Raw genomic sequence first — 144,179 nt, 5'->3', positions numbered from 1 at the left:
AATCAGCTGCTCTTGAAAAGCATACAGAAGTTGAGTATACTGCCAGTCTTGCGTGGTATGATTGTCGAATGTATCTAGTTGAATTCTACATCCTGGTCGGACCGTAGCCTGTGTTGACTATTGTTAATTTATCATAAAGTAATGAATGAGCTCATGGAAGTCGAGATAATGAAGAGTCTGTCGATAGCGATTCCATCGAATCCATCAAACGGAACCTGCGTCTGGCGCTGGATATTCACGCTACTAATGTTGGTGCGCCAAATACTACCCAATAAACGCGTACCATATCCTCACCACTTGCCAAAAGCATGCTCAGGACTAATTGCTCAAGTTGGCAGTGTTGTGCTTGGTAGCTTTAACAATTTGGGATCGAGAAAGTTATTTTAGCTTCGGCAAATCGCCTCTCCTTCGTCCGTCTCCAGACCTCTCAAAACCTCTGTCGAACCGTTTGTGTTTGGTTTTGTTGCTCATGTGGTACATCCAGCTTTGCTGATGCTTGAATGTTTGGCTGTAGATTTTACACGAGTGCATCTTTTCCTTCACGTCGGTATTAGAAGCCTTGCATTTGGACACATGTGTTATACTTTTTACCACAATCGCGACAATCGAACAGTTTCCCGGTGGCATGCCACTTCTCGTGCAGCCGGAAACTTTTCGCCGATCGGTAGACCTTGCTACATACTCGACATTTGTGCTCGGGCAGCACGTCGACTTCGCGTCCTATACCATTATCTGGTTGTGTTGGGTTCGCAGGTGCACCGTCAGATTGTAGAATTGAGTGAACCCTCGGTCGCAGTATTCGCACACGTACGGAGTTTTCCCGGGTGTGCAACCTGACGTGTATCTTCAGCGTTATCGATTGAGTGAATGTTTTCGAACAGTGGGGACACATTTGAAGGGCTTTTCACCTGTAACAGTAAACAGTATATAATTGGAATTTACAGAAAAGAAAATAAGTAAAACCTTAACCTACTCGTGTGCCATCGAATGTGCGTCGTCATCAGGTACTTGTCCGTAAACTCTTTATTACAATATGGACATCGGTTCCGAACGGGTAATGAACGATCCTTCTTTAGCGGCAAACCATCAGATCCCTTTTCTCCCTTCGAACTATTTTGTTTCATCTTGCGATCCGGATCCATAAATCGACGAAAACGCTCTGTAAATCACCCATTTCAACTTTTTCCTCTCCCAACCCCATAATAACGTAAATCTTCCCGTTCTCTCCCTTGATGCGCATTTCGGTTTTTGGTTCCAAAAGAAAATGTTTAATTCATCAGCATCTTCCACTGCGTTTTCGATATCTGATCGCTCATCGTCCGCGTCCTCGTGTACTAACTCTGGATCCACTTTGATGTCTGAACTTCTTCCGCGCAAGGCCGAATCTGAAAGCAGCTTTCGGAAATAATTAGCTACTGTATGAGGGCTCGGCAGCGTTTGTAACATGTAATGTAGTTAGATTATACTAGCGAGGCAATGAAGAAATTTGACATCGTCAGGATGCACCTGATTTGTTCCTTTCGTTCTTCTGTAACGGCAAGCACGCGCCGAAAGAGTGCTCTACATAGACAAGCGCAGAAACCACACCTGTCGGAGCTGTGGGAGGTATGCAGCCACTTAACTGTAAATGTGAGAAAGTACATAAACAAGTGAGCGAGAAATGCAACTAAAATCCATACCGTGTTCATCGCCGTTTTGTATGTCCAACAATACAAGAGGATTAAATATTTTTCAAATTCCCGTTCTAATCATTTTTTGTCCAATTGAAGTCTGCCTCAACTTTTTTGTGGTAGACCTTATCGCTGTAGAGTTATGCAATTCCTTTCACACGCACTAATTGGGGTTTTGTTTTCCTCCAGCTGACATATTTAAAACTCAGCCAATTGAAACGTTCGAAATAGCTCGCCTGAAGTATTTATAATGGTGTTGAAATGCTATGTGTCGCTGTAAAACTTATTCAGGAGACGTACCGTGTAGATATCTGACGTTTGAAATACGCACACCAAGATCTCGCAATTTTATACTACCGCCCTCTCCTTATGCCCAGGAGTGGTTTGTTTTCCTCCCAATCCAAACGTCAAAATGGCACAGTACCAACGCAGCTAGATAAGTCTATACCGGTTGATCAGGTTCCATCATAAAAAAAATCCGACCGAAAAGCTATTTTCGATTTGTTTTCCTCCACCTGTGACTGGTGGAAGAAAACAAATCGTTGAACACACAAATGCAGTTACAGATTGCCAAGTACTCTATATAATCATTTATGAACAGCATGCTTTGATCGAACAGCGCTTCCAAATTATTTTTCTTCTACAATTCGACCTGTCAACACGTAGGGTAGACAAATTTGATTGCGTAGTGAGTCATAAAATGATTACCCTTTTGTATGGGACCTTGGCGTATTTAATTTGTATTTGATCACTCTGCATAATCACGAACAAAGGAGTGTTGCTTCGACCATTCATAAAAATAAAACAAATTTTCTGGAAAATCATTTGGCATCCCTGTGCTAACACAAATATTTCATGTGTTTGCTCTCTTGAAAATTCATGAAGTTCAAACAGCACAAAATTTTTTTCGCATGGCGATTTGTTTGACGTATACGCCAGTTTGACTATATTTGACAAACAGTGTACTGATCCATCAAACTTGTTTTATTATGTTTGTCAAACAATATTAGGCGTAACGTCCGGTAACGCATCAATGCAAATATTTGATGAAATAAGTTTGTTAAACAGTTGATCTCGTGTACTGGCCTTGTCAAATTTGTTTGTCAAACACGTTTATTTGATCAAATTTTCCTTCATCAAATATTTCACGTTATGACAAACAGTGTACTGGTAGCTTTAGACCCGATAGACTGGGGAAAAATAAATTTGAATGCAGTAACGCTGAAGGCATGGCGAGACATGAATTTTTAACTGAATAGAACATCCGCTAAAACTACTGCTGGGGACAGCAAGTTCTAGTTTTAAAATTTTCAGTTTTATTTTATAGAACTTTCGAATCTAGAACAGAAACACTCCTGAACATGCCCACAGGGCATGTTTTAAAATCAGCAACAAATAGAACGGTTTTAAAATCAGCAACAAATAGAACGGCGTCGTATAAAAGCTTCAAATTTTAAAACGAAACTGTACGAAATTATAAACCAAAGCGCTCTGCTGGGGATGTGAATGTTTTAGTTCCAGTTCTACTTTGAAACGCTCCTGAACATGCCCATCAGAGTGTATGTAAGGAGAGTGAAGACAACTGTCATGATTATCCGTCAGTGATATTCCAAACGAACAAACGACCTGTCAAAATACATGAATTTGACTCGTTTGGAATGACACTGACAAATAATAATTGTTCCAATTTTGACAGTGTCGTCACTCTCCTTATATGCACTCAGATGCCCATGTGAAATCTCTATAGATTATTTCTTGAGCGTTTTTTCAAAACGTCATATCTGCAATGAGTTACTCTCTGTTTATACTTTCTCTTTCGATTTTTACGGCGTCACTATAACACTTTTCACTTATTTTACAGTACAGATCGAAAGACGGTGGTTTTAGCTAGCATATTATGCAAAGAGCTGAGGGATAAATGTTAAAGTGACCGAATTATTAACAGAAGAGAAAGTAAACAAAGAGAGTAACTCATTGCAGATATGATGTTTTGAAAAAACGCTCAAGATTTGCGCAGTGTATAATTTTAAAAGAGATACTACACGGTTAAAATAAAGTACCCATTAATGAGTACCAAAAACACCCAATTCCATGTTTCATTCCTAGCTGTCACAAATTGGATACTTTTTGAATAAGGATCTGAGTAAAATATTGCCCATCTCATTATTACTATTCAACCATAAAAATGAGTAAAACAATACTCATAAATGGTTGAATAAAACTTTGCGCTTGTAGAGCATCAAATAGCAATAATTAATTGTAAATGTGCAATATTCCTGTTTATAAAGACAAAAAAGTTCGTGTTGTTGAATTGGTAAATTTTGGTCGTGCCAATGAAAGAATTTTGATTTCTAAATAGAACGTTTCATTTCTTCCAGGTTTGAAGAATATTCCGTTCATTGGAACACGATAAACAATATTGAAACCGTTATTCTCCAACAGGCAGGATTTTAAACAACGGCTCTGGAAATTCCGGAATGGCCGATCATAAATACCCGCTGATGTTACGGATTTCCTACCCTTCTACTCCTGCCAGATCTGACACTGTTGAGGGTTGAAGAATATTTTGGCCAATTCAAATGCGAAGGCTCATGGAACGAGTTTCGTCTGTGGTCGTTTTGGTGACGTTTCCAACATTATCGGAACCTGATAAACGTAATGCAATTGATTGCAAACTTCAATTTAATATTGATGGAAAATGTATATAAAACCTTAAAAACAAGAACATAATAAATAAATTATGAAAAGTGCGCTGGTTTTTCCCATCATATACAATACAAACTAGATTTTCTTAAAATATAAAAATGTTTTCCTATTGAAAAAGTACTCAAAACTGAGTACTTTTTTTACTCATTTTCATTTCAAATCAATATATAAAATTAGGTTGAAAAATACCTATATTTTGACGTATACAGTTAGTACCCATTATTGAGAATGTGATGTTAACCCCATAAATGAGTTTTCCCAGTTTTGTATGAAATGGGCATTACAATATTCATTAATGGGTACTTTATTTTAACCGTGTATACAAAAGATTACCTGGCATCCCTGGTTATACTTACAAAATTGTTTGGTTGTCCTCGTTCTCCTCTTGCTCATTTCAATTATTTTATTCAGTGAAATAAATTATGGTTTGTCTTCTTTATTTCAAATCATGTTTCAGTTGTTACAATTGTGTTATTTACTTATTCTAAGGGCCGTTTTCGTCGGGATAGTACTCCCAACCGGCATTATGACCGCCGCACGGAAAGACGCCGGAGTCGTTCCACCGGTAAGGAAACTTCGTGTGACTTGCTTTCCGAGAGCTCTACTCGTAACTCGTATCGGCCGGTAGTCCGAACACGCGGGAATTGCTTGGGAGTATTTGGAATCAGCATGAACACCACGGAACGAGACTTGCATCGTATCTTCAGTCGCTACGGTGAAGTTGAGCGGGTTTCAATTGTACGGCATCCGAAGTCGGGGATCTCGAGATGTTTTGGATTTGTATATATGCTGGACCAGCGGGATGCAAACAGGGCCAAGGAGCAATGTGATGGCATGCGTTTCGATGAGCGACAGCTACGGGTGGACTTCTCAAAAACAGATAGGCCGCACTCACCAACTCCGGGTCGGTACAAGGGGAGCCCGCACAAACGGTAGTAAACGTTTAGTTTATTAATTGTCCTATTGAAACTATCGAATATTTTTGTTTCTAGGGAACGACCACTGGAAAGGTGAACTATTGCAATAAAAGATAATTACTAGAGGAAGCATATATATATATATGGCTGGCTACATATATTCACTGGTTTAAACATTTTTCGCTTTGGCATATTGTAACTCATTACTTTGGCATGCGTGTACCCGGGCAATGAATGTCAAACTAATGGGCCTATCACATGTAAAAGCGAGGTATCAAAGTATCAGTATTTACGGTGGCATGTGTCCTCTAGTTGTTATCTCTTTTACTGTATCCAATGTATTTATCATGTCCTTTTATAGATTTTCAAGACGTGAAAAGCGACATAAATCTCGGTCGCCAACTCCTCGTTCCAGGCATCACCGTTCTCGACACATGCGTTCCAGATCGTAAAAGTTCTATTGAAACATGCTAGAAATTAAAATTAGAAAGAACGCTAGGGACGTTTTGACATTCTAGCTCCAATAGTAATTAACCCTTAAATGCATGCAACTCATTTTTCGGTATGAATACGATATTTAACTCTTGTTGAGGCTTTATATTACAGAATTCGGTATGTTGCCAACAGTACGCATTTAAGGGTTAAAATGTTTTCGGTTTGTTGATTTATTTCACACTAAATGTAAAATATAATAGAACAAAAAATGTTTCTTTTATGTTCAGCTGTGCCATCGGGTTCGAAATGTAAAATATGACGTAATTTTTCAGGAATATGCTCATCCCTTGTCCACCGAAAAGGTTTCATTTCATTCAAAGGAAATTCAAAGATGTGGCAATCCTACCTCGTACGAATTTGTCTGATTGGTTGTTCATGACAGTTCGCCATGTGCGCCTAGGTATGTTCAAACAGTTCCCGATTAATCGATTAGAGCATATGGTCATGGCTTCTGTTTGTCACTTTATAACATTACGCATATTTCATAAGTCTGCAAACACGATAAAATCAGATTGTATTACAATGGCACATTATCAAGGTCACTAAACCGCACATTTTTTCTACAGAAAGTTTTTTCTACCATGAACGGCTGCTTTATTGTCATTTTGACACGTCTGTCACGTTACACAATTTTCGCAGTGAGTTTGGAGGTTGCCCGACTCAATTGAAAAAGTCTTCCGTTGGCCCCCCTAAATTTACGTGAACACAGTTTTCGGTTGAAACGCGGAAAACTAAGAAAAGTTTGAAATATAGTTTTCTTGAAGAACCGAAGCTGCATTGCTTGAAGAAATCTTTTACCAGAGAAGACAAAACTGTTACTAGAAACATCAACGAGTCTGCGTATGACGCCAAATGGTTATGCGGATCGGAAAAGCTTCAGAAACTGTTTTGCTGGCCCTGTTTACTTTTCCAAGGTGCTTTGGAAACAAATATTTGGAGCAGAGCGGGGTACAATGACTTGAATCACTTGTCATCCACTATAAAAGCTCACGCCGCTTCACGAGATCATATCGATAACTCACTGGCTTATCTAACTTTTGGGAAAACACGCATCGATGAAGCCTTGGACCATGGTCGAGAAGTACGACGAACAAATCATAATGCATTGGTTAGGAAAAACAGGAGTGGTATGAAGTCATTGATTGAGCTAGTTTGTTTTTTTTTGGGTGCGCATGGATTAAGTTTTCGCGGGCATGATGAATCAGAAGGATCGTCGAATCGTGGCAATTGTGTTCATTTGTCGCGTCACGAGATTCGGCATTTTTAGAATTTATTTCCGCCAACGCTCTTTTCTGGAACATCCGCTTCTAGAGAAGTTTAATGCTGCACCGAACAATCTGGTCGCACAAACTTACGATGGGGCTAGAGTCATGTCAGCAACAAGTGGAGGTACACAGGCGATTTTGAAAAAATAAGTACACTAACGCTGCCTTCATTCATTGTAAGGCCCATATTCTCAACCTTGTACTCTTACATTCCTGTACTGATCATTTCAACGTAAAAAAGTTTTTCAATACCCTCTCATCACTAAGTGACAAGTCTTGTTCCTTTTTTTACTCAAAGCCATGGTTAATGTCGTCGAGATCAATTATGCAGAAATTACGTCATGCCTTGGCGAAATGTATTTGGGAGACAATACATGGGATGGTGAAACGTGCTCATTAGCTAGAGGACTTCTTGGATTTATGCTTGACTTCAACACCATTTTTTATTTGAAAGTTTTCTCGTCCATATTTTCGTTCACAGATATTTTGTACCTAACGCATCAATTGAAAGAGTTAGATTATTTGGCTTGCAGCAATAACATCAAAAAACCTCAAATCTGCATCATGTCACTTCGAACAAACTAACTGTTCAATATTATATACGAATAGTGCATGGAAATAGCTGGAGAGAAAGAACGTGGTACCCAGAGAGCAAGATACGCAGATTTATATTTTTCGCTTATCGATCGTATCTTGATCCAGAGAAATTTAAACAGTTTTCTCAAACATGTCCCAAAGACCGACTTGATAATCTCTGTACTCGCTTTTCTGGGAATGACAAAAATAAACTGATCAATGAATTGTAAGTGCTGCACACAAAAAGCGAGTTTCAAGGAAAATGCGTGTCTGAGACGAGCGCGTGGATTGTCGACAGCGGTATGGAAGACGTTTTTTCCGAAGTGTCCCGAGTATTAAGGCTAGTACTGACTCTTCCATCGACGACTGCTTCCGTTGAGAGAACGTTTTAGCGCGATTCAGACGATACATCAGCTTCCGTCAACGTCAACGGAACGTCACCGTTCCGTCAGGATAAGTTAAATACTTTCTCTTGCGTCCGTTCACACATGCCGTACGTCAAAACGTTCCGTGCCGTTGATGTTGTGTGTGAATGCCTCCATTTAACTGCATGTAACTTATCCTGACGGAACGGTGACGTTCCGTTGACGTTGACGGAAGCTGATGTATCGTCTGAATCGTCCTTTTCCGTGCTTCGACGCATCAAAAACTATTTGCGATCAACTATGGGTGAGGAGCGCTGGAAATGTTTAATGTTAATGGCCGTTAAAAAGGACATTTTATTTAAGTTACAAACAAAAAAACTCACTGTACGACGATGTGAACGATCTTTTCGCAGCCCGAGCTGATAAACGTATTAACCCTTTCATGCCCAACTTTTTTCTAGTGCATGTAGAGTTTCAAAATTATTTTTCCTTGAAAACGGTCGTGTCAAGAAACACGAAAAGCCCTTTTCCATAAAGATAGGTGCTTCCCCCGCTGTGCTAGAAGCTGCTCAATTTTTACCTTCCAATGCTAAATGCATGCTCCATAGGATATTTATAATAGCCCAATTGCGTGGAAAACGTATAACCAAAGACAGCCTAAATTGATAAGTTTTATCAGTTTTCAATAATATTGCAACATAACGAAGATATATGAAAAATTTATTTTCCGTTGTCAACGTAAACTGTCTCTGGCAGCACTGCACCATCGGTATCCAATCAAAATAATTACAATAACTTCAGTTCTAGAACTGATCCTTTTAACTGTTAATACTCAAATGAAAGTCACAATTATTAGTCTTACTTGTTTTTGTGAGAAAATCTTGCCTCACTGCAAAGTTATAATTGTTTAAAAACGTTGTTGTCCACAAACAACATGGGCATGAATGGGTTAATTTGACGCATAAATAAAAAATATTTTGATTTTGAAAATTTATGCTATTTTATCGTAGACTGTAATCTGAATGTGTAATTCCAGTCAAAAAGGGCAAGTTGCTGGCTAACCGGGGGGCTATTTGCCAACTCGGATGCGCTAATTGCCATTTAATTTGCCAGCAAATTGCTGGCAATTAGGGGGCTATTTCATATGCAACATTTGGGTGATCTGCCGCCGTCATTTTTTGGCCTTAAATCGCCCACGGAACGCGCCATTTAATCGCCTTAAATTGCCTAATATGAAAATTAAAAATATTTATTTTCGGATTCATTTTCTACTCACATATACTTACCAGTATAGTATGTAATCACCACCAACTTATAGGAAGAATCAAAGGTGAAATTGGTATTGCACACCAAAACTTATCACAATCTGACGTTCATTAAGACTTTAAGTCAGAGATCTTGTTCTACTATACTTACACACGATTCCACAATTTTATACATTCGTTGGCTAAATGAAGTGCACTAAACAAACAAAATACAAGTGAGAACACACCAATTGTTCAAAAAACAATTTTAAGCTTAAGCCAAACATGAACCGCCATGTTTGAAGAACGCAACGAACAACCAAGTTCATTTCAACCGCCTGAAAATTTGTCTTGAAATTGCCTTTAAATCGCATTCGCAAATTGCATTTGTTCCTAGGGGCAATTAGTACAGGCGAGTTGAGTCAAACGTCAAACTTTTTAAATCGCCTGACGATGTCCGTCCTCATTTTTTTGACAGGGATGCTGGGTGCAAGAAAATGAACAGTGAACAGTGCACAGGTGAAGAAAATTTTCACGAGTAAATAAAAAAGAAGTCGTTTTTTCGCCCACTACAGCAGACGCTCTCTTAATATAACTTAAAACTGTCTTACGTGGAACGACAATAGGGATCTTTAGGGATGTTCGGGATACGGCATTTTCACATGATGCAGGTTATTACTGTGAGTTAATATCTCAATCGTTTTTTCTATTTCTAAGCCCGAAACTATTGAAAAAAATGTTTTATTTTATTTCCTTTTAGAACAATAACACATCCAAACCCTTGCGACTTGCACGCTTCCTTATCGATTGCCTTATCAGATCTACCATAGTTTGCAGATGAAACTTGGGATTGCAAGCTGCTAGCGGATTGCAAAAGTACCAGATCATGCTGTGTGGGGTGCTGCCCCGGTTAACAATAAGGCGAACGAGATATTTGCAGATACGTCATCTAGTAGGACAACTGTCAGTTTGTTGGCTGAATTTAATTTAGTTTTTTTTTAATTTAAAAGTCAGACAAGATTAACTAAGGTTTAAAAATAATATGAGTACTAGTAATTACACCTGTAGAGTCATAATCGAACCATATACCCTCACATGCCAACCGTATCAAGCTAACGACGAAGAGACATCACACGAGAGAGAGAAAACAAGCGAGACAACAGAATCCGAATGAGCGACATAGCGGCAAAGGTATTAGGAGTCAGTCATGTGGTATCAATTGTAAGGAGAGGACGCAATAAAGCCACGCGCGTAGCGTTTGCAAATAAAGAGTGGTGTTGGAAGTTTATTTTTAAAACGGTCCGAATAGAACCCCATACTTCAACCCCCAACGGATTCTACAATTGGCGCAGCCGGAAAGTAATAAACAGAATTTCAGCGATAATACATATTGGCATTGTGTTTCAAGTGCGACTCCGAATTTGTGTAAAACCTCCCGTATTTTGCTAGGTATACAAAAGCTTGCGCTTATTTATGTGTTCCCTTTTTTTTTTCAAAAAGCAATTAGTGTTGATAAAAGAATGGCTATAATTCAAACTACAGAAACTGTGTAAATCGCAAGCACGCTCTTAAAGAAAATGGCGGTCGTAGCACCTGGCATTGCATTCACAAAATACAGTCATGTGTTAGTGGAGCAAATTTTGTTTAGTATTGAAACACATTACCATCAAAGACTGCCCGACAATAAAAGAGCATTATTTATCAGTTATATGTGTCTACAGTAGAAGTGTACCAATACTAAAGGCGAGTCCGGTTGAAGACCGTAGCGCCGATCGAAAAGTGAAAGCGAGTTCGACTGAGGGTCGTACTACACTAATACTAATGGCGAAGCTATTTGAAAACCATAACACCAGAGTAAAGAAAGAGAAAGAGAGAATGTGAGTCCGACTGAAGGTCGTAGCACACCTATACTAAAGGCGAGACCGGTTGGAGACCGTAGCGCCGATTGAAAAACTAGAGCGAGTTCGACTGAGGGTCGTACCACACCAATACTTAAGGCGAGTCCGGTTGAAGACCGTAGCGCCGAGCAAAAAGTTAGAGCGGGTTCGACTGAGGGTCGTATCACACCAATACTTAAGGCGAGTCCGGTTGAAGACCGTAGCGCCGAGCAAAAAGTTAGAGCGGGTTCGACTGAGGGTCGTATCACACTAATACTAGAGGCGAGTCCGGTTGAAGAGCAGTACCATAGTAAAGAAAGAAAGAATGTGAGTCCGACTGAAGGTCGTACCACACCACTACTAAAGGCGAGCCCGGTTGAAGACCGTAGCGCCGATCGAAAAGTAGAGCGAGTTAGTGATGAGCATTATGGAAAATAAAATCGATTTTGCTACATCGATTCTTTTTATTCGAAAAATCGATGTTGTCAAACATCGAGCTGAAAATATCGATTTCACGAGGTAAAGAGATCGTTTGTCGAAAAATCGCGTCCTTTTCAATGGGAACTTTTGGAAAATTGATTTTATTGAATCAATTGCATCAAATATATCAACACCTGATATTTAAGCCTAAAAAAAAAGACATTTTTCACGATTGTAGTATAATCGATTATTGCATTTGTTCGATTTTTGCAGATGGATTTTGAAAAGCAGTGGCCATTGGAATCGTTCAATGATTCAGTTGATGCGTCTGATTTACGCCGCGAGTGGGAGGAATGGCTGAGAGCATTCGAGCTCATACTCGAACTGAAAAACGTCGAATCACAACACGACAAGTTGATTTTCATGCTCGCTCGAGGTGGCCGCGGGCTCCAACGGATTTACTATAACTTGAGATCAGTGCCACATGAAATCCACCCAGAACCAGTAAAAGTGCCCCTTGCCCCACTCGAGACACCGGAATACGACAATGCCGTAAAGCGCCTGAATAATTTCTTTGTCGGGAAACGCAACGAACGAGTTGAACTGGAGGTGTTTCGCTCCATGAAACAAACATCCGACGAGTCGTTCAACCAATTTATATTGAGGCTACGAACACAAGCGGCCCGCTGTGATTTCCACGAACGCGAAGAAAGAGAGATTTTGCAGCAGGTAACTATGGGCGCACGGGACGAACGTGTTCGGGACAAAGGTCTCGAAAGCATCATGAACCTTGATGAACTGGCCAATTATGCAGTCAACAGAGAAATATTAGCCAAACAGAAGGAGAAGCAACACCCGTTCGTGGCAGAACCAATCACGTCTTCCGTTGCTTACGTGAAGCAGGGAATCAGTTCAAATGGAAATTCACAAACGTACCGCAGTAAGGCATTGGTGACGAATAGACCCCCTGGTGTTGAGTGTGATCGTTGTGGATCGTGGAAGCATCGCAGAGATTCACGTGACTGCTTCGCTCGGAACGCACGGTGCAACAGGTGTGGAAATATGGGTCACTTTGAACGGAAATGTAAAACGTCGCGCCAAACCCGACGAAATGGACCATTCAAACATCGTCCGTGGAATCGCACAAATGAAACTAATGCTGTACGCGAGAATAATCATTCCAAGGAGGAACAGGTTCACTACGCCAAGTCAAATGATTCATGGAAGGTACAATAACTTTGATATGTCGTAATCATACTATTATTGAATTTGGCCTTGAGGGCTCGTAGAATCCAAGAAACAGAATTGAAATTTGAAATTAACAATAAACATAATGAATTTAAAAAAAATATCATTGATAATATTATTATTCGCAACAGGATGACGTCAACAACAATGGTCTCATTACTTGTAAAATCGATCGTACCCCTGTAGTCTTTTTAATAGATTCGGGGGCAGCTATCAATACGGTCACTGAGGATAGTTGGTTTACGCTTGTCGAGGACAAAGCTGTCATATACAAAAAGAGGTACCAATGCGATCGTCGCGTTATCGCCTACGCTAGCCAAGCGCCCTTAGAAGTGTCGTTGATCTTTGAGGCATGGATATCGGTGAATGAATACAAACCAACAACTTACGCTGAGTTTTTCGTTGTTAAGGGAGCCAGGAAGTCACTTTTAAGTAAACGAACAGCAGAAGAACTGAAAGTCTTGAAAGTTGGACTGGACGTGTATAATATCGACACGATAAGTAAAGCATTCCCTAAATTTCCTAACATTCAAGTTAAACTATCGATCGATAGTAGTGTCCCTCCCAAGAAATTGGCATACTTTCGAATTCCAGCAGCTATGGAAGATAAGGTAGATCTGAAAATAAAACAAATGTTGAATAGCGACATTATTGAACCAGTCGTTGGTCCTCCAGATTGGATTTCCCCTATGGTCGTAGTGCCTAAGGGCAAAGATGATATTCGCTTGTGTATTAACATGAGATACCCTAACCAAGCAATACAGCGTGAACATTACCCCCTTCCAATGATCGATACACTTCTGAACAAACTTAGAAGTTCGACATTCTTTTCCAAACTTGACATTACATCGGCTTTTCACCACATAGAACTGCATCCAGAATCGCGTGGAATCACGACCTTTATGACAAATAGAGGCCTGATGAGATACAAAAGACTGATGTTCGGCATCAATTGTGCACCGGAAATATTCCAGCGAGTGATGTGTGGAATGTTATCTGGCATAGAAGGTGTTATAGTCTACATTGACGATATCGTGGTTGCAGGGAAAACTAAGGAACAACATGACGGAAGGTTAAAAGAAGTGCTATCAGTACTTCGTGAAAATAACGCAACACTTAATAAACAGAAATGCTTGATTGGAGCCCAGCAATTAGAGATCTTGGGGTACAACGTCAGCGCAGCCGGAATTAGTCCATCGGAGGAGAAGATATCAGCTATTCGAAATTTCAGAGAACCAGAGACAGTACAGGAGGTTCGCAGTTTCTTGGGCCTGATAAATTTTGTAGGGCAGTTTATTCCCCATTTGTCCACAAAAACAGAACCTTTGCGTGGATTCATGAGAGGCGACGTTGACGTCTTCGGTGAGGTTCAACGAAGAGCATTCAACGACCTTCGAAACGAACTATCCAACACTGTTCGCAGACTAGGATTTTTCGACCCTAACGACAGCACTGAACTATATGTTGATGCATCTGCTGTAGGACTTGGAGCTGTCCTCACTCAGAGAGACAACTTGAACACACCTCGAATAGTAAGCTTTGCATTGAAAGGACTGACAAAAGCAGAGAGAGTTTATCCTCAAACTCAGCGTGAAGCTCTTGCAGTTGTTTGGGCCGTGGAAAAATTTTATCCTTATTTATTTGGAACGAAATTCACCATCTACTCTGACCATAAAACACTGGAATACATTTATGGAGGTAAGCACCGGGATGGCAAGCGTGCTTGCTCAAGAGCAGAAGGCTGGGCACTCCGTCTACAACCATATAATTTTGACATTAAGCACATACCGGGTTCGAACAATATCTCGGATATTTTGTCACGGTTATGTCCAGTCCAGTCTGAGGTACCGTTTGATGAGGAATCTGAGCATTATCTGTGTGCTATTGGAGATGAAATGACAGCAATCACATTGAGTGAAATTCAAACTGCAACAGCCAATGATGAAATGTTAAGCGCCGTCATAGAAGCCATTCACACCCAAAGTTGGCCTTCAAATCTGGTCCACTACCAGTCATTTTCGAAAGAACTTGGAATAATTGATGGCGTGGTAGTTCGAGATGATCGAATTGTTCTCCCTGGTAAGCTCAGGCTTAGAGCACTTAATATCGCACATCGGGGTCATCCAGGAGTTGTCAGTATGCGTCGGATCCTTCGTGAAAAAGTATGGTGGCCTTACATGGATAGAGATATTAGTGATCGAATCCAGGAATGTGCCGGGTGCGCAGCGGTAAGCAATCAAGGGCCTCCGGAACCAATGATGCGTAAGGAAATGCCAGATCGCCCATGGCAGGAAATTGCAATTGATTTTTTCTCTGCGAAGGAATGCGCAACATTCCTTGTAATCGTTGATTACTATAGTCGCTTCTTGAAGATTATCGAGATGAAAGGTACAATGGCAGCCAAAACTATTGACGCTCTTGAAACCGTATTTGTTGAACAATCATATCCAGAGTCAATTCGTACTGACAATGGGCCGCCTTTTGCTAGCGAAGAATTTTCAAACTACTGCATTCGGAAGAATATAAGATTGATTCGTACCATTCCTTACTGGCCGCAAATGAATGGTTTAGTCGAGAGACAGAATCAAGGAATTTTGCGTGCTCTGAGAATCGCTAAAGCAATTAACGCTGACTGGCGTGCTGCTGTCAAAGACCATGTTCACATGTACAATACAACTCCTCATACAATGACTGGCAAAGCACCTATGGAACTGTTAACCGGAAGACCGGTCAAGGATTTGTTACCTTCCTTGAGGACTGAACCATATTGGAATCGCGATGAAGGTGCCCGTGACAGTGACGCTATAAAAAAGATGAAAGGGAAGATCTATGCAGACAATCGTAGACATGCAAAAGCATCCGAAATCGTTGAAGGCGATACTGTCTTGCTGAAAAATTTTGAAACCGGGAAGCTGGAGCCAAACTTTAAGATGGAAACATTTAAGGTCATCAAGAAAAATGGGAACGACACAATCGTGGAAAATGAAGAAGGCGTGAGATATCGACGATCTGTATCACATCTGAAGAAGTGGATCAAACCGCAACCAGAAATGAAGCAAACATCACCACAAAATAATTCGTCAACTAACCCACAGCTAGCAGACACTGGCATGACGGATGGGAGAGATTTACCAGAAAAGAGAAATGGATCTGGGGATGATCAAGTTGGACATGAAGACGGATTTAATCCAAAGCGTCCAAGAAGGACTAAGAAGTTGCCAGCGCGATATCATTAGTGGGTAATATGTGTTGTTTGTATATTTATATATCCATTTAATTGAATACTTGTTCTCTTATCATTCTTTTTTTTTCAGAGCAGAAAAGAGATGTAGAGTCATAATCGAACCATATACCCTCACATGCCAACCGTATCAAGCTAACGACGAAGAGACATCACACGAGAGAGAGAAAACAAGCGAGACAACAGAATCCGAATGAGCGACATAGCGGCAAAGGTATTAGGAGTCAGTCATGTGGTATCAATTGTAAGGAGAGGACGCAATAAAGCCACGCGCGTAGCGTTTGCAAATAAAGAGTGGTGTTGGAAGTTTATTTTTAAAACGGTCCGAATAGAACCCCATACTTCAACCCCCAACGGATTCTACAACACCCACTATCAATACATATGAAAAACTGACACAATTTTTCCAAATTAAAGATCCCTATTGTGCCTCTAATACAGTGAAAGTTGGTTAAGACGGGGTTTGGCTGAGTAAATGTAATAGTGGTTTCTCTGTGGGTTACCAGATGAGTGCAATCGTTTTTACTCAAGCTCCGTTTGAAATCCTAATCGGTGTCCCTCACGGAAGTCACCTAGGTTCACTTACTTTTCCCTTATTCGTCAACGAAACACTCACCTGCATTAAGTCTGGAAAACTGCGCTGGTAATCTGAGCATCTTTCTTTCAACTGCCTCAGAACTCGGGTCAGCTGTGCAGGTCAAAAGTATCCAATTTATCTATAAGTTTAAGTTGCTATATTTGTAGTGTAGTGTAGTGCAAAAAACGAAAATCCCATAAGGAACTAGTCACGTTTGAACAGTATTTCTTTGTCCGTTCGATTAAGTTTTTGGAAAAATTGATCATGAGCATCCCTTCTGCATTCCAGTTGAATATTTCTTCAAATGGACACATTTTCAATACAAATGAAACACGGACATGATTCCCTAGAAGAAAACTGAACTTGTTAGTTATCTAGTTTTTATGATACCCTCCATAAAACCGAAACTGTGTCCGGTTTTTATTTTGATATTTTTGTGTCCGATCTCTTCGCTGCATTCTGCTTAATAATACTTTCCCTGCTTTTAATTGGAACAGCAAGAGCTTCATAACAAGAAACCAGTTTCATTTTCTTATGCGTCATTGGGTTTCGATCAGACCCGTTACTACAAACAAGTAAAATCATCCGCCATTCCCTCTTTGATGACTGAACACATCTGCGCTCTAGGGAGGTTTGGTTCTAGGTATGTTTCGTTACCATTCCTTGCTCAAATGCATTCGGTTGATTGATGTTTTCTCCATTTTCTATCTATTCGAGTAGCATCCTGGAAGGCATTATCACGATTTCTGCTGCTCACTGTCCTCATTCACTGCTTAAGGCTCTTTGAGGTATAGATAGTGGACGAGTGATTTCCGCAGAGGATGTCGCTTTTTTGTTCTGTTTATCCAATTTATTGGTGTTTCTTCGTTGCAACCTGGGGCCTGGAAACGGTCGCAACCTTCACAGATGGAGCCAAAGAATTGATACCGTGATTGTTCATCGGTCTTTTTTCTGCGTGGGAAAAAATCCGGGCTTTCGGGCGACTGTGTATTATTTTGGTTTTGAATTTCATCATGGATTTGTTCCCCCTCCTTCATACGACACTATCAAAAGGCGTTGCCAAGGCAACCATTTTTTTCTGTTTCTGGCCAGTGCTGGCCTTGTGCGGTGTTACAGTTGTGATGCGCTGGTTGGACACTTTTTAATTGGACCGCTTTTTAGTTGGACCTCCACTAGTTGGACCATTGCTCAACTAAAAAGCACCAGGATGCAAAAATCTCATGTCAAATTTACTTTGACAAAGGAGCTGACAATAATGCTAGTTTACAAAATAAAAATCTGATCGTCAGTATTTGATCTTCATTTTTTATGACAGAAAATAACTCCTATAATACAAAATTCGATGAAGACGAAACCCTCACACTCTAACTGTCATTATGAAGGTGTTTTAAAATCAGCAACAAATAGAACGGCGTCGTATAACAGTTTTAAATTTTGAAACAAAACTGTTCGAAATAATAAAACAAAGCGCTCTGCTGGGGATATGAATGTTTCAGTTCCAGTTCTACTTTGAAACTCCCTTATAAAATAAAACGCTCCTGAACATGCCCCAAGCATTTAGGGCATGTTCAGGAGCGTTTTAATTTGTATAGGAGTTTCAAAGTAGAACTGGAACTAAAACATTCACATCCCCAGCAGAGCGTTTCATTTTATAATTTCGAACAGTTTTGTTTTAAAATTTAAAACTGTTATACGACGCCGTTCTATTTGTTGCTGATTTTAAAACACGTTTAGAACTGTGTTTTAAATACATGCAAAGTTTTCAGCACAGATACTTAGACCCGATAGACTGGGGAAAAATAAAATTGAATGCAGTAACGCTGAAGGCATGGCGAGACATAAATTTTAAACTGAATAGAACATCCGCTAAAACTGCTGCTGGGGACAGCAAGTTCTAGTTTTAAAATTTTCAGTTTTTTATTATAGAACTGTCAAAATTATGAATCTAGAACTGAAATATTCCTGAACATGCTCTTATGCGTGTGCGCAGTTTTGAAACATTTCAAGGAACGTCTGTTTGACGGAAGGAGTAATCAAGACGTCAGAAATTGTAGCGTTCAACAAACTCTGTGCTTCACAGTTCGAAATATACGCATTCGAAAATGTTTCAGAACCGGATTGTAAAGCAAAATAGTACGGTAAAAAATGCGGACCGGAAAGCTGTATGATCAGGTGCTGATCAAATCAAACGGATGCATCCTTATGGACGATGAAACGTGTATCGAATTGGATTTCAAATCAAAACAGAAGTTTTATATTGCCAGGGGTCGCTGAGATGTTCCGAGAAATATACATTAGTTTTTGCCGACAATGTTGCCGGTAAATTGTTGATCTGGCAGGGAATCTGCAACTGTAGCCGAAAGACTTCGATTTTCATGGCAGCCAATTAGAGAAAGGGAAAATTCCAAACCCTGCAACTAACAATATAGGCTAGATTCTTAGAAATGTGGCACTTTGAAATGCATGCATTTGTTTAACCTTTCTTTCAATCGAATAATTTTCTAAGGATGAAGCAAAGGTAATAATTTATTTTGCAAAAACAGCTGAAACAAACCATTCGTCGTTATTTTGAAGAAATCCACGTACTTTTCAATTGATATAGCTCTTCATTCGGCGCTTATCTTCTTTAGTCACGGTCTTAGCCTGCTGATTCCACCAAATCTTCATCCAACCAATGTCGCTGGCGATTGTGCTTCAGTATCGCTTAATACTTCGCTGGCGGAACTGCGGACAATTTGATGGATTCTGTCCTTTTAGGATGAACTGGACTTCATTGTTGTATCATTGTAGCACACTCTTGCTGTAATGGCAACTGGCTAAGTCTGTCCAAACATAACGACCCGTAATGGGACTTAATGAAGGTTAACATCCGTTTGTTGAGGGGTTTCCTTTACTTCCGAACTCGTAGTATTCTCTGTCACGAAAGCGCTGGTTTTCTTGCCACAAGAACAGATCCCTTGCCAAATCATAATTTATTCGTGATCTAATCGGCAAAAAATTTGAGCAACGGAATTTGTTTGAAATCGGTTATCGCATCGAATCAATCAAAATATATCCATCGAGTTTCATCAGCACCTATCGAGCAGCCTGGATTCAGGCCATTATTTAATGCTCGAGACTTTGGATCCACCGGAAAGTACAGCGGACCCTTACCAATTATAGCTGACTATGTGTTTGAAGTGCACGGATTCCTGCTCCATCAAAACAGTAGTCAACTGAGATCACAAGGACATGCATTTATTAAAATGGATGCAATAATTACTAGTAACTTTTGGGGCCTCTGATCCAAGTTTTTTCATATTCTTTTGTCGTGATTACGACTTACCTTGTATGGTCAAGGCTTCTGTCTGTCACGTTACAGTTTTACGCATATTTTATAATATATGTCTGCAAAAACGCTAAAATAAGATTCTATCACAATTGCACATTATTAAGGTCCCTAAACCCCAATTTTTTTTCTAAAGAAAGATATTTTCTATCATGAACGGTTTTCGCTTTATTGTCATTTTAATACGTCTGTCACGTTACACAATTTTCACAGTGAGTTTGGAGGTGACCCGAGTAAATAAAAAAAAGTCTGTTCCATTGGCCCCCAAATTTACGTGAACACAGCTTTAAGTTGAAGCTTGGAAATCAAAGAAGAGTTTGAAATATAGTTTTCCCGAAGAAATTTTTTTTCCGATTTTATGGAGTATTCTCAATGATCTGTCACGTTACAACCAAAATCTTTCACGTTACAGTTGTGTATTTTTAGTGAAAAAAGGATATTGGGACAGTTGTACACAAATCATCCTTGATCAGGGACCTGAGTATTTACGAGAAATTTTTGAAAAACATATTGGTTTTGATTACCAAACGTGAATAACTTATGAAAAGGTCGTATTTTCACGAAGTTATAATTTGTTATAATCTTCTTTTAATTAATTTCTCCATCATGCAATTATGTTTTAAAATTTTTTATTTGCAATTATATTTTAAACGTGTTACTTTTTTGCGTTCGGTATTTGTGAACAACTTATTAAAAGGGCGTATTTTCACTACTTGATATTTTTGTTGAAAAAAAAAAATCAAAATATTTTGGATTTTTTTTCTTAAGAGCATTTTGCTTCGAAATGACTTTTAGTATAAATATTGTAGAAGAGAATTATATGTATGATTGGCAAATAGTAAGAAATTTAGAAGCATACTTGAAGTCTTTAAAAATCCTTTCTTACTGATAGCTTTCATAATGCAATTACAGCTTCTTCTATTTTTGGGTGTGTGTGCAAAAAAAAAATCATTATTTTTTGTAATTGCGATTTTCAACATTTTTTTATCTTTTTTGGAAAAATTTCACCAAAAAATATTCACATGGAATATTTTTTTAGATTTTTTTTTGCTGCAGAAATGGCGATTTTCGAACAATATATTTTTAAAGCAGTGAATTCAAGATCTCATGTGCCCTTTTTAAATATTACTCGTGAATAAAAATGGTTTGTTTAACTGTGCAAAATACTTAGTCTGCATTACAGATGAAACGTAAAAAGTTTCATCAGAATCGTAGATGGTCACCATTTTTTGAAGTAGTTGAATCAATCTTGATGGAATTGCTTTACAACAGAAAATATCTGTCTTATTACATAAGTTCAACTGTGTTTTCGCGTAAAAGAATGAAACTTGAAGATTTCGTATTGTGGAATATCGTTTCAAAAGTAGACTCAAAGTAGTAAGAAAAAATGTAGGTTAGACTTTGTATTCAAGCTGTTGGTGTGGTCCATTAAACTTTTTCGAATTTTCGATCTGCCGCGTTACAAGTTATTTGTTTTTCATTACATCACAAACAGAAATAAGCATTAATCCATTTTCATCGCAAACTCTCAAGCAATATCATCAAATGTATATTGAACTATGATGGAAAAATGTGGTTCTAGGCAATAAGTTGAAAATATGGATTTTATTTACCATTTTAACTCCTTACGGTCTTTTAGTCATTTTCAGGTCATGCAAAAAGCATCGACAACTTTTAATAAATGAGAAACATGGGAATTTTTATGGGCTCGCCATTCATACTGTTTAATATTAGAGGATATGTACATACGGAAAACAAACTGTTTGGCGCAAAAATTTATAAAAAAATTTGGGCAGTGGTTGCCATTTTCGGAGCCTTGAACATATATAGGCCCTTTTTAAAATTTAGTAAATTTTTTTAAAAAATTGGTGTGAAAGATTTAGAAAGTTACAAACTTTCATTCTACTGAACGGAATCATATTACATTTGCACCAATCAATAGGAAAAATAGTCACTAATTTTGTATTAAATTTCAAAGAATTAAAATTCTATGAGTATCAAAAAAACCACAAGTGACGCGAACAAACCGATATTTGATAATTCTAGCAGAGCCGTCAATATGGTATACCTAAGAGACCTAATCGAAAATTGGGAAGTTATATAACTCTCACGCATGCATTTTTAAGCTGGATGCATGATCAGACAGTGCGATACGAATAAAGTAATCAGAATTTTCGACGCCCATATATTATTGTGCATATCATTTTTGTTAATCAGCCTTATTCTGCATTATGACGAATCGAAATTTGGAACAAATATGGTTTGCATTCTCAATAACGACATATAAAAATCAAACGGTTGTCTGATTCGATCCAAATGTAACAGGTGGTTTAGTTTCGTCCAAGACTGTTGAGATTTTCGCGTTTCGTAATTATTGTGTTTATTTATGTGTAGTAAGCGTCAAGAAAATAAATGTAAGATCTGACGGTAAACAGCCCACCCAACAGCCACATAGCACGCGGCCATCCATCACATGCAGCAGTTTCCACCACCCACCACTGGTAGCGCATACCGAAGGAAGTAAGCGGCCATAGAGGCTGGCGATAATGACACAACTATAAGGACAGATTGGGGCGGAATATGTGGACGACTGAGGGGTCAACGGTTGAGGTTTGAGGTGAACGACAAGGACTAAAAACGCCATTAGCCTGGTAACATAAAAGTTGAAGTGGAAGGCAAAGTTTAAAGGGAATATTAAATAAAGCTTTGAGCAGTTATTGCCATTAAGTGACGAAAGAGGAAGCGAATAAGGAGAAGACAACCAGGTAATGGACCTTACAAGTAGAACTTCCCATACCAACCCAACCGTACCCACTGCAATATTTAAAGTCCTAACCCAAGTGTTCCAACAGGACCCTTCTGTTTTACTCTAGGAAACTTCCAGAGCATGCTAGACCGCCGGAGTTTCCCGACCCGCCAACCATCATAAAAGCGCGATATAGTTGCGACCGCCATCGCGGAGTCAACGCCGACGCCATTCTTATCGGCATCCTCAAAGCTGCCTGGATACGTTACCACATTCAGGCCAGCGCAGCAGGGTTACCAAGGTCCTTCTGCAGGCAACGAGACGTCGTTAACCCGGAGCCAAACCCCGTGGCCGCCGAGAGCCGCGAGGAGCTAAACCGTGGACACCAACGAGTCCGACAACGAAGAAGCAGTAGCAGAAGGGGCCCCGAATCAACAGCAGGTGTAGTGTTGCCATCGGCACCCGAGGTACGAATAGCCCAGCCCCATGAAAACAGTTTATTGCCTGAAGCGACCACCAAATGCCAGTAGCGCTAGCTACGTTTCAAATATTTAAGGTCTGTTCACATGAATTGTACAACTCTGTTTGAAAATGGGATTCAGTATAAATAAATATTAACAATATATGAGAATGCACGCTTTTTCTTGCATTGATTCTTCTCCATAATCCGTACGTTTTTATCACCTGAATACCGGTTAAGCAAAATGAAGTTTGTTTGCATTCGACAAGTTTCAGGTCGTGTTAACAACATTGGCTCGTAGCAATGTGAATGTTGTTTAAAGCGCGTTCGCTGTCATTTTTGACAACTATCCGAGCCAGGAAGCCAGCTTATGTTGGCTTCACTCATTTTTCAAAGAAACGTCAAAACATTCACCCTCTTGGAGTAGCCAAAGAAAGTGAGTGGAAAAAGTGCACAACCAGAAGAATAAAAAAGGGACATCGATATCCCGAATAAAGTGGGTTTTACTCTAAGGTTAAACAAGTGTTTTCTTGACAATAGTTCGCAATCGCAAGTCCTCCCTGAGAAATGTAGAGGGGGTCTCATAAGTGCTGGGAGTAACCCCGCCAGTTACACAAATTACCTTCGTTAATACAGCTATTATAACATTGTGTCGAAAATATTTTGGGTTGCAATATTTCAACATAACTCTGAAAGCTAGGAATATTTTGAAGCACCTACACACGATATGTTTAGCCTATTAATAAAAGACGGTGGACAATACATGAGAAGTTTCTTAGAATTTTTAAAATAAAAGCCATTGCAAGTTTTGAAGATCTATAGGAATATTTAATTGGTTTGAGAACCGCGAAAAATCTCGCGCAGATTTGCCGCGTTTTACTATGTCGTCTTCTGAAACAACCCTGTACGTAGGATTTTATTTTTTATTGTTTAATTTTTTTTAAATCAACCATTTTGTGTGTGATTTTTGTGACATTTTATACCTTTTACTTTTCTTACAAAAGAAATGTATAGAATTTTTTCACTTAAAAGAGCGTCATTTCGCGAAAACTCAAGATTTCGAAAAAAAACCTACGTGCATCTCCTGCTATTGTTATAAGGAATCAAAAAATTTAATTTAAAACTCTAGGCCAAAAATTACGGGAGATAGGTTTCCGGCCGTGTATCCATTCCAAAAAGACGCGTCTACGGAAAAAGGCGCCATCTTGTGATAGAACTAGTTGAAAAAATTATTTTTTGTACTTCACAACTAGTGTTATAAATCCCATATGACAAAATCCCGATTTACCTCTTTTTTACTCCAAGAAAAATTTCTGATATATGCCAATTTTGTCGTGTTCTACAGTGGTGTAACTCCTTAATACATCTCACGTCAGATCACCAATCTTTATTGTTATAATTACACTTTACTGCACCGTTCTGGGTTCAAGATTTCGCATGTCATATAATAAAGCTTTAATTATAAAATTGCACTTTACTGCAAATTTAACGCTCGGCCTCGAATTTTCTTGACTTTCCTTATTCCGGATTTTCTCGACTGCTCCGAATTTTCTTAACGGACTTTAAAGATACAACAATTTTACCTACAAACTAGCAGATTTTAGAACTAAATCACCCCTATACTGCCCATGATCGCAAGTCAGTCCCATAAAGATTTTCATCTTTCAGAAAATGGGACAAAGAAGTAAACAAGAACATTCAGGCTTTAAAGAAGATCACTGTCTAGTGGATTTCATTCTTTCGATACAACAAGGACATCATTTGCTGTATAAAATGTCAAAATATCCCAGGACTTGTGACAAGATGCCAAATCTGAATAGAGCAGCGAGAGTGCATTATGACTGTAGAGGATAAAATCGCTTTTGTAAACACTCTTACTGTTAGATATTCTTGTTAACCGTTGCTATTAGTACAAAGTTATTGCTGGTTCATCCACTGTTGCAGTTGGCCTGCCAAACCAAATAACTCATGACAAGCTTAAACTTCTCTATCGTTCAGAATAACTTAATTTTGTTGTACAGCAGTACAGAAAAACATACCGTGAAACTGGTTCAAGTCTTCCTTAATGATGTTTCGAATTATGCACACATGTCTTTGTTCTGAATTTTTATTTCACTTTCTAATCCATTTGGTGATTCTTAAGTCTGTTTGTCTTGCACTTCTTGTTTTTGTAGCTGTTGGCAATCAAAGGTTGGGTGATTTTGAAACACTGTGGGCAGTACTTGCTGTTTAGCCAAGCTTGTTTAGAAATATTCTAATTGAATACTCCTGATTTTCAATTCGCTCGCCTATATTTACTTTTCTAACACGTCCTTCCCTCAACGGCATTTTTGAGATATTTATTAACGAATAATGTATTTTTTAAAAAGATAGCCATATATCCATAACAATGAGAAATATTTCGTTCGTGAATCAAATTTTTCAAGAGGTGTAGTATGTGTTTTAGGTTGGCCTACAAGCCAACAATTTCAACTTGATGAAAGTTTTGCATATTTCGCGGTTTCTTAGATTACACAATGCGATTAAAATAGTTATTTGTTTTCATGTCTAAACCTATTCAAAAACCATTCATCATTACCGTAATCCAACTTTCTTGTATTTTTGCTCTTTCTATAAAACAAAGACACTTTATTTTAATCTATCCTAATTACACCACTCCCGATCATGCTGAGCTTTTCACACAGTCGGCCACAAACGATCGTGTTGTGACACTTTTCGGTTTGACAATTTAATTTCATTCATTTCTCCTTCTTTCCCTGCTACTTTCTAGGCGTCAACGCCCTGCTGAGTAATTTTCCCCGGCTTCGTCCCTACCGAAGGACGTTCATTGTCGTTTGGGCCACACTAGCTAGCACTCTTTATAACCTAAACTTTATGACCCTCTAGCTGTCGGCAAATTATCAAATGAGTCATGTATTGGGCATGTGTGTATTTTGTGTATCAGCTAACTGATATAGCGATTGTCCCCTTTATAAAGCGTCGAATTCATTACCGAATTCCGTGCCGCGGGGACGAGCGAAATTTGATATAAATATCTACGCATGGTCAGTTCGACAGTAGGCTGAAGCGTTCAACAGAAAACCCTTCAGGCTGTCGGATAGCATTGGACTAAACGAGATACACATAACCGGGTTTATGTTTATGTATAATATTATATGACACAAAGTGATAAAAATCCAAATCGCTTTACAATAGGGTCCTTTCAATTATTGTTGTCATTATCGTTATGATACTATATAGGCGCAATTGTGTTTAGTGAAGACCAGAATTTACGATTGTGGAATATTGACCTGCCGTCGAACCATGGCCTATTTGGGGATGAATGCTTTATGGAAAATATGTGCTTTTCGTAAAAATGATTTTAACAACACTTTATTACTATCATATCAGATTGTGGAGACTCATTTTTCTCGATTGGTTATGGATATATTTCGCTATAAAAACAAAATTAGCTAGTAGAAGAACACTTGCATGAAATTTCCTAATTTGGATGCTTTAATTGATTTCGATTTAATTGCTAACAAGCTACGTCTTTTTCATTACGATAAAAAGTTATTTTGTTAAATATTCACTTGAAGTGTAATATGTATCACTGTACGAAAACCAGGCCGATCATTTTCAAATATTTTCTTTGAAATTGTCTCTGCGATTCTATTCTGAAAATCAATTTCCATCCGTGTATTGTAGTAACACACCCCTCTGCATTTTTAGTCTTTCCAGATAGAACATTTAGAACACTTTCGGTCATATGATATTATACATAAATTGTGCTTTTAATTGCCGCGCATGGTATCCTTAATTCTTAATAGGCTCAAATCGATACGGTGTTCATGAGTTAATGTGGACATTGGTATTTCAGTTTACTTCTTACATCTGCCTGAGTCAGAGCTACAAAGCAAAAGATAACAAGCGGCCTCACGCTCCAGTGTGCATTATATCAATAACAAAGCGTCTTAACCCATTCAAGCCCAACTTTTTACATTTCTTACAAAAGAAATGTATAGGATTCGCTCAAACTTTGAAAACTTTTTCCGAGGCCCGGAGGGCCGAGTTTCATATACCAATCGACTCAGCTCGACAAATTGAGACAATGCCTGTATGTGTGTGTGTGTGTGTGTATGTGTGTATGTATGTATGTACAAAATGTCATGTAATTATCTCAGCAATGGCTGAACCGATCTTAATGAAACTAGTTTCAAAAGAAAGGCCTAACGTTGCCATTTGACACTATTATTTTTGTTTTTCGATATGTTGTTTACTTTCTGAGATATAGGTCATTTTGTCAAAACATTGCAGGTTTTTAGTAAATAGCTTTCAAACAAAGCAACGTTATCCAACAAACTGCACATAATTAGAAACCTTGTAAAAATACCTTTCTATCAAGCTGTCAAAATCCGCTCACGAGCGACGGAGATATTAAACATTTTGTATTCCTCGCTCACCAATTTTCACTAATTAAAAAGGAGACCGTTTCATATAGAGTATTGCTTTACTGGTGTTTTAGGGGCAAAACTAAACCGATTTTGAACATGAAAACACATCTGCGTGATTCAAGGAATTCGATTTTGAAAACATTTTGTGAATTACCTATATAATAATTGAACTATTTCTCAAAAATCAATATGTAAGTTCACTACAAAAACAAAATAATGCGTTCATAGTGATTTTTTTTTCTAGAGTTCATGTATTTATCCCTTGGATTAGGCGTTGCGTTCAATCGTGAAGTAAATATTGGATGGTATATAACTATACAGATCATCAAGTAATTCACCTAGTAGTGAGATAAGACTTCTCATACAATTATACCCGTGGCATCACCGAAAGAAACTGTATTTTTGAATCCCAAAACTCTAGCAAAAATTTAGCTCTTTGCAAAATTTAGATTATATTGGTTATGGCGCCAAAAATACTACTTACATTATTTATAATAAGGATGTAAGGAATCAATATATCGCATAATATACCTATAAAAATAAGGTCTGGCATGGCCTCACAAGCCCTCCCCATATCTATCTCACTCTCTCTTTCACTCGCTCTCTCTCTTTCTTCATGTTGGTAACAACTGTCACGACTCACATCTATCTTGCTATTTCTCTATCCATTTCTAAGTTGTGTGATAAGATTCTCTGCTAATCTTTATTAATATTCAAGCTAATTTCATGTGTGCGATGTAATTGTGAAGGTTTGAGAAAACAAAACTATTTTTTGTCTGTTACCCTATTATTTTCTTTGCATTTTAGTGTACAAGAGACTCGCGGAAACAAGTTTAATAATACATCCTACATGTCAAATAAAATATTTGTAGTCCGAGAAAATTTGCAAAATATTTGCCTTATGGGAAAACTATGACTATTTTCAAGGTGGAATTGGTATTTCGAAACGTTGCACTATGGGTAGACAGGTGACCATCGAAAACTACATCAACTCAAATTTATTTCTGTTTCATTCAAAGCTTGTATAAACACTATAATAAAGGAAATTCATGGCTATCTCAGAAAAATATGTGGCTTAACTGGGAGGTGGGACATTCCACGTGCGATATTTCAACTCTTCGGATCTTTATTGAATTTTGAATAAAACATATGCTCAAATATGTCATGTGAAAACTGAGAACACCTTTTTGTGATGATATTATTGAAAATGCACATACTTTATATTGGTATGAGCTTTCATGAAAAATAACGGATCAAAGCCCAAAAATATCCACGAATTAGATCCGGGAAAAGAAGTCTCCTAAAGTCCCCACTCTCAATGGGGGATGCAAGTACAAGGTGTCTTCTAACTTATCCTCGTCCATATCTGCTCTATACTGAGTACACTTCAATTGAAGTTTCAATGGAAGTCACAATTAGTAGTGAGGCATTGGATAATTCAGCACACGTTTCGTTCGAGTTTTCCATATTGTACAAGTAAATTAGCGAGGATTGCAATCAGAGTTTATGCATTGGACAGATAGTTGATCTGACTACATTTTTGCCATCCTGACAGTTTGAACCATTTCTTTTTCACAGTATTGGATTGTACAGGGCTTATTTATCCATATTTCCTGAACGAGAATTCCGAACGAAACAATATGCAAGCTATAAGGATGACTGGAAAGAGACTGCATTATAATCAACTGAATGCACGCCTTTTATGCTATCGACATAGCCTAGACACTTCACACTTTTTATTTTAATTCAAATGAAAACTTTGAAATATCTACTTGTCTCTTTTACAAATCGCATTCTCCATCTTTTGCTCTCTGTTCAAAGGGCTTTCGTGAGATTTTGTCTACTTTCCGAATCTGTAATAAGTTTTGATGTAGGCGTTAATTTGATAAAGTCGAATGATGATTCGTCAAATCGTTGTAAACGTCACGAAAGAATGTGTCATGTGACCTTGTCTCACTTTACTATATTCAACTGCGCGTTAAATTACTGGACCAGCAAATTCTATTCTGCACAATATTTTTCGGGAATATATGACCAAAAAGTAAACTTCGATTTCCAAAGCAAATTGAACGTTCCAGGTTCCTGATAACTAATTAAGGTCTATCAATAATGTTGAAACACTAAATAATCTTAAAACGACGCCGTCAAGTAAAGAAGCGTAAAAACGAAAAGACTAAAACAAAAAAAGGATAGAAGCCCTAGAAATCCCATTGTATATTAATTAGCCTTTCCTCGGAAGATACAATTTTCAAAATCATTTCATAACTTTCTGATGTAATGGTTCTCAAATTCGTACAATCTGGATTATCTATTTTCTTATTTTATTCAAAAATGTTTTTTAACTTTAACTTTAAATGATCATTGCATTTTAATTAATTGTTTCATTCAGCATCTTTTTATTAATTTTGTTAATCAGCGTTCACTTAATATACTTTATTCGTTTTATCATTTGGATTCACTCTGATCAGTTTATTCATTTCGTGCATTTTAGTCATATCATTCATTTCACTTATTTTATTCCCTGTTTTCATTCATTTCATTCATTTCATACATTTTGTTTAAAATGAAGAACATTTTATTAACCTGACTATTTTTTCAGTTTTATTCATTTCATCCAAATAATGCTTCTGACACAATTTATTTTTTCTATTAATTTATAACCTTACAACATCGATTAATTTATCATTTCAATCAATGCGTTTTCTTCTTTTTTATTCATTTTGTCAATTCACTTCATTTTATTTATTTGGTTCGTTTGTTTCATTTATTCATTTAATTTATTCTTTATTCATTTTAGGTTCTTAGTTCATTCCATTCATTTTATTCATTTGAACCCTTAAATTAAATTGATTCATTTAATTCTTTTGATTCATTTGCTTCACTTGATTAATTTGATTAATTTGATTCATTTAATTCATTTTGTTCATATCTTTAATTTTATTCATTTCAGGTTCAGTCATTCCATTCATTTATTTCATTCAATTTGTTAGTTTGAGTCAATTCATTCTATTAATCTTATACTTATTTCTAAATATAGTCTAAATTTTCATTAATTAAGCTAATATAATTTGATTCGTGTATTTGATAATTTTGATTTACTACTTCGCATGAGTTCTGCAAACTAATGAATGATCCAACAGTGATATGTGTAAGAAATGTCTCATCTCACTGCTAGGTGGATTAAATCGGTTTTTTTTTCTAGTACATACAGGTCCCAAAACTAAACTGTTGGGGTCAAGAAACACCGCTCAATTTTTACCTTCTGATGCTCCATACAATTCTTCTAGAATATTATGAATGAACTATTGCATTCAATATCGGAAAAAATAATCGGGGACAGTCCAAATTCATAAGTTTGATCGGTTTTTAAGAACATGTCACACTGATACAGCCCCTGGCGCAGCACTGCTCCATCGAAATCTAATCAGTGTCTCTGAGTGGCATGGGGAACAAGTCACTCCGTGATGAACAAGATTCTCAAAAAATGTGCAGAATCATTGGCTCCCTAATGTAGAGTTACCATCTATAACAATGATAAAATATCATCTTACAGAAATGATTCATGTCTTACTCCAATATTTTCAAAAAAAGACAAATTGTAATGACAGTGGAAAAAGTAACAGAAACTTAGAAGGGTAAGGGCTTTGCTTTTCTCATTTGCATTTGCATATTGTAATTCGTGGTTAGCGGTAAAGTAGTACACAAAATTAAATTGAGGTAATTTACCCATCATAGTTACATGACGTTGTTTGAGGATGAAGAATACCTTGGTCAAAAAGGATGTATGATGAAGTAAAGTGAATCTATCGTCCTCCGATAGAACAAACTGACTTTAACATGTTGAATCTGAATTTTTCAACATAATAAATAGTCAAAGTCAGTAGCTGCCAAACCTCTATAATCGATAGAAAAAATTGCTATTTTAGAAAAATATCGCAAAAGTATAATACATTTCAATCCTTTCAATACGATTTTTTTGTTTATTTTGACCGTTGATTAGGTTTAGGTCACTCAGTTTTTTTTTCACGCGGTGTTTTTTATGCAGATTTTTGAATTTACGCGGTTTTCATTTACACGGATTTTGGAATTTACGAGGTATCCATTAACGAGGTTTCCATCAACACGGATTCTTAAATTCACGCGGTTTTCATTTACGCGGATTTTGAAATTTGCGCGGTTTTCATTCACGCGGCCTGTATCCCCCAAGTAAAAAACCTGAGTGTATCACAATTTTTAGTTTTTCATCGCATAGCTCTAAAGCTAAAGAATATCCTATCTGCTAGAAATTTAGTGTTCGGACTGAGCTAACTAAAATCCGAATTGCATGTGCCGAGGATTCGATTGATTACTCTATTTGACCGTACATCATAATTGTTTTGCTAATGTAGTTCACCAAAAACACGTAAAAATAAGCCAATAAAATTCAACGTCAAATTATTTCACTAGTTTTTAAAACACAATAGTACGCCGTTACATTTTGTGTTAGATTTGCTATTAGTGAAAGTGTTAGAGAGGCGACCTCTCTAACGTTTGTGTTCGGTGCCCAGTGTGGACAGCGTCTGTAAATTTAATACAATTAATCAAATTAAGCTGTTTTTGGGGAATAAATTGCAAAGTATCTACTGAATAAAAAACTAGTAGATACTTTGAATTTTATTCCCCAAAAACAGCTCAATTTCGAGCCTTGAGAGTAGAGGACCTAATTAAAATCATTATTTGGGGTTATCCACAAACTGAGGTTTTGAATTTAGCAAAGGTAAGTTAATTAACGATAGCTGAAAGTACTGGATCGTTTGTTGGGGTGGCCCCTTTTAGTACAAAGACAACATTATTGTACCAGTCTAAAACGGTCCAGGCATAGTGGAGGATACTACACCGGTTGAAACAAAAAAAAACAGAAGTTTCTTATCCTTAGAGATTTATTCCTTGACGGTCCCAGATACGATGAAGAGCTGAATCATGTTGCCACCCACGCAAATCGCTTGCCAAACATAATTTGTTTTGCCAATTTTGAAAGCTTTTTCTTTTACTTTCGGCATATTTTCCTTGCGTGAACTTCGGCTCTCGTGTTCTGTTTGTAACTACGGTTCAGCCATACTGGCTTGAACCTTCGTTCGAACCGGTCACAAATATTGCTAGCTCCTGGTTTACCTATAGTTTTTCAGCAGTAACAGTCTTTCTCAAGACTACCTATTTTTCGCTCGATCAGTTTTTCTCAAGACTAAAACACCACTACCACGCATGTATCTCAGGCACACACTGCACAAATTTGAAAATATCGATATATGTACGCACAATTGCATTTGCACAAACGCACCGCAAATGATTTAATGTGAATGTAATGCTAGCCTGTGTGTATTGTGAAAATGTGACAATTCGTAGTAAAAGGCCCCTCACCTTATGCTTATTACCCACTCTGGAGAAAAGTTTAACGTCGGCCCTGCGTAATGCCAATGAGAAGAAAAAGCCTCTGCCGATTACAGTGATGATCTTCGACTTAAAAGCCTTTCGAACTGAGCTTTCGATGTTCCTTCCGGACGTGAAAGCCTCTTTTCAGATTAGCCGAAGCGAAGAATGTCGAGTTACAACGGAGGATTTGATTGGTCACAAACGACTACTCCAGTATCTTACAGAGACGTTACATGATTTTATTCATATGATTTCAAGATAGTCAAAGTTTGGACGAAATATCCAACGAATTAAAAAATTTACTTGGCTTTTCTCCTTCACAAGTTATTATTATGAAGAGAAAGGCTAGCGGCACTAACACACCAGTACGCTCTGGAATTATCCAGCAACTTTATTTAATTCATTTTAACCGTAATAAAGTTTAACCGTAATGAGGATAATAATTTATTACAAAAAGCACGTTTTATGTTCTACCTGCGAGTAAAGTGGGAACATTATAGAAGACATGGGGGCAGAATTCAAAATCTGACCCAGTGTCGTAGATGCCAAGGCTTTGGGCACGGCACAAAAAATTGTCATTTGGATTCCAAATGTATGATGTGTGGTGATAAATCGCACACAAAAGATACTTGTCCGATGAACAAAAACACAAAAAGTTTCAAATGCGCTAATTGGAGAAAGAGTCTTCCAAGCCGCCTTTCTCGGCAAGTATTATACAAATTGTAACGCTATAACGATCGAACCGATTCACGCTTCTAGCTCATCGTACGACTCTCGCCGTAACCTGCTACCATCCCATTCCTGCTCTCCGCAACGCGCCATCGGGTTTCGACGCATACTGGGACGCACCGCACTTGGCTGTATGGAAGCCCTTGTTCCCCCCGCAACAGTCGAGCACTTGCAGCCAGCGATCATCAGTCGTCCCGGTACTGTGTGTGGGATTGGTGAAAGGGTCTTCCGACCTACCGTAAATGCCAAGTATATCTATTCCGAACACTTCAAGCGCTGATGTATTCTTCGCTTCCAGTTTTTTGCCTTTTGCTCCGACATCTTGTTATCAGATACCAAACCCCGACGACGATAGTCGTATTTTGGGGCGCGACGCAGTTGATTCAGGATGCCTCGAATCTCTCATCATAGTCGAACAAGCGACCGTAAGCCGTTCCGATACTGCTCGTGGGATTGACGAAAGGATCTTCCTACACGGCAACATGGCTTCGCTCTCTGCTGTATCTGATCCGTCCTCCAACAACATCGAGGTTTACTACCAGAATGTTGGTGGATTAAATTCATCAACGGACAGCTATTTGCTCGTGACCACGGGTTGCTGTTACGACATTATCGCTCTGACCGAGACGTGGCTCGACAACCGTACTCTGTCTCGCCAGGTCTTTGGTTCAACATTCGATGTCTACCGCTGTGACCGCAATGCCCTCAACAGCCAAAAGACATCAGGCGGTGGTGTGCTTATCGCCGTTCGGTATGATATAAAAGCCCCAGAGATCAACGATGACGGGTGGGCGACCTCCAAGCAAGTGTGGATACAGATCGCAATCTGTTCCTGTGTGTTGTATATTTTCCACCTGACAGAATTCGTTATTCCAGCCTGATCGATGTACATCTTTTCTCCGTTTCTTTTATCGCCTCGATCGCCGCCCCGTCTGATGATATTGTTATACTGGGCGACTTCAACTTACCTGGCTTGACGTGGTGCCAAGCAAGTAATTTTCTACGATTGGATATCGAAAAATCTGCGCTTATTAACAATGCCAGTTGTATTTTGGACAACTACAGCAGTGCAACTCATCGGCAAATTAATAATGTCACCAACGAGAATGGACGCACAATGGACCTCTGCTTTGTAAGTGTCCGGGACTACGCTCCGTACTGCTGCACTGCACCGACTCCTTTAGTCAAGCAGGTGCCTCATCATCTCCCACTACATCTTGTATTCGCTGGTAACCTAGGAGTAAATTTTGAAGACGTCTCAATCTCTATCGTTTACGTTTTTAAAAACGCTGACTACGACAGCATCGTTAGCACACTGTTGGATATAAACTGGGACGAAAATCTTAACAATGACGACGCGAACGAAGCAGCGATGACGTTTTCTAGTATTCTTAACAACCTTATCGACCGCCATGTGCCAAAACGAACAATTAGTACCGATCAACACCCTCCCTGGCAATCAACTGTCCTTAGACGATTAAAATCCATCAAACGAGCTGCATTTAAAAAATTCTCGAAGCATAAGACACTTGCATTACGAAATAACTACTTTCAACTCAACCACGGATACAAACAGCAAAGCAGATGCGCCTTTTGTAGACACCAGCGAAACGTCGAGCGTCAACTAAACTTCGTAATATACATAGACGTTTATTAAAATAAACAAAACTAAACAAGTCGCTGTCGCTGCCAATTTAACTCCTTCTCTAGGACGAACCATCAACCGAATTAGTGTCGAGAATGCTGCCATTCTTGCAGCAAATGCTAAACTGAAAGCATCTTGTTCCCCGGGTCCAGATGGTGTTCCCTCGATTTTTGTCAAAAAGTGTCAACGTTCCGTTGACGTTGACGGAAGCTGATGTATCGTCCACTGATAATATAAATTCGTAAATATAATGAAATCTATCATACAATACACGAATTCATTCGTCGTTTTCTGCAACGAAGTATTTTCGTGCATTCTAAATAGTAAGTTTCGTTCATTTCATGAACAAGAATGGCCGCTTGGTGAACGAAATCTTTCGTGGATTTTACACGTTTAATGTATAATGCACGAATGTTATCGTTGATAACGACATTATTTTTTGTGAATGAAACGAAATGTTTTGTTTATTTTAATAAACGTGTGTGTATATAACGAACGATTTCGTTGGTCGCACGAATTAATTTCGTTTATCTTAGAAAAGTGTTCATATTTATTATCCTCTTATTGTTTTCAGTTGATCTTTTGGGATCGATGTTTGACAACATCGTTTTTTTTGACATTAAAAATGTCTTACTCCACTATCTGGGGCTAGGTGTCATTCTAAAATCTAAACTATCTCCCATGTAACGAAACTATGTAAGGTTTGCACGCTTATAACTCCGATATTACTAGATGGATTTTAATCATTCATACACCAACCGATTCAGAAACGCCTAACTTAAATATTGGTAATAATTTAATATCTCCCCAATAAAAGTAGACTTTTGGAAATTGGTAAAATTAAAAAGTTCACGAAAAACGGGAAAATTACCATTCGTGAGGCAGATTTCTCAGACACAGCCGTCAAGAGAGGGCAGCTTAGTTGCTCAATGAAACACGAAAAGTCATAAATAGAAGCAACGCATGTCCGTTTAAATCAGTTGTTGCTCTTATCCCATACGAGTAACATCGTCTTCGGGCGATGCAATAAGCGCTATCGATTTTCGGTAACGTTGGCATTTGCACACACTCGCACCTAAGTGACTAAACCATATACGGTTAGTTTATAAATAGAGGTGACGCGTACCCGTTTGAATCATCAGTTTGTGTTTAGCTCGCTCCGAGTCTGGACGCTTGTTTCTATTGCTGTTAGCTGTGTTTGATTTTTCGAGCTGTTTGCGAATTTCGTGCCGTCCCAAGAAATGGGAAAAAAGTGCCCTGGAGTAGGGCAGTCTGCTGCATCCAAAAGGCAGCTAGACCCAGATGCCGACGGAAGTGAGAATGCTGCTACAAAAAAGCTGCTGGCCAACAACAGATTCGCTGGACTGTCCAACCATGAAATTGAAAAGAAGGAGAAAATGCCCCCCTTCTACGTTCAGGGTTTTCCGCCCACGCTGCGGACGGATATAAACAACCTCGTCAACCATGGCGTCAAGGCAACCATCCGTCTGTGTGCCAATGGTTATAAAATTGTCGTCCCAACCCGGCCGCACTACAACGCTATTCAGAACTACTTAAATCAAGTTAAATTTGAGTATTTTACACACGACATACCGTCGAGCAAACCGATGAAGGTGGTACTCCGCGGGCTGCCAGATATGCTGACAGAAGAACTCAAGAAGGAGCTTGAGGAGTGCAAACTAAAACCGCAGGCGGTATATAAGATCAGACGTCAGAAAAAAGACATTAAATTTCGGGACCAGCTATATTTGATCCACTTGGAGAGAGGCTCCACAACGATGAACGAGTTGAAGAATATCAAAGCGCTCTTCCATATAATCATAGAATGGGAACGCTACAAACCAATCCACCGCGAAGTAACACAGTGTACTAACTGCCTAAGCTACGGACACGGGGCAAAAAATTGCCACGTCAAAAGCCGCTGCATGCTATGTGCCGGCTCTCACAAAACGGATCAGTGTAACCCAATGGAAGAAACTCCCAAAAAATGTGCGAACTGCGAAGAAGAACATAAAGCTACCAGCAAGGAATGCCCGAAACGAATCGAATTCATCAGAATCCGCAAGGCAGCGATGGTTAGAAAACAGCCGAACCGCAAGCCAAAACCACCGATGCTGGATGAACTCGCCTTCCCTCCACTTGGACTGGAAAAAATCCCACCGCCAGCCCCGAACGCAGGGCATAAACAGCCTCCCCCAGGTTTCAGAAGCTACTCAGATGTAGCACAACAACCTCCGACCGGCCAACTGTATACGATGGAACAACTGGCCACCCTTCTTCTCGAACTAGACAGGCAAACAAAAGCCTGCCGATCCAGCCAAGAACAAGTAGCTGTCATGATGACATTTTACTATCGTCATGGTCAAATTCTCGCCTCTCAAAGTCCTTAACTGGAACGCCCATTCAGTGGCACTCAAGAAACTCGAACTGGCGGACTTCATGAAAAATAAAGACATCGACATCGCCATTATCACAGAAACGCATCTCAAGCCGGGAACTAATTTCTCGCTTCCGGATCACATCGTTATTAGACTGGATCGAACCACTTCTGCTGGGGGAGGAGTTGCTATCGCCATCAAAAGAGGGCTGCAGTTCAAATCACTGCCAAGCTTTCAAACGACGCTTATTGAATCGATAGGAGTAGAAATCAGTACAAACCAAGGGGAAATAGTGTTCGTTGCGGCATACTGCCCGAAGCAATCTCGCACGTCAGATGGATCGGCTAGCAGATTTAAAAACGACATCCAAAAACTAACCAGATGAGGTGGTAGATTCATTATTGCAGGAGATTTCAACGCTCGGCATTCTGCCTGGGGAGATAGCAGAAACAACTCGAACGGAAATATATTAGCAAACGATTCTCTCAACGGACATTACGTGCTGGTTCACCCGGACTCGGCCACGTTTTTCTCCCGCAATGGAATCGGGTCTATGCTTGACATTTTCCTCAGTAATATCAGCGAACAACTGACAACACCGAAAACCATCACAGAATTATCGTCGGATCATCTTCCTGTCGTCACAGAACTCAGATCTGCACCAGTGCTTCGGACTGTACAACATCGGCGCAACTATCACCGCGTGAATTGGGTCCAGCTACAGCAACATGTTGACAACCAGCTCGCAGAAAACGTTAACCTGGAAACCACCGAAGATATCGACCAAGCGCTCCAGCTCATGGTGAGTGTGATTGAGGAAGCGGAGGAAAGATTCGTCCCATCAGTGCCTGTTAGGCGTAAGTATACCGAAATTGATCCCCAAACCAAATATTTGATTTCCGTACGTAACGCAATGCGACGGCAGTATCAACGCACGCTCATTCCCAGTTTAAAGCATCATGTGAAACAACTAACTATTACCATTAAAACAAGACTAGAAATAATTAGGAACGATCAGTTTGCTACCGAGATCCGCAATATTCCTAACTACTCCCGACCCTTCTGGCGACTGACAAAAATTCTAAAAACTAAACCAAAACCAATCCCACCGCTGGTCATCAATGACTGCGTAAAAATTACTCCAGCTGAAAAAGCCAATTCGATCTCCCAACACTTCCAATCATCTCACCAATTGGGCCAAAATATTGTCAGCTCGATGGAACCTACCGTCACCGAAACCATAATTAACCTAACCACCATACCGAACGATATTCCACTGGATAAGTTAGTAACCACCGATGAAGTTCGAACCAACATAAAGCATTCAAGAAACATGAAAGCCCCTGGTCAACTTGGTTCTGAAGAATCTGGGTCCCAATGCATATTCCTTGATAACGCAGATATTTAACCGTTGCTTAAAGCTATCATACTTCCCAAATCAGTGGAAACGTGCAAAAGTCATCCCGATACTAAAGCCTGGGAAAGACCCAACCTCTCCCAGTAGCTATCGTCCGATCAGCCTGCTTTCTGCACTCAGCAAGGCCTTCGAAAGATCCATCCACGACCGTATACTTGAACATGCAGCAACGAACAACACTTTGCTTGACGTGCAGTTCGGCTTTCGCCGAGGCCACTCAACCACCCATCAACTTCAGAGGGTGTCAAACTTCATCACCAAAAATAAGGCGGTTTCTAAATCAACTGTCATGGCCTGTCTCGACATTGAAAAAGCTTTTGACAATGTCTGGCATGACGGACTCATCCACAAGTTGATCCAGTTCAATTTCCCGACGTACCTTGTGAAAATCATACAAAATTACCTCCAAGATCGCAAATCGCAAGTCAGTCCTAGGTAAAACCTCGGACCCCTACGACGTGTGCGCAGGCGTTCCTCAGGGAAGCATTTTAGGACCAATTTTATATAATCTGTTCACCTCCGATATTCCTCTTCTTCCCGGTGGAGGAGAACTGTGCTTATTCGCGGACGACACGGCTATCTTGTACAACGGCAGAAAAATAAAGTGCATGACTAAAAAGCTACAGAGTGGACTCGACACATTTAATGAGTACCTAACCAGGTGGAAGATATGCATAAATGCGGCCAAAACACAAATCATAGTTTTTCCTCACCGAAACACACAACGACTTGAACCGTCGACCAAAATCCAACTAAATGGAGTAGATATCCCGTGGTCCCTGAAAGTCCGTTACTTAGGATTAATCTACCACAAGAAAATGATATTTCGCTCTCATGTGGATCAAACAGTGACCAAGAGCATTATCCTACTAAACCGGCTTTATCCGTTGATCAACCGTCGCTCTAAGCTGTCCACTGTTAATAAACTAGCCGTATACAAACAGGTAATACTGCCAACACTATTGTATGCATCTCCTGTGTGCAAATCCTGCGCCCGAAGCCACCACCTGAAGCTACAAAGGATTCAAAACCGGTTTCTTAAAATGATCCTAAATCTACCAACCAGGACCAGCACAACTGAAGTTCATCGGCTAGCGAACATCGACCTGCTTGAAACTAAAATTAACCAACATTCCGAGAAGTTTAAAAACAGTGCATTAGAATCAGATGCCAGGCTCATTAGAGGGCTTTTTCGCTAGGCTAGATAGGTAGGATATTTTAATTAACAAATTCCAAACAAAACTACACGTTTTAATGTAAAACTTATACATATAAGCAGAAAGAAACTCACGTCAGTGAAAATAACAAAACCATAGTTGAAAGACCAAGTTGAAACTCTAAAAATGTAAACAAATTCAATGTAATATCAAACAAATAAAGCAAAATTTAGTTAAAAAAAAAACCCGTTTGAATCAGTTTTTGTTCTTATGTCGAACGGGTAAGATCATCGCTGCAGCGTCTGGGCACTACAATAAGCGGTAGACGATATGCATTTTCGGCAGCGGTGGCCGTGTGCGGATTTTTCGGGTACCAGCACCTGTCACAGAATGATTTGCAAAGTGGGTGGGCGGGGTGGTTTGGATTTAATCGAAGACTCCATATCAAGAAGACTGGCAACTCTGTCCAGAATCCGGAGACAGTAACAGCAACGCCACTTGCGGGTAAAGGTGGTACTTTCCATAGTGATGCACACACACATATACATTTTTACATAAAGCTTCCTCCCTTCTTCCAATAGAGGCGCTGCACAGTGGCTGGAGGCTGGCCAAAACCTCAAAAATTTATTTTTTAAATATTGATATTTCATATTTTTCCTGAATTTCTCATGTATTGAATAATATATATTCAAAATTTTATGATAATTAGATAAGAACACGATTTTTAACATGAGTGTAAACGTAGCAAAGTCCGGAGTTTTTAATGATTTTCATTTCCGAAACCACCATTGCTCTGTTCACTTCAAATACATGTTGCTCTTTTGATTTTGGTCCGATTTTAGCACAACCTATTTCATTGTGTAGAGGAACGAAAAAACTTGGTTAGTGAATAAAATACATTTGGTAAATTTGCTTGGAACTATGACTTTTTAGTTCAAATATGTTTGAGGTGGTCAGATCAAAATTACTTTTTTCACTAATGTAGTCTGTACAAATTTCGGAATCATTTCGGAACGGTCACATAGTATACATGCTATGAGAAATAACCTCTACTTTTCGAATATCATGGTCTCGTTCTGCGCCTAGGTGCGCAAAAAGGTTTAAGGAGATTTTGAACCTTTGTTGCTGATATGGAGGCGCATGGTGTTTTGTGTAAAATAGTTAGACAATCTACAGTAAACCAACACGTTATAAAGTGGATTTAAAGTAGTGTTCTTCATTTTTTATGATATTGCTGACATTGGTGAACAGTAACGGAAAATCTATCATGAAAACGGGATCATAGTTATAAGAAAGGTTCAATGACACTGTATGGAAAAATACATTTAATATTTTACGACTTTTGACATCAAAAATGAGCTCAGTACCTCAAAATTAGCTTAAATTGTGATTTTCAGCCAAATTAGGTAACATTTGAGATTTTGTCCGACTTTTGTTTGAAGACCCGCCACTGTGCGCTGTAACCTCAGTCGCTTCTCGTTTGTATGGGGGAAGGAAAGAGATATCAGTCTTCTTGATATGGAGTCTTCGATTTAATTCAATACGGTGTGTGCTGCTTAAGAGTGTTGCGTTTGAAAAAAATGTATTTATTTTTATGCATGCGTGTGCGTTGTAACTTGTTAACCCATGTTTACGGCGCTTTGTAGCTGCATAGGGTAAAGAGCCTATTGGTTTTCTTGTTTCATATTTCGGTTATATGTTTTTTATCAGTAAGGCATCTGACAACGTGCTTCTGTAGTTATTGCACTGTTCAGCAGCGTAGTATTTTATATAGGAGAGTACACTCAGGTTTTTTTTGCGGATTTTGAAATTTACGCGGTTTTCATCCCCTGCGTGAAAAATCTGAGTGTAATTGCATCGGAAACAATCATATTCCCAGCGGTACTTTTTGTTTTCTAATTTCAAACACTTTTGTTTCGTACTGCACACAACGGAAAATTTTAAAACAGAACTTACCGTCCCAGCAGCAGTTTAAGCGGGTGTTCTTTTTGGATTCAAATTCATGCCATGTCTTAAGCGTTACTGGACTTAAATTTGTTTTCCCAGTTTATCCAGTCACAATATCTGTCCTACCCTATGTAACACAGTTCTAATTGCGTTTTAAAGTATACAACAAATAGAACGGTTGGGTATACTAATTTAAATTTTAAAATAAATCTGTTTTAAATTATGAAACAAACCGCTGTACTGAAGATATAATTATGTCAGTCCTATTACCACATAAAACACCTATCTATCTATCTATAATTTAATAATACAATGTTTACACTACAGAGTTATAACACGTTTTAATAATTAGCAACAAGAAAAATGTCACCAAGATAGCATATAAACCCGTTTTAACTGGTAGTGCGAACGTTGCATAACAATGTAATTTATCAAATAATTTCATTTTTTCTACCACTAATCGATCAAGAAATACTTAACCTTAAGATTGTTTACTTAAGTTCATTGGTACATTATTGAAAATTTAAATGGAAAATGAAATTTCATATTTCATGCAGAATCTGTATATTTCCGTTGGCGGGCGTGGGCTTCTTCATCACAGCTCTCAATATGGAACTTTTCTTTTGAATATATTTTCTGGACAGACCAGCCTATTTTTACTGGATGGATCAGCCAAATAATGCCAATCACCTAGTGAGATACTTGATTAATTAATAGATTACCGTTAAAAGACCTTCAATAAATTATGTTTTGATGGGGAGGGTATATAGCAAATTGTAACATATGAAAACAGGCGAGTGAACAAGAACGTGAGTCGATATGTGTGATAAATAAAATTCATTTGCACGCTCTTGAAAAAGCTACATTTTTAATGTCACCGTGGTCGTGTCCTGTACACAACCCTTTAATTTTTTATTTAAAAAAATCGATGTGGCCAAATCGATTTTATTGTGGTACGAAGAAATGGCCATTTGATGAACGAAAGTTTTCGTAAACTTTACTTATTTAGTTTACATTGCACGAATGTAATCGTTGATAACGACATTATTTTTCGTGAACGAAACGAAATGTTTCGTGTATTTTAATAAATGTTTATGTATATGATGAACGATTTCGTTGGTCGCACGATTTCGTTTTGTTCATCTTAGGAAAGTTTTCGTATTCATTAGCATATTATTTTTTCAATCTATATTTTAGGATCGATGTTTGACAACAACGATTTTTTCAATTAACTAAAAGGATCGATCTGACAAAATCGATTTTAATTCAACCTGCTCCCTTCTATTGAGGACTAAAAAGATTGTGGTATGAAGTAATGGCCGCTTGATGAACGAAAGTTTTCGTAAATTTTACATATTTAGTGTACATTACATGAATGTTATTGTTGAAAACGGCATTATTTTTCGTGAACGAAACGAAATGTTTCGTGTATTTTAATAAACGTTTATGTATATTACAAACCATTTCGTTTGTCGCATTCGATGTTTTAGGATCAATGTTTGACAGCACCGATTTTTTATTAATTAAAAAGATCGATCTGGCAAATTCGATTCTATTTCAACCTGCTCATCATTATTGAGTACTAGAAAGATTGTGGTGTGAAGAAATGGACGCTTGATGAACAAAAGTTTTAGTAACTTTTACTTATCAAGTGTACATGGCACGAATGTTATCGTTGATAACGACATTATTTTTCGTGAATGAAATGAAATCATTCGTTTATTTCAATAAATGTTTGTTCATATTACGAATTACTTCGTTGGTCGCACGAATTCATTTCGTTCATCTTAGAAAAGTTTTCATATTTATTATCTTCTTATTTTTTCATTCGATCTTTTGGGATCGATGTTTGACAACACCGATTTTTTTAGTTAAAAAAACAGATCTGGCAAGATCGATTTTGTGTGATATGAAGAAATGGTCGCTTGATGAACGAAAGTTTTCGTGCATTTTACTTATTTAGTGTACATTGCACGAATGCTGTCGTTGAAAACGACATTAATTTTCGTGAATGAAACGAAATGTTTTGTTTATTTTAATAAACGTCTATGTATATTACGAACAATTTCGTTGGTCGCACGAATTAATTTCGTTCATCTAAGAGAAGTTTTCATATTTAATAGCATATTCTTTTACATTGCTCCGGCAGAGAAAAACTCAAAATTATTCATGCAGAACCATCGAGCGATGGCTCAACTGCCCTGGGTTCTGGATCAACTAGAAGCGGAAGAGGTTTAGAAAATCTTCCTGAAACCGGCGGACACGGATACGGCTACTAAATAGCCAGATCGAGACCGTCGTGAACATCAACAATTATCTGACGTATAGCAACAATGACTCCATATTCTACCTCTATTGAAGCTCTGTTGACGTTGACGGTTCGACGAATGGTGGTCGTAAATATTATAAAGATATTCGTATATAGCAGCGAACAATTCGTTTGCCGAACGAAGCTGTTTCGTAATAAGCCAACGAAAGTCGTTTCGTGGTTTTCACGAAAAACTCGTAATAAAAAATAAATGTGTTTCAATAGAACTACGAACGATTCATTATATGTACGAATAATTCGAATATTTTATGAAAATTATCTGTACGAAACTAATGCATAGCGATTTACGAATATATTCTATCAGTGTCTGAATCGTCCTTTAGGCTACCTTCCCCCACACCTGATATCTCTTCAATTGAAAGAACAGAAAGGCAAAGAAAACAATCTTCCTTGTTCGCACGAATAAGTATAGCAACCGTTTATGAAAATTTAAACGGAAATTCACTAACACTAACGTCATTATACCAGAACATCCCCAAATAGAGGTGTGACGGACATTTTGAATAGTCCATCTGATCTACTTTCAGTTTAATCAAATTCTGTAGAGCTCCTGGCAACAAGTGCTGAACTACACTTGAAAACATTGTTAAATTTTATGTAACTCGTATCAATAGACGTCTGTTCTCTGTGAAAACAGGTACCGATAAAATGGGGCAACCAGTTTTTATGACCTCGTGCAACCAATTACCTGCAATAGTAATAAATAATTGGCACAAAGCTCCGCAATAGCCCCGAAGCAACAGAAAGAGGAAAATATAGTTAACCATCTTTTCCGATGGATGGCTCAACTGCTCGAGTAACATTACCTTCGCGGGGGCAAAAGTACTACATGTTTTACGCAAATGCAACAGAAAAAATACTCCACCGATACGATTTGAAGGAAAACGATACTTGTGGGTTGCATTGCAACAACTTGAGCCGCGGTCGTTCTTTTTACCGCTCAAGGTTTCACGTTAATGGTTTCGACCTGTCGAGTTGACCATATCGTTCAGTAATTTAGATTGGTTCATTTGCAACCACAGTTATCGTTCCAGTATAATCGTCTATTTTTTATGCATCTTATACATGATACATTATATTTGTAAAATTGTTTTGTGGAATCTTCTACCCGGGTACAATTACTACAGAATCTCTGAATACTACTTTAAACTAGTAGGCCCGGCGTGATGCGAGGGTAACTGGAACTTGTTGGACATGTCCATTAGGTTGTACCCAGCGACCCTCCCCCCCCCTGGAGTAGAAAAATTCAACAATCGCTAGCGAGAACTATCGATTTGTAGATCACATATACAAGTTATACCTTTAAACATCGAACATTTTCCTAATCCGAGACAGGGTTAAAAAAATGACAACGCGAACTTTCAGTTAACAGTCGCCGCGAACCGGATCTTTACTGTAGATTTTTTTGTCACTATTTTCCAATGACGGAGTTTTTTACATGACATGTTTCATTTTTACTAGCACGCTTTTATAATAATAAACTTTTTGAACCAATTCTGTAAAACTTACCATTCTTTTTGATTTCATATTTGGTTTTAATCTTATTCAATTTCTTTATACCCTAAATAGGACCCGCATGATTTGCATACAAATAAGCAGGATTCTAATACGAAATATGTATTATAACTGGTATAATGCATATAATTATTGGAGACTAATAAAACAACTACATAACAAACTATGCTCTACATGTCGCATCGCTTGCTTGGAGCGAGTCCTAGACCTTATACACTTCCAAACATCCAACTCCTCGACACATATGGAAGAGTTGTTATCTTCCAACTTTTCATCACCATCATTGTCTATCCTGTGCAGAAAAGCAATTCATTTTTTTGTTCCAGCAAAAAAAATACGGGCTGAATTGCGCACGAAGTTTGAGTTGTCCGCGGTGAGTCGCTGCGCGAGATTTTGCATTCATTAGCCATTTTTATTTATGTTAACAATCTATAAACTTTTTTTTGTTGAGTAAATAAATATTCAAAAATACGCAAAAGATTATTTGTTTCTCTTTTTATTTTCTTGTCCGAAAAAATTCTAAAAAAACACCGATTTATGATGCGATGCGTAGTGATGTGAAGCTCATGTTTTATGACAAATAATGGGTGTTTTAGGCAAGAGATTTTTCTTTCGTGGGGATCCACTGGAACTTTCTGACAATTGTGTAGGTTACTACAAACTAAGTAGGGGACGGTGGGGGGTTGTGAACAACGTCAATTTCCGCTAAGCTATAGTTGATAAAAATGTGGTAACTACTGTCAAATGTTTCTACTATCATGACATCACTTTCTCATTAGCAAATGTTACATTAACTCATGTTCTTCATGTTCAAGTAACTAGCGACTAAATATACCAAACAAAAGGTTTTTTTTACTTATTTGTATTTGTAGTATGTCGAATCCCTTTATGTAGCGGATTTCAAAGTAAATTAGTGCAAGACATTCCTTGGGCAGTTGGCTTTCATCAACAAAAAAACTTGGATGAACCTTTAGTGTGTTGATGGGAATACGTATTGTTCGAAGATATGTAAAGTGGGGAGTTGTGAACCACCATTAGTGGGGAGTTGTGTGCCATACATAAATCATATATATTATGATATAAAAATGTTTAATTTTATGCGAAGAACAGGATTCTGCGACAATTTTATTTTCCCCGTGCTACAACTGCGAATTCAGGTGGCTTGGCGCAAATCATGTTGTCACCGATTCATTGCGATTCAGATCATTTCTCCATCTTATCTTTAGTTTAGAAATATCTTAAAATTTATCTTCTATAACCCTAATAAAAATAAATCACAAAAATATAACATCTTTTCTACTTTTTGCGATGGTTCACAATTCCCCACCAAACTAAAAAATGCCAATTCCACGCATTTCACGTATTTTGTCATATCTCAAACAAGACAATGATTATTTTGAATTGCTTCAGCCTGTGGATGCATTAAGGTGTCCTTAACAAATATCATTGAAAATCGACCAATATTTATAATAGTTGTGCCCCGAAAACATAACTATGTTCACAACTCCCCACCGTCCTCTAATCATAAAAAAGTTAAACTGAATAATACTTAATACAGTAAACAACAACTTTTACGATATTACGATATTTTATCGAAATAAAACATTGTTAATGCCTGAAACTATGAAAATCGTAATGCTTTCAAATGACTTGTGCAAGTGGCTCCGAATGGAATTAATGTTAAATTTCTAGATCTTGTTGGATTCATTTTTGTATTTATAAAATTGTAGAAACTGTAGACTGTATTTAAAAAAGGGATTGATTTGTAGGCAATACTTGTTAGTTCACGACTAGCAATGAGCGACCGAAAATAAAAATCGCAAGGACAGAAAATGCGTTGTAAAACTCGCCTCAAATATATTAGAATATAAAAACCGGAGATAAACTTCAAGCATAAAAATAGAACTGGGATAAATAGTAATATTTTCAATTGGCGTGAAATTTCGGGATCGGACATGACCGGACAAGTTTTAATATTATATAGACAATATTGTAGTAAGTTAGTCTAACACATAGTAAATTAGCTTCAGTTAATTTGTCTGTTAGGTGAGGTTTGTAGTTGTAGAGGAAAAACGAAAAGTGTAGAATTGTGATACATTTATTAACGTAATATTTTGTACAGAAAGCTGCAGGATTTTTGACTGATAGGGATACTTAATAGTATTAATTTAATTCTTCATAGATCTTTAGACGCTTGCAAATTAACTGACAATTATTTTTCTTCACGATAGGGAATAAATAAGTCCATCTATGTACGATGTACACATTCCACTAATCATCGCTTTAGTATAAAATCATCGAGAAAACCAGAACTCCGTCTGACAATTCCGATACATATACTTGCCTCGCGTTGCTATGGAACGAGATGCGCTTGCCGGTTCTAAAAGTTTATACAGTGATAAACAGCCTGGCAACTTCTAGCGTATAACCTGAATATAGACAGACATGCTTTGACCATCCCTCCGCAGGGAGTTGTCAGATTTTATTGCTCTTTTGGGATGTGGCATCAGTTCTGAACTTGTAGAGACCGACCCGTATCACAGAGCCGAAAAGGAATAAATATTGCTTCAAAGCTAAACGGAGGGTGAACCAATACGGCAAATGGTATGAGGGGTGCAGCCTCAGATGTTGGACTGGATCCATGACGGTTCCTATTGTGGCATGATGCATTGCCGAAAAGAAGTAGCAAGAGATGAGACTAACATAAATTTACGTATCTTTAATGTAACAGTTAAATTTAAATGTTGCTAGACGTTCTTTGAAAATAACACTTTTTGATCACGAAAAAAGAAGTTTAAAAAATTATTAGTGGCGATATTTATTGTTGTTTTGTGAACATCGGCCACGGCCCCGCTATGTCATTACCAAATCGATTTTTTTTAGTTCACAACTTTATGAAAATTAGTCATGAAACCAATCCAATTTTTTGCATATATTTAGGAACATTATTCAAAATCATACTATATACGACGTAACTGATTCATGGTTTTTTACATCTTGAACATGATCTGATCAGCTATAAATTTAGAACGGAAAACTAGGACTAAACGGGCAGGAAATGTGAAGAATATTTTTCCTTCTGCTGGTAGAAGTTGGGCGTTCCACCCATGTCTACCGCATGGTCGTTGATAAGACATGGTCATGTTTTATCACCGACGCCGGCCGGTCGCCGGTGCCAATACTTAGTTTTCCGTTGCAAGTTTATCACTGATTCGTTCTATAACAGCTATCTGTCTTTCAATTCCATTGCTTTTGTTTCTCTTAGTCGCAAATTTGCCAAAAATATCCAACAAAATCGATAATGTTGAACCTTGCTGCAATTAAACGTAGTAACGTATAAATCAAAACTTATTGTCACGTGAACTGTTTCACGAAATTTGGAATATTTTTCATGAATCCTTTCAATTATCGTGAGCTAGTGCATGATTCCTAACATAGGGTAACAGGGGTATTTTGGACCGCTTTGGGAAGTCATGAGAAAAAAAAATCTAAAAATTACGGTTTGGCTACGTAATCTGGATCATTTAATAGGTTAATATGTACGCCCTAATCATTTTTTGGATATGTAGTGTTCTAAATAGTCAAATAAACGTAAATACTTCGGAAAAATGACAAAACATGAACGCGCATTTTTCTTGGTTTTGGACCGTAAACAAAGCATATCGATAATCCTTTGTGCTATTGCTGCAAACATATTTTGGACCGATCTCGATACAGATTTTGGACCATCTTAATGTTCACATATCTTACTTTGTATGATGAATTTGTACATGGTTGACTAAGAAGTGCTTTTTTAGGAACAAAAAGTGAACTTTTTTTTAATGCAGAGTAGATATATAGGGGAAACTGAGGAGACTTGATCCCCGTGGAGACTTGATCCCTTCATTGTAACTCAAAGGCGGATCAGAATGCATTAATCGAACATAAATTTCATTAACACAGAAAAAAGAAGTTGGACTTTTGTGTAACCGAATTTTTACCGATTTAAAAAAAAGTCTCAGAAGAACTGAAGAAGATTTATTTGTCAAATTTTCAAACTTTTATAAAATTGATAAAATCACCCACTACATACTCTACTTTTGCATACAGAATTGCTGGAGAATGTCAATTATATGAATACGTTATGATTGAGCTGATTCTTTTGTTCAACTATATTTTTACTAAAGTTTGCTGAAATAAATGCTATGGGTTCACTTGATCCCTTAAAATTCGTAGAGATTTGATCACCTTCGCCATACTTAATACACACCACTGAAAATAACCAAATTCACACCAGAACAATTGAAGTCATTGTTGTCATAAAAAAATGTCAAAAATGAACGCTTCATCGTAAAGAAACATAACTGTAATTGTTTACTACAGTATACGTAGCAACCATTCATACCACATTTGACGTTCCTCAACCATAATAAAGACAGCTTTCAAATAATTGCACGGAGATTTGGGGAATTCGTAAAAAAATCAGGTGAGAGATGCGTAATATGTAGTAACAAAAATAACAATATCTAATCATAACCTTTTTATTCAATACTATAATCCATTTAAAAAATTGAATGGGGTAATGTATCCGTTTTTGCCCTATTAAGAAGGGTACCACATTATTACTACAATAATTTTATTATTTCAGCTTCTTTGATTTGTTATTAAGGTCCATTTTTTTTATTTCGATTATAGAGGCTTTAACGTTAAGGTCATTCGCCTCTTATTAAGAGCCAATATAATAACAAAATTGTCTTGAGAATGGTGAAAATCTTCTGTTTGAGCGCAGCAAAATCTCTAATCGTTGAGCAAAGATGGCAGACGCTGCTCTAACCAAAGGCTTCAGATGGGTAGGATGATAGTAGAAACAGGGCAAAAATAGACTTATTACCCTACATGCTCTTTTAAACACGTTTTCATAAAGGAATCAAGTGTCCCCAAATTAGGGATCGAGTCTCCACTAATCTAGGAATTTTCCACTTTCTTGTTGTTTTCCAGAAATACTCATAGCTCATGTCCAGTATAATATTTCCATGTAATTTTTTTATGATTATTAGTCATCCCTAGAAACAATACAAAACTACAAAAAAAAATACATAGGGGTCATTCCACGCGAAGTGATCAAAAAAAGATGCAAACTTGAAATCGACCTTCACGGATTTGAACAAAATTTGGAGGAATTGTTCATCTAGGGCCAATATATAAAAACCCAAATTTTTGTGTCAATTGAACCACCCCTCGGGTCATGGGAGCACCCCCCGTTTTGGCAAATTGCCAAAACCCTTGATTTTCTTTTGATCATATCTCCGGTTCTATTTAATCTAGAATCAAACCACAAGATGGCTTTTGAAGAAAATTGTTCAAGGAGACTATAAAAAATATTATTTTTTGCCGACAGTGTTGCCAACTATGCAATTTTTTCAGTTAAATATTAAAAGTTAATTTTTCTCAAAATACGTATATTTTAATTTTGAAAATTTTAATGCCATCGCGTTCCTCAGACATTTTTACATAAAAAACACTTATCATCCCAATATAATATGAGCGCATCCTGAGATATACCGTTTTGAAGGGAAAAACTCCGATTTTCTCATATAAAAATCCATTTTTATTGGCCAAAATTGAGAAAATCTTCAAACTGTCATAAAAATCGACCCTGATCTGCTAGAAGCAAACCAAATACGTAGTTTTTCATCACTTCTCGTCTACTTCACGAAAAATTATGTTTGAACTCAGAATACTCAAGTTGGTTTTTTAGTGTTGTTCGCTTGTGATTTTGTATGGGAAATTGCGGTTTTTTCTCTTCAAAACAGTGTATCTCAAGATGCGCTCATATTATATTGAGATGATAAGTGTTTTTTGTGTAAAAATGTCTGAGGAACGCGATGGCATTGAAATTTTCAAAATTAAAATATACGTATTTTGAGAAAAATTAACTTTTAATATTTAACTGATAAAATTGCATACTTGGCAACACTGTCGGCAAAAAATAATATTTTTTATAGACTCCTTGAACAATTTTCTTCAAAAGTCATCCTGTGGTTTGATTCTAGAGTAAATAGAACCGGAGATATGATCAAAAGAAAATCAAGGGTTTTGGCAATTTGCCAAAACGGGGGGTGCTCCCATGACCCGAGGGGTGGTTCAATTGACACAAAAATTTGGGTTTTTATATATTGGCCCTAGATGAACAATTCCTCTAAATTTTGTTCAAATCCGTGGAGGTCGATTACACGTGCCTTGATCACTTCGCATGGAATGACCCATATATATTTTATTGTTTTCATTACAGCTTGAACTATTTCACAAAAGTTGGATTCTTTTCGTGAAATATCATATAGTTATGTCCACACAACAATTTTATTTCGCCGAAAGCCAGGGAAAAATTTGGTGTATTTTAATCAGCTGAAGGTTTCAGCAATTTAAGATACCGATAGCTTAGCAATTCGATTTTTTTTTTCAATCTAACAGATTCACTTTGCTGAAAATCGGCAATTGAAACTGTCAAATTGACATTGCAATTGCCGAATTCTCAGTATTCCGTACTGCAAATCCGTTGATTGAACTGTCAATTTGACAATTTGAATTGTTGAATTTTCTGCAAAGCGAATCTGCCAAACTGAATTGCTAAAACTTTCTTGCAAAATTTTGCTGAAATCGACAATCAAATTTTGGTGTGCAGCTGCAAGCAACTAGTACTAGGTGCGAGCAGTAGAATTAATAAAATATTGAGATCTCAAACATCAATACTCATTTGGTAAGATTCAGTATACCACCAGGACAGAAAACAAAAACTACGCTGAGCCACAAATCGTGTTCGTGATACAGTCCACAAAACCAGATACCGCGAATCAGTCACACTTTTAGTTGTCACGTTGCTCCGCGTAAAATTCCGATAGTTATTAAAAAATAGCATACCACGGTAAGACGAAGAGAAATTACTGATATCATGAAAAAACTGCAGATATCATGAACATAAATTATATTACTCCCCGTGTCAAATTCGAAAGTGAACTCAAGAATAAAATATCACGATAGCGTGCATATAAATTACGAAAATCGTGGCTAAGATCCTGAAATCATGCACATAAATCAAACAACTTGTGACCAAATTGTCAAAAATCGTATCTAAGGTCTCGAAATCATGAACACAAATCATGATACTTGTAACTAAAATATCAAGATAACTTGAATAGAAATTATGAAAATCGTTACTAAGATCCTGAAATTATGAACATGAATCACAAAACTCTGCCAGAAATATTCAATACGAAGCTAGTGAACAAAATATCACGATAAGGTTAATATAAATTACGAAAATCGTCACTAAAGTCCTGTAATCATGAACAAAAATCGCACTACTTCGGAAGAAAAAACTACGGTAACGTCATGGGAAATTACAAAAAATCGCGACAAAACTCCTGAAATCATGAGCATCGTTTAACTATCGGTTCTTTTAACAAAAAACTAAACACGTCCAGAGAATAACCGTAGAGAACATATTCAGCAGCATTTTATTTTATATAAGAGTTGGAACTGAAAAATTACATCTCCAGCAGGCCGTTTTGTTTCATGATTTCGAACAGCTTTGTTTTATAATTTAGAAATTTGGAACGTGTTTTAAATGCAAAGAGAGTATTAAGCACAGACATTTAGTCCCGATAAACTAGGGGAAAGCCCAATAACGCTGTAGGCATGCTGTGAGATTCAATATAAACGAAATATATCACCCGCCAAATCTGCTGCTGAGGAGAGCAAGTTCTAGTTTTAAAATTATCATTTATATATTATAAAACTGTTCAAATTATGAATGTAGAACAGAAACACTCCTGGACATGCCCTAACTTAACCAAAAGTTGGAATGTAAGGCCACAGACAAACAGACATAACACTACTACAAAAATTCTTCAGAAAACTTCGTCACGATTTCATATCATAGAACATCTAGCGCTATCTGGTAGTAGATTGGCCAAACAATAAATACCCATCATCAACCAATTTGGCAGCTCTGCTGTTTGACGTACTTTTTCCTGATTGCTGGCCCGAGTCTGAAGTGACCATATGCAACCGTAAACACTGCGGCATTCGAAGGGATTTTACGGAGTGAAATAAGTAGCACATGTCTGAATAGTGAATATACCGTTTAGCACTAGTTTGCTACCACAATTTATTTCGAAAACATCAACAGCTTGGATCTGAACAATTAGTGATTTGCTCAAGTTCCATAAACATTAGTGGTGGAGAGCGAATTTGAAATCATTTTTCCAAAATATGATTTATATGGATTAATACGTTAACATCAGGTATGTGTCAAAGCTGTCATCATGTTAATTGAACAAATAAGCAATTACCTGACAGTTTGATGGTAACTTTCGCTACTTTTCCCCCTGTAAGTGGAAAACATGTTTTTCATTCGTGAATATGCTAGTTTAGTGTTGTAGATTCATAAAAAAGAGGCGGAAAGCGAAATTTTTTGATAATTCATTAATTAGCTTAAAAGTAAGTTGTACCTAATAACTTTGTTCATAGGGTTATTGTGCTCCCGAAAGTAAGGTTTTTGGCGAAGCTAGTTTAATGCGGCTGTGCCGCATAGCCGTAGTCCTTGTACTTGTCATCAGAAACGCAAGCGAACCTGTGATTCACTCGTTTGCCCGGTACACTCAAACATAGGGGCTATCTCTAGTTTAAGTTTAAGACAGCATGAGAAAAAAATCGATGTGGCGTAGCCACATTAGGCATTAACAATGTTTTATTTAGTAACAATAGGATTGAATTTATCGGGAAAAAATAAATTATTGTCATTGCTTAATGTGGCTACGCCATATCGTTTCAATTGGGTGCTGTCCGAATTAAACTAGGAATAACATGTATAGAGCATTTTAGTTAGATTTATCATAGTATTATTTTGCATAAATTCTATTTAAGTTCTATGTTGATCACACTTCATCTTACCGTGCATTCGTGAACAGAAAAGACATATGTCTTAGGTTCTTCAGAAGAAATAATAAATAAATAAATAAATAACCCCTATGTATACCGGGCAAACAAGTGGATCACAGGTTCGCTTGCGTTTCTGATGACAAGTACAAGGAAGGCTCGTCCAGCGGATCCTTAGCGACTTTGCGCCGCTTCGGATACTTGCACTCGGCTATGCGGTGTAGCCGCATTAAACTAGCTTCACCAAAAATCTTACTTTCGGGAGCACAATAACCCTATGTGCAAGGTTAGTAAGTAGAACTTATTTTTAGTCTCTTTAATGAATTATTAAAAATTTTCGCTTTCCGCCTCTTTTTTATGAATCTACAACACTTAACTAGCATATTCACGAAAGAAAAACATGTTTATTACTTACAGGAGGGAAAAGTAGCTAAAGTAAACAATTACCGTTTGATTTCAATTATTTACTTCCTGGCTCTCTGCCAAGTGTTGAATTAGGAGTAAGTTGAAGCATTAGTTATCAACACAACGTTTTGTTAGTTTCCTCTATTAGTTCCCTGAGCACCATAGTTTTAGTCGTGATCCGGATCTACGTGAATTAGGAACTAGTTTGATTCCGAATATTTCTTGAACATTTTTTCAAAAAGACATATCTGCAATGAGTTACTCTCTTTGTTTACTTTCTCTTCTGTTAATAATTCGGTCACTTCAACATTTATCCCTCAACTCTTAGCATAATATGCTAGTTAAAACCACCGTCTTTCGATCTGTACTGATAAATAAGTGAAAAGTATTATAGTGACGCCGTAAAAATCCAAAGAGAAAGTAAACTAAGAGAGTAACTCATTGCAGATGTCTTTTTAAAAAAACCTGTTTTAATCCACCTAGCGGTGCAATTGGGCCTTTCTCATTTCTCTAAACTATGGCACGGAGGCTTTTTATGTTCAACATAATTGTGGAAATGTCCATTATATTCTTAGTACACTTTGCACTTATACACAATGGCATGCCAGCCACGAACTTGATGAGCTACGTGTCGACGGTGAAACACTTGAAACAAAAAAATATCATACTCCATTAGCCTAATCAGCATTAGATCAATGTTATCTGCTTGCTAACTCATTTTGTCATGCGGGGGTGGGTATGTGAAGAGGGCGAAAGTCCCATGAACGAACGACTCCCCAGCTTAAATTGGTATGCTTTGTGATATAGTGGTGGTTTAAAGATGATGGGGTTGAAAGGGAGGGGTATGAGGGCTGGATGGGGTGGTGGTCTGAGGGGTGATATAAGGAGATTTTTAAAGGAGGGGAGTGAACAGTAGAGGGGGGGGGGTGTAACCCCTCACCGTAGACCATCAACTACGCCCCTGTTAAAATCCAGAAACCTTATGCCGGAATTATCAAATCTCGAAGTTTCATGCACCTTGAACACATTTAGCATCAAAAATAAATATTTTTTTCTATAGTTTATATGAGAAATTTCTGTGTGGCCGCACTCTGAAACCCGTATTTCCGGAACCAAAATTCCGATCGATCCAAAATTCAATAGCAGCCGATGGGAAGGTTGTACCTTTCATTTGAGACTAAGCTTGGGCAAATCGGTCCAGCCATCTCTGAGAAAAATGAGTGACATTATTTGACACATACGCACATACATACACACACACATACACACACATACACACACACATACATACACACATACACACACACATACAGACTTTTTCCGATCTCGACGAACTGAGTCGAATGGGATATGACACTCGGGATTAGGTTGACGTTTTTCAGAGTGATTGCATAACCTTTCTATATGAGAAAGGCAAAATGTGCCAAAATCCAAAAAAGTGAATTGTCGTCAAATTTTTTTTCGAGTTTGCATCAAATCTCTACGTTTCATGCACCTTGAACACATTTAGCATCAAAAATAAAAATTCCATTTTTAATTTTTTCTATCGTTTATATGAGAAATTTCTGTGTGGCCGCACTCTGAAACCCGTATTTCCGGAACCAAAATTCTGATCGATCCAAAATTCAATAGCAGCCGATGGGAAGGTTGCACCTTTCATTTGAGACTAAGTTTGGGCAAATCGGTCCAACCATCTCTGAGAAAAATGAGTGACATTATTTGACACATACGCACATACATACACACACATACACACACAAACCGACTTTTTCCGATCTCAACGAACTGAGTCGAATGGGATATGACACTCGGCCCTCCGGGCCGAGATTTGATTGACGTTTTTCAGAGTGATTGCATAACCTTTCTATATGAGAAAGGCAAAACGCTCAAAATTTATGGAAATTAGGAAAAGTCGGTTTCCTTTCACCTTTTTCAGATTCTGACTGTGAAGCTGAATAAGTTACTTCCAAAAGTATGTGTCAAGTGCACCAAGCTTTGCGGATCATCTCATCACTGAACTTTAAGCTTCTATTGGGACAAAACAGTTCTGGAATGGTTCGAAAATTCGCTCCCTTCAATTTTGAGAATGCTTTGCTCCGTATCTTTTTGTAAGTTCCGTTCTATATGCCTGTTTCCTCTCTCCCAAAGTAGAGTTCTGGTAGTAGGATTTTTTCAAATACTCGAACCGTGCTCCACTCACCTAGAATCTTTCGAATTCTTAGTTATTTTAACCCTCTAGTTCCCAACACCGCCTGTAGGCGGTCTCTTTAGAAATCTAAATAAAACATCTTAAACATGGTTGTATGTTGTCATCCGCACTAGTATTTCTTCCCAACGCTCACAGCTTTCATACACACACATTGTTTGAATAATCGTAGCTTTCTGTTAAAGGCAATTGAAGCTCAAAGTTGAAAATTCGATGAAAACGTGGAAAAAACTATTTTGTGTTTAGTAGTAATCTTCATTAAAGAAATTTTAACTATTTTTGGAAATTTTAAAACAAATATTTTTGAGTAGCCTGTTAGTAGCATTTTACTGTAGATGTGAATTGGTTTAGTGGAATAATTCGGAAGTTTAACTTTTTTGGTAAAAGACTTTGCCCGCCTAAAGGCGATGTTGGGCACCTGTGCAAAAAAAATCAGTCTTTTGTGATTACTTATCCTGCCGAATTTAGCTTTATGTGCAATTTTAGCAGAGTAGAAGCATGTCTTAAAATCTTTGGGTGAATGCTGCTGTTTGAATATGGATGTCCTTATCATTTAATTATATTTAGGGGAGTCTGGGGTAAGTTGGCGGAATCTTTTTTCCTCCGCTGTTTATAGTCCTGCACTTCAAGTACTGTGCAATACATTCTCCCATGTACTTATGTTGCATTGCATTCTGTTTCGTTCACGTTAAGCGTTAAGTTTTCGAGCATATTAGAGTGAAGAGCCCATTTTAGTCGTATTAGGGAGGGTGCCTCACCATTTCAATAATTACTCGGAATACAATTGATGCAATGCGTATGAATTGGCACCAGTATCTTTGCTTTCAAATGCGTTGAACAAAGATGGCTAGCGCTCTTTAACCACAGGCTTCACATGGTTAAGGCAAAAATAGGCTCATTACCCTAGGTGAAGTATTCAAATTTCAGCATTTTTGTTATTTAGAGCTAGTTCAAAGCTATTCCACGAATGACTAGATATTTCGATAGCGCGCGAAAAGAACTTTCCGTGGCCGTATACACAATATACGTAACCACAAACAAAATTTTTTCTTTTTTGTTTGTTCACTTCGGAATTTCACCTGAAAAATCTTGAAAATTCTTTTTACACGATCTTCTTAAATTAAAAAAATAAAACATGATAAGTGAAACCATCGCCAGCAGACACTGGTCTCCCCTACTATAAATTAGAAGTCAATAATTAAACAACCAATTCACTAGAGAAATACTCCTTAACTTTGGTAATTTGCATTCTGATGGAGGCCAAAATATAAACCATCTGAACTCGCTTATGTTGAAGTAACTAGAAAAAAAAGTTTTTGTTTTTTATTCGCCCAGGTGCCCAACACCGCCTTTAGGCGGCCTACTTATTTTAAGGCTTTAAGGTGAAGATATATGGAAGCCACGTTGCTAGGCACCGACTCGCTTGTTTACATTAGGAAAAACTGAAATCTGAAGTGAAAATTCAAACGCACAAATGAGAGTTTCCGAACATTTTCCTTTGGTCATCTACACATTGGCAGAAAATTTGAAGTTTTGTTAGTAAACGATTAAAGTTTCGCGAGTGTTTTTGCAGTGGTGTGTGAAAAAAGTGCATTTGAAAAAGTGCAATGAAAACGAGAAGAAGAGAAGAAACCCCAAGCGAAGAGGGGTGATATTTTCGCACAAAATAGGAGCTACAGATGGCATTCCGTCAAAAACTCGGATTGATTGTATAGGAAAATATTCTAGCTTCCTTAAGTAGCAGTTTTGTGGCACACCAGCAAGGTTAGTGTGTTGAAAAACGTATTTTTATATTTGCTCATGCCAGATACATGGTTAGGCAGAGGAGAGGGGTGTGCAGGCCCGATGAGAGGGGGGGTCAGCCGGGGCAATTGCCCTGGGGCCCGGGTCGCGTTTGGGGGCCCGCGTTTTTACCCGGAAGATGGGTGAAAACGTCCGGTATTCATAGAAGAGCAATAAAAATAATAATTGTAATGTAATGTAATGTGGATACCAGAGCTTTATTTGATATTTGACTTTTGTTAAAACAAACGTTCTTAGAGTAATTGTCCACTATATGTACTAGGTCACCAAAACCGAGTTTTTTGAATTGACAGAATACTTAACAAAATGTTCAGAAGCCATTTCAATGTATTTTCGAAGAAAGCAATACAGCGCCAAACAGGAATGCAAGCACACGGACGTATCCGTCCTCTTCTGCGTTAGTTTCTTTGCTGGTGGTACCGGTTGTTGGTTTGGAGGAACTGGGAGTATTTTTATTGAGTGAATATTTGTTTCCCGTAAATCTTGATTTTGAAGCTTTTTGTGGATTGGCATAAGATGACGATGTGCTGTTTACGGGTATAGTAGGCGGACTTTTCTTAGCTACTTCTGTACAATGGTTTCCGTGGTACAGTGTCTTTTTGGAGAATTTGCGTATAGGAATCTGCCCTGGGTGCATAACCGGGGTTTTCTTATGAGATGTTCCATTTTCGGTTAATATGCATAAATTGGTTATGTAAAAAGGAATTTGTTTGGTCACAAGCATTCTCACCACAGGAAAAGGATTAGAATCACCCTGGAAAATGTTCCTCTAAGTTATTAAATCCATTTCTCCGTACCTTGATATAAACTTTTTTTTATCGTTATGTCAGTAGTGGGCGGAGTTAAATCGTGTAAGCGAACCTGTCTAGAGCCGTTGTCTATATATATACGGGGATGCTATAGTTGACGTTGTCGCATTCGTTGGCGTGTTGTATGTTGTTTCGCTTAACGAATGACTCCTGCCAGATTGAGCGTCTTCTGTACTTTTAGTAATTGTTTCACTTCTCGAATAGCTGGTCTCAAAGAACATTTCCAAAAACCAATAGCAACACAATTTATCCACAGTGGGGCTAGTTTTTGCCGTGGATCTGTAGCGGAACGATTTTAGCTTGAACTCCGGGCGGGATGAGAAGGTAGACTGCCCTTAATTAACAGGTAATTAAAATAATTTTTTATTTGTATTTTTATAGCACTGCCGTTCTACGCATAATTGTCCCATGTTGATTTTTGGTCATTTTTTTCATCAAACAGTCCTTTTTGATGTATATTTTCAGAAAACACATCCAAATCATACAGTTTGTTCGAAGACTTCGTGAAAAAATACCAAGTCTGTTTGTCCCATTGTTGATATTATACGCATAATTGTCCCACTAACAAAAATCCCAAAAAAGATCACAATAAAAAATTACGTAGCGTTTAGTTAAGAAGTGCATTACGCTAGATGTCGGGCACTTAAAAAATTGATGAAAAAATACAGGTTCATTGAAAAAAGATGGCAGTGGTAATATTAATCACAGCAGTGAGAACAATCTTGTATGAACAGAACAATGAGTCTATTTTCGCAATGTTTTTATTATCACGTTACCCAATTGAAGCCGTTGGTTAGTGCAACGTTTGCTATCTTTGTTCAATACATTGAGTCAAATGGTAGGGCGACAAATGGGGCACTCGATTGGAGCTTATGTTGCGATCAAGCACTAGCATTTCATCGATTTTAGGCCATTTGTGTTATTAGATTGGTTCTTAAGAACGAAGCAAGGTTGTGGATGCCAAATTATATGCACTCCATCGAGTGTAGGCAGAGTAATTAATTATTTTGTGAGGTACCCTTCTAAATAGAGTAAAAATAGGTACTTTACCCTATTTCCAATTTTGATGACGCAAAAAATTCCCCAAGTAACAGAAAAACTCACGACATACACTTTTGTAAAAAATGAGTTATGAGCATCGTTTACATAGATCGTTATGAGACTTATATGCGAAGAATTTTCCGGTTTCCTTTCGATTTCTCGGCATTACAGTCCCACTTAACATTTTTTTGTAAAAACTAACGTTAATTGGATCTCTATAATGAAAAACTTGACTGATTATGTTGGAAACGATTGCTATGAACGTAATTTTAGGCAATAAAGCTTTATTTGTTACACCGTTTCCCTTCAGATTGCTAATATAATTTTCATCTTCAATCGTGTTTTTCTCAGTTGTCAGTTTTGCAACATGGGACAATTGGGCGTAGAACGGCAGAGCACGCTAAAATAATTTTTTGCCTAAAATTCTTTGTGTTAAGATGGAACAATAATTTTAACCCTCGTTTGAGATGTTTGTGATATCCATAATAATCCAATTGATATGTGCGAAATAAAGAAATCAAATCAGTTCAATTCAGTCACCAGTACCAGCAGACGGTTGCCCGCTGCACTCACAGTTGTTTTATTTGCGTTTAATTCCTTATTACTGCGTTCTGCATCATTTTTTGTCTGTTACTACATATTCCAATAGCGTATTAACACCGACTTCTACATTAAAACGTCACATTGCTTTCCCAAAAAAAACCTTCATAAAAGCTATGATTAGAAAATTTTCTCGGTTGTTTTATATTTTGAAATGAAAATTACGAGCTGCATCTGCTACCTTCTCATCTTGCTTACAACAAAAGCTAAAAACTGCTCCACCGCTACCAACAGAAAAATCGTATATCGTTTTGTCTAAACCACAGAAGCAAAATATCGTACTTCAACCTACTGTGTCGAACGTGAATAAAAATGAATGACGATCAAAGCAGAAAGTGGCCCTACTTTGGTCAAACTGTATTCCTGTTTACTTTTCGAGATGTCTCTTGAAATCATCTGTTGGAGAAATGAAAAAATATCAAATTTGCAAATGGAAGTAAAGATGATCAATGTCTACACCCTAGAATTTCATAGTTGGACATAGCGTACTGATTATTTTTTAGACTAGTAGAAGCATTTATTGCGCAAAATGAAATATATCATTGAATGTGGCAACATGAAGTCAGTACCTATTTGTATATAAAGACGATGACACAAACAAGGTGCGAATGTACGGATGAGCTACATATACCTCTAATAAGGTTGTTAACCATTGCGTACATTTTCAACAGGCCAAAAGAGCACCCGGGAACTCGCAAATTGAAAAACTCGTACCAATGGAAATTTTAGTAACAGCAACATAGTTTGATATTTGAATGAATATATACAATTCCTCTAATCAAGATTCAAATAAGTAAGTTGAGAAGGGCCCGTCAGTAACACTAGCCTTGGGGCCCGCCGCGGCTCTCGACGGCCCTGGGTGTGTGTGTGGCGTAGGAGCTATGTTGTGGCTCGCCTGTATAATGTCCTTAATGAAAAATCCATTGCTTACATGAATTATCAACATTATTTTCGTTTTTCTCATAACGAAACCCACCTATAAAAGTTTTTTCAAGCCAAATAAAAATTTGGGCCAAATAAAAATTTGGGGATTTATTATTAATATTTTCAGGAACTTGGTCACGATTCTCGAAAATCGTTCAGTACACGAAATCGTGATTTTTTAATTAATTTATGAACGGATTTTTTCCGTGATGCGCAGTCACCATTTCAGCTAATCGCAACTCTTTAATAAAGAATCGTGGTTCACTCGCACTTTAGCGGAGCCAACTTCTCTACAAGCTTCCAGGCCCAATTTCCAGGCCTTTGATTAAGCAGAAACCAACTTGAATTGACTAGGGTTTGCTCAGGAACACAAATTGTGTCTCCGTATTTTGGATCTAGCGCCGATCCGGCGCTAGCTTAGTTCTGTAACTAAGTTCGTGTCGTATTCTGATGAGATGAAGTCGAAACGAAAACTTCCTAACTAATTCAACTTGAACTTACCTGGGAAATTGAATTGTTTAGTTGTTATTTTTGCCCGGTAGGAGTTTAGAGTTAGAGTTTTCGATTTGATTGTATCTTCAAACCGACAGCATCAGTAAATGAAAGAAAATATTCCGATTCTAACGTGAATACAGTTAAGCAGATACCTCGAAAAGAATATCATTCGTTTGTGAGGATTTCGTATATAGGAAGATGGAATTAGTGATATACATTTGAGGAAAAGCGATACCAAAGACATGAGATAATTTTTTTTTTATTTTTGTTTCGCTTACAATAACTAAATGGATTACCTACGATAACAATTTTTCTCGCAAAATCTTTATTATTAAGTAGTCAATTGGATTCACATAGAGAATACTTGGGAGAATGTAACTCAGAGTAGAGTAGAGTAAACAAAAACAAACAAAAGCAGTATGAAGAGGAAAAATAAAACAATCTAATTGTAGCGTAATCTCGATTCAGCACATTTTTTTTTCAACCATTGGACTTTCAGCCAATGCGTGTTTATCGTGGGAAAACCCGGCGCTCTTAAATTATTACTTCTACCACTAACACTAATTCTACTGCTACTATCAAATGCTGCTACTGAACCGCAACAAAAGATTTCTCAAAACAGGCCGCAAATTAATCTCTGATTAAATTTCGTTTCAACCCCTCCGCACTCAAATTCTGCTTCAGAGAGGAGTCCACTATGCGAAACAATAAACGCCTCCCTGGCGTCGGTAGCGGTTCCCGATGACGAAAGTTCAACAAAAATCATCCTCAAAGGAAAATTATAGATGGAGTGAAATGAAAGATGAATAATATTTACAAAAAAAAAGTTGATGATGGTTGCGTTGATCTATCGATGTCTTTATTTGGGATTTTTAGTCTTTAATACAATTTGAAAATTTATGTTTTCTGTTTGTGTGTAGCTTTCAATTAATTTAGGTGTGAAGATGTTTAATACTTAGCTGGCAATCAAATCAATCAATTAGCACAGTTAAAAGCTAGAATGAACCATAATTTCACAAGTTATCGCTTGCTTTTCACTGCACCAAGGCTGAACGTTGTCACGTCTCCGCGATACAGCAACGGACGATAGCCCGTATTGTCTGCCACAATCCTTGTCAGTGAACGCGAACTGTACAGACTGACTGATGATGACGATAGGAATAAATATTTACCGTATCGATGTTCCTTCAATAAAATTTGTCAAGGACCATCACGATATCGGAGATAGGCGTAAACTCGTTGCATTTTGAAAACTAACAATTCTTACAGGCTAAATTAATTTTATTAAAAGTATATCATTTTTTACATTGCACTTTGTTGATTTTTTTTTATAGCTATGCTGTTTCCAAAATGTAACGGCGTTTCGTTAATTGGTTTGCGATAACAATGAGTTTGATTAAAGTGAGTGGATTTGAAGGTATCGCCAAGAGGAACTACGAAACTATTCACGTTTAACTTCAAAACTAAGTTTCGTTGGAAAGAAGGCCAGTTCGCAAGGTTTGGTAGAGTTCCCTCCAGTTGGATTGAGGAATGAAATATAATGTAAAATTTTCATATTTCAATTCCGCCAAAAAGATATTGAAAGCAAAGCGCCACACTCGGCACGGCACAAAAAAAACAATCCGGGGTGGGGGGTTTATTGGTTTATAAATTATTCATAGCACAGGCGGCTCTCGGCAACGGGAAAATTGTATGGGAATGGATGGATAGATACTGTTGTTTTTGTTTCGTTTTACGGCGTGACCGGAATTTTGCTAGCAACGTAGGAACTGCATCGGGAAACAACAAAATGGGTGACTTGTTCCGACTCTAATAAGGCATTTTCGCTTCCAGTATGGTGAAATTTTATACATAGATATTTGTTTGATTCAACTAGTTTCTTTATCCCATTCGGCCTGCAACGGTATCTTGAAAACGATCTCCTTTCACTACTAATAAATGGTTAAGCCGGCTAAGCGCCCGTAATTTACGATTTTACTCGTATAGATTTAAACCCGATGCCATCAACGAATCACATCACATTACATTCAGCGAAGCCGGCGGCCCTTGCGAGCCGTGGTGGACCTGATTCAGGTGCTGCGACGTGGGAACACCCAGGTGTTGATGCAGTGCGTGATGCGCCGGATGTAGACCCATCGATCCCATCCCCATACTCATTGCACTCATCTGGTGCAGATGAGACAGATGTTCGAGTTTCGGCTTCGTGTCCACCAGCAGGCTGGACATGGCCTGTGAGGCGTTGTGGTGCTGCGAGTGGGCTGCCATCAGCGACTGTCCGTTCATGCTGATTGGACCATTCTCGGACTTCTTCTTCTGCTTGCGATCCTTGGCGCGGCGATTCTGGAACCAGATTTTCACCTGCCGCTCGGATAGTTGCAGTTTCTGGGCGAGCTCCGACTTTCGCCGGATGGTGATGTATCGGGTGTAGTGGAATTCCTTCTCCAGCTCGAACCGCTGGTTGTCGGTGTAGACGACGCGGTATTTGTCCTTGGTGCGAGTTTTACCTGCGGAATAAAGAAAGATAGGTTGGGGTTAACATAGTGCATACTATGGATAAGCGGACGATTAAAGCGTGCTACCAATTAGGGGTTCAATCAAAATACTTTTGTACGCTAGGTTCAAGTTGTGAGATTACCGTACGGTACTTCATAATTCTACAAAGTACCACGCGTAGCCACTCTAAACGATTAAATTGTAGTTTGGGACATACTCCAACTAATGTGAATTCAATATTTTATCATTATTACATTGCACGTTGATGAAAAAATAATCGTTTCGCCGTATCTCTTGCCTGTCATCCGAAGTAAGTATACATTTGACGAAATCTCTGAAATCACAATAAACACTTGCACTCGACCGCTCAACCTCCGTCATAGCAAATTCAAATAAATTACAAAAATAGGTGCAGATGTGGAGATTTGTGACACCCAGACAACCCGCGCTTATGAAACTCTTCTCACCGAAACATCGGGTAAATATTGGTACACCCTATAATTTGAATGCTCTGGTTTCTCAAAAAAAACCATCAGTCCTATGGTTGAAAGCAACAGCTCAGTTGACACTCGGTACGGCTATTTTGTTGATAAGAGACAGAGGCAGCTTTTATTTAAACACCACGAGCTGATTACAGCCTTTTAGGACATGCAGGTAAAGAAAACAAAATGAAAAAAGGCCCGTATACCGCTGTCCGCATTGGCGTAAATAGTTACAAAACGACCAACAGGTGAGGACCGCCAGAGTAAGCTGGTAAAAAGGGGATTCATACTAATCAACATTGACGGAACGCATCAGAAGTAACGTCAAATGCATCGCCGCAGTTGACAAGCGTTTCAAGCGGTAACTCATTCCGCAGGAACACCAAACGCGCGCGCTGGCGGCCAAAAGTTGGTAAACCTGCGGGTTATCTATCCCTGAACTTTGTAGGCAGTTTGCTCCGGAATATTTTTATCAGCCAAATATTTGCGCTGGTGTTATGTCGTGTATGTTTTTTTATTCCTCCACTCAATTTCAGGGAGTGACTTTCAACTCTAACACGTTGAATGGAAGCGGTACCATCCGACATGAAAACACGGTGTAAACAAACGTGGTGAACGAGATACTTGACTGCGACAGTGGGCCTCATGATTGCTGCTGAGAAATGCTGACTGTTTAGATTTAAGAGACTAGAAACCGTCCACGTGATAGCTGGCTTGTGTTTCCTTTCGCATGTTAGTAGATGTATAGTTGGTCACGGTCTGCGATGTTGTCGAATGTCTGACGTCAGGCTGAAGTAGAATGAATTCAGCGTCACTGTCGCAGTTTGCAGCACCATTTTTATACATTGTACATCGCCTGGTAAAAAATCGTTCAATATCACTCAGACATGATATCAAGATTGTCATCAGCGACTTTAATGCTCAGGTTGGCCAGGAGGTGGAATACAGACCGGTAATTGGAAGGTTCAGCGCCCACCAGTAGACGAAGCTGAGAACGGCCTAAGACTAATCGATTTCGCCACCTCCAAGAACATGGCCATAAGGACAGGCCCGTAGCCAGGAGTTTATTTCGGGAGGGGCTTAAAAAATTATTGCATAAAGCTTTTTTTATTTCGATTATAGAGGTTTTAACCTTATGGTTATTCGCCTTTTTTCGTGTTAGAAAATTTCTTTAGAAAAATTTCTAACCCTATATGTGCGGGATTGATAAACGAACCCTGATGAGCTGCGTACAAGGCAATCGATTTACCAACTACGCTTTACCCGCCCCCTGCATAAAGCTTTTAGTTCTAATGACTTGATATTGTCACTAGAAGCTAAATGAAATTTTGAAAAGTTCTTAATGAAAACAATGCCAAATCTAAGACAATCCATGTTCTTACAACGAATTATTGATGTTTAATATGATATTTATCATTTATTTACAAGTTACAATTTACTCTCGTTGCAACAATGGATATTCTAGAGTTCTCAGTATTTATGCGCTAACCGAATATGACAATCCTTGACGGTGCTGGAAAACGCAAGGTGTTTTAAGCTGCACGTTTAAAAGGTGTAGAAGACGCTAAATCGAAATGAGTAGAAAAATATCCATAAAATGTTCGATCGAAGAGAATGTCGAAATTTGCACAAAATCTTCTGATTTAGCAAACGAATTGTAGATGGTTCAACTTCAATTTTCTTGATCTGGCGTCCTGTAACTATTACCAGTTCTAATGCATCATGCCAACATAATTTTTTGGCATATTCTATTTAAATGAAACTATTTTTGAGACTGGCCTTGGCCTAGCAGATCAGAACCCTAGGGGCAGATCACTTGTGATGCATTTTTAAAAATCGCCTAAATTAAATGCATTTCTTTCCATCAAAATAGAAATTCATAATGTATTTTGCGTTGCGTGTAAGACGTCAAAACCCTACACAAACTAGACCTACATTCAACAAAACGTCGAACAAAGTGAATCAACGTAGGACGTTTGTTAAACAAACTTTTCTGCGAGGAAGTGCAAAGTTGATGCAAAAATGGAAATTAAATGAATTTTTTGATGCAAATTTATTATACATTTCTAGAGTGATCTGCCCCTAGTCAGAACCCCAGTTAGGAAGGAGGATTTTGATCAATAGGATCAAAATATATGGGTCATTCCACGTCAGATTTACAACCAAAATATTAATTCCTTCCAATTTTTTTTCTTGCATTCATTAGCTATAAATAATTGACACGTATTTTTTTATTTTGGCTGAATATGATTTATTTTCAAGTTATTAGTTTTTAAACTTTTGAAGTTTATAACATTGATCATTTTTCAATCACTCGGAAACGATTCGATATATGGAAAAAAATATTAAATAAAAAAGTTGTGTTCTCTAACGAGCTTACTGAAAAAAATTGCAATTTCTTTTTGTTATATAACTTATGAAATTTGCAATTGTTTGAAACAAATTGAATTTTTTTTAAGTTGTGCCAATTTTTTTACTTATTATTAAGTATCATGTTAAAATAATTGTGCAAAACTTTGGGAGTGCATATCAAAATACTTTGCGAGATATTACAATTATAAACTTAAAACAAAGCAATTTTACACCAAACGCCTAGTGTTAGGTCTATTGTAAATGAAATATCTCGTAAAATACTTCGAATTCCTTCTGAAATTTGTACACAATCTTCTCGATATAATTATAAATTATTTGAAAATGCTAAAAATATTTTTTTGGTTCTACCCTGAAAAAAATTATTTGTTACTAATATTTGCATAATTCATCAATTATATAACAAAAACAAAAATTACAAAAAAAATCCGGCGAGATCATCCGAAAATGCAGCTTTTATTATTTAATGCTTAATGTCTTAATTTAATGTCCAATTTTATTAAATTTATAAAACTTTTAAAAATATTATTAAAAGTCGATAGTTGCATGCGTATGATTTATGGACTCCCAAACGGCTTAACCAATTGCCGTATAAATCTATACATAGTTGGAATTTGTTATGGAGCGTGTTTGTGTGCTATTGGTTGGGGATTATCTGCCTACAAGATGGCGCTTCGGAACAAAACGCGCGATGGGTACTAGCTAGTATTTTATAAAGTTAAAAAACTCATAACTTGAAAAAAATATCAAATTCAGCCAAAGTAAAAAAAATCGTGTCTATAATTTTCAGCTAAAAATGCAAAAAACATTGGAGGGAACTAAAATTATAGTTGTAAATCGTGGAAAGACTCGCATTCTGCAAATTTAAGACTTTTTTGGGGGTATTCAAATGTTAAAAGCAAATATTTTTTAAAAGTCCCCCAAAAACAAATTTATTTTGATTACATAACTATATTAAGAAGATTATGTGAAAATTTCAGAATGGAACTCGAAGTGTTTCTCGAGATATTTCAGTTGTAACAGACCTATCACTGGGCGTTTAGTGTATAATTGCCTTGTTTTATGTTTACAATTGTAATATCTCGCAAAGAATTTCACTGTCAAATTTTTACACAATCTTTTTAACATGATTTTTAATACTTAAAGAAAATAATAAATAAAAAATATGGTCCAACTTTAAAAAAATTCACTTTGTTTCAAGTAATTGCAAATTTCATAAGTTATATAACAAAAAATGGAGGATGGAGGAGGATCTTTGGTGATGTGATGTGATTTTTTTTGTTAAGCTTATTTGAAAACGTAACTTTTTTTATTTAATATTTTTTTCATATAGCTAGTCGTTTCCGAGTTATCAGTGATTGAAAAATGTTCAATTTTATTGACTTCAAAAGTTCAAAAGCTAATAACTTGAAAAAAAAAATATTTAGTCAAAACAAAAAATACGTGTCAATTATTATTAGCTAAAGAATGTAAGAAAACATTTTGGAAGGAATTGAAATTTTGGTTGTAAATCTGACGTGCAATGACTTATGTATTTCAATGATTTAATCAACTAAAGGTAACTGCCCGGAATTTAATCAATTCAAGAAAATTATCCACAAATCGAATGAAAATCACTTAACACTGATTACTACTATCATCTAATTTACGTAAAATTTTACTAAATGCTTCATTGCTGACACCAACAACATAACTAGAAACTATAAATGTGAACAAGCTCAATAATTTCAGCATCTCTTAATTTCGACACATGAAAGGGAATACATCGCACTTACTTCCCCTCGATTTCAATTTATTGATCCCTTTTTGCTTTTTTTTCTCCATGATGTCTTATTATCTTATTCCATAAAGACCAAAAATAAAACGAAAGACTGTCAGATACTGAAAACATGAAATCGATACAATAATCCCACCTTATTGACTTATAGACTCAACTAGTTACAACGTTTTAGTCGCTCTCCGTGATAACCTACTGATGTCTGATCAATCTATCGACACGTCGTTTTCAAACTTACATAGGCATTAATTAGAAACCATCGAAAGCGACTGAAATGCTGCTGGTGGTTGCAACATTATGTGGTTTAGCATCAATTGATCAATTGACATCCGAAGGAAAGTAAGTGTAAAATCACGTCAGGTAGTCCTACCGCTACTGTGTACGTTTCTGTATATCAACAAAATTAGTAATATACGATTCGTGGGTTGATGAACACCTCCGGAAAACCGCCGGTTTACCACTTTTTGGCTTGTTTACTTTTTCACGTTTTTCTTGCTTATTGTTCGATTTTCCAGACTAACAGTGTCTTAATACGGACCGCATTCCCCACATAAAATGAAATTGAGTGTCAATAGAAATACTATTGCATTAAAATGATGCGAAAATAAAAAAAAACTGTCATCTCGGCTACAACTATGTCATCAGCTAATTGAATTATTTTTGTTTAGCGCGCTTGAGTGAGATGCCTGACGTTTATATTAAGCGTAGAGTGCTCTAATCTATTACAGAAATCCAATTTCCGTATGATTTAACTAACTTTCTTTATTCAGGCCAATATCTAGCATAAAATGAGTTTTGTTAGATGCAATCACTAGCGATAAATGTTAATTTTGGGACAGTTTTTGTACTCAGTTTTCTATGAAACTTCTAAATTTTTATTATATAATTCGTTTATTTGAGTCGGCTCAATGCATTAGCTAAATGAAGCCTTGAGTTTTTAATATATTCCACGATGTAAACAATGAAAATGATAAAACGTTAATGGTTGTCCAACAGATCTCGTGCGATTGACCTGTTTACTGGCTGAGAAATATTTTTCATAACCAAACGCGTCTTGGTGGTCGTTCATTTCTATCTCGTACATTTCCGTATTATTATCGTGGTAACTGCCATGTCCATGTTCGCAAATATCTGATTTCATCTTTGTTTTGTCCCCTTACGGGCCACCAGTGTCGACTTCCTCAATGATGATGCTGACTGTTAATTTTGATATACTAGGCGCAGTTTTTGCCGTCAATATTATATGAACAGCAGCCACAAATTTGGCAATTGTTTGTTTTTCAGGTAATAGTATTGGAGACTATGGATGTGCAAAGATGTAACGTGTATAATGATACTATCGCATTGCGTTTTGTACGTGCAGGGTCAGCTAGGACGAAATCCTAGCTGACCCTGCCCGTCTTATTCCTAGATGTGTCCTTTATAATAAATTCCATTTTTTTCCAAATGTGACAGGAATCTTTTAATGGCCACGGTTCAAGTAAGCTAAGTTTGTTTATTGGGGCTTTAACCTCCTGGTCGTTCGCCCGCGGTTCAAGTAAGTGGTATCAGATCTTGTAGCCGAACATTGATTTTCTCATCATCCATATAGATGAGAATCAACCACGTGTTACATGTTGTAATGCACACTGACTGGTTTCGCCTGGGCTAATTTGTTAAATAACATAAGTACTGAATGCCTGACAAGGTAGAACACGTTAAAGTCGAAGTTCGTAAGCATAAGCTCTATTTTCACCTTCAGCAAATAGTTCCCAGCATGAATATTCGGTCTTATGCAAAAATTCCGGAAGTAAATAGCCTCCAGGTTTGGCTGGAGCACCACTTCTTGCTTCTGCGATTCAATCATCCGACGGATCACCCCAGCAAGAATTAAAGTAACAGTTTCTTTTGTTCTTCCGACGAGTCACACAATATGAAAGGAAGTGTGTTATCAGACTCGGCATACTGAGTAGATATCGTGACCGATGTCTTCGGTGGTTCGAAATAGCAATCTTCCTGACCATTCTCCCATTAATTTGTTGAAACCAAACAAGATACAATTTTTTACGAGTTACCGAAAAACATGTTGCTTCTTAAATTTATTTTTGAAAAATTTCGGGGGGGGGCTTTAGCCCCTTAGCCCCCCCTCTGGCTACGTGCCTGCATAAGGAGCACCTTCTTCCAGCACCGCCTCCTGCACCGATACACCTGGAAATCACCGCAACAAACAGAGACGCAAATTGATCTTGTTCTGATTGATGGACGGCACTTCTCGGACATTATCGACGGAAGGACCTATCGGGGCGCTAACATCGACTCGGACCACTATCTGGTGATGGTTAAACTGCGTCCAAAACTATCCGTCGTGAACAGTGTAAGATACCGGCGCCCGCCGCGGTATAACCTGGACCGACTGAGGGAAACCAACGTTGCGACAACGTACGCGCAGCATCTTGAAGCAGCGCTGCCACCGGAGGAGGAGCGCATCGATGCTTTCCTTGAGAACTGCTGGACCAGGACTAAAGCAGCCATAAGCAGCACCGCGGAGAACGTCCTGGGATACGTACAGAGGAGTCGACGGAACGATTGGTTCGATGGCGAGTGCCAAGAGATATTGGACGAGAAGAATGCAGCACGCCCTGCGATGTTGCTTCAAGCCACTCGTCAGAACGTGGAGTCATATCGATGGAAGCGAAAACGGCAGACTCGTCTTTTTCGGGACAAAAAGCGCCACCTGGAAGAGTCTGAGAGAAAGAGAGGAGATGGAGCTGCTGTATCGCTCTCAGGAAACGCGGGCGTTCTTCAAGAAGCTGAATGACTCTCGCAACGGTTTTGTGCCGCGGGCCGAAATGTGTAGAGACAAGGAAGGTGGCATCTTGACGGATGAACGTGAGGTGGTCGAAAGGTGGAGGCAGTACTACAATGAACATCTGAATGGTGCGCAGGCGGACAATCGGGCGTTCGAGGAGGACGATTATGTCAGTGTCGCAGCTGACGGGGATGTACCGGCGCCCACTATGAATGAGGTTAACGAAGCTATTCAACAGCTCAAGAACAACAAGGCAGCTGATAAGGATGGTCTAGGAGCGGAACTCTTCAAGGTGGGCCGGGGAAAATGACAGAATGCATGCACCGAATAATCGAAAGAATCTGGGACAGGGAACAGCTACCGGAGGAATGGAAGGAAGGGGTCATCACCCCGATATACAAGAAAGGCGACAAATTGGACTGTGACAACTACAGAGCGATTACAGTGACATATGCCGCTTACAAAGTGCTATCCCAGATTTTGTTCCGGCGCCTATCACCGCTGGTAAATAGATTGGTCGGAAGTTATCGGGCCGGTTTCATCAACGGCAGATCAACAAACGACCAAATCTTTACTATACGGCAAATCCTCCAAAAATGCCGTGAATACCACGTCCCGATACATCACCTGTTCATCGACTGTAAAGCCGTATATGACACGGTGGACCGTGTGGAGCTATGGAAAAAAATGGACGAGAACGGCTTCCCTGGGAAGTTGACAAGACTGATTAAGGCTACGATGGATGGTGTAAGGTGTTGTGTCAAAATTTCGGGCGGCCTCTCGGGTCCGTTTGAAATACGCAGGGAACTAAGACAACACGATGGGTTGTCCTGTCTGCTGTTCAATATAGCGCTGCAAGGTGTAATGCGAAGAGCGGGGTTCAACATGCGGGGCTCGATTTTCACGAGGTCTGGATAGTTCGTGTGCTTCGCTGACGACGTGGACATAATTGGTAGAAACAAGGAGACGGTAGTAGATCTGTATACTCGACTGAAGCGCGAAGCAGCACGAGTAGGACTGAAGATAAATGTGTCTAAGACGAAGTACATGCTGGCTGGCGGAACCGATCGCGATAGGGAACGCTTGGGCAGTAGTATTACGATCGACGGCGACGAGTTCGAGGTGGTTGACGGGTTCATCTATCTAGGCTCATTGGTGACTGCGGACAATAAGACCAGCCGGGAGATCAGAAGGCTATGGATCTTATATTATCTATGGAAGTCGTGCTTACTATGGGCTCCACAAAACTTTGAGATCCAGGAAACTTCACCACCGCACGAAATGCGTCACGTACAACACACTGATTAGACCGGTGGTTCTCTACGGGAACGAAACGTGGACAATGCTCGAGGAGGATCTGCAAGCACTCGAAGTCTTCGAAAGAAGGGTGCTGAGAACGATCTTCGGTGGTGTGCAGGAGGATGGCGTGCGGAGGAGAAGGATGAACCACGAACTTGCGCGACTCTATGGAGAGCCAAGTATCCGGAAAGTAGCTCAAGCTGGAAGGGTGCGGTGGGCCGGGCTTATTGTGAAGATGCCGGACAACAACCCCACCAAGTTGGTTTTCACCTCCGGCTGGTACAACACGGAGAGGAGCGCAGCGTTCCCGGTGGCTGGACCAAGTGGAGCAGAACATGGCGAGTATCGGGCACTTGAGAGGTTGGAGAAAAGCAGCAACTGACCGAGTGACCTGGCGGAATATTGTGGAACAGACTAAATCATGATAATATGATGTATAATCAGGAAATATAATAATATAATATAATATCACTCAGACAATCGAGCGAAAGTGTCTTTGAACACCAGCACCTACTCGTTCAGTAGGAACTTCAGGAAGGCCAGACACAATTATTTCAACAGTGTGACTTTTAAACTAGTGCTAAGTGTATGACTTCCAAACTAGTGCTTAAGGACAAACATATTTATCATCGTTTTGAAGGCAAAATATAGTGCTTTCAGAATAATGTAAGATTTAAATGTAGTTTTTGACCATAGTAATGTTTTAAAGGCTCAAAAACAAGCAAAATTAAACACAAAATCTGACACAACTCTTTTCAAACAAGCCCCAACGATTTGGTCTCTTCCGCAAATTTGTATATTTTGTCACATTAAAAATCTTTATAGACATTGTTATCACGGGGCAACAGAAACAAAAAATTTAATTTAAGTGTCGATAGCTATAAGCGACAGAAAAATGATTTCTTCAGTAGAATTTATGCAAATATTATTTTCTATGACTTCTCGAATATACTATATATAGCACTAAATATAGCATTTTTCATATACATAATCATTGTAGAATATGTCAATTTTCAATTATGGATACTTTTAGCTTCATCCAATCAAGTTCCTCAAAAGTATGTTTTGACCCACTGTGCGCAGTTCTCTTTCTAGAGTTTTTCTAGTAAATTGCAACATTCGTGTGCTATTTTCATATTTGTGCCGGATGATTGTAGGTTGCAGAATTGGCGAATTCTAAAACTGATTTACCAAAAACTATTTTACGCGTTAAATCTATTTTTTAGTCTGCGAACATTGTTGAGTGAATATAATATAATATAAAATTTTTACTATCGATCCGCTATAAAAAAGCAGACTGAAGACAATGGCTGTCACAATTACAAGGGGAAGTTTCGTGTCATAAAATTATGTACAGCCACCTCGTCTACTTTGTTCGCCGCCTACGACCACTTTGTCTTAAACCGCAGGGTCTTCTTCGGGTTGCTTGACGATGGCATAATCTTTCTCGATTTGGTGAAGCTCTGATGGGGACTACCTGCATGATGTTGGGGGCACACCAGCATTTTCTGGGTGCAAAAACCACACGGAACAATCGTATTGTTGCAGGAAAGGCAGTAAACGTTTTTCCAGACACTCCTTCTGGTTCAAATGGACATGTCGCTTTCAAGCCACATGAACAGATAGCTTGCCAAACCCGATAATTATTAGCGAACATCCGATTGTCGTGTAAAACTTTGGTCATTTGTAATTATTTCGTTAACTTGCTTTGCGAGAAATTCAGATTTTCGCAAAAAGCCCGCTAAATTTTAATGTACCTCTGTTTTGGGCGCCATTTTGGTAATTGAGGAGGAAATGTTGAAACTAAACTATCATTCTGCTTACATACTCATACAGAATGCGGGTTGCACCTGTTTTTAAAATAAACGATTAAAAGAAATGCATCAAGTTCAAGTCTACCAATTTTTTTCTTCTAAATACGATAAAGGCAAAACAATGATCATCGCGGCTGTAACTGTAGTCAAATTAATCAATAAACTAAAAGTTTGTTTTGCCGTGTCAAAGTGAACATGAAAATAGAAATGTCCCCATAGGAATCCTTAAGAGTATGTAGCTTCTTGGCCATTCTGGTGTGCTTTTGTTTTTTTTCTGTTATTAATTTAGTTGACATGGCTCAATGCGGTGGCTTGACTGAGCCGTGGATCGTTTATATTTTACCAGTGTGTCTTTCTATGCGTTGAATCCTGAAGACGCAGCTTGATTATGCATGTTTCTATTCTTATTCTTGGTAGCAAAATACGTTCAGCGTTGTCCTCTGCAACATGACGTTTATTTGGTCTGCATTCTTCGTCGTCGGTACTGCTTTCCTTCTGATAACATCAGATTTTATTTTTGTATGTATTTTTCTATACGCATCTTCTTCGGCGTTTACTTCACTATTAGTGTTGCTGGTTGTTGCTTTGGAGGCATTAGAGGTAATCGTTGATATTTTATTGATTTTGATACCGGTATTTTGTTTTGAGGTACAAAACGGATCAGATTAGGGGGCTCCTCTACAAATGTGGTTTCAAAAAATCGATTTTTTGCATTGTTCTTCGCTAATACATGATTTGTAATACTACTAAAAGGTTTTAATGGAATACGCATTAGGTTAGTTTTCCGGGAGCTTTAAACATGGCTGCGCGCTATCCCCTATAACTCGCCTCCTCAGGATTCCCAAAAGTTGTGTTTATGTAACTGGATGGCAAGATATCTCAGAGATTAATTTATCAATCGACATGGAAAAACTTGGAACTGTTCGAAAAACGAACCACTATCGCACAAGTTTTTTTTTAATTTCACATTTTTATAAAGCATATAGCTTTTTCTCTAACCAAAAACACGGGACAAACTGATTTTGTTAAAACCACCATTTTAATCATTTTTTTTATTTTGGAGAAAAACGGGTGTCAGACAATAGTCAAGGGGATACAAAAACATGTTCTTTTTGAATTGATGAATTGTATGACCGGAATCTGTCAACTTTTTGACCTTACATTTTTGAGAGGGCTACATTCAAGGTCAAACAGAGGTCAAACAACAACGAACAAAAATGCATATTAAAAGATCAATAAAAACGATTCCAACAAAAAATATCTCACCCCATTCTCATTGTTGTTTATCCTGCAATCCATTCTCAAAAAATATTCGAAAAGCGTTATTTGTAGAGGGCCCCTTTAAGGACGACCGTTGGATTATATTTTAGTAGTGTTCACCTTCACGTGATATCAGTCGAGGTTCGAGAAACCTTCATCAGGTAATTAACCCCGGAGTGGTTTTTGATCGCATACCGACGGGGAAGGAGAACATCGATAAAATCGTTTGTTCTCCAGGTTACGAGCGGTTCTAAGCAGTGTCAGCCTCGAAACGGCGGGACGGAAGAGAAACGTCAGCTATATCCAAGATGGCAACCCCGTCACGAGGTTAGGTATTGCAGCCCTGAGAAGACCGTATGCCGGATAAACCCAAAAATGTAATTGTAGATACAGGATGATGCTGAAAGTTGTTTATTGGTGGTTCAGTTTTCCGTCATATCCCATATGCAGAATAGGCACGTAAGAATCCTAGTTCAGGCGATTCGCATTTAGAAATGCCAAAATATCCCGACTCCTACGATAGAAGACAAAAAGATAAGCCGTTGGAATACTCTAAGCTTACTCATACGACCCTATTCCACGCTTTTCGAAACTTTCTGCCTTCACCGCCTTGCTCTTCCTTGAGTATTATTATACAGTCAAATGTGTGAATTTTCAGCAAACATTGAAAATCAACTGTGTATCTTCGTACGGATGTCATTTTCAAGTCTCTAATTTAAAGATTTATTCTATTCTATTTTATTCTATTCTAACCCTTACACAGCCAGTATTGAAAAGCATCCTGGAAAACACTACAGTAATTTTGTATTGTTTTTCTTATCAATATTAATACTTGAAGCATATTTTCATAGTAAAGCGGCCAGGCCTACTGTGCAGAGTTGGGTTTGAAGATGTTTCAAAATTAGACGGCAATTAAATCATTCATTCAATGAATAATTTAATTAACGAATTGTTTAGAATCTTAAAGGAGGTAGAAACGAGGACAACCGTACCGACCGTTTCAGTTTGAAGGGGATATAATAAATCGTTTGGAGTGACTTAGCTAAGAAGGTTAATATCACTCCTTTGGTCCTTTGGGATGGGACAGAGGTATTTACTCCTTGCCCTGGCTAATAAGCCTAAGTTAAGGCGCCTTTACTCGCTCAAGTCTCTAATTTAAAGGTTTATTGTGAAAAAATGCTGTTGTTGTTTTTCCTCTTATTTCTACAATTCCATTCCGAAGTGACATCTTAGTGGAGAAAACGAGGTGAATTGGTGTATGAGTGAATAAAGCCAATCTTTTAAAAATTATGCGTAGCTATAATTCGATTGATTCATCCTTATAGGAATGTCTCGCGTTCCGAAACGAAAATCTAGCCGTCAAACTTGGAGAACCGTCCGATTTGCTGATTTCTGATATGCAGTAGACTGCGAAATGTATGTTAATGCGACTGGAGACTCAATACGGGATTCATAGATCCACAAAAAGGTAGACGACCTCGCTCAGATTCTGCATCCGCAAAATATGACAGGGTAGCTGAGGGACGTGGGAAACGAGGAACCAAATATTGTGTAATGTATCTCGAACACTATAGCTCTTTGCGATAAATCAATTTGTTTACATTCATTGTACAAATATAGAATGGCGGATTAGTATATGTAAATATTGTTTAACCTTTAGACTCTAATGTTGAATTCGTTTTTGGATTTGAGTTGCTCTAGGTTCACTCTAATGTTTACAAAATTCACATAAAACTGACAGTTTCGAGCGAACCTAGAGCGACTATGATATAAACCCGAAATCAGCATAACTGCTAATTGGTTCATGTTTTGGTCAGTTTTGTGCTGTATCAAGGGCCCAATTTTGTTTTAAACAGTATTTAAATCTGTGCGTTGAAAAAACACCAAATTGTAACAACAATATAAAACGTCATACGAAATACTTCGTATGCCTTCGACTAGTGGCAGTCTGGTTGGGTATTCAACTGTCAACGTTTGAACCCCGCTCAAAAACTCGTTTGTCAATCATCTGACCGGGGGCGATTATTGATATCGTTCTAGACTAGGCAAAAAGCACACTCGCATGCTCTGTTTTCCCGGTGCATGGATGGGACATAGCCGCAGCCATCAAACGGTGCCGCCTCGGGGCCGTTAATCCAGATACGTGTGCTATAACCCTTTTTATTTAATATTTTTTTCACCTCGCCGCACTGGCTTACATCAGACTTATTTGCACACATACGTACGCGCGCGCACTGACATCAACGCGCTTGTACCCGACTAGATAAACTTTATCAGTTGGGTAATGGTCGTCTATAATGATATATTTGTACATATATTGTTGCGATTGTATTGCTCCGCTTGCGATAATACATCGTACACAGTATATTGGGTACCATTTTTTCTTCATTTGGAAATCGAATCATCCACAGCAAATAGCATTCACTTGAGCGATGTGGCAAGCGTGGTAATTAATTAACAAGGATGAACTTTACGGCCCAATCAGGTCGTAACCCGGCAGGCGAATTACGCCGTAATAACACGTCCTAGTAATGACCCAATAAAATCGAAACCGATTTTTATTGCCAATCCACAAATTTACGGTCGATGCGCATTCCAGTATTACCGCGATGATCTGATCGCATTAGTGGCGTCTGGCAATTTCTCGCCCCTTTGCCTATGGAGCACACCAGAAAAAACGAAACAGAAACTCGCATCTCACAGATAAGCACCGCGAACAACGCTATCTTTTGACACTTCGTTTTATTTGCCCAAAATACTCCGGGATGATAACGGATTATCATATTTGGAACGATCTTCGCTGTCACTCAAGTCAGCCCTCATTGCGCGGATAGATACGGATAGATTGCATGTTGGTTCACCACCGATCGATGGTACACCGCTCTTGGCGGAAACAAATCTGCGCTGCCTCAGGATTATGGGGGATTATTTTTTTAATTACCGAGCGATTATTGCTTGACTTATGATATCATAATTCATAGAAGTACTCCTCTACCGGTTCCACGGATTGGTAGAGTGGTGAATGAAATGCATGCCGTTGCATTCTAGGCGAATTCATACTGGTTTTGTGGATCTGTCGGCAAAGCTTCAATTTGGTTTAAAAATTTCTGGTTTAAACTGTCTGGAAGAAGCTTCAAATTGCCTATTGTGGTAAATATGGCTGATCTTTGAAGACGATCGAAATAGAGAGCCGAGTCATATTTACAGAGTCCAATTAATGGATTAATACACTCACTTGGATACAGATATATTTACAAAACTGTCTGTACGCTCGAACAGAAAAAAAAGATGATTCGATCCAACTGCTATGAGTAAACAATGTGGGCTGAGTATCAACAAAAACAAAACACGAATGACTATACGGTTGGTACTTACTGTGGGTCTGAGAAGATAATATTCGTTGCTTGAAAAGATCCTCAACAAAATTTACGTTATCGAAATTCGAAGCTCTGTTGCTTGTTGTATCAAAATTATGAAGAGGATTCTCTGAATAAAACTATAAATTGGCAACCTCGCTGACTGTTGTGGTATCTTATGACGAACGCCATTTTGGGGCAAATAGAGTTAGAGTTACGTCATTTTACTCGATTTGAGAATCACTACAAAGTGATGGTTTAGAATTTTGAGATTCTGCTAGGTTACGGGTTATATATATCATGTGTAGTGAAACACGATTGTGGAATGCATCAAATTCTTAGTTGAATGATTCAGACAACAACATGGATTATTCATATTCAACCACAAAAGATAACAGGAACAATGATCGCAATGGTAAAGTTTCCCCTATTAGAAAATATCTAATCTACAATAATCATCAGCTAGGTACCTATGTTGGGAGCAGGCTGTGAGAGATCGTAGAACACCTAGATTATCTCAATACTTATATGTCAAAAATGCATAATTTTGCTCTTTTCATATAAATTAGCTTATAGAAAAACTAAAATTCCAACCCTCTCAAGTTTTAGCGAATTATTAAAAAGATAATAGGATATTCTCATTTTTGGTCCTCTTTCAATATTACTCAAAAGACCCTCTTAAGTTATGGTAAAGTGAGCTGGTTTTGTATTCTGAAACTGATATTTTTTCCTGTAATAAGATTATATGAACTCTTCAGATTTGCGGCTTTAAAAATAGAAAATCAGGTTTTCTCATCATCTGTGTTGGTAAGGCCTCGAGATTAGAAATATTTTCAGATTTATTCATACATTGTGGCGAAGCTCTTTTTCGTATTTCTGCAAAAGAGTACTAAGAGCATTTTTAAGTGAATGCTTCAAATTCCTCAGATGGTTTTTGTGCGCGGGCACGGTTAGGTGGAATCTCCTGCCAAACGTTATTTGACACGAATGTTGAGAGGATACAGCATTTTGTCCCGCCCAGTGAGAATGCCGGTCAAAATCTTAGCTCACAGGAGCAAGGGGCCCATGAAACAAGCAACCCCTTGACTCAGTAGATTCGCGCACGACAAACAGAAATCGGTGACTACATGGTCGATCTCAACTTTGTTAGCGGGTATGTAGACGTGGTAGTCCTTCATAAAAGGCTTGTCGACAGTAACGTAATTTGCTTGATTATACAGAATATCACAATTCTGAGCTTATCTGAACAAACTTTCGAGATATCTGAATATTTTTGCGTCAGTTATTTCGAAAGCGTTTACGTAGCGGATTATAGATCAGATACGGTCCCACCCGAGCACAATGTGTATTAGAGTGACAGGGAAAAAATTACCCCTATCGGCCCACCTATAAGTCGATTTCTAGTCCCACCAGGAGTACTTGCTCCAAATTTGAAGCAAATCGGACAAGTCTAGCTACCGGACCAATGTGGCTGAAATTTGCATGGGATTTTTCGACAATTTACATGGAGAAAACCCACTAACTCGCATTTTCGCCGCTAGGTGGCCCTATATGCATCGTATTATCACTGTACGTGAAAATAAGAAAGATCATTTAATTGCCTACAACTTTGTCGAAGACTGCTAGTGAATCCGGCTTTGTTAAAAGAAGTTATTAAACTTTTAACGAAGTGATGTCTGAGTCAGTTTTGCATGGGGCGTAGCAGTACTTGGTTGTGTACCAGTACTTGATTCGCACGTATTAAACATTTTTGTGAAATAATGGTTAGGTTTAGGTCAATAGTATGTACAGAAGATTTATAGGAAATAATACGAATCATGTTTTGGTTAGAAATTTTTAGTTCCACATTTTACCGCATAGAGGGCGCCAACACTAACTTTTCACCGGAAAGAGATAAAGATTAGGTGTCTTCCACAAAGTTGTAGAACAAGCATTTTTCAGTAATTCTTCCGAACATCTCGATATTCTATCTCACTTCTATAAAAAGTTAGTGTTGGCGCCCTCTATGCGGTCACAGGTGGAACTAAAATTTTCCAACCAAAACATAGCTCGTATTATGTACTACACTTCTTCTGAACATACTCTTCAGCTAAATCTAGCCATTATCTCACAAAAATGCATAGTTGGTGGGAATCGAGTACGGATACACAACCAACCACTGCTACGCCCCATGCAAAACTGATTCAAACATCACTTCGTTAAAAGTTTAATAACTTCTTTTAACAAAGCTGGATTCACTAACAGTCTTCGACAAAGTTGTAGGCAATCAAATGATCTTTCTTATTTTCACTTACAGTGATAGTACGATGCATAAAATGCCATCTAGCGGCGAAAATGCGAGTTAGTGGGACTAGGAATCGACTCAGGGGTGGGCCGATAGAGTTTTCAAAAATTCATCTTTTTTTTGGGCACTCTAATGTGTATGTTATTAAACAAAAGTTGGAGTCTTTTATGATGAATCTTGTTCAACACCCATCTTACCAAACCTTTTTCAGCAATAAAATTCAATTTTCATAAAAGCAACTTGCATGTACAAAAATATGGGTGAATAATGTCTGGGACATAACCGGAATGTCATGATGGCACTTGGACTGGTGATTTGTATGTAATGCTATATATCGTAAACAACAATTCAAAAACCAGGCCACAACTTCTAAAAATTGTCTTCTCAATATATTGGTCTTGATACACAGATATAACACATCGAAAAAAGCCCCTACCAATCAGAAAAATTACCTTATAATGTCATGAAATATCGAAATCTGGTTTAATCTCGAACAATGCCTTTCGTGAGTTTAAAAAAGGCACCTTTTAATTTTTGGTATATCTTTGATATGCATGAAACGTCGAAATCTGTCTACAATTCGAAAAAGTAATAATTTTGATTTATTTTTCAAAATCCAAGCGTACCAGAGAAGAAAACCTTTACAAAAATCACGAGGTGATGCAAGATTCGACGTTTCCTACATTTCTAAGGCATGTTGTACAAAAATAATTAAAAACTGCATTTACAAATTCAATTTTTTTCAAGTCTCATAAAGTCTATGTAGATAGAAATTTGTGTTGAGATTACACTAGATCTTGACGTTTCATGACCATCTAAGCCATTTCGCATCAAAACTACGAATTAGATTTTTGAATATTTAAAGATGTCTTGGGTTATTTAGTGAGTCTCTCGCTACGGCTCTGCGTGGATCTGTATTTTAGGCTCACAAAACCTTTTTTGAGCATGTGTATGAATTGAACGCTTAGTAGTATGCGTAGAAAAAAATGTGTTCAGCTTTGCCACCGATTTATCCATATAAAACCTTTTCAAAACTATAAAAGGAGAACATCAACCAATTTATTAGATCATCATGATTCAAATTATGCCAAATAGTTGGTGGAAAAACAATTGACCGATAGGAATGGTGTTTTTGAAAAGTGGCTGTGGTTTTATTCATTAGTGATAGATTTTAAATAATGCAAAATCAAGTGTTAAGTGTGACGATTACTGAAGAACTCAACGAAGATTACTGATAAATATATAACCTGTAACTAATTTCATCATACGATAATACAAAATTGATGCTGAAATTTTTAGTTAAAATAACATGAAAAACTTCTCAACTGTGAAAAGTCAAAGATAAGAACCCCTTATTTATGGGAGAAAACACAGTTGAAGTTCGGCTAAACTATCTGTGGTTCCGAAGATGCCATTGAAAAAGTATGAAGTTATTTCCATTACAGATGATGTTCAGAGGAATAGCGTTCGAGTAGTGAGATTTCTGTTTCATCGCCCTATTTATTAGTTAGTGATCTTGGATCAAATCGCTCACTGCCAATACTCAGACAACGTTGTTTACATATGACAATCAGTGCCAGTTCTTCCAAAAAGCTGCACATCATAGAAGGCACTCTGCGGGAAGTACTATAAAAACATATACTGCAACCGAAACTTAGCATGCACACTTTAAAATCTTCATCTGAACCTCAAAAAACTATCTAACCAGTCACGAATATTCGACCAATAAAAAGTCTCAAATAACACTAACTATATTCAACTTGTCCACACCGATTCTCAGCAATTTCAACGAGAGACCAAACGAAGAAGACGAAATTAAAATAATTACCAACGAAACGAAGAAATAAAGAGTAAACGATTTCAAGAACTTAGGCATCGACATCAGACATCGGCTACGATCAAGATGAAAAGAAAGACAGGTGGGAACATTTGACGCAGTCTAGGGTATTAGTAGGTTTGTTCCAGTACACGGAAGTCACTCCCTGTTGCTCCGGAGCAAGAAATTCTTGCTCCTTTTCACTTCGATTTGCTATCAGAAGAAGAAAAAGAAAAGAAGATAATACAGGAACGATTTTCTCCCTGTTTGCTCCGGAGTACTTCCAGTTTCTCCTGGTACTGGAACAAACCTAGATTTATACTTGAAAAATAAAACAAGGAGTCCGGGAAGTAAACATAAACATCCAAACGAGCATTCTGGTTCATTGGCGCACAAGTAAAAAGAGAAAAAGCCGAGCTTCTCCTCGGATCTTACGATCCGAACACTTAAGGACCTCGAAACTGCCGATAAAACATAATTCTCGACAAACACTGTCAAAATTCTCTTTGAAAGGAAATTTCGGACAAACCATTACTCGCTAAACACAGTTCATAGCAGTTAACGAAAGAGAAAACTTTTCTCTTTTGTTTACTACCAACATCTGTGAGTGGCGAATAACGGTTTGTCCGAAATTTCCTTTCAAAGAGAATTTTGACAGTTGGCTTTTAAGCCGTAATCATATGTTTGTCGAGAATTATGACCGAACCTTAGCAAAACTTATGGCAACAGAACAGCCCACAACGTCATTTGTTTATGTTTTTCTTCTCCATATCCTCCTGTTTTATCGGTTTCACGAAAAAAAATGACAACCGCACTCATACATAGAAAAAAATGTGCCCACCTGTACCCGTCTCAGGTTACAATAGCGTGGGCGAATATGACACTTCTAGAGAAGGCAAGCTGACTATTTCCCATATGTATTTAGATGATGTTGTTGGATAAGTATTAATCAACGGATGCGTTTTGATTGAGAATTCATAATTTGATTAAACGGCATAATAACGCATTCACAAACGCTAAAAATCATTTGCGTTCTATACTTCTGGTTTCAATCAAACAAACAAGCATACGAATACGGTTGGTCAACTGCAGTAAAACTGAACAAACAATCATGCACGCGGGACTGAGAGAATTCAGCTTCAGCTTACGATCAAAGGAAAACCAAAATTCCTCCAAATCTCCCTCGGGATTAAACGGAACTCGCCAAAAAACAAACCGACCAGTTTGAGTGTGTCTGTCCCCGGTGGTACGTGTTCGGCTAAACCGACAAAGCCTAGCTGAGGAAGAAAATATCATGCCGCCAAACACGTTTCGAAGCGCGCCGATTGAGTGTACCAATTGACAAATGGATTACCGCGACAAATACCTTCCGACAAACGAACGGTTCGATCCGCCTAATCCCTCCCGGGTGGGCTGGATTCGGTGGGTTGCCGGCGATCAGCGAGCGCGGTCCTCTTCCCCAAAAGCCTCGGGTGCTTATCGGAATCCAACATCAAACGAACGCTCAAGCCCCACAAAGTCCCGCACGTCACCGTTGTGTCTGTCTAGTGCGCGGTAGTCTTCAATTCGATTTTAGCAGACAGGAAGCTAGGAAAAGTGTTTACTTCTGCCCGAACGGTCCAAAGAAGATCACGCCAGACAACGGAGTAATACCAATAGGTTAAATTAGCCGTTTGTTATCTATCGTGACACCGTACGTTGTACTGCGATCCAAACCACCACGCCTGTATTGGTGTCAGATTCCTGCGGCATGTGTAACTAAAGCTCTCACACGACCTCCCGCAAAAGTGCGCATCATAAATAATTTGTCGTAATCTAATGCCGTAAAAGGATTAATACTTTTATGATAATATCAATATAATAATGGTATTGATTTTTATTTTGGTCATATATTTCCGCCGTTTTCAAGAGAGTCGGGGTGCGACTTGTTCGAACGGTACCAAGCCTATCCAGATGCCTGATCAAACCAGACAGGATGGCGTCTTTTCGGTATTACTTTCACCTTAATAGAAACATCAACAACCCCGTAGTATAAATGTCAAATTTATGCATGTAAAACTGACGGAAACAATTTGCCAACCACCACCACCACCCGCCGGTTTCTTATCATCACATCCCATATCCCATAATGAAGTTCAAATTTCGTCACGCAGTCCCTAGGGTCTCTTTTCAGGCACTCTTGACAGAAACAGGACCAGCCGGGGCAGGAAAACATCCCTCCCCGGAGCAGTTCTTTTTGTCACTTAATAAATATTCATCGTTGATTGTTCTGAGATTTGATTCTCCTCGCCTATCCTGTGCCACCCCCACTGTGTCTAACCAGAAAACCGGACGGACAAAGAATGCGACCTTGTTTTTATCGACCATGCAAAAGTAGGAGAGTAACGAATTCGACTTCAGGTATAGAGCCCACGCACCGGTAGCATCCATCCCGGGGAAGGAAAATATTTTGACGTTCGAGTTGGGTTGCGGTGTAGCGCGGGACTCTTTCATGGCTAGTTGAACGACCGTGGAGAAAATTTGGTAACTTTATCGCAAGTTACGCAACTGCTGCCGGAGTACACAACAGTTGCATGGAGACGGAAGAAAGAAAAGAAAATCATGTGGAGAAAGATTTATGACTCGAGGTTCGGTGCGGGTTTTCGTTCGGTGCGTGATTCGGCGGGGAACGTTTTTGCTGGGCTTCGTTCGAGCTTACTGAATGGGAAGGACCGATTGTTGAAACGTGGTAGGCCGCTGGTACCACAGCAGTAATTACAGGATTTATGTTTGTTACAAAGTGTTAGTTTTACGAGGCTCTAAAATATGAGAAAAATTTTAATTTTAGATCAAGATTTGATTTTTTACTATGTACCACTACTAAGCTCCACGCTTGCACACAATATAGCATGCGTACTAGGAAGGGGTGAATTTTATCCATCACCGGTTAAAAATTCAAGGTATAAAAAATTGTGCAAAATTTAAGCGAAATTGGACCGCTAGTTTTTTTTAAACGCACAAATTTAAAGTTTTACTTTTTTTCATTATTTTAATTTTTTTTGAAACCCGGATACCAAAACTCTAGCTGGTTTCATTTTCTTCGAGAATTTTGAAAACAAGTTATGAATTACATGAGAGCATCGATATCCGGAAATTGCAGCGTCCAGTATTTCAAGTACACTGCCATCGTCATAGTAATACTAAAGGAAAAAGTCAAAATTTCGATTACATAACCTTTCTCTATGAGAATAGCAGAAAAGATTCAGGGAATATTATGTGTGATCGCACTCTTCAACTCATAACTCTGAAACCATAACTCCGATCCAAACAAAATTCGACAACAGTTAGTAGGGATACTATACCTTTTCTTTGAAAAAGAAAATTTGTGAAAATCAAGTCAGTCATTCCGGAGAAAGAGATGTGTATTTAATTCAGGGACTTTGGCGGAGGCCGCAAAAATGACGAAAAGAGTAGCCAGTTGTCTCGAACGGAACCCCAACCCATCCGTCCGAGATGTCGCAAACAAGCTGTGAGTGTCGTCTACAAATGTACATCGAGCTAAACAACGAGCCGGACTGCCGACTTAAAAGAAGGTGGTGATTGCGTTGCACAGGATGACGAAACCTACATTAAGGACGAATTTAAGGTGAAGATATGTGGAAGCCGCGTTGCTAGGCACCAACTCGCTTGTTTACATTAGGAAAAACTGAAATCTGAAGTGAAAATTCAAACGCAAAAATGAGAATTTCCGAACATTTTCCTTTGGTTATCTGCACATTGGCAGAAAATTTGAAGTTTTGTTAGTAAACGATTAAAGTTTCGCGAGTATTTTTGCATTGATGTGTGAAAAAGTGCATTTGAAAAAGTGCAATGAAAACGAGAAGAAGAGTGTTTCGAAAAGAAACCCCAAGTGAAGAGGTGTGATATTTTCGCACAAAATAGGAGCTACAGATGGCATTCCGTCAAAAACTCGGATTGATTGTATAGTAAAATATAAGTAGCAGTTTCGTGGCACACCAGCAAGGTTAGTGTGTTGAAAAAGTATTTTTATATTTGCTCATGTCAGATACATGGTTAGGCAGGGGAGAGGTGTGTGTGTGTGTGTGTGTGGCGTAGAAGCTATGTTGTGGCTCGCATGTATAATGTCCTTAAACAGCTTCCTAGACACGAAGATTATATGGAAGATGACAGAGATTTTCAAACACATTCAAACACATCTAAGTTTGACAATCGTCTGAACTCTCGATCGAAGCAGATCGTTTTCTTGTGCTGTGCATAGAGTGGATCAATATAAATATATACATTGTGAAGGCCAGTCATTGTTTGCGGCAGGCTTTGTTCGCCGGTGCCTAGGTTGGTGAAGTGAATAGTTCAATAACCGGACAAGCCGCTATATAAGCTAAGTATATTTTTTTTCTCATTTCCCTTTCCCCCGATCTGTCGCTACTTCTTAGATCCCTTTCCCCTGAATATAAGTTTCATCTCTCGTTTACACCACGTGCTATCCTCGTGCCTAAATGGCCGAGGGCGAAGTAACATTGGATGGGAATGATATTCCCATGGATATACCGGATAAACCCGAAATTACTCCCTCCCCTGATTCCCCCAGTCCTCCTCGTATTAAAACATACCCACCCAGTTCAACTGGGCCCTGGGTGGTCTATTTCCGGCCCATTACGAAATCGCTTAATATTTTAGAGATCTCACGGGAGCTGACTGCTAACTACCCGGCCGTAGCTCAGATAACACGTGTTAGAGCTAATAAGATACGCATATTAGTGAATGACCTCGACCAGGCAAACCAGATTGCTCGCAGCGAGCGCTTTACAAAGCAATTTAAGGTGTATATACCTTGTTTGGCAGTGGAGATCGACGGGGTCGTTGCCGAACCAGGTTTGAAGTGCGAAGACGTGTTGAAGTATGGAGTTGGTTGCTTTAAGGACCCCTCACTTGAACATGTGAAGATTCTGGAATGCAAGCAATTGTATTCAGCAAAAACTGAGAATAATAAGACAACTTATTCATTGTCAGACTCGATTCGGGTGACTTTCTCCGGGTCTTCCCTCCCCAACTATGTCCTCCTGGATAAGGTTCGTCTACCGGTTCGCCTGTTTGTACCGCGGGTAATGAACTGCAGCAATTGCAAGCAGCTGGGCCACACAGCCACCTATTGTGGCAATAAGAAAAGGTGCGGCAAATGCGAGGGAGAACATGAGGATGACGCTTGCAGTGGAGAAACTGAGAAGTGTATTTACTGCGGGGGCCTTCCGCATGATCTTAAATCATGCCCCGCGTACAAGCAGCGCGGGGATAAAATTAAGCGCTCCCTTAAGGAACGCTCGAAGCGCTCTTATGCAGAAATTCTTAAGAATGCTTCGCCATCTGTCCCTTCCGAAAATTCCTTTGCTCTTTTGGCTGGCGTTGAGCAAGAATCTGACGACCCACAAGAGGGAACATCTTTGGTTAACCCAGGGGAGTCCAGGAAGAGGAAAAATCAAGCTTCCCCTAGATTGCCTCGTAAGGGTGCCAAGGTGTCGTCCACTCAGAGTGCGCCAACTACAATCAATAAATCCAACGGAAGTGATGCACTAAAGCCGAAGCAATTTGCTCCAGGACTTGGAAATTTTAATTCTAACAAGGAGTATCCACCACTTCCAGGGACACCAAAAACCCCAAGTGTTCCCTTTTTTCAAACAAATACTCAGTCCAGTAGCGGACTAATGAAATTTTCTGACATAGTGGACTTAATTTTCACAGCTTTCAATGTTACTGATCCTCTTAAAAGCATTCTGATACATTTTCTCCCTATGGTGCAAACATTTTTGAAACAGTTGACTGCTAAATGGCCCCTCCTTGCAGCGATCGTATCCTTCGATGGCTAAGTCATCAAACGAGGTCACTGATTCGATCACTGTCCTACAGTGGAATTGCAGAAGTATCCTCCCGAAAATCGATTCCTTCAAATTCTTACTAAACAGTTTAAAATGTGATGTTTTCGCATTATGTGAAACTTGGTTAACTTCCGATATAAATCTCAACTTCCACGACTTTAATATAATCCGTCTGGATCGAGAAAACCCTTATGGAGGAGTACTTTTGGGGATCAAAAAGTGCTATTCTTTCAACCGAATTAACCTCCCTTCGACACCAGGCATTGAAATTGTCGCTTGTCAAGTTCTAATCAAAGGTAAAGACATTTGCATTGCTTCCATCTACATTCCTCCTAGAGCCTCGGTAGGGCACCGAACGCTTTGTAATATCACGGAATCCTTACCGGCACCGCGGCTAGTTCTGGGAGACTTTAACTCGCACGGTACGGTATGGGGCTGTCTTCATGATGATAATAGATCAACATTAATCCAAGATCTTTGCGACAATTTCAACATGACCATCTTAAACACGGGAGAAATGACGCGGATTCCTACACCACCAGCACGCGCAAGCGCGTTGGATTTATCGCTATGCTCGACATCGCTACAGTTAGATTGCAGGTGGAAGGTGATCCCTGATCCCCACGGTAGCGATCATTTGCCTATCGTGATTTCAATTGCTAACGGTTCAAGACCATCGGAAACAATCAATGTCTCGTATGACCTCACACGGAACATTGATTGGAAGAGTTACGCGACCGCGATATCCGTTAAAATCGAATCCACTCAAGAACTTCCTCCGGAGGAAGAGTACAGGTTTTTGGCTGGCTTGATTCTCGACAGTGCGAATCACGCTCAGACTAAACCAGTACCCAGCGCGAATACCCATCGACGGTCTCCCACCCTGTGGTGGGATAAAGAGTGCTCAGAGCTGTACGCGGAAAAGTCCACTGCATATAAGGCCTTCCGGGAAGACGGGTTACCCGCTAGCTATCTACAGTACGCGTCGTTAGAAAGGCGAATGAAGAGTCTAATGAAAGCCAAAAAACGCAGTTATTGGCGCCGGTTCGTCGACGGGTTAACGAGAGAAACAACGATGAGCACTCTTTGGGGTACGGCTCGACGTATGCGTAACCGTAATAGTACCAACGAGAATGTGGAATATTCAAACCGTTGGATATTCGCTTTCGCCAAGAAGATCTGTCCGGACTCTGTCCCGGTACAGAAAACGTGCCGCGCCGCGTCTCCTCACGATACCGCGAACGAAACACCGTTTTCGATGATGGAGTTCTCACTTGCTCTCTTATCATGCAACAATAACGCCCCAGGGTTAGACAGATTCAAATTCAACTTGCTGAAGAATCTGCCTGACACTGCAAAAAGGCGCTTGTTGAATTTATTTAACAAGTTTCTTGAGGGTAACATTGTCCCTCATGACTGGAGGCAAGTGAAGGTCATCGCCATCCAAAAACCAGGAAAACCAGCCTCCGACCATAACTCGTATCGGCCGATTGCAATGCTGTCCTGTATTCGGAAGTTGTTCGAGAAAATGATCTTGTATCGCCTCGACAATTGGGTTGAAGCAAATGGCTTACTGTCAGATACACAATTTGGCTTCCGCAAAGGCAAAGGGACGAACGATTGCCTTGCGTTGCTTTCTACAGAAATCCAAATGGCCTATGCTAACAAAGAGCAGATGGCATCAGTCTTCTTGGATATTAAGGGGGCTTTTGACTCAGTTTCTATCAACATTCTGTCAGAGAAGCTGCACCAGCATGGTCTTTCGCCAATGTTAAATAACTTTTTGCTAAACCTGTTGTCTGAAAAGCACATGCACTTTTCGCATGGCGATTTAACAACATTGCGATTTAGCTACATGGGTCTTCCCCAGGGCTCATGTCTAAGTCCCCTGCTCTACAATTTCTACGTGAATGACATTGACGATTGTCTTGCCAATTCATGCACGCTAAGGCAACTTGCAGACGACGGCGTGGTCTCTGTCACAGGGCCCAAAGCTGCCGACTTGCAAGGACCATTACAAAATACCTTGGACAATTTGTCTGCTTGGGCTCTTCAGCTGGGTATTGAGTTCTCCACGGAGAAAACTGAGTTGGTTGTTTTTTCTAGGAAGCGTGAGCCGGCGCAACTCCAGCTTCTATTAATGGGTGTAACGATCAATCAGGTTTTCACATTTAAATATCTCGGGGTATGGTTCGACTCTAAAGGTACCTGGGGATGTCACATTAGGTATCTGAAACAGAAATGCCAACAAAGGATCAATTTTCTCCGAACAATAACTGGAACATGGTGGGGTGCCCACCCAGGAGACCTGATCAGGTTATACCAAACAACGATATTGTCGGTGATGGAGTACGGGTGTTTCAGTTTCCGCTCCGCTGCGAACATACACTTCATCAAACTGGAGAGAATCCAGTATCGTTGCTTGCGCATTGCCTTGGGTTGCATGCACTCGACCCATACGATGAGTCTCGAAGTGCTGGCGGGCGTTCTTCCGCTAAAAAATCGATTTTGGGAACTCTCATATCGATTGCTCATCCGATGCGACATTCTGAACCCGTTGGTAATTCAAAATTTCGAGAGGCTCGTCGAGCTTAATTCTCAAACCCGATTTATGGCCTTGTACTTCGACTACATGGCACAGAGCATTAACCCTTCTTCATATACTCCCAACCGTGTTCGTTTCCTAGATACTTCTGATTCTACTGTATTCTTCGACACATCCATGAAGGAAGAGATTCGTGGAATCCCGGACCATATACGCCCGCAAGTGATCCCCAATATATTTTATAATAAATTCCGAGAAGTCGACTGTGACAAAATGTTCTACACTGACGGATCAAATCTCGATGGGTCCACTGGCTTCGGTATCTTCAACAATACTATCACCGCTTCATTCAAGCTCAATGATCCCGCTTCAGTTTACGTCGCAGAGTTAGCTGCAATTCAGTACACCCTTGGGATCATCGACACTCTGCCCACAGATCACTACTTCATCATTTCGGACAGCCTCAGCTCCATCGAGGCTCTTCGTGCGATGAAGCCCAAAAAGCAATTCCCATATTTCCTGGGGAAGATACGGGAGTCCTTGTGTACGTTATCTGAAAAATCTTATCAAATTACCTTTGTTTGGGTCCCCTCTCATTGCTCTATTCCGGGCAATGAAAAGGCCGACTCATTAGCAAAGGTGGGCGCAATAAATGGTGACATATATGAAAGACCAATCTGCTTCAACGAATTTTTTAGTATTTGTCGTCAGAGGACACTCAGCAGTTGGCAAACCTCGTGGAGCAATGGTGAACTTGGACGATGGCTACATTCCATTATCCCAAAGGTATCAACGAAGCCTTGGTTCAGGGGGATGGATGTGGGTCGGGATTTTATTCGTGTAATGTCCCGACTTATGTCCAACCACTACACCTTGGATGCGCATTTGCGGCGTATTGGGCTTGCGGAGAGTAGTCTGTGCGCTTGTGACGAGGGCTATCACGACATCGAACACGTTGTCTGGGTGTGCGCCGGGTATTGTGACGCCAGGTCTCAGTTAAAGGAATCCCTTCGGGCCCGTGGTAGACCACCCAATGTACCAGTCCGAGATATGCTGGCAAATCGTGATTTCCCCTATATGTCCCTTATTTATACTTTCATAAAAACGATAAATATCCCAATTTAGCCCCTCTCTTTTTATTTCTCGTTTGAGAAGTTTTCTCCTGCCTTTTGGGACCGATCAGCTCCAGACTGCAACTATGTAACCGCCGTCGCACTTACCACTACGGAAACTGAAGCGAGAGCGACTCAAGGTCCGATGACTTTTGAAGGATTCCCCGCGGGTCCGAAGAATACCATCCGCCAATCCGACCTACTAGACTGAGGCGCTAATTTGTCTCGCTGATCTCCCGTTTGCCCGAAAGTTGCAAGTTTTGCTCTTCTCTCCCGGTCACCATCTACGCTTTCTCTCCCCTGTCCTTGATACAACTGCTTCTACAGCCCCCTCTGAATATCTTGACCAAGCATAAGTCTCCGCTAAAAAAGTTCAAATTTGTATTCTGTATTCCTAGTTTTAAGATAGTTGTAATTTTACCTCTTTGTTAAAACTATTGTCCCCCATCTTGTAAATAGAATTGTATCCCTAGTTTTAAAACACCGGTGAATTTTCTCATAAACATTTGTTCCCCCTTTTGTGTACCAAACTATATTGTTAGTTTTAAGATAACTGTAAATATTTCCTAAAAAACTATTACTATTGAATTCCTTGTTTTAAAATTTTTCATAAAAAAAAATCTTTTGCTCCCTCTCTTGTTTATAGAATCTTATTTCTAGTCTTAAGATAGCTGTAAAATTTTTCTTTAAAAAAAAAAAAATATTTCACCATTGTAACCTCCTAGTTTTAAAATATCCAAAATGTAAAAACAAAAGAATTTGGCACCGCCAAGCTAACGCATTTGTGCCTATCAAATAAACGAAATGAATAAAAAAAAAAACATCTAAGTTTGCAAACAAATATTTCGTTTGGCAGACCATCTGTTTCTGTGGCTTAAAGAGAGACATTCACATCGCAACCGGGATCATCAGTCAGAAAATTTACGTACAGAAGTACCTGGAAAAACGTCTGTTGCCTTTCCTCAAGGGACACAAGCGTTCCGGCCTCTTTCGGCTGGATTTGGTATCTTGTCATTAGGGAAAAAGACCGTAAAGAACCGCGAACAACGTCCAGGTGGTACCCAAGGACAGCAAGCTTCCCAAATTGCTAGAGCTCCATCCAGTATAGAAATATGGCGAAGAAGATGCGACTGACAGTTGTCAACGAGATGTAGTTCAAGGCAAACTGGCGTTATGCGACGAGGAAAGTGACCAAGTAGGCTGTGCAAAACTTGATGGAAGGCGTCGCATTCGCTAGAAAGAAAGCTTGGGTGAATATTTGTTCTTTATGGGACCATTCATAAATTACGTAACGTCTTTAGGGGGGGGGTCTGTTATACAAATTGGAACATGTTGTGACATATGGGAAGAATAAATTAGAACATTACGCCAGTTTTTTTAAAGAAATGTTTTGAGGCATTTGTTACGTAATAGCGGAGGGGGGATAGAGAAATTTGTGACAATTTGTTTCATGGGGGAGGGGGAGTAAATTTTGGAAAGTTTTTGCGTTACGTAATTTATGAATGGTTCCTATTCTGATTACCTCTAGTTATCCTCCTAGAAAGAGATGTTCAATGCCACCATTTTGAGCCGCCAAAATCAACCAATTCTTGAGTCAACCGAGCTAATTAACAATTCGATTCATAAATCGAATTGTTGGTTAGCTCGGTTGCCTCAAGAATTTGTTGACCACGGTGGCTCAAAATGGTGTCATTGAACACTTCTTTCTAGGAGGATAACTAGAGGTACTGTAATCAATTGCAGCGACAGTATAAGTACTTACAAACGTGAGGAGCGACTTCATTGACAATGGGGTTGGAGTAACAATTTTTCAACTCGTTGTAATACGATGTTTGCTTTAAAGACAAGATTCACAAAACGCCTTACAAATTGTGAAGCGTAGATACGCTTTGTGCTACTAGACAATGCAAAGCAACGTGTTGCTAGTTTGACCCGAGAGATTTCTTCCTTTACCTTCAGAAAAAACATGATACATTTACTGAAGGTTCATATGAAGATTGCCTTTATCCAGTTCCATCATGCCAGGTAACTATTTAAAATATAAAGACACGCGGAGAAAAAACAGTGGATTTGGCTGCACGGTTTAATAAAATAGTTTGCCTGCTAGTTTTGGCAACCAGGAGTTTTGTGTAAACAGTGAGTGACTTGTACTTTTAATGAATGCATGACGAATGCATAGTTGGTTGCTTTGCTAATGTCATTCAAAAGTAATTTTTATGACGAATGTCACGATATTAGGAAAAAACATTCGATAAGTTTACAATGTACAGAATTTGCATCTACCAGCTATATAAAATAAGAGACTAGACAATCGATCAATGGCTTTGTAATTTTTAATGCGTTTAAATTTACTCGCATTTTATTTGTATCATAAAAGTTATTGAGTGTGTTTCACCCTTCGATGTAATCACAATTATAAGCATTTCTTTTTATTTCAATGTCATTACTCACTAAGCGTTGCTTCCCAAATTCGCCATATTTATTTACATTGCTCGTTTGGATCCATTGTTGTGGGGTCGATTGGAACATTTGGATTCAGCCTTCGCGGATCTCTATTGAAGCATCATCGCTGATCAAAACAACAACAATCGAAAAGTCACTCCAAGCTAAATCCGTACCAATGTTGTCAGTAGAAAATTTGCTTGCGACCAAAACTTTTATTTTTCAGAAGTTAAATGATAGTGATAATAAATATCTCAATCCTTGAGCGCAGTCCACTGGACCTAAAAATAGATAACGAGAGAGATTTGGCCCGATCGATGGAATGGAGAAGTGACGATCTGCTTATAGGAGACATTAGAGGTCGATGGGTCAATTGGGAGGAATTGGAGGCTGCAGCGGTGATCACGATACTATCGGGAATATGTGATGACATCATCACAGTTCCTCGATGTCGGAGCAGTTAAAGCACCCAACTAGAGACTGGCAGATCGCAGGTTCGATTTCTGCTTGAGGACATATCTTTTCTCGGTGTTTCCAATAAAAAGGTGAAATTTCACCGTTTTTTCATTGTCACCGTTCCGGTCATTCTTTCTCTGTCTGTTTTCCAGTGAACACGTTCATAAAAATCCTTATGATACAACCTGTTACAGGGATGCCAGATACACAGATTAATCTGTGATTCACATATTTTTAATATGTTACACAGATTTACCTAGTTTTCAAGTATAATGCATAGACTAGCATTAGATTTCTCAATTTTGTACCTTGTGCTCCAACAACAAACTAAAAAAATATCACGACTTCTTGTTTTGAGACAAAGCTTACGTTTTTCTTAAGCATCGATTTTTGCATTAAGATTTCTGACAGCTCATTTACAACCACAGATACAAAGTCAAACCAAAGGTGTTTGGTTTATTTACCTCACGAAATACCTAACCTCAACTGGGTTTCGTTGTGCATTTTTTTTGTTTTCCCAACGAAATAATTCGGCACCATTTCATTTTTAACGGGAATAGAAAGTCTGTTGAGGTTAGGTATTTCGGGATGAAAACAAACCAATTTACTTTGACTTGAGCAGTTTGTTTTCAATTCACTTGGTATGAATTGATTAAGAACCTCGGTTGAAGTCACTCAAAGTTACAGTAAGAACTGTGGTTGCCAGAAACAATGAAGTAGGCATCATTTTATGCAGTGTTGTGCATTCCTCTGTACGGGACTCTATGATACACAGTTTCTAGGTTTTGTCAACATGTTTGTTTTGCTGTACTCCTGCGAACAGAATAATCCGTCCGACAAACATCTTTCGTTGATCCGCTTCGTTTGATGTTGGATCGAATCGACGATTTTGCCGCCGTCGCACCCATCCGAGTAGCGTCAGAGGAAATATTGAAATAATCAGCTAATCAGGAACGTGTCATGGATTGCCTAATACTGTATTATATTTATAATATTTGATGCTCGGGAAAGATTTTTGTTACCGGAGAAAGCACTACTTTCAAAAAGAATTAATTCTTCAGAACAATCCTATCTTTGATTTATTCGAATATTTCATTTGGACATATGGTACAGCTTGAATATTTTTATGTAAATAAAATATGAACAGTTGACAACATGGGCGAAACATCTATTTAGACTAGGTCCAATGTGACATCTCAAACGGCGAAGTTCGTCCCCAAATTTTAGTCTCACAGCGTCCCCGCCCAGCCATAATCAATCAAAAGTAGCAACAGACGAAGCCACAACACCCATACGGACTCCATCGCGCTCGGAATCTCCGGATTTTCGTCGCCATTCACAAGAGTGGGGAAATGATGGAATTTGCCACCATATCAATTAATCACGCTGGTACTGCAAGCTTTTATCAACAATCTTTTCGACGGAACTGTCAGCCAGGTTCGATTTGATTAATTGCGCTAACTGCCACAGTCGGCAATCAATCACGCAAAATCGCTGGTGTTTGCACAGGGCTTTTGGCTCCCATATTTTTTCTTTCTCGAAGGAAATCTGTTCGAGCTTTTTCCGAAATGACCTTTCGCCCATCGCTGCGTCGGTTGATCATACCTCCTTCTAGCAAACCAATGAGAGAGAGAGAAAAAATGCAAATACAATGCATGATTTTATTGCACTTTGAACTCCGATACCGACCCGAGTCGGTAAACAATGCTGGAAATGAATATTTTCCAGAAAAATCAATATTTTATGGCTTAATTGGTAGGGTCTGGGTGCCGCTTCCGAGTTCAGTCGACCGGTTGCTAAAAAGGGCCATTGACTGACCTTCCCAATCGCGGCAGACAAAAAAGGTCGTTTTGCCGCCGGTAAGTGTTTATTGGACCAGCACAAAATTCGCACATTTTCAAAAAACCATAAAAGGTTCGAAGAAGCGGGACCTAGCAACACGCTTCAGCAGTGTTGCTGGTTTAATGGGATTATCACAATCGGATGGAGATGATCTATTAGTTATTCATTTTCTTTTGGAATTTTCACCTTTTAATCCAAATTCGGGCCAAGCTGTCACAAGCCACAGCTCTGGACCGTCATCAGCAGTTGTGTGATTATCTGTAAGGCGGAAAAACGAACAGCGTGTGGTGGATTACATGCCAATTTGTTAGTGCGAGCCAAAGTTGTCTCTGGGGTAATATTTTTGAAATTAGCACTTGCCTAGATTTTTTCCCTTGCCGAAGCGACGCATATACGAACGCCATCCAGCAGCATAACATTCGGTTATGATTATAATGTTTCATCAAGGGAGTGACAAGATAAATGAACGTCGCTCTGAGGCAATGAGTGAGCTGTGCTTTTTAGATACTCGCAAGAAGGGTGAGATACGACGCATCTAACGATAATAGCATCGTTGACGGGAATTGTTTTTCCACATTACGATAGAAAGCAAAGTCGATTTGGTTCAGTGGCAGACACTGGAAGAGCAATTCAAATCTGTTCATTTTTTTAGGGTCCATATAGATTCTGAATGAAATGTTGAATCTCATTTATGCAAAAAAAGACTTTCAAACCAGGAAAATTTTAACATCATTTAAAAGATGCACAAAATTTAAAAAAAAGTATATCTGTCATTTATTTCATTTGGTGATCTTACAACCTATAGTTGCTATACCAGCGGAAAACTGAAGAATTCAATAGTAGAACATCGGATTCAGGTTGTCGCACAACCGAAAGCTCAACAATCATCTCAGCCTGCCGGGTTATCTCTATCGTTACCAAACGAATCCGCCACACATTCACGGTCCCATCGCGATGGTAACGGCATGCACGTACATACTCGACTCCCTGCAGGTCTGTTCCCTTCCGTTGCCATGACGGCCGGGACTTGTCTAATAGATTTGGCGACTTAAGTTTTATTCTTTTATGGCAGCACATATAGACTCGAACGTTTGTTCCAACCTTCCAACCGAACTACCTCTAGCTCTAGTCTCCATCTCCGGCGAGTCATAAACATTAAGAACAAACCGAGGATAAATAAAGAGGTCCTTAGGAGCTAACCGCTCGCTTTTTTTTGTTCGTTTCTTGCGAAGGTATATAGCGGCGTTCATAAGCCGAAAAGGACATTTTTATCTATCCCTCTGCATGTTTGAAGTAGTGTGTATGCTTTCCGCTCCGAAATTGGACAATGTTGGTGTAAGCAAACCAGTGGGATCACAGATAATAGGAAAATAAAGCACATAAACAATTCCCCCTTTACGATTGTTCCGTGAGTCATTTCGGGCAACATACGACTCCGGAGCTCTTGAACGGGGACGGCCGTTCGGGCGTTTACTGCCGGCTTCCAGCAGGGGTTAGTTTATCGGCGTTTTATAGTTTGTTTTATAGTAAATAAAACAACTAAATATATCGCATGTAAACTAAAGAGCCGAGCGGTTTTCTGTCGGAAAATGGTAGTTTGGATCCAACGGAGGTGGTTAGGAAGTACTTATGCCACGTAGCCAACGAAGAGGCCGCCCTGAGTCCCGTTGTAAGGTTGAGATGAGGGGACACACCTTCCGAGCGTGGCTCGGGTGGGTTGAAACAAGATTTATGTTTGAAGTTGAAATTGATTTTTATTAATAACTGACGCGATGGGCGAACGAAGTTTTCGAGTCTGCGTGGATAAACAACTTAATATGGGTGCAGCCGGTTTGTGTAGACCAAATAAAATGTTTTATGATGAATTTTCAATAACGGACTGGATTGAAAACAACTGTGGAGCTGTTAGCGTAGGAGTTCTATCTCTTGACATTATAAAATTTTAATTTTCTTATTTGACAAGCACTGTTCCCGGGAAAGGATTACAGTGAGGTAAGAAAGCTTAAATCGTCCATTTATTCCAGCGGAGGAGTAAAGATCTTACCGGCAAAGAATGCGTTGAATTCTGCCCAATTCATGTGACTACCTACACAAAGCAATCATAACCACTGAGAACTGACATCAAAGTCAATCTTTCAATGTGTGTAAGGAGCAAAACTGTCACTTTGAAATGCTATCGGCAAGCAGCAACTTGCCACTAGCCAGCGCCACGACCGGCCAGCAACCACTATACCTTAAATGCGAGTTTGAATACAAGAATAATTCACGTATGCGAACCTGTGTGCGATGGCGATTTTTACTAGATCTTTATTCAAATGTTTCCACAGGTTTTTCAGAAAATTTTATTATAGCAGTTTCGAGTATTTCATAGCTTTAATAAGCGAAATGTCAAAAGCTAAATGATGAAATACATTTTTGTTCAGCAGCAAGTAAAAGAGCATGGATCGTTAGACTATGTGCTGTGCTGTGAGGGACTTCAGACTACTATTTAGCTTGAAATCACCAGACTTTGCATTTCTCGATGAATTCAAAAGATATAATAAAATGTCCAAGAACAAAAAAATGAGACCACACGGAAAAGGCGTTCCAATTCTAGTGAATAATTAGCCTCGAATTCTGGAAAAATTTGATTCGTGAGTTTATTCATACATCATAATGAAGAAAAAAGTTTCCAAGACAAGATACCGCTGATCGGTAACACTTTCATATTGCTGCATAATTCCGCTTAAAAATCTGACAGTAAGTTGAACAATAACATATCACGATAACGCGAAGCGTTAACGTTCATAGATATAACGAAATTCGTGATTATGCACCTAAAATTGTGAACATGAATAACATCACTCCCCGCGTAAAATCCGAGTAAGTTTATGAACAGATTTTTTTTTCATTCGCGCTGAAAGTCATAAAATTTTGCTCTCGTTTTGAAGGTACAGGGTATGGTTCTTTTAAGATCTCTAATTGATCCGAAAGTGCTAATAGCTTACACTCTTGCCCGGCAATACCCATGTGGGAGTGAATCCATTAACAATTAGCCGGTTTCTAGCAAAGGCCCTTTTAACACCATTCGGTACTATCAAACGCTCAATACCGGTGGCTTGTTTGCGTTTATAATTGAAACCTCCGGGCTTTGAGCAAAGGTCGAATGCCGCTTCGCTGGTTAACCTTTGGGAACGAAAGAATCGTTTCGGTCGGAATAAAAAGTATTGGTCGGAGATTTAGAAAACAGTACGGCATGAATATATACACTTAGTTGAGCTCGGAAATTTCCCGCACAGCCGAGTAATCAGTAAATGTTACTGATATCTCGAAAAATTTTCATTTGTTTGCTGATTTTAACGAAATATTTCCCAAATCTCAGCAACCAGTTGTAGCTTTTACTGAGATTTCAGCAAAAAATTTGCCGAGTGCACGGCAGTTCAAATCTGAGATTCGGCAGAAAAAATTAACAGTGTAGATTCAGCGGAAAATAGTATCCTTGCAGCATTTGTTTATTTGCCAACACATTATTTCAGATTGTACTGAAACACTCCAAATATTCCAAAGATTTCATTTCCATATGGAAAACTAAATCTGTGCTACAATTTTTCTATCAAGTATTCCTTTCTGATCGAAGCTCTAACATATGAGATCAAACCTTTACCGAATCTGATAATTTTTCCGGCATATTTTAAAATATTATTATGACTGCCTATACGATTATGTAGATTATTCACGGAAAAAAAATTGATCCCAAAATCGTTAATAATATCTTTGCGCAAACAAGACCATGAACAAAAATCATGATTATGTTCAATTTCCCTTCAGTAACGCCCGCATAACACTTTTATTAGTAGAAATAAATGTTTTTGTTTTGTGAACTTCAGTCACGGTTTCCGCCATATCATTATCAAATCGACTTTCTGTACGTGAGTTAGTTAACAACTTATGAACATTATTCATAAAGCCAAAGATTGACTCAAGCTGTTATTTATAGATTTAGGAACATTGGTTCACAAAATTAAAACATTGTGGATAGTTTCTTGTGAACTATTTCATGAAACTCAATTTTATTCATATTCCTAATATATTAGTTACGATTGAAAAACCGTGCTCATGAAATAGTTCACAATATCATGAAATATTATTCATGTATTAAATATTTATGTATCCGTGAACTGATTATTAATACAATAGTCACGACCATTCATGCTCGTGAAATAGTTCAAAAAGGCATGAAATAGTATTCATGTATTCGTGAACTGGTTCATGATATCTAGCGTAATAGTAACGAATAACCATGCATTCCAGTGAAATAGTCACAAAAATATAAAACATTTTTAATGTATCTATGAACCGGTTCATGAATCATGGTATAAGAATAACGTCTTAGCATTCGTGCTCGTCAAATAGTTCATAAAATCATGGAATATTATTCATAAATTCGTGAACTAGTTCATGATTCCCAGTACATGATTTACGATCTATTTTGCGTGCTTGTGATATTTAGAAGATATCCCTAATCATTTTCAATTTCATGCAACATGGCAAAGAAATTTTCATGCGAACTATTTCACAACATTTAGAGTATCATTCGTGGAACCATTATTGTTACATGCACGTCTTCATGAAATGTTCAGCTAGTAGCGACAAGTAATAGATACGAGCTGTAAATATAAGGAAACGTTAAGGACATCGAACATCGTTGTTTATTTAATAAGGTTCAACGTGATATCTGGACAGAAAACGAAAACTGCGTTGAGCATCAGAAATCGTGTTCGTGATATAGTCCATAGAACAATATATCGCGAATCAGTCCCACTTTCATGATCCTGTTCATATTGTCACCTTACTCCGAGTAACAAAAGCGATAATAATCAAAAAATACCAGATCGCGATTAGGCGAAAAGAGATTACGAATACCTAGAACTGCTGATATCATGACTTCCATTACTCCACGTGTCAAATTCGAAAGTAAGCTCTAGAATAAAATATCACGATAACGTGAACAGAAATTACGAAAATCGTGACTAAGATCCTAAAGTAACACAACTCGTGAAAAAAAATAAAAATCCTGCCTCCTGAATCATGCACAGAAATAAACAAATCTCTACTCGTGACTAAAATATCGCTACAACGTGAATAGAAATTTCTAAAATCATAGTTGCTGAAATCATGAACATAAATCACATTACTCGTGATTAAACTATCAAAAATCGTGAGCAAGATCCTGAAATCATGAATATGAATTATGACTCATAAGTAACACATCACGAAAACGTGAATAGAATTTACGAAAATCGCGACTAAGATCCTGAAATCATGAACATAAACCCCGCTAGTCTGACAGAAAAATCCAATAGTCGACTCATGAATAAAATGGCACAGTCACGTGTTGAGAAATCACAAAAATCTAAACATATCCAAGGAACAACAACAGTAACCCAATCAAGCTTTCGAATGTAACGTCATGTATAACTTCGAGATGAACTAGATTTAAAGAAACACGAATTTTCTTGAATACGATGTTTATTATTCATAATTTCAAGAACTTGGTCGCGGTTTTCGTGAATCATTCAGTTTACGAATTTGTGATATTTATTTCATGCATTTAGGACGGGTTTTTCTCAGTGTTGTTATGAGCTGCAACTCGCAACTTTTCTTTCTAAAAGAGAAAAATGCTTTCAAAATTTGTTATAGAATAAAATAACAAGTAACAACATACATTCCAATGAACCAAGCAACAGATACTTCACTTGTTGAACGACTCGCCAGTCAAAAATTTGTTGATGTTGTTGCACTTAAAAATTAGAAAAAAAATATATTTGTGCGGTAAAATGATCCATTTTCGTAAGAATACGCGTTTCTGATACCCATGCGAAATTAAGAGTTATTCTTCCAAACTCTGTTACAGAATCTTTGTCCTTGTTTTGCTCGAGAAGTTCACAATTGATAACATAGACTGCTCCAGCACGCCTTCAAAGCAAAGTGTATAGGATGCACGATGGAATTTTGAATTTTGGAAACGTGTTTCCTGACACGCGTGGAGAGTAGCGAAAAATTCATTCGACAAATCATGCATAGAAATTATTTATTTAAGATATTCCTCAAGGAAGTCACTAAGGACTACTCGTGTCTATTTTATTCATCAATGATAAATAATGTAAATAATTACTACATCAACACTTCTTAATGCTTTACAAAACAAATATTTTCGAAAGGGTGGTATACACACGCTTTTCTGTCGGATAATTTTCCCGTTGAAAGGGTGCCGTGCCCCCACCTGGAGCCGCCCGTAATTAATAGTCAGCACATGGCGAGCAAAACGTCAAAAGAATAGCAAGCCAAACAAGCTCGTGAACGCTTACATGTTCGCATCAAGTTGTAATTTGGCGGTGAATCGTTATTTTTTGTACCCGCAAAACATTTTTCCCCTCGCAATGGGTGCTCTGAAGACAAAGCAAGACCTTCCCTGAAACTTGCAAAACACGCATTCAGGTCACCTTCCGAAAAGGGCCCGAAACCTCACCTAACGGAGTGCCCCACATTCCCAAAAAATGCCGAGCTACTGTATCTTCCCATAATAACAAGTTCCCGAACGCAATAAACGATAAAGTTTGTTTCCATCGCATCGTTTTCTGTACTTTTGTTCAAATTTTACAATCGATCACTCTTTCACTTCACGCCCCGACGACGGAGTATACCGGCCCAAACGTTCTCCGGCAAGCGAAGGGGCCCATAAATATTAAAAGCTATAAAACTTCGGATCGCATACATTAACCAACTCGCGTTTCCCAAAAGCAGCCAGCCAGCTCACGCGCGCGTACCTACACATGCAACTGGAGTTCGATTTCATGAATATATTTAAGAAAAACGAAAAGGCAGCAAGGAACAATGCGATTGGTTCACCAGACAGAAGAATGGCTTCCATTACGTTACTCAGGGCAACGAATCGTAGAAACCGGTGTGAATGTGTGTCCCTCCGTAGAAAAGACGAAGACCACTGAGGAATGGGACGATAGATAAATAAAAGCAAATAACAACTGAAAGGACTTTCAAACGAGGGGTGATGAAATGTCTTGACGGTTCCACAAAATTCAAGTGTAACGGTTGAAGAAACTAGCAGCACACTGCACGCACTTAATACACTGGAATTATTGGACCATGTCACGATAATCGCATGCGAAATTGTAAGTAAAAATGTTGAGGTTATATCATACCACCGGATTCCACGGAGGTGAAATCTTGCAGGGACGGCGCCGAACAGATGTTGATCAGGCCTACGTGAAAGGGAGGCAAAGATAGTGATAGTTAATAAGCTACGAATAAGGTGTGTTTTCAAAGTGATATTTTCGAAGAAAATAATGTGTCATGCAGAAAAGTAAGTAGAACGAAAGGAAAGTAGAACGAAAAACCAGTTCACGCTATATAAGGTAATAATATTTATCTTCACACGCGGCACATTGCTTTTACGAGTGCTCGTCGTATGTACTCAGACCAGCCCAACGTATCGCCAATTTACACCTACCGAGATACTAAAATAGCAGTAAAAAAGCGATCAAAACAAAGCACGAACAAAATACCGAAGCAGACACCAAACACATAAACACATCGTTTGTTGACACTAGCAATTAAGTTCTATAATTTGAATAATAAAGGTTGCGCCGGGTGGCGACATCTTGGTCTGGGAAAATAGTCTAACGATAAATTTCCGTGTGCTAATTGAAACCGTAAATAATGGGATGCGATGAGAATTCAATTTTGATAAGTGGATAAATGAGGCTCAAAAAAGTGCTGGGACTGTATAGCTACTATTCAAGCCTTGTTTAGCCACTACGATTGGAGTAAGATCCAAGTAAAACTGTTGGTTGCATTTCCCATAATATTTGCAGTGGGGATGTGTAGTACGAGTAATTTTCTTGCAAAATAATATTTTGTCCTAGATTATTAGCACAAATTTGGATTACTTAGATCTTTTTAATTTATTGCGGATGTACATGACTGTTTGGTTCTAAGGTCGATTCAACTGCCTATTGAAACCATGATATTAAGACATTTGACACATAAGCTCTCTGCACACGAGGCAACAGGACACACGCCACAAAAATATTCACATTGATGTTGCCGCGTTGGAATAGCTAGAAAAAATCCCTTGAGTTTTTTTGTGGCGTGTGTCCTGTTGCCTCGTTTGAGGACATCTTTAAAGTACGTGCATTGAGATATCGCTTTTCTACAATGCTTCCTCTTCCTTCGAAGTCGTTTGTTTACCTCCAAATTCCCCGCGTAAACGACTCGACTTTCCACCAAATTAAGAGCAGTCTGAACGGCTCAATACCAATGCAGCTGAATAAGACTATTGATCAAAATATACTGTAAAACAGCATTACTGATCACTCCTTTCGATGTATAGTTAGCTTTCACCAAATAATCGTTCATTTGTTAATGTTGGCACACTCGTTTGTCATGAAACAATCTGACATTGAAAATTGTTTCAATCCATTGCATACTGTTTCCGAAAATACCTAAAAACCGCGATCAAAAATATATAATTTCTGCAGTGAAAATTTGATTCCCTTGCTATGGTGTCTTCAGTTAAGTTGTTTTATAAATTATTTTCATTTTGTAAAGATATCAGTCAGGTGATGAATCTCCCTAAAATGAGAAACACGTTTTTATTTACTCCTGGAAGAAAATAGCATTAAATTTATTCCGCAAAGTTGTACCGTACACGATAAAAATCTTTACTGAAGTCACTATCTATCTGTTGTTTTTAATCGATATTTTTGGAATCATCATGTATCTCTACAAAATGAGAAAATGATCAAAACAAGGGAATTCACTTACAATAGTTACCAATTAAAAGAATCGAGATATTAAAGGCGAACAAGCGATGAAGTGATTTACATATTCCTATAGACCATTTTGGCGAAGGTTTCCTGAGGCAAAAAATCGTAAAAACTCTCGCACAACCGGGACCATTCTTAAAAGGAAGTATGATAGGAAAGCTTAAAAGCGATTTGGGAATGATTGGAATTTGTGAGTTTAACCTTATTTTGAGTGTAATTATTCATTCTCTATGAATAACATCCAACATGAGTTAGAGCAATATCGAAAAACCTGATAGGTAAGCATTCTTTTCGTTTTCAAACCAATCACGACACAAAAAGGCGCGTCACCATGGTTACGCTGACCCTCACTCACATTCTACATCAGGATCCTTTTGAAATCGCCTTCCTCGAAACACTTCATGATCACCGTCCATTGGAGGTTTAACCCAGAACCAACAGATGCCAAGTTAGCCTCTCAAAGTTCTGGCGTTTTTGTTTCTTAACTTCAGCGAAGCCCAACATGGCGACAGAGAATGGTCTGTTGCGTAACAATACCGACATAAATCATTGCGATACGAAGTAAACTCTCGATGGTCTCGTTCGTCCAGTTTTTTTTAATGTCCGGCGAAGGAATCTCATTTTATGAATTCTAAACATTATACATACGAGAGGCAGCGGTAGTGTGGGTCGTAGCTAAATGCATAAAATTGAGGATTACCTTCGGTTGTCCGATCCGAGGAAATGGTTCTCGCTTCGACACGTTGAATTATGTATTTTTTGTTGTCGAAATAAAACCATTTTTTATTTACGGATTGTGGCTGCTTCTGTGGTTTGATTTGGACACCGAACTCACGTCACTCCGAACAGGGAGGGATGCATGAATTTATGGAGGACATTAGACATGTTGCCATGGTAATACGGTAATAGGGCAATAAAACAAAGCTTTTTTTATGAAACAAGGATAAAAATGTAATGGTAGGGACACCACCGGAGTGGTGTAGAATACATTTTGGGCAGTTAATTTAAATAGGGTAATGTGTCTATTATGGCAGTAGGGTCTATTGTCCTATTTCCACTTCTTGGTTTCGAACCAAGCATGGGATGACAAAATATTTTTGACTACAACTGGAATGCAAGCATAAGCTTAAATTATAATCTTTAATTGCTGTGCACATATTTATTTGGAACTAACCTCTAAATCCAACTTTTAATTAAATTGAGAGAGAATGCTTATAATAAAGTTAGCTAATTTTGAACAACTTTCAAATGAAGCCATATTATCTATAACCTTTCTCAAAATAATGCATCAGTGTACTGTTTCTTAAATATCGATATAATACTTATTTAGCAGAAATGTCTCAATTTTCAACAAAAATGGAAATCCATCCAATTATCGTCTCCCTGGCGAGCTAAATTTGACCACAGCGAAAAAAGTCTGGTTGACACTCAATGCCTTACATTTTATTGTGCCAAAAATATTGCTTACATGGTATCACGATCATGGATGCCATCGTATGCTGTGTAAAAAGAATCATTCTACTTTTTTCACCCGATCAAAAAAAACATAAACACCACACATTTGAAAGAACGTCATCAGCTTTTGTTGGAAGGGTTCCCAGAATTGCGCTTTCCGGAAATAACCAGACGAAGGCTAACAACTGGTAATGACTAGTTTCACATCAAACATTGCATTGTCCCGAGCCGAATTTTATGAGTAGCCTAAAATAAAATCTCTGCTATCCGCAATCAGTTAAATAACAAGAAATAATTACTTATACTGGAAATTGCTTCACAATAAATTTTCAAGTTTATGTTTTAGTTTGGCCGCACTGCTTATTCTTTCCTGTGTGCTGGATGCAGATTGTTTTGATTGTCGCAGTGCATCTGAAGAAAACATTGTGACAATAGATCGTTGGTATTCCTGGATTACGTATTATAACACTAGGTATATACTAGCGTTTAACCAGTTCTGAAAAGTGAGAGAATCATAAAGTGATTCTTCACGATAAATATGGGTATGTATCAGTGTAATGTTTAGCATATTTGTGGTGGAGTAACGAGATATGAACCAGTAATTGACCGTATTTGTTTCGTCTCACTTTGTGAATGAGGCGAATTATTAAATTAAATAGAAACAAATTGTTTGAACAATGCAAATTTCCGGTGATCGTCGGAATGTTAGAAAATACCGGCATAACCAGGCAGCATCCAAGATATTTGAAATTTATTGGAATCATGTTATATTTCCACCGATCAATATGGATTTATGCCCAAACGATCCGTTAACAGATTTCACATCAATGTGCGTCACGCAGAAGGAGGAAAAGGCACAAATTAATGTAGTTTACACGGTCTTAAAAGCTGCATTCGACCGAATTGACCTCCGAATATAATTTTTGAAAATTGTCACGACTAGGTTCATCTGGGTTTCACTTTCGTTGATAGGAAGAGTCCTACGTGTGCAAATTAGTTCTTGTGTTTCCTTTTAATTTACGAACAAATCTGGAGTCCCTCAAGGCAGCAACATGGAACCCCTACTGTTTGTATTATTCTTCAACAATATTGCTTTATTGCTTGATGTGGGATGGGAAACTGATATACGCTGATGATTTGAAATTGTACTTAGTAGTAGAGCTTCTGGGTACATTCGTTGGCTGATGTCGTAAAAATTGGCGAATTATTAGAATTGCAAAATGCCAAGTTTTAACTTTCCACCGTATGTTCTAGTGCGCTGGTTCGCCCATTATTTGAGAATGTCCTCATCAGCTTACATGGAACTTGGCCAAAATTGAACGTGTCCAACTCACATCACGAGACCTTTCATGACGGAATCTTCCAGCGTATCCTGTTCAATGTCATCTGATCGGTCTCGACACACTGGGACAACGCAGAAAACTTCAGCAAGCAGTATCTGTAGCAAAGCTACTCAACGCTGAAATTGACTCCTCGAATATCCTGTTACTTCTTGATTTTTGTGTCTCGCAACATTCTCTAGGGTCATCTGACTTATTACAAACTAGATTCCACCATACGACCTTCGGATTCAATGATTCGATAGCAACTAGTACGCGAACTTTCTCTACAGTCGAGGATCTGTTCGATATTGGATGAACAGTCGCTATTCATTAAAACTATCTTTTGTCAGATGAATAATTTCAATAAATAAATAACCAAGGAAATGGTCTGATAATATCAGTGCACAGCTCTTAGTCAAATTAATATTTCCATTATTTCATATGCTTAATTCAAAGCCAGAGGTACGAAATGAAGTCAGAATATGCTCTTATGTCATAATAGGCAGTTGACAATGTCATTATTTTGGAAACGCTGGTGAAAATCGGTAGCCGGCTGCCCAGAGCTTAAAAGCCTAAAACCTAGATAAGATCTTTTCCTAGCTAAACAAGTGAATAACGAAAGCTAATTCTCGACCTTTTACGTTAGTAAATATCCAACTCCGCGACATCCATCACAGAGACTATATGGATTTGATTGATACGAGCGATAGTACTATTTGTTTTTTTGTAACCTAATACATAAACGAATACAGTAGTAAAACAGTACTACTTCAATAAATTCACTATACCGGGCAGTTTTAAAAGTTATTCGATATAAGAAAGTTTTAACCAAGTGCACATAACTAGTAGAATTAAAACGAACTGCCGTCAACTGTAAACAAGAGGACCATCAAAGGATGAAAACATGTTATAAGATCGTATGACTTAATTACTATTCTGGTTTAGTCTAGTGGTACTGAGGCAAGCCTCTAGTCGTCATTTGTGAAAATACTGGTAAGGGTTGATTATAGATTCTAGCATTTATCTCTTAATTGTTCTGTACGGTAAGAATCAGTTTGGTTTACTAATTACTGTCATCCTTTGGTTTTCTACCGAAATAGCCCAACAAACAGTAATACGCATGAGATTCATGAGTTTATAATCCTACCATGGACATTGCTTCTAAAAGAAGAAAATTATAAGACAAATAGGATTTGCTTCATATAACTAATTTATAAAGACAGGAATGGGAAGTTGTGACTCAGTTCACGAACACTTGAAGTATCTGTACCGTATCGTGAACCAGTTTCCAAATGAAATGAACGTATGTAACTCATAATTTGTGAACTAGCTCACAACACTAAAATAGAATCATAATTCACGTTTCTAACGCTCACACAAAAACTAAAAAATCTTAGACGTTTCAAGAACTATCAGACACCTTAGATGAGCTGAACACTAGAGTGACGAGAAAAAAATGACTCCTATCGGGCCAGCCCTGAGTCGATTTCTAGGCCCACCAAGAGTGCCTGCTCCAAATTTGAGCTAAATCGGACAGCTCTAGATACCGGGCCAACGTATTTGAAATTTGTATGCGATTTTTCGACAATTTACATGGAGAAAGAGAACTAAGTTGCATTTCAATCGCCAGGTGGCACTGTACCCGATCAGAAACACATAACAGAAATATTTCAAAACCATATCTCGCTTTTTTACTTGTTATATATTTCTGTTATTTTAACTACTAACGAGACCACAATATGTTAAAAAAATTGTGTTCTGTTATAATCTTGTTATTTCATTCTGATCGGGATATGCATCAGTTTAACACTGTAAGTAAAAAGAAGAAAAATAATTTTATTGCCTACATCTTTGTTGAAGACTACAAATCAATCCAACTTCCTTAGGAGAAGTTATCAAACTTTTAATGAAGTCTGAATCAGTTTTGCATGAGGCCTATCAACACAAGGCGGTGAATCAATAGTCGATTCCGACGAAGTGCTGTCTGTGGCTTTGGACCTGGAGTGGTCCATCTCGCCAAAGTTTGTTTTTTGTGCTTTAATGCCTAGGTTTAGCTGATAATTATGTTTGAAAGAATTTCAGTACATAATATGAGTCATCGTTTAACTAGAACGTATTAGGTCTACATTTCACCACATAGACGACGCCCATACCAACTTTTATCGGAAAGTGATAGCGATTTGGTGTCTTCTTCAAAGTTGTAAAACAAGCCTTATCGAGCATTTCTTGTTGACATGTCCGTATTCTGTCTCTCATCCTTTAAAAGTTAGTATTGGAGCTCTATGCGGTGAATTATGGAACTAAAATTTTGATGATTCATGTCATATACTAAAATAGTTCCAAACATACTATTCAGTTATTTCGCAAAAAAAATTAATGTTCGTGGAAATCGACAACTGATTCACCACCATGTGCTGTTAGGTCCCATGCAAAATCAGCCATCACTTCATTAAAAGTTTAATAACTTCTCCTAATGAGATCTTACAGTCAATAAAAAAATTGTAAAATAATTTTTTTATTTTCACTTGCAGTGTAAAACTGATGCATACAGTGCCACCTAGCAGTTTTTTTTTATTTCGATTATAGAGGTTTTAACCTTTAGGTCATTCGCCTCTTCGGGTTAGAAAAATCTCTTATGAAAAATTTCTAACCCTATGTGCGGGGTCGGGACTCGAACCCAGGTGCGCTGCGTACAAGGCAATCGATTTACCAATACGCTACGCCCACCCCCCACCTAGCAGTGAAAATACAGCTTAGTGCGCTTTCTCCAAGTAAATTGTAAATTGTCGACGAAGGGTAGGCCGCTTTTGTTTTCACAAATTAATTCGTTTTTTTTTCTGGGCAGTTTACTGAGCACAGCGAAAAGGTATTTTTTATTTTTCCCTTTTTTATTTCGACTAATTTATAACTTTTTTATGGCATTCAATTCGTTAGAAATTGCTGGGTAGAGAAAGCTATGAAAATTTAGAGCCATAGTACTCAAATGAGAACAAGGATGTAAAATATATAGATCGGAAAACTAGAAGTGGCAGGGTCATTAGAAACAGGGTAAAAATCTTACGGACTAATCTTTTGTCTTCTGCATGGTAGGAGAAGAGCTTAGGCAGCATTATTACGAATCGCTACCAATATGTTATTTTTTATGGTGCTGGTTTTGTATCGTAAAAACTGGACTGCTCCAATATTTGAAGTTGGGTTAAGCCCCTCAGGAATTCGCATTTCGACCTCGTCTCAACAGAATCTGCACCGACCTAGCACCAGATTTTAAATTTGCCGTTGAAACCAGGGAAACCAGAATATGGTTTGGCTTAACTAGCCAATGCGACATGCACTACGCTATCGGCAAAACCATGTTCCAATTTTGTCGGTCTCATATGCAAATCAGAAATCGTGTGCTAAGTTGGTGCCAGGTTTTGATGAGACGATATCCAAATCCATGACTTGTGTGAGTGAAAATGTTCAATAAATTTTTATCGAATGATTTTATCTTCAACCATTTGATGTGATTTTATTACCTCAACTACAGCCTTGAACATTATTTACATAAGAATTAATAATGATAAAAGTTATGATTGAAAAACTAAATTTAAGGAGAGTTGTCATAGAAAACGTTTAATCCAATTTCAATTCTTCACCAAAATTCTTCATTTTTTCTCTGTAGGGGGAAAAATTACCTTGTTTAATGTAATTATAATGCTAAATTTCAATGTTTATTCGATTGTGGAGAATATTTATATAGACAATTACTCTAAATATAATCGATGTTGTGGCTTCTAATGAATCTAGTTCATATTTTTGACGTTTCGACCATTTTATAATTCATTTCTATATTATACATCATTTATATATTATACATGCGAAATTATTGAGGGATTCTATGGAAAATCAGCAGATCATAAAACTCGATCATCCCCGATTCGAACGAAACTTTACAGTTTATGATTCTCCCTATTTTCCACTGGTAATTAAACCATTTTGACTCAACTAAAGAGCAAACTTTTCCAAAACGCGTATGAGTTTTGGCAAGAACTCTTTCAAAAAAATATTGTCGAAAAACTGTGTTTCGTACAGCTAAACTCTTCAAAAATGAGTTGCAGGGACTAAATTCTACTTCCCGATAAAAATGTACACTAAAAATAGCTGGGATATTTTTCAAAAAATCAAAAAAATACGTTTCGAATGATTTTACAAAAACCCATTTTTTATACTTATTTGTCAAGCCTGAAGAGAATTCTTTTCTTAAATGTAGTAACATCATTGAAAAACTAAAAACGCTATAAAAAGTTTTGCTAACAACAAATTTAACCATGTTTTTAAATTTCACACTAACTGTAATTTTATTGTATAATAATACTAAACTTATTTTCAAATAAAACGGCCTTAAAAACAGTATATCCGTCTTTTATTTCCATTGGAAGTACTAAAGTTCTTGAATACATCTGGTAGTTACCAAATTTACTAAAAACAGTATAACTGATATAGACGTGGTTTACAGCTCTCCACTGCCCTTACTGTTACTATCGCATGTGGTTAATGATTTACCTCATTTTTGTCATATAAACAGTTTGTATTGTTGACAATTTGTCAATGTTCACAAAAAATGTTTTGATTCAAATTGAGAGTTTACCACGGCGCTCGGACAGTTCTACCGTGCATTCAAATAAAGAGGAGATGGGAGGCTCATTTTTTTATTTCGATTATAGAGGTTTTAACCTTAAGGTCATTCGCCTCTTCGGGTTAGAAAAATCTCTTATGAAAAATTTCTAACCCTATGTGCGGGGTCGGGACTCGAACCCAGGTACGCTGCGTACAAGGCAATCGATTTACCAACTACGCTACGCCCACCCCCAGGCTCATTTTCTATTTTAGAGGTGTTGGAGGTGGATTTCCATGGATAACAGAATCGGAAATCTTGCCACAAATTATAAGATTATGCTTGAATTACTTTATAAGCTTATGTTGAAAAACAACCTTGTACCTTTGGGACGTTGTCAGTCCGAAAAAATGGTTTTCAACTACATAATGATACACATTTAAGGTTGGTAAGCAGTATTTCAGCATAATAGAAATAAAAAATAGCGACCCAATTGTTTTGATTTTTTCTAAAGAATTGTCAGTGACATCTAAAGCGCTATCTGGCGAGGAATGGATTTGGAAATGCGCCCACAACAAAGTTTCTGCTCTTTCAACCGACCATAGCAACTTGCCTGTTAAATCATAAGAGCCATAAATTGCGCTAATGCAGTGTAATTAGTGATTTCTTATAAAGTGGCTATGGATTTAATAAAGAGGACTTGGAAACTATTTTATTTTAATCCGTTATAACCCAGGGGTTTCAAAAAGTGAGCCAAATGCAGTGATATCTTCAATTCCACCAAAAAATGTATCAAAGATTACGGGAAAAACAAAATCACCGCTTAAAATGGTTTTGAGAATGAAATTATGGATAGTTCTGCGTATGAAATTGCATACGCTAGGATATAATGGGTTAACCTATATGGAGATACTGTGGTAGAGGAATCACTCGATAGTGTTAGAAGATGACACAACATTTTGATGACTATAAAATTTAGCTATAAATCGAATTTTTCTTAATATGTTAGGAATAAACAAACAACCTCCATGACGTATCATCAGACTTATTGGAAAAAAAATATTTATTACATTTCTTGTATGGCCATAGTCTTTCCTGCGGTTTTTTTTGATAGCAAGCATTCCTGGGTTTATCATAAGTTATATTAAAGAGAGCATTGAAAAATTTGGGACAGTTTACTGATTTGTCAGAATGAATCAAATATTCTTTTGAGAGATGTATTAATATGGCATAGAAAAGTACGAATTTTAGTAGAAAATATTCAAACTCCATGCGCACACTCACACCAAACAAAGTTGGAAAATCCAAACCATCATGCTTGGAAGCGAAAAAAAAAAATAGCCGAAATGCACAATGCGAACTCACCTGGATTGGGTTGCGTCTGGTAGGATTGCTTCTTCATCCACTCGTAGGGGCTCTTAACCGGCGTTGGCCGGGAGGTAATTTGCGGCGAAGATGAACCGTTCGGTGCTCCCGGGCTGGACATATCGCTACCCGAGACGGTTATCGGTGGCGACGGCATACAGTGTCCATCCCCGAGGTGATCGTTCGGGTTATTGTTGTTATTATTGTTGCTACTGGCTGCCGCACCTCCATGGAGCAGGTGCAGTCCGGCGGGACTTGGTCCATGCGAATGCAACGTTGTTTGTGGTGGCGTGGAGAAACTTTCGTGGCCACTCCAGTCTGGGCTGGGCTGATGAAAGGCGTGCGGGTGTGTGTAAAACATGGGCTGGGGGGACGATTCGCCATCACCGATGAACTGCGGGTGTGGCGGTTGGTGCTGGTAGTTCCCTGGGTACCAGCCCGAGGTTGCCGAGTACGACAGGTTGCTACCGTGGTTTTTCGGGTACATCGCGAAATGATTGTAGTATGACACCATTTTCGAGCTTTTGTTCTGCGCGCACTCGTTTTCCACTATATGTCACTTGTCAACAAATTCAGTATGATAACGTTTACCAATCAATCTTATGACACACCAAATATTTCATTCATTGTTGTACTATTCAGTTGTCTTCCAATATTCAGGATCACTATAAATCACAATAATTAGTGTGCAATTCTCTAACGACACTGATTCTATCCACCTCGTAAGTACACTTTAGTGTCAATCAAATTATGAGCATGCAATGAGGCAATAAATAAATTTTCACTTTTAATCCTTGGTACTCTCCTTGTTCGGGTGCTTTCAGTTGAAGCATCTCAACTGAGGGTAGCACATCAACACTACTCAAGCTAAATCCAAATTTCAGGAGCCGAAGTAAAGCACAACTTCACTCAGCGATACTCGGCCACAGACTGACAAGTAAGATATTTCCCATGTTTACCTTCCAGTCGACCTGTGGGCGGGTCTAAGCCTTGTCAACAGCCAATCCGATGGTACGGGCAGACATTGCTGTACCTGCAAGCCAATCGCATGCGCACTTTCGCTTTTCCCCGCATCTACGTCAATGATGTGACCGTAGCGAAGGCGAGACAGATAGTTTGCGTTCAATCGGCATATCGTCTCTTTTCCGCTTTCGCTTTGGTCACCGCTAATGTACGCCATTGGTGATAACACGCAAGCCGTGGCTAAAGAGCTATGTGGTGTCTTAGAAAGGCGTGCAATAGACCATAGGATCGCGAACCTTCGTTCGCTTTTTCGCCTGCCGGACGTCTGCGAAAAGCAGCACTTGCGCGAAGGGTAAGAAACAGATACGCGCGATAATGATGTTTGATTATTGCCATAAAAAGCCATATTTATTTTATTCAAACCTGCGTGCACGAAGAACGTACCGGGTGAAGCCTAAACCAGACGGGTTGCCTGCTAAAAACTGGGATGAAGAAGGATGGCTTTAGTGTTGCTAATGAATATGCCCGCATCAAAATGATCCCCTTCGGGAAATCAACGGTGATGCCAGTAATCAGCCATAAAAAGTGGCCCCACAGCATAAATTCAATTAATTTCCGAGAATTTTGGTCGGCGGATGCTGGTGCGGAATTTTCACTAGGGTCCAACATTGTACAGTCTACACACATGTATACCTAGGCAATCGGGACTTTTTTCTGCGGATAACGCTTATGAGTTGTCAATAGGGAAAGATGCATCCCTTATGCGGTGTCTCACATTGTATCGTTACTCACAAAATTGCCTTTCACATATAATTCAAGGCTATGCATTCAAACTGAAACACGACTTTCTAGCCGAGAACCGGTGGGTGTTATATTCCATTTATGTAAGAATGTATGTGTCACTTGAACTCACATAATTTTCTCAGATATGACTGAACTTATTCACACATACGAATAACCGTTCAAACGAACGGTGTAACGGAACCTTTTTCATTTCCGGAGGTATGAGTTGGAAAGTGCGGTCTCATAGTGAATGCCCATGTAAACCATCATAATATCTATGTAAATGTAAAAAATGTAAAAAAACAACAATCACTTAAACTAACTTATAAGAAAACAAATAAAACTTGTAATTATCGAAAGAAAACATTATTCATTCACTGAAACTGTGAAAATCGCTAAATTTTTTATAGACTTGTGCGCGTGTACCGTTTGGAGTTTTAACCTTCCATCACTCGCGCTAGTGCACTGAGTGCACGCTGCTCTGAAAATCTAGTGGTATCGTTTTGCGGGATCACCGGCTGCTACTTTAGTTGGCGCAAATTCCGGAGGGTTTCAATATTAGAATAGATTAGCTCAAATGGCACGTTGTATTTTCAAAATCCGATTGAGGCGTTATCGCATAAAAAACGTAGGAACGTTACTTGAACCACTCTAATACACATTAACGCTTCGTTTGTTTATATATTCTGAAAGGTCAAGACAATTTTATTTTCTGAAATATGAACAATAGCGAGATATATCTGTGTGGCCGGAATCATTTTCACCTTCTGTTCCCTACTCTATTCAGCTGTTCCCTATTCGTATTATCTTTATGATATATAACTAAATGATATTTTTGTTAGTTGTTTATTACACGGAAAAAAATCGTTCATGAACAAAAGGTCACGATTTCGTGAACTGAACGATATACGAAAACCGTGACCAAGTTCCTGAAATTATGAATAATAAACCTCGTATTCATGAAGCTATTTGTGATTTCATAAAACTAGTTCACCCGAATATATACATGGCGTTACATTAGAATGTTTGGTTGGGTTACTGTTGTTGTTCCCTGTACATGTATAGTTTTTGTTGTGATTCTTGTTCATGATTTGGGAATACACAGCCAACAGTCAAGCGTTGTTCATGATTTCAAGAGCTTATTCGCGATTCTTGTGATTTCTTATCACGTTAGCGTGCTATTTTATTCATAAGTTTACTATCGGATTTTTCTGTCCGACTAGTGAATTAAAGTTCATGATTTCAGGATCTTAGATCTTAGTTCGTAATTTATATTCATGTTATCGTGATATACTAAAATATGAGTTTATGTTATCGTGATATTTTAGTCATGAATAGATTGATTTCATGATCTTAGTCACGATTTTAGATATTTTTGTCACGAGTTATGTGATTTGTGTTCACGAGTGGTGTGATTTGTGGTCACGATTTTCGTAATTCCTGTTCACGATATCGTGAATACAATTTATACCTCTTTTGAAAGGACATAATCTAAATATTTGAATGGAGATATTTTTGTTCCTAGGAAAATACGGGAAAGTGGGGTACTGGGTCATTTTGGCCCCAAAATCCCATATTTTTCAAGATTTTTCTGCTCCGTGACGCAAATCATACATATTTTGTAGTTTTTCTAATGTGAAAAAATCTCAGAAATCGAAAGGAACCCTTTTGACCTTAGTCCGAATACGAGAAGTTGGGGTTATAGGGCTTTTTGTTATTCATATTAAATTTTATCATTTTCTCATACATATATCTCTATTATTCTTCAATCAATTTTCATAAAATGTAACTTGTTGAACGTGTAAAATTCTGAGGAATAAAACAAAAATAAAAACGTTAGAGTTAAAACTCAGAAACATCAAACTTTTTGATATTTACTCTACAAATCTCATTTTTTTCATTATATGTCAGATAATTTGATGTTCCTAAATTTTACCGGGAACGAATCTATTTTTGTTATAATCCTAAGGATTTTCCACGTTCAACAAGGTATAGTTTGTGAAAATTGAGTGAAGAATAATAGAGATATATGCACGAGAAAATGATGAAGTTTAATATGAATGACAAAAGGCCATTTAACTCCAACTTCTCGTATTTGGACAAAAATCAAAAAGGCTCCGATCGATTTCTGAGATTCTTTTACATTAGAAAAACTATAAAATATGTATGATTTGCATCACGAAGCAGAAAAATCTTGAAAAATATGGGATTTTGGGGCCAAAATGATCCAGTACCCCACTTTTCCGTATTTTTCTGGAAATAAAAATATCTTCATTCAAATATTTCGATTATTTCTTTTCAAAAGAGGTATAAATTGATTGCTACTTCAAAAGTTATCGCGTTTAATGTATTTTTCCTCCATATTTTCCAAATGATTGTCCAAATGATGTGAAATTTGGCATCTGAGCTTACTTTGACATTTGTCACAATATGAGAGGGGGGGGGGGGCTTCGAGAATTAAAAAAAAAATTTTTTTGCGATGCCCTATTGGTCAAGTGCCGTGGTTCTGAAGAGACGAAGTCGAAACGCAAACACCTGAATCATAAAAAAGTGACTGATTCGCGATAACTTGTTCTATGAACTATATCACGGGGGGGGGGGGGGGGGTTAACACTCCGCCGCATAGCCCTATTAAAATTCAAATATTTAAGTAATAAAAATTGGATTAGATTAGGTTGACGATTTTCAGAATAACGTCAAAACATTTCTATATGAGAGGCAAAACGAAAGTATTGTGATGGACCAGGCATATGGGAAATTCCTATGTGACCGCACTAATCAACCTATATCTACGGAACCTAAAGTTAGATCAGGATGAAATTTAATGGTAGCCAATTGAAGCATTGCATCAATAATTGTAAATTTGAAAAATGGAGGAAATCGGTAAAGAATGTGATCAAAGCGGCTGCGTGCCTATAAATCTAAGTAATTTAACATTCATTCTAATAAGTTTCTAATTAATCTTCTGCATATTATGATGGTACCAGTTTATATGATGATTTGTTTATGACTGCACTTATCAACCATTGACTCCGGAACCGGATGTCAGATCATTTGAGACTAAGTTTGAGAAAATCGGTTCGGTCATCTTCGAGTAACCGATGCGCGATGGTTGGTCACATACACACAAACATACACACATACGCACACACATTTGCTCAGCTCTAATGGTATAAGAGTTTCGACCATCCCACCCTCTGTTAAAGAGTCGATTTTCAGAGTGATTGCATAAACTTTCTATATGAGAAAAGCAAAATATATGGGAAATTTACGTATGATTGGATTCTTTTATTCAACTCCAGAACCAATAATTCGTTAAAAATACAATTCGGTAGCAATCAATATGAATACTCTACCATTCATTTAATAGAAGAGAATCGACTCAGCAATATATGAAAAACAGGTGTGACTCCAATTGCGGAACGTGGCCATTTCTTCGGAGTTTCCGGAATTATATTGCGAATGTTGAAAAGTGTGCATCTGGGACGGGACATGCGGATAGAAAAAAACGCTTTCAATCCACCTAACAGTATGATGAGACATTTCTTATAACTCTTATCACTCTCTTCGGATATTATATCGTTTGAGAACATTTAGAACTTGAGGCTTCGCGATGTTTTTGATAACACACACTACATGGGATAGTGTCAGGACTCAGAGAATCACTCACATCAGCATAGGACAACATCAGTGCTAGAAATCTCAAACCAAATCAATGGAAAAGCGAAAAAATGGCCCATAAAATAGACATACAAACAAATTATTGCTAATGCTCTGTTAATAAAATATCTAAATTCCTCAATCAATGCATTGTGGTGGGAAAACTGAATTTTCCTAAAGGGGTTATGTATATTGTACTGAGCCAAAAAATCGATTTTTTTTTTTGAATCGAAATAAAGTTTATACTTTACTCAAATTTCCAACGCGACTGAGACCTAAAAATCAACGCTTTTTCTGGAAAAAAGCGATACTAGCAGTGACACCATTCAAAGAAAATCAACAGTGAATATTTCCAGACTTGGTTTTATTTCCTATTTAAGAACTATTGTGTTTTTTACATCCTAGATTGCATGATTCAGTGATCGAAACCCAAAACTTCATGAGGTATTTGAAATAATTAAATTAAAATTTGTGTTTGCCATTGAAATTGACAAAATGATAGTATCGCCCCTTTGACGATTGTTTACTTTTTCGGTCCCACCTATCAGCATTGAAGTATCGCCCTTGCGTTTTTTTACAATACTAATTTTACAATTGGTGGGGGTTTGGTGAAAATCGATCTTACTGTCCAAACGGCATAATTCCGAAACCGCAATTTTTGAAGTTTTAAAATTATGCAGAATTAATTTTTCAGAAAATAGTAACAGAGTTCGTGTTTTAGCGAATTTGTTGAGACTTTATTGTAGTCATGAATATTAACCTGAGAAAATTCACTATAAATACTTCTTGGACGATATACCGTCAAAATTATTTTATCAAATGATGCGCTGTTTAACGTTTGTAAAACTCATCGAAGATACTAAACTTCCGAAATTGGCGGTTTCAAAATGATGTTATCTTGACCTTAAATTACTGTTTTTGAACATTTGATCTATACATATAATTGGTCATACAACAAAAATCAAATTCTCATCAAATCGATCAGGACCTGCTAGAGTCGAATGGAAATCGTCATTTCTCATAAATTTCTCTCTACATTCGGAAAGTGTTATCCTCGATATTAATCATATTACGTTTTCGTCTCAACTCGACGCATTCCCAAAATAAAAACCTGTTTTAATCCACCTAGTGGTGCAATTGTGCTTTTCTCATTTGTTCAGACTACGATTCCATGGCGGGTTATGTTCAATACAATGGTGGAAATGAATATTACATGTTCAGTACGATTTGCACATAAGTACAATGGATCGACAGCCACGATCTTGAGATACTATGTGATACTGAAACATCGTTTGACCGCCGCTGGTTTCAAGCGATGTTTCAGTATCACATAGTAAGATCCGGGAAGTACGGGTCCTGCCGAAAATTTTCAACTTGTTAAGAAATTTTAAACTAGTTTTAATTTTAAAGTAGCAACCACTCACTGCATACTCCCTCCGGGCCGGTATGATTGACGATTTTTAGAGTGATTGCATAACCTTTCTATATGAGAAAGGCAAAAATGTACCAAAGTCCAAAAAAATCAATTTTTGTCAAACATTATTTTTTTCGAGTTTACATCAAATCTCGATGTTTCATGCATTATAAAGTCATTTGGCATCAAAAATACAAATTTGATTTTGAAAATTTTTCATTTCAGTTTATATGGGAATTTGCTGTGTGATTGCACTCTTCAACTCGTAACTCCGGAACCGGAAGTCCAATCAATAAAAAAAATCAATGGCAGCCGATGGGAAGGTTGTACCTTTCATTTGAGACTAACTTTGTGCAAATCGATCCAGCCATCTCTGATTAATAGAGGTCACATTTTTTTTTCCACATACACCCACATACATACACACACAGACATTTTCCGATCTCGACGAACTGAGTCGATTGGCATATGACACTCGGCCCTCCCGGTCGGGATTAGATTGACGAATTTTAGGGTGAATGAGAAAGGCAAAAACATTTTTAGCAAATGTTGAAAGTTATGCATTTTTTTGGTGCGCAGTTCTATGTTTCATAGACATTAAATCAATTTTAACTTCGCTTCCAATTAAATAAAGACCCTTATTACAGTACATCTCTACAAAAACGAGCTCAATTTGAAAATAAATCTGAGGATTATGATTGATTACAGAACTCTGGAATTTTCTATTGGAATGTTTTCAGGCAGGATTTTGATATTGATGCAATTAGACAACTGTGAAATCAAGACCAATAGATCAGTTACATATCAGGACCCCATTCCGACAATTTGTCAAAAGTCCTCATTATGTTTACAACAACAGGATATCAATGCACGGATCAGATAATTGTTATTGTACTATTGAATTAAATCAGTCTGCATCAATAAATTTTCAACTTCAATCCAATTTTTTGTGGGTGTGGTGTCGGGGGGGGGGGGGGCGTTGTATGGTGTTAAACCCCAAAACCTTCTCTTGGCAACGCCGTTGCTTGAAGTTATTTATTTCGCTTTTCATTTTCCGATATGTTTCAGATCGATCCGATGGTCATGAGTTAGAAAAATTGCAGTCAGAAGGTTCGCACAAATGAACATTTTTGTACTGATAAGTTATCAAGTTCCTTCCAGACAACTTGGAAGTGTTCGGTGATTATTTCTAGCGGTTGTAGATAGTAAAATGAAATACAAAATTCGTTTTATCGAAATAATGTTTGGCTTATTGCAATGGATTATTACTATATTGAACAATAAATAGGCGACAAAGAGTAATCCACAAACAACAAGCCATAACTTTTAAAGTATTCAAAATAGATCTTTGAAGTCTTCAGTAAAGTTATTCGCAAAAGTAAGAGCTACAAATTTGCTGAAGACATCATTTTGATATAATCACTTCCAAGAAAATTTATGAAAATATCTCACTCATAGGGGGATTAATCAGCAAAAGCGCAATACCAAAAGAAAGGGCATATTGTCTCCATTATATTCTCCGAAGATACTATTGACCTAAAATAAGCCGTTTTGGCGTTAATAATAGATTACATGTTTTTGGTCATATTTCTGGCTATGGGAAATGATAAAAATCTTTCGTCCGCATTTAATGTTAAATATCTCTTTTGATAATAGTCCGATTTCAACAATCTATAGCTTGTTCGAAAGGTATTCGTTGAAGCTATCTAAAAATATATAAATTGTTAATCTATGTTGTCAATTTCGGCAGATAATTTAAAAAAACTGCAAAAAACGCCATTTTTACGCATTCAAACATTCATATCTTGAAAACTAAACATCAGAATCAAAAACAAATTAATAGCGTTCATACTGTTTTATAGTTCTTTCATTTAAAATTGGTTTGGATAAGATCGGTTCAGCCATTGCTGAGAAACACGAATGAGAATTTGTCCGTTACATACACACACACACAGACACACACACACACACAGACATTGTCCCAAATCGTCGAGCTGAGTCGATTGGTATATAAGACTCGGCCCTCCGGGCCTCGGAAAAAATCTTGAAAGTTTGAGCGAATTCTATACATTTCTTTTATAAGAAATGTAAAAACGAGTGTCAAATTGGCTCTGAAACGTCAAACGGCCAGAATGAGAAAGCATGTGAGGAATATGTGATCCAGAATGTGCGGGTATGTGAGCAGAGTTGGAAACCAAGAATGAAAAATGGAAAAGAAAACATCTATGGTCATGTCCCAGTAGGGTTCGTCGCGGTGCGGATGTGGGCTGTAAATGGATTGTCCGTACCGCAACCGCAACAAAATAATAAAACCGCACCGCTTACCGCAACCGCACTTCATTTACCGCACCGCACCGCGCGGTAATGCGGTAAAATTTTTGTATTTATAAAAATAGTATTGAAAAATTGTTTCATTTGTATAATCATATATAATAACCATGTTCACACTACAGAGTTAAAATTAACTTTAAGAGAATCCTCAGAATGTAATGTTTATAAAAAAATTCAACTTTTGCATTTTCTTTTAATAAAATTATGTACATTTTAAGGCAAACATTATACATTCAAAAACGTTCCACTGGAGTAAAAGGAAAACTTTTATTTTAGCAACCCTTCAGTAAATTGAACAAATGGAATAAAGATGTAATAAGAAATGAAGTTGCATATTTTTTTCTTTAAATTTTCATATTTTCAATGTTTTTGACATATGAAAATGAAATGGATAATTTCCGCATTTACGTAGTAAAAACCACGTTTCATTCTTAAAGGAATTGCACTCAAAAAATTTAAAGTCGAAATACCAGTACTTCCATATACTAGCTCACATATTCCAATACAGTGAAATAAAAACATATTGTATTTCATCAATAATAACGACACCATATTTGACGAAAAAAAATGCACTATACATTACGTCCAATCAGGAGTCCGGTCTCAACCGGTACAGAATTGCTGAGCATTAGAAAAACTGCAAAAAATGTATGATTTGTATTAAAAATAGGGGGTTATATGGACAAAATATCCCAAAACTTCCGTATTTTTCAAAAAAACGGATGTGTTATCATTCAAATACTAAAATTGCTCCCTTTAAAAATGTATGAACTGTAATTTTCTAAAGCCCAGTTTGAAAGATCTAGCATTTAATGTATTTTCCTCTTATATTTTCCCAAAGAGCCAAAAACTTCAATTGAAGTGGGCGGGAGTCAAACTATGTGGTATTTGGCATCTGAGCTAACTTTCACACTTGTCTCAATATGAAGGGGGGCTTTGAGAATTACAAAAAAATGCAATACCCTACACTATAAAACACTAACTTCGAATAACTTTAACTCAAAAACGCTTTTAATCCACCTAACAGTGTGATGAGACATTTCTTATAACCCTTATCACTCTCTTCGGATATTATATCGTTTGAGAACATTTAGAACTTGATGCTTCGCGATGTTTTTGGTAACACATACTACATGGGATGGTGGCAAGACTCAGAGAATCGCTCAAATCAGCATAGGACAACATCAGTGCTAGAAATCTCAAACCAAATCAATGGGAAAGCGAAAAAATGGCCCATAAAATAGACATACCAACGAATTATTGTTAATGCTCTGTTAATAAAATATCTAAATTGTGGTGGGAAAACTGAATTTTCCTAAAGGGGTTATATATTGTACTGAGCCAAAAAAATCGATTTTTTTTTAATCGATTTGAAGTTTATACTTTACTCAAATTTCCAACGCGACTGAGAACTAAGAAATCAACGCTTTTTCTTGAAAAGGGCGATACTAGCAGTGATACCATTCAAAGAAAATCAACAGTGAATATTTCCAACGCTTTTTCTTGAAAAGGGCGATACTAGCAGTGATACCATTCAAAGAAAATCAACAGTGAATATTTCCAGACTTGGTTTTATTTCCTATTTAAGAACTATTGTGTTTTTTTACATCCTAGATTGCATGATTCAGTGATCGAAACCCAAAACTTCATAAAGTATTTGAAATTATTAAATTAAAATTTGTTTTTGCTATTGAAATTGACGAAATGATAGTATCGCCCCTTTGGCGATTGTTTACTTGTTCGGTCCCACCTATCAGCATTGAAGTATCGCCCTTACGTTTTTTACAATAACTACCGTTCTACACCACCGAATTCGTCCGTGTTTTTTCAATAGAGATCATTGTTACTATTTACAGCTGGTATCAGCTTGATAATCCTAAAAAATACGAAAATAACAGTTTCGCCTCTAAACTGCTAGCAAAAAAAGTATCGCCCTGTTTGTTTGCATGGAGCGTGGAGGGCGAAACTTTAAATAAACAAACAAAAATACAGTTTCGCCCGTTGTATTTTTTGCTGTAGTTTAAAAAAGCAATATCGCAAAAACCAAATTTTTTAGGTTATTTGTTGCGTTTTAAAGCCCTCATTCGCATGTATGAAAAAAGCCTTATGTTTACATTTGTAATATCGCCCTTTTCACAAAAAAGCGTTGAAATGAAATCGCAGCTCCTGATATCACGCTATCTCTGAAGTGCATGCGTGCATAGTTTCAAATTTTACTTCGACATCGACTTTTTCTAAAGGTGACTTCCCAGTAGTATCCTTGATTTGAATTATTATCGCTAATCCTAATGCCAAAGAACAAATAAAAACCTCACGAAAACGAACCGTTTGGGAAAATCATCATCATTACTGGAATTTTCATTTTCACGAAACTTTTCGATAACCTTCCGTCACTTGCGTTAATGCACTGGGTGCACAAATCTAGCGAAATCGTCTTAGGGCACCAGCGGGTCTGTAAGGAATATTAAAAATTAATTTCTATTCCATAATTTCCAGTTCAGCAATTCGAGAGATCGTGCTCACCGCAAGCCATGAAAAATAGACTACATTGTGAAGCGATGGTCACTATTTATTAAAAAATCATGGTTAAATAAAAAATTAAACTATTAAAAAAATTCAAATAGTTTATAATTTTCACAAACTTTTTAGGAAAAATTGTTTAATAAGCTTTCGTAATATTGTGTAGGAAAAAAGCTGAAAATTTCAGTATTTTCTCTATCTGCAACATATAAATCCTTAAGAATACCAATTAATTGGTATACGAATTGGAATAGGTTCGCCAAATTTTGGAAGAAGTCTATAAAATAACCCCTTGAAAGCTATCTAAAAATTGTTGTAGTTCGATGCAATAAAAAAATCCCCAAAAATGAAATGTACCTATTAATGTGAAACACAGCGAATAATACATACAATAAAGACCCACTTTTATCAGTTTCATGGTGTATTTTAGGCTGACAAAATGGGGACATTGACTAAATCGGGCAATTTTTTTCTTTATAATAAACTGAAGCTGTTAAAATATTCTTCTCGTCCCTTGATGTAGTCTGATAACTATTTCTGATTTATTTATTTCAAGTCGTCAATCAGATGTAGACCGGTTTCTTACAATAATTATTAAACTAACTTAACACTAGTTAAAATTTTGGTTTACTTTAAACTGCTGCTTAAGTTTTGTTTTCGACATAGTGAAGTCAATGCTTTCGCAATGTTTGTTGTAAATATTCATCATTTGGTTTAACGGGCCAAACTTGGCATAATTAGTGCGATGGCGAATTGTACAAAAGATGCTGCGGTTACGTAGTTGTCGAGAAGGAGCATAAAAATTTAGTTTCGATAAAAGTTCGATTGAATCAATACGATGTGATACAATGTCGTTTACAAATGATACCATAGAAAATTCACGACGATCTTTCAAGGTTTGTATGTCAATTAGCATGCACCGTGCTTCATAAGATGGCAAATGTAGTCCAGTCCAACCTAGTTTACGAAGAGCGAACATCAAAAACTGCTTTTGTACTGATTCTATCCGGTTTGCATGCGTTGCTGAAAAAGGCGACCAAACTATACTACAATATTCTAGTGTTGAACGCACATAGGCTACATATAATGTTTTTATTGTGTAGGGATCTTGGAAATTATAGCTGAAGCGTTTAATAAAACCTAGTGTGCTGTTTGCTTTGTTAATTATTGTGTTATAATGATCTATGAATGTTATTTTGGAATCTATAATAACTCCTAGGTCTCTTATTCTGTCACACTTTTCTACTTGTTGATTTCCCAATAAGATTCTATTGTTCTGTATATTATTCTTTCTACTCAATGTTATGGAATTACATTTTTTTACATTCAGTTTCAGCAGGCTTTTATTACACCATGTATAAAATATATTTACTTCGTTTTGAAATGTCTGAAAGTCTTCACCATTTCTTATTTCTAGAAATAGTTTCATATCATCAGCATATATAAGAACTTTTACATTTTTTAGAATGAAGGAAATGTCGTTAACAAATAAAATAAAGAATAGCGGGCCCAAATGAGACCCTTGAGGGACTCCTGATGTAACTTGAATTGGGATTGATTTTATCCCTTTAAATCTAACAGCTTGTTCACGATTTGTAAGATATGATTGTACCCATGTAAGAAGTCCTGGCTCAAACCCCATTTTTTCTAATTTAAAAAGTAGCATGGGTATGTCGATGCGATCAAATGCTTTGCTAAAATCTGTATAAAGAGCTTCAACGTAGTTTCCGTTATCCATTGCTGTTAATGTGTAGTTAATGAATTCGAGTAGATTTGTACTTGTAGAACGCCCTTTGAAAAAACCATGTTGCACATGGGTAATTCTGTTCTTGATTTGGTGGAATAAATTTTCATTAACAATCGCCTCGAAAATCTTGGGAATGCACGAGATGATAGCTATTCCACGATAGTTACGCACATCGGATTTTTTACCATTTTTAAAAATTGGAACTAGGAAAGAGCTTTTCCATGTTTTAGGAAAACAACCTGATTCTAGAGACATGTTAAAAAGCCAAAATAAAGGAGCGGTTAGTTCTATTGACAAAGTTTTTAAAAACACCGGTGGAACGCCATCAGGTCCAGGGCTTTTAGAGCTATCCAAGTTTTTTAAGGCATCCATGATTGTATGTACTTTTATCTGTTTAATGTTAATATCTCTTGAAAGTTCTGGGAGGAATGAAAAGTATTCACGCTCTCGATCCTTCTCTGAAAATGTAGTGTAAACTTCCTGGAAGAATGTTGCAAAAAGATTGCAGATTTCCTCTGAGTTATCGCCTACCTTTCCATCAAGATGCATTTCTGTTGGGAAATAATCCGATTTTATTTTAGTTTTTACGTAATTAAAGAAGTTTTTTGGGCAAGTTTTTATATTGCGTTCTGTTCTTGCATTGTACTCTTCAAACGCGATATCAATGGCAAGGTTCAATTGATCGCATAGATTTAAATAGTTTGTTAAGTTATCTTCGCTGTTGTATTTTTTGTAGATTTTGTGTGCTTTCTGCTTACGATTTTTTAAATTTTTGATTTCTCTATTAAACCAGATGGGATGTTTTGAGTTATAGTGACGCCTTCTTCTTTTCAATGGTATATCTTCGTGAATGACTTCAAATAATATTTTGTAGAAGATGTCTACGGCAGCTTCAACATTTTCTTCATTTCTTAAAATCATTTGCCAGTTTATTGCATTAATTTTTTGCCTCAAGCTTTCATAGTTAGCAGACTCGTAATCAAATACCTCCTCAAATTCACTATCACCAGGTCTGTCGTTAACATGCAAGAATATAGAAAACTCAATGGCTGTATGATAAGCTTCATTCTTCCATAAGGGAGTAAGTGATTCCGTTACACAGAAGTCTTCGTCTATATTCGTCATTAATAAATCTAAATAGCAATGTCGCTGATTTCTTATGTGATTTATTTGATTAAGTCCTAAACTGGCAGATTTATCGCAAATGAACTGCAAAGTTTCATTTTCCCCTACAACAGGAAGTAGGATGCTCTCATTATCAGCATCTGGTATGAAATCAATACCGCGTTGATTGAAATCGCCATATATGTGAACTTTTACGTGCGGGGAAAGACTATTAATAATGCATTCAGCAGCATGATAAAACTTTTCGTAAGTCGTTTTTCGAGCAAAATTTGGAGGAAAATACACCGAAGCGAAAACGTGAGTTTCGTCTTTAACATGTACTTTCACCCACACATGCTCGAATTCTTTTGATTTTATAGTTTTGATAACTTCTGCATTTAGTTTTGCTGAAATCGCAATCAAAGCGCCCCCTCCTGACTTCTTACCAGATACATGACAATCACGGTCATCCCTAAATACATTGTAATTGCTCCCGAAAACTTCTTCACTTCTCACTGTTTCGTCCCAACTAGTCTCAGTTGCTAAAATTACGGAATAATGACAACCTAATATTTTGTTTTGAATCACATTCATCTTAGCTGCACTTTTCATGCGGTTAAAGTTTTGGCAATAGACCAAGATTTCTGTTCTTGACTGAGATTCTCTTGGAGAAGTATTAGTTTTATGGGAATTAATTAGACCTAGCTCTACCTCTTCTAAATCTTGAATCGCAATATGATTTGTCAATTCATTATTATCTTGCTCTAATGAGCGCGTCGATAGCGGCAAAAACACTGACAGGCGCCAATTCCGGAGGGGTACATAGGTGTGGCAGCAGCTGTTCGATGTGAGGTGCTAGGTTGATCGGTAGGGCACGGGTTTAAAACATCGCCTCTCTGGAATGCAATGGTAGGTCTGAACGAAGTTGAAGGTGGCCTCGAAAAACGTTTCTTTGCCTCAGCCAGTAGCTCTCTATCCAACGGAAGATTGTCGATGTCGCGGCGTTTGTTATCGTGGCACGCAAATCTGCTGTGGTTGTAATTACATCCGTTATTTTTGTCGAAAATTGTGTGGTGTTTGTAACCGTGATTCTTGCGACGCTTAGTATTATTATTACTGTTACGGGTGGTGTCAAGTGCATTAGCGGGCCTCTGTTTATTCCGTTTCTTCTTTATTCTTGCTTTCTCCGCCGCTTTTTGTTGATTGAGACGACGCAATTTACGTGCGTCGTATTCGGACCAATCAGCCTTCCATACCTTAGAGTTGCCAAGGATTATGATGAACTTTTTATTTTCGAATATTTCGCATATCTTCATGATAAGGAAAACATGCTCAAGAAAGGATTTACTCGAATTCAGTCTTGTTCGTCTGCTAGAGCCCATCAAACATATGTTCATATTTGGCTGATAAAATTGGGGTTTCAATGTGTTATAACAGATACTCAGCATTCGAAGAAGTTTGTTTTGAACGAGTGTAGAACGACTTTGTTTCTACTTACTTGAAGTCAGCGGCGTAGCCAGAAATTCGGTTTGGTGAGGGTTTGGTGAAAATCGATCATACTGTCCAAACGGCATAATTCCGAAACCGTAATTTTTGAAGTTTTAAAATTATGCAGAATTAATTTTTCAGAAAATAGTAACAGAGTTCGTGTCTTTAGCGAATTTGTTGAGACTTTATTGTAGTCATGAATATTAACCTGAGAAAATTCACCATAAATACTTCTTGGACGATATGCCGTCAAAATTATTTTATCAAATGATGCGCTGTTTAACGTTTGTAAAACTCATCGAAGATACTAAACCTCCGAAATTGGCGGTTTCAAAATGATGTTATCTTGACCCTAAATTACTGTTTTTGAACATTTGACCTATACATATAATTGGTCATACAACAAAAATCAAATGCTCATCAAAATCGATCAGGACTTGCTAGAGTCTAATGGAAATCGTCATTTCTCATAAATTTCTCTCTACATTCGGAAAGTGTTATCCTCGCTATTAATCATATTACGTTTTCGTCTCAACTCGACGCATTCCCAAAATAAAAACCTGTTTTAATCCACCTAGTGGTGCAATTGTGCTTTTCTCATTTGTCCAGACTACGATTTCATGGCTGGTTATGTTCAATACAATGGTGGAAATGAATATTACATGTTCAGTACGATTTGCACATACATACAACGGATCGACAGCCACGATCTAGAGATACTATGTGATACTGAAACTTCGCTTGAAACCAGCGGCGGATCATGGAGAAAGATCCGGGAGGTCCAGGTCTTGCCGAAAATTTTCAACTTGTTAAGAAATTTTAAACTAGTTTTAATTTTAAAGTAGCAACCCCTCACTGCATACTTCCTCCGGACCGGTATGATTGACGATTTTTAGAGCGATTGCATAACCTTTCTATATGAGAAAGACAAAAATGTACCAAAGTCCAAAGAAGTCAATTTTCATGCATTTTAAAGTCATTTGGCATTAAAAATACAAATTTGATTTTGAAAATTTTTCATTTCAGTTTATATGGGAATTTGCTGTGTGATTGCACTCTTCAACTCGTAACTCCGGAACCGGAAGTTCAATCAATAAAAAATTCAATAAAAGCCGATGGGAAGGTTGTACCTTTCATTTGAGACTAACTTTGTGCAAATCGGTCCAACCATCTCTGAGAAACAGAGGTCACATTTTTTCTACATACACACATACACACACGTACATACACACACAGACATTTTCAGATCTTGATGAACTCAGTCGATTGGCATATGACACTCGGCTCTCGGGTCGGGATTAGATTGACGAATTTTAGAGTGAATGAGAAAGGCAAAAACATTTTTTGCAAATGTTGAAAGTTATGCATTTTTTTGTTGAGCAGTTCTATGTTTCATAGACATTAAATCAATTTTAACTTCGCTTCCTATTAAATAGAGACCCTTATTACAGTACATTTCTACAAAAAAGAGCGCAATTTGAAAATAAATCTGAGGATTATGATTGATTACCGAACTCTGGAATTTTCTATTGGAATGTTTTCAGGCAGGAATTTGATATTGATGCTATTAGGCAACTGTGAAATCAAGACCAATAGATCAGTTACATATCAGGACCCCATTCCGACAATTTATCAAAAGTCCTCATGATGTTTACAACTACAGGTTATCAATCTACAGATCAGATAATTGTTATTGTAATATTGAATTAAATCAGTCTGCATCAATAAATTTTCAACTTCAATCCAATATTTTTTTTTGGGTGTGGTGGGGGGGTTGTATAGTGTTAAACCCCAAAACCTTCTCTTGGTTACGCCGTTGCTTGGAGTTATTTATTTCGCTTTTCATTTTCCGATATGTTTCAGATCGATCCGATGGTTATAAGTTAGAAAAATTGCAGTCAGAAGGTTCGCACAAATGAACATTTTTGCACTGATAAGTTATCAAGTTCCTTCCAGACAACTTGGAAGTGTTCGGTGATTATTTCTAACGGTTGTAGATAGAAAAATGAAATACAAAATTCGTTTTATCGAAATAATGTTTAGCTTATTTCAATGGATTATTACTATATTGAACAATAAATAGGCGACAAAGAGTAATCCACAAACAACAAGCAATAACTTTTAAAGTATTCAAAATAGGTATTTAAAGCCTTCAGTAAAGTTATTCGCAAAAGTAAGAGCTACAAATTTGCTGAAGGCATCATTTCGATATAATCACTTCCAAGAAAATTTGTGAAAATATCTCACTCATAGGGGGATTAATCAGCAAAAGCATAATACCAAAAGAAAGGGCATATTACCTCCATTAAATTCTCCGAAGATACTATTGACCTAAAATAAGCCGTTTTGTCGTTAATAATAGATTACATGTTTTTGGTCATATTTCTGGCAATAAGAAATGATAAAAATCTTTCGTCCGCATTTAATGTTTAATATCTCTCTTGATAATAGTCTGATTTCAACATCTATAGCTTGTTCGAAAGGTATTCGTTAAACCTGTCTAAAAACATATAAATTGTTAATCTGCATTGTCAATTTCGGCAGATAATTTAAAAAAACTGCAAAAAACACCATTTTTACGCATTCAAACATTCATATCTTGGAAACTAAACATCAGAATCAAAAACAAATTAATAGCATTCATACTGTTTTTTAGTTCTTTCATTTAAAATTGGTTTGGATAAGATCGGTTCAGCCATTGCTGAGAAACACGAATGAGAATTTGTCCGTTACATACATACACACACATACACACACAGACATTGTCCCAAATCGTCGAGCTGAGTCGATTGGTATATAAGACTCGGCCCTCCGGGCCTCGAAAAAAATCTTGAAAGTTTGAGCGAATTCTATACATTTCTTTTATAAGAAATGTAAAAAGCTACAATATATTCATAACTGAAAAATATTAGGACTTAATTTTGTAGAAAATTATCGTAAATTTGAATGGAAGTACGCGAAAAAAAGTTATGTGCACAGAAAAAAATATTTTGTAATTTTAAGTTAATTTTCATGCACATAATTGGAGCATGAATATAAATGTATAATTAAGTTCCACCACAAATACACACGACTTGTAGTGCTTTCTTCAACGAATTTTATTATAATTTTACACGTGGATTGAAAATTACAGTTTCTTTAAACGGAAAACCAATGCACTTCAATGTATTTTTACTCGAATACTGCTGTAAAATGAATGAAATGTAATATTACGCGAATGAAAGTGTAAAATTGTATTCTGTTTGATGCTCCAATTGATTTTAACGTAATTTTCAATCAAATTTTTGATTCAATAGTTGTATGTTTACATTCGTATTGATTTACATGTCGTTTAAATTTCATTATTATTTGGTGTGTAGCATACTTTTTGAGAAAGAATCCAATAAAATTCACTGTATAAAAATCACATTGAATTTAGAATCATAGAAGATAGAAATACGATGTTGATGAACGAATGATAGAATAATCAGCCTAATTTGGACCCCTCCTTATATTGGACGTTTTTCATACATTCATCTTCTTTACTGCCAATTATTCCAAATTCGCTTGGTGAAGATTTCATTTTTTGGGTTGTAGTTAAAGTCCCAGCTGAATTAGTTCATCTCTAATTCCTTTAAATAAATCAAAATTTACAGTTGCCAAATTGATATCGAAAACGATTCATAATTCCACGATTTCCAGCAGGAATCAAGAGAAGTGATGCACATTTAAATTGGATTTAAGAGTACAGATTTATTATTTTTGAATGATCCAATAATTTTGTCGCTATTTGGATCTTGCATTTTATATGTTTGAAATGGTTTGTTTGTGAAGTTTTACTTAGGAGTAATATTTCGATTTCTTCTCCATTCATTAAATCCAATCAATGGAAATTATGCCAAGTCAAAGTTTTTTCATGTTTCTCTATTGTAGGGTGAAAAGTAAAACTCGAACGTTCTGGAAATAAATATAGTTGCGTCCTTCTCAAATGGTTAAAGTTGTAGTTCTAATCCACTTTTTAATGCAAACGTGAGACCTTATCATTTTTTTGCGGTGCGTTTGCGGTAAAACTGTGCGGTAAGAACTCTTTCCCGCACCGCATCTGCGGGAAAAAGTGTCTCACCGCACCGCAGACATTGCGGTGCGGGTGCGGTAAATACCGCGCGGTTGCGGTAATTACCGCAACCGCAACGAACCCTATGTCCCAGGTGTGCCTATTGTGGGGAGAGTCAACATGAACAAACACCACTCAGAGAATCTGAAGCGTTCCCTTAAAAATGATCTAAGTCATCCTTTGCAGAAATACTAAAGAGATCTACGTCACTCACCACGACCAATCATTGTGCTTTTTTGGCTGAGGAAGAGTGTGACTCTGACAATCCCCATGTGGGGATATCAGTTACTGCTCCGAAAACTATACGGCGATGAAACTCCATGCGAAATATATTTTTTTTTATTTTGAGAGGCTTCCAAATATATCAGATTGAGACAGCGCTGATACTAATCCGAAGCAAACCACCTGATACTGGTCCTAGAAATTTGAGATCAAACAAAGAATTTTCAGCACTTCCGGAAGTACAATTATAAAACCCTAGTGGACAGTGGCTCAACATTTTTAAATTTGATGTCTTCGCAGTTGAATATTTCGTGCCGTGTAACTTAATCACGATCGTTATTTTTTCTTTTATCCACTTTAAATTTGCACATTTATTGGAAATAAATCTGAAGGGACTGAACGGGCTACAGCGTACTCTTCTGGTGTCTTTGGTAGAGTCTCAGTTTTGCGCCCCTTTGGTGTTTACATTGGCTTTTGTTTTTAGTTCGATTTTCGAACAATAATTCAGGATAGCACACTTATCCTGACTTCTTTAATCAATGTAGTATATACAGGTATGGCGAAGATTGCACTTTGGTATTAGTAAGATGAATCTTACATAAGTGGTGTGAGTGATCACATAATAAATCGACTTGCTTTCGTCATACCTTTAGTTCCGCTCCCATTGAATTGGGGTGAACGCTATGACGTCGACCCGTTGTGCTTCTGGATTGTTTACATATTTTTGGTAGCCAACACTAGCAAACCGTGTATTCTGCCACACCTATATATTGTTCTTTAATGACTTATGCTCACTTATTACATAAAGCATAGGAGAGGGAGGGGCACCCCGGCCAACCGCACGCTACGGGCCTGATAGAAAGTCACTTGAGTGACTCTTCTCGCCTCATGTGACTTCGGTGATCGCACGACTCAAAAAAGTAACATCTTACCTAATCCTCGCCCTTATGGCCTGACATCTTTGGCGATTTCTAGACAGGTATCTAGCAGGGAAATTAAAGTTCAAGTTACCTTTTTTGAGCATATGCTAGAATTGGACGCTTGCTAGTATGCGTAGGAAAAATTGTGAAAAGAAGAATATCAGTCGATTCATTAGATCACCACGATTCAAATCATACAAAATAGCTGCTGGAAAAACTATCGGTTTAGCTAAATGGTGCTTTAGAATAAGCATTGAACTACCTTGATCTCGATTCTTTTGCTAGGATAACTGTCAAAAATGCTAACCCACGTGGCTAAATTCACTGTCAAGAGCGAACGATAGTGTCGAACGAGGACGTGTTTATATTTTTTTAGATAATGGATAAAAAATTCATTATTCTGATGTTTTAAGGCAGCGATTCTCAACCTGGGGTCAGCGGACCCCTAGGGGGCCGTGAAGTCATTTCTGGGGGTCCGCAAAGAGGAAAATCTTTTCCAGACGGATATTGTTTTTTTATAGTATCAGACTGAAAATAGTATATTGACAGCAAATAAATGAATGTTAAGCCGTGGTGGTCCGCAACCCCCAAGGTAATTTCGAATGGGTCCGCGACCGCCCAGGATAATTTCGAAGGGGTCCGCGATGACCCAAGGTGATTTTGAAGGGGTCCGCGGAGCAAACAAGGTTAAGAACCACTGGTTTAAGGGATGAACCTATTTATTGCTATATTTAAGAAAATAAGCTCTATCGGGGTATGTAATAAAAGATGAATTTCATTTTTCATTAAATGACCCAATTATCTGGAAAACATACATCCCTGGCTCTGGTATGCACGTTTAAACAGGACACACTTTCTGTGAATATGAAAAAAAGTAAAACCAAATTTTTAATACAGTCGTGATTCGTTGGTTGGGCCACAGTCCATGCCCAACTAACAAATTTAATTCGCTAGTTGGACCGACTGACAAATGTCAAAAACTCTCCAAAGAAGACATTGGTAGTGTAAAAGATTGTTTGATAGATTGTCAAAGTCAATATGAAATGAGATTTTGACGTTCAGATGCTTTTTAGTTGGACAATGGTCAAACTAGCGGAGGTCCAACCAAAAAGCGGTTCAGTTAAAAAGTGTCCAACCAGCGAATCGCGACTGTAGTTTAAAATAAACTTAAACGCTAAGAAAGTGGACCTCACAGAGCCAAACGAGTAAAATAATACTTTTTCAACCTAGCCATTCGCTCACCCGTGTACTTAATCGAAAAAGCTAGTAGCAAGAATTTTAAATTATAATTACCGCTTCTAATTTCCATGACGCAATCCGATTGAAATTTCCATTCCTTTCCCTTGTAGCTCAGTTCCTTCCAAAAGATCTTTCCTTTCTGATACCGTCCCAAAGTTTTCCGACGGATGATTTTTATTTGAAAAAAAAATATAAAAAATCATTCGAAGAGTGCTCATACCAAATAACGTTAGCACTACAAGTTCGGGTAAACATATTTCCGTTGCAATATTAGGTATACAAAAAATAAACTCTTTGTCATTGTCGCACTTGTGATGTCATATTGTCACTAAATTATTACATTAAACAATTAAAAGCATTTAAGGTTCAAATGAAAACGCCTCGATAAGCAACCATCTCGAAAAATGAAAAAAAGCAGTTTTTTCTCACACAGTTGGGAAAATATTCATGAAAATAAATCAATGTATTCGCCCGCATTGGTAGAGTATTACTGATTCATTTTCATGAAGAATTTTCCAACGGTGTGAGAAAAACTGCATTGTTCTGTTTTCCAAAATGGCCGCTTTTCCAAGCTTTCTCAGTTAAACCTTAAACTTATGCCACGTGTACAACCTTGTTTATCACTTTCCGCCATTTGTTTTTAGACATACAAGTAAAAGTAATACTCACGTCGAAATTGAATGATTCTCGTTTTGGGGTAATGATGGAATATAATCATTCTGGGTCATTATCAAATAACGTTATTTCAAATTCGACAGATTGCCATGTAGTAAACAAACAAAAATATTAATAAAGTGAACCAAATTCACTAAAAGTTGATCTCAAAATCATCCTATGATTTATCATTCAATCTGTGGAATCCATAAATTTGCATTGCACTGAATGAGGTTTCATTCAATTCGTGGATTAATAAGTTGAATAAAGTGCATAAACTTCATTCAAAGTCAATCTTAATATCATCCAATCTGATTTGTCATTCAATCTATGGAATCTTGCAATTCGTATTACGTTGAATGAGGTTTCTTTCAATTCACGTCTGGTGTTTTTGTTCAGTGTAGGCATCTACACAAGTTGTGAGACGGTTTGGATTTAGTGTCTAACCTGCCCTCTTTTTTCTGCTATGAATTTCTCGTCTATCTAACCTCAAGTTGGTGATAGTTAAAAATAAGATGAATTTTAGTCTAGTCTAGACTAGTCTAGTCTACACATACACAACCAATATATGTAGAGATCCTGGAAAATTGCAGACGTTTGCCTAATTATTTTCTTTGTCAATATTAATGTTTGTGACACATACACAGTCAATTCGGCGGTTGCTTGAGAAACTAATTTCGAATATACTGTGAAAATTTCAAAGTGATCAAAAACCATTTCTTCGAGTTACGTTCCGGCCAGCTCCAAAAAGTGGTTTCGATAAAAACGCGGTTAAAGTTTTCATTTGAACATTTATGTATTGTCTTCGTCTTCTTTGTTTTGGGATATCATTTTTAACACCCTAAAGCACATTTTAAACTAATAAATAAAAATCGATTTAATATTCTACTGTGGTATAACCCCTTAAAGCGGTCAAGACAACTGTGCATCGTACAAAAAGAAGGTGATTCAAAATTATATAGCAATCAAATTTTTTATTTCATGAAGAATTTAATCTAAAAATTATTTTGAAGAAACGTGGACAACCGTACCAACCATTTCAATTTGGTGGGGGTTTGATAAATCATTGAGAGTGAGTTTGCTAAGAAGATTAATGTCACTCCATTGGTTTCTTTGATACGACAGAGGTATTTAGCATTGTCCTGACTAATGAGCCTAGGTTTTACTTTTTTAGCGCTTTTACTCGCTCTCTGAGATATAGATAGAGAAAATTGGCGAAATACTTTAATTAGTATTAACGATAAAGACAAAAATGCCTAAATAGCTCCAAGAACCGAAAATATTAAAAATCCATCGAAAGCGCAAAACAGTTTTTAAACCCTTTTTTCGGACACAATAATAGCGCAAAAATATGGAGACGGAAAGTGGACACCCGATATTCTTTCATCCTTTTGTTACCGTTCCGCATCTTATACCCTATACTGCCCATGCAGGGGAACAAAAATATCATCGTTTGGAAATGTTAGGCATAAATGTTAGTTATAAAATTTATGGGCATGCGCTTCTAAAAAATAAATAATATTAAAATAATCTAAATAATAGTCAGAGGTATAAAATGATCAATTTAAAATATATTGTATTAAATTTACTTCCTTTGTACTAAAATTTTAAACATACACAACACTCTACACACTATTTCTCTGTGAAGTTGGCACCAAAGTTTCAGTGCAAGGGCTTAATAATTCAGGAAATACGGAAATTGAAAGGGAGAGAGATAGCTAGCTGATAAAGGGAGAGAAAGGAGTTATAAATAATATGTAAAGTGAGGTACTGAGCCATTTTACATTCCAACCTTCAACCCAACCAGATTAATTCTATTCAAAGTGAGTTGACAAGTGATAAAGTGAGTAACCTACAGCGAGGACGAGTCCACGAGTCAGGACCCATTATTGTACCAGCAAATTACCAGCCGTGCCTACCAGCCACGTACTGACTCCAGCCATTGAAAGCGCTACGCGGTTCGCCGTCTGCATTGCCCGACACCCGCAGTGTCGTGTAGCCGCCCCAGTTCATTGGAGAGACCAACGGTATCGACCACCCTCAGGAGGCAACGACGGCCTGGTAATCCATCCAACCACCACACAACACATGATAAGACATCGTGTATCGAGTATATCCCGACTCTCTCATCGTACAGCAGGATTCTTCAATCGCGACAATAACTTTGCTTTGGAGATCGCACACACAGGAAGAAATAACCCACCAGAATCACGCGAAGCGAGTATTTCCCCGCTCCAAGGAAAGCCCTAGAAGAAAAGTCGGCCGACTGTGAGTACACACCTACGCACACATACTAGGTTAAGTGAATACATGTACTAAAGTGAAGTGAAGTTAGTGACATTAATCATCCGAACTCTTGATCCTAAAGTAGGCCCCGGAGCCGACCCTGAAAGTCTTCGTGGTTTCACGATCGAGCTAGCCAGAGAAGAGACCGTGAGAGTCCACCCCAGACGGTACCCGTGGCTTGACCAGGGACTAGCCAGTAACACTTTCTATATCATGTCTTACGTCGATCTCCTTTAACACTTCTTTTCTCTTCCTCAGTGACACAGAGATTACTATGTAGAGAAAGTTATGAAAAGTTTAGAGTACTGAGACTAGAGCAAGTATTTGAAGTATATAATCGGAAGACTAGAAGAATATAAGAACATTTTACGAATTAATCTTTTGTCTTATACTGGCAGGAGTCGAACATAGCCGGACCCGAATAGAAAGAATACAGTAAATAATTATTATTTATTCTTTAACGCTTAAAGATTCAATGCTGGACAACAGGTTACACACAGAAAGTGAGGTAGGGAGCACTTGGCGTACTTTGTAAGACTTATCAATAAAACAAAATATCAGTACTAAAGAAAAGGTTGAGGTCGTACACAAAATTTAATGGTTCACGAGTTTTGTTTTTAAGGAGACGGCAATGACAATTCAAAGAAGAAAGGGAAATTTAATGAAACATCACAAAATCATAATAATTGACAATAGAAATGGTCGGTGTTAAGTCAGACCGGACTAAGTCGCAAAACTTCAAAAAATGAGTTAATGATAGCACTGGATAAAAAATTTCTTCATCTACATTCCACTTTTACCGGATTTGAAATATGAAACAATAAACAAGAATTATGGCAAAAAATATTTTCCAATTATCATGTAAAGGATGCTGCGATTCAAACTTTAAACGCGTTTTTCTCGAAATCAATGCACTGTCACTTAGTCCTGTCTGACCTAACACCGACCAAATACACGTCGATGCCGCTCGCACGATGCACCTGGAGCTCGGCAACAGCAGACTTCGGAATTTGTTCACGGGACTTCCAATAATGCTGCCAGAGCCAAGATTGTCAGCCGCTCCACGCGAGGCAATCGACTAACGGTGAATTGTTGAGACTGCTTCCGATGATAGTTCTTCCGGCACAATTAGGTTCTTTACAGACACAGTTAACCTCACTTTTCTTGACAGTTCACTTGTACTGTTTACATGGACTTACAAAAATTTGTGGACGACTATATTCGCTCGAAGCAAATCGTAAAGTCCATGTAAACAGTACAATCGAACTGTCAAAAAATGGACACTCAGTTCATTTGTGACGTCACCGTAAAGCATTCAATTCTGTTCACCAATCACTTAAAAAATTATACCGAATAAATACGGAATATTTTTGTGGGCAAAATGCCTAAAGCGATATTTTTACGTCTTTTCGAGTCAAGGCCTACTACTCTATCTAGTTAAAATTGAGGTAAATTCGAAACACTAATCCGACGTTTTATAAGATACGTGTTGTGCCCTTATGCACATACTAGGTTAATCCAATTTTCTCTTTCGGAAGCATTTCTACGGCCTCAGTTTGCCCCGAATTAGGAGTTCCGACTCTAATCTTCGGCCAAAGAACTCACCTTTCGTACCATCTTATTTTAATACAATTAGTTTCAATATTGTATTAGCTAGTTGGTAGCAGCCGGTCGCAGGTTTTATAGGGGATGGATCAGTAATCTGTTTTAAGAACAGTTATATGTTTTAAAAAATTCGCGTATTCAGTGACTAAGACAATATGAATAAATTAATGCTAATTTACCGATCAAATAATGTATGAGTTTTACCAAATTCATTTGTTTAATATATTTGAATTTATGTTTTTCCACAAGAGTGACTATGATGTAATGTTTTGGTAATATTTTGACCCCAA

The 144,179-nt window shown here is 37.9% G+C and overlaps 2 protein-coding genes across 3 annotated transcripts; one reads left to right on the top strand and one right to left on the bottom strand.

Moving 5' to 3' along the window:
• The first annotated feature begins 4,717 nt into the window (after nt 1–4,717).
• Nucleotides 4,718–6,066, top strand: LOC131686244 (transformer-2 protein homolog beta-like). Its single transcript, XM_058970504.1, has 4 exons — nt 4,718–4,801; nt 4,866–5,308; nt 5,369–5,386; nt 5,655–6,066. Exons 1-4 carry the CDS (start codon nt 4,799–4,801, stop codon nt 5,743–5,745), a joined length of 555 nt encoding a protein of 184 aa, XP_058826487.1. The 5' UTR covers nt 4,718–4,798; the 3' UTR covers nt 5,746–6,066.
• A 57,544-nt stretch (nt 6,067–63,610) lies between these two features.
• Nucleotides 63,611–117,779, bottom strand: LOC131681437 (homeotic protein caudal). Of its 2 annotated transcripts, XM_058962232.1 has the most exons (3): nt 116,861–117,779; nt 106,499–106,558; nt 63,611–65,797 (listed from the first exon to the last, which is right to left on the bottom strand). In XM_058962232.1, the coding sequence occupies exons 1-3, from the start codon at nt 117,372–117,374 to the stop codon at nt 65,310–65,312; spliced, it is 1,062 nt and encodes a 353-aa protein (XP_058818215.1). In that variant the 5' UTR covers nt 117,375–117,779; the 3' UTR covers nt 63,611–65,309. The 2 variants fall into 2 exon arrangements, with proteins under 2 accessions (XP_058818215.1, XP_058818216.1); XM_058962233.1 differs by lacking the exon at nt 106,499–106,558.
• Between the last annotated feature and the right edge of the window lie 26,400 nt (nt 117,780–144,179).

This window comes from Topomyia yanbarensis, chromosome 2 (assembly GCF_030247195.1).
Source record: "Topomyia yanbarensis strain Yona2022 chromosome 2, ASM3024719v1, whole genome shotgun sequence".
NCBI classification, from domain to species: domain Eukaryota; kingdom Metazoa; phylum Arthropoda; class Insecta; order Diptera; family Culicidae; genus Topomyia; species Topomyia yanbarensis.
The sequence above is the reverse complement of the archived record's forward strand: the minus strand, read 5'-3'. Positions and strand labels throughout refer to the sequence as shown.

Excerpts from the sequence above, each read along its gene's own strand:
- LOC131681437 (XM_058962232.1), bottom strand. The coding sequence starts at position 117,374 with ATGGTGTCATACTACAATCATTTCGCGATGTACCCGAAAAACCACGGT. Across the intron at positions 106,559-116,860 it reads CCAGACGCAACCCAATCCAG|GCCTGATCAACATCTGTTCG; the intron begins GTGAGTTCGCAT and ends CCTTTCACGTAG. Across the intron at positions 65,798-106,498 it reads CACCTCCGTGGAATCCGGTG|GTAAAACTCGCACCAAGGAC; the intron begins GTATGATATAAC and ends TTTATTCCGCAG.